Consider the following 144,179-nt stretch of genomic DNA (forward strand, 5'->3'; position numbering starts at 1 on the left):
GCCTATTGTTTTATTTTTTTACTGGTTTAAATTATTGGGAGTCATCTGCCAATAATAAAATAATTCTATATAAAAAAAAAAAAGTACGTGGGCGGGGGCAAATTCCTAAAATGTCTGGCCAAACACTTGAAGTTTTCGTCTCATGAACTGGCTTATTGACGAATGTGTCTGCAGGGGGCGGCATTGAGTCAGCTCAACGCTGTCCACTTTACTCTCTTGGCCTTCTGGCGGAGAGGGACACAAAGCAGAAGAAAAGAAGCTAGAGCATCTTTTGTTGATATTGGAAATACAGCGCCATGAAATAGTATTTGCCCCCTTCTACAATTTGTTTCAAATGTAAAAAACAAGACATTTACATTTCTTTGATGATGGGAATTGGGAAACATTTAAGCGAGGGGGGGGATCTGAAAAGAGGAAAACACTTTTTCCACACTACTGTAAACACCTCGTGTTGCTGCGCCATAAAAACAGTTGTAAGTGTAAAGAAAGTGAGTTTGGCAGCAGGGCTGCTCGAGGCCCGTCTGTGAGCAAGGATGGAGCTACGGGGTGGAGGCCAAGTGCTTGCCAAGACGCGCACTCTACATTTTATTTCAAGCTGTTGCCACCAACTGTGTCTTCAGCAACTTGCTGTGATGCGGCGTTTGGTGAATCTCAATCTTTCGCAGCCAAGCGTAGACAACGGATTGATTCGGATGAAGTGCCAATTGAGCTCTATGGAGGCTCGCGTATGAAGATGAAAGAATTTCAAGCTTTTAGAAATCAATGAGACGCTCCAGGCACACATTTACCTTTCGAGTGTGAAATGGAGGCGATAGTTTGTGTAGTGAGTTATCTCTGAAGGGTTAATAATGAGTCACTAGTGGAGAGTAAGTCATTATGTGGTAATGAAAGTGGGGCTGGGAGGGTTGAAATGAATTCCAAGCCATTTTCACAGAAACAACGAGTGAGGACAAATTGCATACTAGTACATGGACCGTAAACTGGATAATGCTAACCAAATAAATGCTCAAACAGCTGTCCAAGTGCTGGTGCTTTGTGGTGAAGCTGAAACATGACCAGGGAGAAGTTAGCAGCCATCTGCTTGCTTGGAGAGCAAATGCAATTAGCAATGCTAAAAGTGTGTGTGTGTGTGAATAGAGAAAAGGCAGACGGGTCTTTGCAAACACCAAAGCCATTTTATTCCAGCATGAAACTGATCTCCACAATATTATCCACTACAAGGTCAATAGAAAAGCAATACAGCAAATGTATAAAATACAAGATTTCGTTTGATATTAATCAGTGTAATCTGATTAAGTCGATGTACGCTCCGCTGTACGAAGGAGTGAAACAGGACCTAAGAAAAAAAAAAGTCATATTTTTGTTGTAACCTAACAATAATAGTTTTAATTTGAAAAGAGGTGCTGCACGGTAACCACGTGTTAAGCACATCTGCCTCACAGTTCTGATGTTCAGGGTTCGAGTCCTTCCTGTGTTGTGTTTGCATGCTCCCACATTCTAAAAGTTTCATGTTAGGTTTATTGAAAACTGTTAAGTGTGTGTAGGTGTGAATGTTGAGTTACATGTGCCCTGCGATTGGCTGATGACAGTCCGGGGTGGAGACTAGAATAGGTACAAGCTCACCTGTGTCCGGTGCTGTATAGAAATGGAATGGATTCTGGTAAATACGATTTTTTTCTTTTATTTATACCCTTTTTTATTTTCAGTGTTGCCAGCCTTGATAGTTATACAAGGTAATCAAAGCAAAAACAACAAAATGTTCGCTGCTCCCGAAATGTAATTAAGATGTTCTGGTACTAAATCAATATCGCTTGAAAAGGCTGGAAAACAGAGCAAAAATATCTTAAATAATAATATTGCATCAGATTAACTCATTCACTGCCATTGACGGCTATAGACAACAAAAATTCATTTGATCTATTTCTATTAGTTTAACATGTTTTTACTATTTAAGTCATGTGATTAATTACAATTATTATTTTTTAAAATTGTAATTAATCACATGACTTCACTAATTAACTCATGATTAATCACAAATTGTATCTGTTCTAAATGTGCAATTAAAAAAATTCTAGGTTTTCATACTCTAGTTAACAAAAGTGGGGAAAAAAATGTTAAACTAATAGAAATAGTTAAAAAATTTTTTTTACGTCTATAGCCGTCAATGGCAGTGAATGAGTTAATATAGCGCTTTTCTGGACACTCAAAGACGCTTTACATTGGATACATTATTCATGCGCTCACACATTCACACTGTGGTGGCGGTAAGCTACTTAGGTAGCCACAGCTGCCCCGGGGCAGGCTGACGGAAGCGTGGCTGCCAGTGTGCGCCTACGGCCCCTCCGACCACCACCAAACATTGGCACCTTCCGTACACCAGTGTGAGTAGCACTGGAGGCAATGTGTGTGAAGTGCCTTGCCCAAGGACACAACGACACATGACTTGGGGTGAGCGGGGATCGAACAGCCGACCTTCTGGTTACCGGACGACCGTCGCCACAACACTTGAATCGTCAGCAAATATGGAGAAAATGTTTTGGCTTATTCAGTTAAGCCCACGCTCTTGTTCCAGGTGGCTGTTCTGTATAACTGGCAGTGACATAAGCCGTCTTGGGAGGGCCGACCGCGTACGGTGTACGTTGGGTTGGAAACAACCGTCGCCGCCTGACAAGCATTTTGTATATCACACCTCCAATTATCTGACTGTGTGAAGACTGTGTTGCTGTGAGATAGCAAACAAACGTGGCAATATTTATAAATACTTAAACATCAGTTGTGGCGCTTACCGCTCCGTATTTGTCCCGTCGTGAAACAGAAGCTCGAGCAGGGGTGTCGAACTTGTTTCTGCTTCATTACTTTTATCATCAACAGACCATGTCATCCACTAGCCAGAAAATGAGCTGCACTTGTTTGTTTACAGTCTTTGGCTGGAGCACAAAGCGGTTACACTTTTTGTGCCTTACCTAACATGTTCAACCTCAACCAAAACCTGCGGCAAGCTTTGGCAGGCCACATAAAGGTGGTGGGCAAGATCTGGCCTGATAACCTGTGGCCTATCTCCTTAATCCATCTTGCCGTGATATAAATATGTGATTACTGATTTCATAATGAAAGAAGTAATAAACAGATGTTAATAAATACGCAATAAAAAAAAAGGGATGCATTTAGTAAGGCCAACGTTTTGCTAGCTCCCCCGCAAGTTCCAAATGATATCTTAACATGTTGGCATTGGCGTGGTGTCTGAAATTGTGACAGTGGGTCCTCAGTTCCTGACAAAGGATGTCTTCCAGGGTACGAACAAATCAGTTTGAGCAGTAGTGTAACAATAAAAGAAGGCACCATTCAGTTATCACGTTTTAAATATGGTGTTCGAGTTTGGTTTCGAAATCTAACAGCCAATTCTAGCCACAAATTATCTCATGACAGCATGTGTAAAAAAAAATACTATTAAACTTGGTTATAAAAGCTCTATCCATTTCAAATCTCAATTTCATTATATAGTCACTTGTAATGTAAAAGACAACAAGGTGAAACAGGAGAGATGAACCCTCCCGACACTTCAACCCGGGAGTTAAAGTGTCCTAAAACAGATTAACTCCTGAGGGTTAAAGTGTCCTCGGACAGATTAACTCCTGAGGGTTACAGTGTCCTAGGACAATTTAACCCGGGGATTAGTCTGTCCTAGGACATTGTAACCCTCAAGAGTTAATCTGTCCTAGGACACTTTAACCCTCAGGAGTTAATCTATCCTAGGACAATTTAATCCGGGGGTTAGTCTGTCCTAGGACACTGTAACCCTCAAGAGTTAATCTGTCCTAGGACACTTTAACCCGGGGGTTCATCTGTCCTCAGACGCTTTAAAGGGTTAAACTGTTCTGTTACACCGGAGCAGACTTTCATATTTCAATTGATATCAAATGTTTAGGAACACCCTGTACTTATGGCCTCAAAGTGTTTTTCAGACTGTATTTCCCATCTTGCTACCAGAACAGCATAGGTTAGTGATAAACTACAACATGTTGTGATTGACAAATTTGGGTTCTGGAATTGTGTCGTAAACCGAGGACCCCTGTATCTTGGGACCAGAAAGCCCATCACGACAGCAGGCGTCGGCTAGATGACGCTCTGCGTCTTGATGAAAGCTGTCCTTTCGCTGCGACTGTCCACTTCCTCGCTGTCTGATTCAGACTCGTAGGCGGTCATGTCCTCGTCTCCCCACACAGTGGGGATCCCCTTGTAACATATGCGAGCCTCCCTCTTCTGTCCTCGACCCAGGCCGAAACCGAAGCCCACGCGTCTGTCGGGCAGTTTGGTCCTGCGGCCAGAAGAAGCTCTGCCCGAGCGCAGTTGCAGTGTGAGAAAAACTCCAGCAAAGGCCGTCAGGATGAAGGCACAGCTGAGCACCGCCACGACGGCGGGAAGCGGAGAAGACGAGCCAGGGTCAGGCGGGTCCCCACCGCCTCCGCTTTTATCGTGGTCATCCGCCGCTGGATTCTCTCCTTCGGGATCTCCGCCAGCAACAGGAGATTTGCGCTGGACTTGTTGGTTCTGGTGCAGGCAGGAGGTGAGGACCAGGCGGCTGTGAGTGGGGCAGGACAGACAGTCGGCGGGCCCCGTGGCAGAGCAGGTGAGACAGCTGGGGTGGCACGGCAGGCAGGCTTGCACTGAAGACAAGTCCACCCAGTTCTCCAGAGACAGATTGAGGAGTTGCGGCCCTGACGTGAAACCGGGCGGGCACAACTTGACGCAACCTTGGAGGAAGAGGGAGAAGCCTGGGCTGCATTCTGTGGCATGAACGAGACAAAAAAAACACACACGCAGATGTTTTATCAATGGGATTTATGCAATTATTTAAAAAAAAAATCATGCATTGTCATTGGTCGTCCCATCTCCACATCTCCTTTGAATTGAATATGGCCCTGTTAGAAAAGTTCAAATAATGAGTTCATTGAATTTAATACTTTGGATTGGAGTCACTTTGGATTAATTTATAGTACGTGAATATTTTACAAACAAACTTAATTCAATTGTGTGTTACCAAATGAAGCAATTTTTTTTAAAAAGTTTGTCAACAATTCAATTTGTAATCTTAAATTAGTTAAACAATTCTCTTTTTGGAGTGTGAGTCACATGACACCGGGGAGGGAAAATGTTCAATTTGGAAATTTTCACTTAGGGGTGTACTCACTTTTGTTGCCAAGGGGTTTGTGATTAATGGCTATAAATTGAGTAATTTTGAGGGCACAATAAATGAACACAGATAACTTTTCATTGTGTCAAAGTGTCATTTCTTCAGTTTTTAGTGTAAATAATGCCATGCATATTTGGATGCTAGTTTGCTGACTTTGTCTATTAGGGGGATGGTCTGGAGTGTAACCGCCTTGAAAAATGAGATAGTATTTAATACATAGGATAGCTTGTGAATAACTTTCTGATTGCAGATGATGAGGTGAGAAATTATCCACTTTTACTTATTATTTCTAGTCTTGACTTGAAGTTTTTTGAGTAGCAAGCTGCTGCTCGCTGTGGAGTTTCAGTTACGTGATTGCTCAAGTGGCAAAAAGGTGTTCACTAAGATGACCAGTGTTGTTCCTGAGTGAGTCCAACGGACCCAAATTCATGGGCTGGTTTATATTTTGGGCAAATGGGAACTGAACATAGTGTATTTTGATATATATATAAAAAATAATCAAAATAGCAGAATCCAGGAGAATTCCTCCATACAATTAATTGTCAGCCTTGATATTCATCCCAGAATTACCAGACCCAAAGAGATTACATCTCATTGGGCAACGTTAAATTGACACAAACTTTTGAGCAGCACTGCATACAATATAAAAACTAAAGAAGCAGAAAGTAAATATAAGAAATATAAGAATAAATTACTGAGCAACATGAGGATGTGTAAAAAATCAAATTATACTAAACTACTAGAAAATAAAAATAATATGAAAGCTATCTGGGCTCTGATCAGTAAGGGCTCTAGAAGGCCAGTTATTATTTGATAGAAAATGATATATATATATATCAATAATATGAATTATGTTATTGATCAATTCATATATTTGTTAACGTTGGATCAAATCAAACAAAAAAAAACATTCCTGATCCTGAGAAAAATAGTAATATCAGTATTAACAGAATTAAAATTGTATTTATAATATTATTTTAGTTTGTTGGAATTTAAACGAGCATGCTAGAGAGAGTGCGGCCATTTTCCTGCCATCTAGCCCACATAGGCAGTTGCTTCTCCCTTCTACACTCTAAAAACAGTTGGGTCAAAAGTAACCCAATTATGGATCAAAAATGGACCGGTCCACTTAATGGGTCAATTTGACCCAACTTTCTGGGTTGTTTTATACAAAATGAGGATCTGACCAATATTTACGAGTTGTTTTACACACAAAAAAAAACTTTCTTGAAAGTTGGGTCAAATTGACCCAAGTAGAGGATTGGTCCATTTTTGACCCATAGTTGTTGTTTTTTTGTTTTTTTAACCCAACAGTTTTTAGAGCGTGCATGATGGCCCGTGTGTAAACATCTCACCGATGCAGATCTGCTGGGCATCAAACGTCTTGCAGCTGTTGTTGGAGGGCCGAGGGAAGTCCGACGACAAGGGGCTGACCACACTGGAACCCGTCCCCCACAGAGTCAGAGTGAACTGACTCAGCACTCCTGAAAGAGAGTAGAGGGAGGATACTGATGAGAGAATTTTAAAACGTCTCAGAGAGTAAACAAGTAGTTGCGTTCATAGTATTAATATTTCAAAACTGCACTGAGAACATTGCAACTTGTACTCCGCCAAAGAAAGTGAAGAAAAAGCAAGGTAATTGTTGGTTTCAACTCAAAAAACAAGAGTTTTGATTGATTGATTTAACTGGATGATGGTCTTGCCATTCCTTAAGGCTATCGTTTTGTAATCAAAGAGAACGATAAGCGATTTTTCAAGTCGATATTCATTTTCAGTAAAAGACAAAATATTAGCATAACAAAAAATCTTTTAATTTTAAACATAAAAATAATTCACATCTTTGTTTAAAATGATAACAAAAAATCGTCAGCTAAATTGAAACCTAAGCAAGTAAATAGTTCCCTAAAGTTTTCTATTGTAAATAAAGTTTTCAAAAATTTTAACAGAATTTCTTTCTTTCTTAAAAAAAAAAAAAGTGTAGGGAGTTCTCAGCGTCAGCATATATATATATATATATATATATATATATATATATATATATATATATATATATATATATATATATATATATATATATATATATTATTTTTTTATAAAATGTTAATAAATCCATAAATGGAAAGTTCCCTGTATCTCACTGAGTAATAAATGCATGCCAATGTCGCTAATTTATTTATTTTTGTCAGGGTTTGTAAAAGGTTTTAAAAGATCTTCGCAGGCAGTGAAAAATGGTGAGAATATGTTTGAATCGAAATGTCTTTGCGACAAGTAAAAGCTGTCAGTTAACATCTTACAAATCCTGATGAAAACCCTAAATTAGCTACGTTTGCAAGCATTCACCGCTTAGTGAGTTACCAGCTTTATCGACTTTCAGATTCGTAAAAAAAAAAAACGATAATTGAACCAGCCAATAATCGGTCTATATCACTGGGGGAAAAAAAGAAAAAACCCCTCTGAATTTACTTAATTTGAATGTGTACATCGTTCCCACACAATAATTTTGTGTTTATCTGACATTATTTTCTCTCTCACTTGCTTATTGCTCGTCACATCCAAATATTGAAATTGTGTTAAGATTGTTTAAAAGAATCATGTTGATTCAACACATTTACTGCAACATCAATGTATTATGTGTGTAATAACCAAAGTGATTCAATCACAACCAGGAAACGCTTTTGAAATGAATTAGTCCAAACTGATTTACTAATGTGAATATAGCATAATTGTATGATGTAAGAAACAAGAGCAGCTAGCTTACTGCTGTGTTTGGTTAGCACATATAACGAAGCACAGTCTTCATTTATGTTTTAGTTTAGCAAATGTTAAGCTCGTGAAGAAAAATGCAGACTGCCACGTTTGAAAAGGAATAACACATTTGATGCATTTCCTTTCATGTTTTGATTTGGAATAAGTGTGCAGCGTTCCCAATGGATTTGGGCGTGCGGACGTAAAAGCTATTTCAAGGATTTTGAGCTTTTCTCACCGATTATTCTATGCTATTATTCTGAACACAGCTTGAGCTCCTTGCAACTGTTTGAGGCCAGAAAAATCATATTGCTGTCACGCCCAGCCGCTCTCAGTAAACGGCACTGAGGCTCTTTTGGGCTGTAGTATCAGTGTCAAATGTATAAATAAATAAAACGATTGGCACACATAAAGCATAATTTCACACGCTGGGGTGGAATATTGCTGCTGTTGATAAATTCTGTGGAAATAAGGTGGGCTCTTCTTTTAGTCAGTGCCATTTTTTGATGCAAAACAAAATGTGTTGTGAAATGTGTAATCAGGACACAGAGGAGGAAGTAAATATGTGTTACGTGATAGTGCTGGATTATTTCCTCTGAAAAGGAGGAATTTTAAAAAGGTTCCTATGGCGGATGAGAACATATTTCAGGGCAGGTGGCAAAATGTGGCCATTTTCAATTTGACATATTGTCAGAAATATCATGCAGCCACACTCTGTGTCTTCGTGCCATAATTCCATATTCCTTACTTTTGTAGGTGGACGAAAAGGTTGGGCATTGTTGCAGATAATAACCCACTGACTGCCCTTCAACAGACAATATCCCAGTCGGGAAGATAACAACACGTTGGCATAATGCAACACGGCTGCGGTTGTTATTGCCTGACATGCAAGGAAAGGCACAATCTTTATTTCTACATAAGAAAACGGTAGGCGGCAAGCTTGGAAAGGTGGTGCTGATTAACTGTGATATACACAAAAGCGACATGAAAAATAGAAGATCTGACGAGCATGAGAAAACAAGACAACAATCGCCCAATGAGGCAGGAAATAATATTATCATGTGTTCCATCTCAGGAGGCAAAAAAGGTCAGTCGGTAGATATGTTTCAGTCAATACAAATAAGAGTCGAATACAAAACTTCTTGCTGCCTCAATTATCATAATGTGTTGCTGAGAGATTTGTACTCCGTGTACATACATAATAATGTCTACTTTGAGGCTAATATTTTCCAGGATTATGCAAAAAATTAGTTCAACAACACTTTGTTGATAGGCGGCACGTGGTGACCAATCGCCCGTTTAGTTGAGCTGCAAATCCAGACAAAAACATGGTACAGCCCCGTCATCCAAATTTGTCCTCTATATAACACATATGATATGAAAAATAGTTTTAGACAACCTTGTTAATTATTCTGATTTATTTTGTGTTTTAATTACAAGATTTAATGGCTGTTAGCAGGAGAGAGGTTTTGTCTTGAATTTGTGTGCGACTTCACAACGAAGTCCACCCGTTGCTTTTTACTGGCTTGTTGCCATAGCACACCGCAGATAGAGTTAAGGGGGGGTTCAACATTTCACAGTATTTTTTTCCTCCCTTCTCTTAACAGTTCAACCTTGGGAGATATACGTGTTCTACTGTTGTGAAGTGTTTCATCCAATCGTACTCTATTTTCTACCGTTTTTTTTTTTCAGGGTGTGAGCTGACTTCTGGTGAAAGAGGAGACATCTCCCGAATTGGTCACCAATCAGTCATGGAGCATATATGTTAAGACAAAACAACCACTCAGATTGAATTACGCTGCCACGCATGTTTTTGGAATGTGAGAGGAGGTAAGAGTACCTGGAGAGGAAAAAAAAAAAAGCCCATGCATGGCCGGTCCACAAAGGCAGGTTCGAACGTCGCGCTGTGATGCAGCTAATTGACAATGGACGGCAATTAGGCTTACCGTAGTCATGGTTATTAGCGGCAACATTTTCTATTTCCAAAGTCCATTCCCCTTGAGGATCCTCATCCCACGAGTGGGTGGTCATGAAGGCCCAGTCGTTGAAGCCCTCAGTGGAGAAGTCGTTGGGTCTGCAAGAATAGCAATCGTGTTACTTTTGTCTGCATCAGAATGAAAAACAGGAGAGCGAGATAGAGAGCGATGAAACCAAAATAAGCCACATAAATTTAGACCTTTATTAACATTACATCTAATGAAACTTTTCTTACTCTTTCCAATATGTATTCAAATTATCGAGTCCTGCCTGACAAAAGGTCACCATATGCAAATACACATGCATATACACGTTGCATTCCGTTGAGTGGTTATTAACATTCTCCAAACCTTCATTACTAATATAGATAATAAAGAATTTATGGTTGGGATTTTCATAGATTAACAGAAGCATTTGATACGATAGATCATATCATATTAATGAATAAGAGAGATATGACATGAGAAGTTTAGGATGTCAATGGATGAAAAGTTATTTGGGTAAGAAATATCATTATTTGCAGTTCAACAACATACCAACAAAACTGTTGAAGATCACTTGTGGGGTTCCCCAAGGGTCTGTGCTATGCCATAAACTTTACATATTGTATGTAAATGATATCATATACTGTGTCTCAAAACGACTTACAAGTAGTTTATGTTATATGTTAATACATAAAACTTCATTAAAAGATTGTATTTTAATATATTTCATTTAGGGGTGTCAAAATTAGTGCGATCATTTTGAGTTCATTTAAAGTTCCTCTAACACCACACATTTTTTTTAACGCACAATTAATGACCGCCCTTACTTGGAAAGCCTGTACTGGGGGAATTCACATCCAAGTCCAAATTCGGCAGTAATACATTTAATAATAATGCATATTTTTGTGTATTTGTATTATACAATTTTAAAAATGTGCAAAATTTCACACGTTACTTCGTTAAAGATGGCTCCTAATATGAAAAAATGCACTGAGTTGTCACCAATGTCTTACAAATACAATTATGCCATCTAGTGGCAGATAATTACCTCAACAGTCAACACAAATCACACTCGTTTATTACCGTACAGTACATCTTTTTAATGTTAACTAAATTTTAGGAATTTTTATGAAACGACTGTATCAATGACTAAAATATATATATTTCTATTAGTTTTAAATTGTTTCACTTTTATGTTAAAGAGTATGAAAACGACTTTATTGTACATTTCATAACAGATATAAAATTTGCGATTAATCGCGAGTTAACTATTGAAGTCATCCAATTAATTACGATTAAAAATTGTAATCGCCTGTCACACCTAATTTTATTACTTACTATCTTATCTTACCATCTAAAAAAACCCAACCCATTCACTTAGATAGCTGTTTGTTGTGAAATGCATCAGTTCCATTCGGAATGAAAAAGAACCCTGGACTGACCAGTGCGCAGAGTGTTTGATTGTGTACCTGGGAAACAAGAGGGTAGAGCGCGTGCCCAGTGGACTGACGAGATGAATAGCCAGCTTGCCTCTCTGGTTGTGGAGCAGAGTGAGATGAGCCTGAACGTGCTCCACAGAGCTGACGTATTCAGGCCGTCCCCAGCAGGCATCCACGCTCTTACTGAACATCAGCCTGCTCCCGATGTCTCTGCAGATTTGACAAGACGGCTTAATGGTGCGTGTCTACACAAATCAACGTGCCACTGCTGAGGGGCAAAATGGTGACTGATGTGTTCAACGCTCACCTTGGTTCTGTGAGCATTGCGTGAACACACTGGTGCTGTGGCCCCACTCTGGTCCAGTTTTGCGCTAAAGCCACCATTGCTCCAGCATCCAGGAGTCCGTATCCGTATGAGTGGCTCACTGTGGGATTTAGGGTTACCCGAGTCAGCTAATGACAACAAGCTGGATAGATAAATGTGTGGATGGTATTTTTATTTATTTATTTTCACACTGACCACCAGAGGTACTATTTGAACTACTGTATATGTATACAGGTAATTATGACCTCAGCTAATTAACAAATCAGTCAGCAAACATCAACAGCTAACAGAGCACGAGCTAGCTAACATGTTTTTGGCAGCAACAGAATAAAACTGCATGTGCATGTATGTGTGTGTTTAGAAGTTAATTTAGTAAAAGATAAGAAACACAAGAGAATAGATGACGTTGGACAGTAAAATCTATCGCAGGAGTGGCCAAGTTCGGTCCTCGAGTGTCACTATCCAGCCCGTTTTCCATGTCTCTCTCCCAACAAGTCCTCCAACAAAAACGACCATATTGGTCGTTTTACCAAAATACCACCACATATTGTGGTTTAGCGACCTCTTTCGGCCATGTTCTATCAGCCATGTTAAACAGCGAAAAAAAGCAATGGGAATCGAACCCGTGTTGACTGGCCGGAAAATAAACGATTATCTTACTGAGCTAACAGGCTGGTAATGATCTGTGTGTTTTTAATGTGTGTGTGTGTGTTGACATGTATGTCTATTCGCTGTCAGACTAATAGTTGGGGTCAGAAAAAGGCACACGTTGACCACTGCTAGAAAACATGTTTGTTAACAACACAAGGGTTAGGGTTCAATCATTGGCCAAATAGCTCATTCAGATAAGCACTTATCTGACAGACCGGGTTCGAGTTTCGCTTTTGTATTTTTGCGCTATTTAACATGGCTAATAGACGTCGCCAAACTAAAATACGCAACACTCGGTCGTAATTTGGCACCTTTTCAAAACGACCTACGTGGTCGTATTTATTGGAGGACTGTCTCCTCCCTCCTTCAGCGCAGCAGAATCTAATAATCAGCTCATCAGCAAGCTTTGCAGAAGCCTGATGATCCTGATCATGAATCAGGTGTGTTACTGGAGAGAAACATGGAAAACAGCCTGGATAGTGGCTCTCGAGGACCAAACTTGGCCACCCCTGATCTATCAGTTAGTCAGAACAGAATAATAATTGTGCAGGTTATTTTCCTCTACAAAACCAAATTATTTCGGTCTATTTAAGTAATTAATTACAAGTGCATGCTTAGTTTCTATTGAAATATCAGAGGCACAAATAAACTGCAATAAACACCCTTTTAACCATTAATGGTGATTTAGCAGGAAAAAAACTACAAGTTCAGGGATTTTCTTGTCTTGACTCTACAGATAAAACTCTGAGAATACTCAGCCTATCATCATCTGTGACAGTAACATATAGACTGTAAAAAGTCTCCAAACACCAAGACAAATCGTTTCAAATCTTTCCCCACCATTATTGTGACCAATTGTACCTGTACTGTTACGAGAGGAGGATAGTAAATGATGCAAAACGGAGCTTGGGCTACACAAATAAGTGCAGTCAGTCAGTCGGTCGGTCAGTACTACCTCTGCGTCCAACTCCATTGGTCTTCCAGTCTCCTGCGCTGAGACGTTTGGGTCGGGCCGTTCTCACCACCAGGTGCTGCATGTCCCTCCAGGTCAGGTTCATACTGCCGAGATGTGGGAAAGAGACTACTTCATCTTCATGCCACGCATCAGTAAAAGTAATTTAGTTCTCGTCATTTATTATGAGCTGCCAGGCTTTCGCTGACCTCTGACTATACAGCAACACAAAAGAAGCAGTGTGATGAAGCAGAAGTCTGTAGCCCTTGGTGAAATATAATTCAGCGCGTTACAAAGGAAAGAGGGAATGTTTTTAGAGTACTAAAGCAAGATAAAGACAAGAGCCTGAGGACAATGCCAGTTAACCATGACAATTATACAGTTTGGCTGTATGGTTTTAACACTGGCATTAAAGCTCAGTAAACACAATAAAAGAGTTGATACAATATCAAGGTTGAATGTGTCGAGACGTCTTAGGAATGACTGAGATGTAAGGTGGTCAAAAAGGAAGCCTTTACTCTGTATTAACTATACTTGATGTTCTGTAAAACAAAGTAGTTAAATGAAAAGGCTATTACAATAGCAACACTATGGGCACATCTCATATGGACAAGGGTCCCCCCCATTATTTCAATGTCACCTCAGACAGTAGTGCAGGAGCAAATGACGGAGTAACGGAACAGCAGAAAGCCAAAACGCTTCCTTTTGAATGAATCCATCTGACATGTAGGGCAAATTTATAGATGAGATTACAGCGCGATAAACTAGAGCACTGTCACAGATGACAGTCTGTCGTCGCCGGGTTTGAAAAATGCCTTCTTGGCCTTTCAACCCGGCTCACACAAACATCAGGGAAAACATGATGGGTGTGATCTTTGACGAGGCCTGGCGCCGCCCCAGTTCAGATACATTTTGATGTTGACATGATTACTGGTCAGCCATAAGAACAAAAATTGATTTCAGTTTGGATAAGATCAGTGAGTGGTAGAACGCTCAAAACGAAATTACACAAATGATCTACCACTTCAGCCATGTCAGATGCTTTTTGATATCAGGCGTGTTCTTGCTTAAACATTAGATGAAGATACATTTGGCATCTCAAATTTGGCTGACAACATTCTTACGGTTAGAATGTTAAAATGTGACATTAATTGGATGAGGACGGTTCTTCATTGTTAATTGGGCAATTTTTTCCCCCGACAAGAAAGCGCAAAGTAGCACAGTCAAAATGGCATCATTCTATTTTCTCCGTATCACCGCTGCTGCGTCTGCACTAAAACAGCCCTAGTGAGTTTTTTTCAGGGTTTCAGCTAAAATCCTGCCAGCTAATTACTACAATGGGAACGAGAAGCATTATGTAGATAGGGGAAACTTAATATGCACAAGATGTGACAAACGACAAGCCCGTGATGAAACGCGTTAGAATCGCTGACAGCAATTTGAGCAATAACGGGAGGTAATCTCTAGTTTAAGATGTCACTATCAGCTTGTAAGATATTCTGATGTCTGTGAGGGATAAAGTCACTAATTTGTCTGTCCAATGAAGTGATTATAAAAAGATCCGTTTGCTGGGGGAACAACTGGGTCGACGCCGTGTGCACACAAATATTCACATCTACCTCTCAGCCTGCAGTGAACCATACTAAATAACATTAAACATTAGATTTGCCAGAGGGCTGGCTTCATGCTTGCAGAGGAAGAATGAGTTAACTCACTTGGCCTCCAGTGCCAGAGCAATGATCCCGGCGGCCAGTGGCGCCGAAGCCGACGTTCCTGTGTGCGAGTCGGTGCACTTCTGCCTGAGGTCTGTTGTCACCTTCCAGACGGATGGGGAAATGGAGAGACACATTTAATTTTACACTTCGAGTATTCCACTTAAGTGTGATGGAAATTCCCAGTGAAGGATGTTGAGTGTTAGACATTGAGGGCCAGGGAGACAAAGGAGATCCTTTTATGAGTTACGGGAAAGAAAATGGAAGCGTCAGCTTGTTTTTCAGTCTCGTGTCTAGCAATGGAATGATACAGCTACAGACAGTGAAGGCAATGTGGGTAAAAAAGACAAGTTTTTGCTTTGTTATTGGGAAAAGTTATGCAGTGCATACAGATGATAATGCAAAAAAAAAAAATGCCAGAAGACAATATTCTTTTACTCTTCTGCTTGCAGGCAGGTCGGCGTTGCAAATGCCTTGCCTCGATAAATAAAGGTTAAATAAATAATACATTTTGTTTAATTAACCAAAATGCTCATGCTTCACAAACAAACTGCTTGTTGTGATGTATTTTATATAATACAATACACTGCCAGTCCAAACCTTGGACACACTTTTTAATATTTATGTGATTAACGTGTTTTCACTGGTCACAGTTAATTCACACATAAAGCGTTGTCAAGCTCATTATCTTGAGCCACGCACAAACAACAGCTATTATACCATTCAAGAATAGAAGTGATTTATTTAGACGAGGATACAATGGAACCGTTGAGCTTTGGAACCTTCCATGCAACCTGCCAAAGGAACAAATAGCTTATTCGAGATAACTTTTAGGATCTGATAAATCAGTGTTTATCAACCACTGTGCCGCAGCACACTAGTGTGCTGTGAGATACTGTCTGGTGTGTCGCGGGGAAATTGTCCAATTCCACCTAATTGGTAACAACAAATTAATTCGTTCACTGAAGCAACTCTGTTCGCTCCCAGCTGTTTTACTGGATTTTGCCTGATTTCACAAGGCCCACAAAATATTGTGTTCTATTGCCATAAAAAAATGGAACCTACCAAAAGAAAGATTAGAGTCTCTTCTTTCATCATGAAGTATATTTCTATATGTTTCCATTTTGCAGAAATTAGCATTAGAATATAGCTAAATTGTTAGCTAATCTGTTTAGAACTGTGGGTGAGCTTTTTTCAACATGGCCCTGGTTGATGCTGCCACCTGCTGGCCGTTTTTGTAATAACTACCATTTCCTCAACTGTTCTCAGCAGTTCAGAGGCTGCATCACCTCTATGCTCTACCATAAAAACAAAACAAAAACATATAAATACGTCTTTGGGACACTTAAAACATTTACAATATAACTTATTTATACGTTTTTGGGAGCAAACGAGTTAATTATTATCCACAAATTTAGTGTGTTGTCGAGTAACTAAAAAAAAATCCTGCAAAATCGCACTTACACGCAACTTTGTCTAAACACGGCAACTTTCCCGCAACAAATACATTTGAAAAATTCTCGTTTCACTTCAGTTTTGGGTTATTTCATTCAAAATAGCTTCGCGGACAGTAAAGGAAAGCGCTCACGTCGAAGCTGAACTCACGAAGAAGAAAGCTACACAATACATCCTGTTTCAGACGTTTGACATTGACCGCAGAGAAAATGCTAAAAGCTAAGACGGTTTGGAAAATGGATGGATGGAATCACGGCAAATTAAATGACCGTGCAAACCAATATCCGGACTTTCTGCACGAAAAGCGGTGGTGAACTAGAAGTCGTCCTTCGACAAGCGTTTCACGAGTGCTGGACACGCGAAACGCGTGATGGTGTCGAGGTCTGTCAGGAGCACCGAATGAATTAAGGTGATGCACCAAAATGACATTTTTGGGCCGAAACCGAAAACCGAAAATCAGTAATGCTTAGCCGAAAACCGAAACAGCGGGAAAAAAAAGAAACCAATTTTTTATTATCATTGCATTTATTATAATTCATTAAAATTATAAAATTATTATAAAATATTTTGGCACGGGCATTTTAACAAAGCACAATATAAATTGAAATGCACAGACATCAGAGACATGTTGGCGAATGGTACGTTAAACACCAAACGAGGGGAGAGCAACTGAGCATTTTCTGGCGGTGCAATTGCACTTTATAGCCAATGTACAGTACTTCGCACCGGCGGGCACGGATGCGTGCGGTTCGGTGACGCATTTGTAGGCTATTTGGAGCGGGACAGGGTGCGGCACATTTAAAATCGACACATTAACATATTCACCAACCTTTTAAAAAATAAATAAATGTCTTCGCACCAGCCAATCGGCTTTGGGAATGGACTGCAAAGTCACACACGGCGTCCTGTACAGATCACCCGGAGATAGTGGTAAGTGTTTACTTGTTTAATAAAACTGTTGATAGCAATAGTGCTAACATTAGCTAAAGTATTCAGCACGGCCACCAGAAAGAATGCAAGTGAAAAAGTGGAAGCGCTCGAGGGGCTCTCATCAAAGAAAAAAAGGAAGGCGCTGCAGGAGAACGAGTGACTCACCTGTAGTACAGTACTCGACAGCACTCTCTTCTTTGACATAGTTTAACAAGCGACCCTCTCGTTCTCCGGTGTGCACAATGAAGCTGCCGGTGCTCACAAACGGCAGCGAGCAGCAAGGCGGACACTCACTCCCGTGTTTGGTGTGTAATTCAAACAGGCACTTGCTTGCAGCATCTTTGATTTTTTTTTGCTTGCATCACCACAACATCCTCTTTCGACCATATTCTTTCGGCTTGAATTTTATTTCGGCCGAATGCCAAAAATGCATATTTTTGCCATTTTTGGTTGACAATTTTCAGTGGCTGTAGATTCGGTGCATCGCTAGCTACTACTGTCATTTTTCAAGAATAAAAACATTGTGATCTCTGGCGAAGAGAAACGTAATGCTACCAGCACAAAAAGAAACAAAAGGCAGCATCTATTTGTTTTGGCCGCCTGCCGCATGTCTCTCCTTGGAAAGGATTGATAGTCATCGGTTCCTTGTCCCTGAGGCAAGCGTTTCCTGACAAGTAGCTTCAAGGGGGCATGTTGCGCATTCTCAGTCATTGTCAGCTTTGCTTCCTGTGTGTTACACATCAGTCACTCCGTTTCTGACAGCGGGGAGATTCCCCTAATGCGTGTCAATGTTAAAAAAGGATTGATTTCGGATGTAAGCTTACAACTTGAAATACAACGCATCAATGCGCTGACATTTCAACTGTTTTCTTGTTTCCTTTCATTCCAGCGTGGGTGTATGGAGTGTATTTGTGTCTACCTACTATCTGTTTTTCCCCAGGGTTTCCGGAGCTGAAGGTGGTGGCGAGGGTGGACGAGCAAGGCTCGCTGTACCACGGCACATTTCCAGATTGTGTGGTGCTGCTGATGGACAAAGTGTAGATGCTGTTGGTGTAGCCGTCGCAGTTGCAGTTGTCCTGCTCCCTGCCGCCGTTTCCTGAGGCCCACACAAAAATGGAGCCCAGTCCACCGCGTCCCTGAGGTAAAGAAAGAATGGACACTTAATTCCAAATGCGCAACAGTAATGCAGAGAGACAGCGGATTATGTCCCACTGCTCAAATGTCTTGTTACTGTACACGACGTCTCTCAGTATAACTCTTTGTATTTTCTCATGGAAGGCAACGTGTTAAAAAGAAAGGGGGGGGGGGGTGGATACCAAATCTACTAGAGGTAGGGCTTTTTGAGTTGTTGAAATGCATACATTTGCACCTTTTTTTAAAATTTAAAATAACTAATTTAATACATTTCGTTTCATCCAAAAGAAATGTGCATAATTATAGTGTTTCAAAGAATCTTAATTATTTTTTACATTTAAACATTTATACCAAATACATAAATAAATAAATAAATACATAAATAAATGATCATCCTACTGCACAGTGCGCATGCTGCACTCCAACTTCAAGTTTTTGCCAACATAAATAAAAAAATAAAAACATATTATTATAAATATATATAATTCCGTTTGGTCCAAAAGGAACTTACATAATTATAGTGTTTCTATTTTTTTTTTTAATTGGTCTTAATATTTTTAAATGTGTAAAATAATGTACCCAAAAATAAATGAGCGTCCGACTGCACAGTATATAAGCTGCACTCCAAATTAAATTACATTTCTGCCAACATAAATAAATATGTATTATTATAAATATATATTATTATAAATTGTGTTTGGTAAGGAACTTACATAATTAGTGTTTCAATTTAAAAAAAAATTGGTCTTATTATTTTAAATACAAAAATAAATAATCGTTTGAATAATCGTGATTTCAATTATTGCCAAAATAATCGTGATTATTATTTTTTCTCCATAATCGAGCAGCCCTATCAATGGCAAACGATGGCTGCCAATGAGCCCGCTTTGCTCCAATCTCCTAAAGCACAAACAGTAGATCACCCCATTCAATCTCATTAAGTGTACACTTAACAAGCAGGCTAACAGTCGTGAGGTGATTTATGTCTCGTAATAAGAATATGACCGAAGTAACAAATCATGTACTTCCATCCACCCATTTTCTGAACCACTTGCTGAAACCCATCCCAACTGTCTCCGGGTGGTAGGCGGGGTAGACCGAGAACTGGTCACGAGCCAATCGCATTGCACACACAGACAAACACTCACAAACACACCTATGAACAATTTAGACCTCTGCACTGCGAAGCGGATGTGCTACAAGTCGGTCACCGTGCTGGATTATGTTGGTCATTTCAATCAGTGCAATATTATTGTTTTATTTTATTATAATTTTGAAGACACACCATGAATTTGATCTCAATCTGAGCTACAACAGATCAAATAATCTTGACTGATTTTGTTGCCTTCGCGCACTGGCTATTTTTGATTTTCAGAACAAGGGCGGAGCTACGTGATGACCAGGGATGGCCATGGCACTCTCTGGCCACCCCCAGCCGGGTGATCATTTGAATACCTGTGACTCTCATTCCATTTACACGTGGATGCGGTACCCTGAGATGCCTCGATACTCTGCCGCAATTCGTTGGTGTTAACTACACATTTAAAGAACAAGTGATCTCAATGCAGTCTAAAGGGGACTATCTTTATGAAAAACAATTTGATTCTTACAGTCAAGTGAATCAACATCGTTGCTTTCATGGCGGTGATTTATTGTGGTTTTTGATTTGATTTAAGTAAATGGGCCATCAATCACAGCATGCAAAAAGTTGCCGGTGACAATCATACCAATGGCTTTTAGCTAGCAAATGCAAAAATCAGTGCGAGGGATAAAGGCAAATAAAATAGTATTGATGTTGCATTTTACGTCGACTAGATTCTGCTTGTATGTTGAGCAAGGTTCTGCATATGTTAAGGACACCTCACACCTTTGGCCAGCGAGATGTTTTATCCCCCTGGCCCCCGCACTGAAAAATGTTTGCCTACGCCCCCGTTTCAGAATCCATTTTTGAAATGTCCCACTCTAAAAGCACAGAGTGATGTTGCCCTTTCATACACTGATGACCTGTTTTCTCTCCAGATGCAGCCTTGTAATAGCTGCAGGTCTCTATACCAGCTTTGTCCCTTTTGGCCATGATGGAATAAAAGAGAGGGAACGGGCCCATCTGCTGTCAGCACTCAACAACTTTGAAATAACCTCTGTGAAAATGTCCTTTTTGCTTGGAGGTATGTACTACAGGACGGTCTTCTTTTTAAGACAATCTTATCTGCTCATCTCTATTATATGATGGCAGTTGACCATACAATCAAATTTATACCAAGCACTGAAGACACGAGGTAGCATAGAATCGCTGGCTATTTGTTTATACATTTAATGTAAAAAATACACATCCATTGACTGGCAACAACATTATAACCAATCTAGTAGGATTCAATACAAGAGCTCTAAAATTAAAAACTTTACAAAGATAAACAATGCTTAGTTTTGATGAGACAATAGCAAAGTGATACTCAGTTAACAAAAAAGTAGTTTACAATGACAGGCTATTATTCTACTTTCCAGTGGTGGAGAAATGCACTGGATCATACCATTTCTAAATATTCCAATATTTTGACATTCTTGTTAGGACAGGGTATCGATTCTAATTGCCTCAATCGATTCGATTTCAATTCACAAGAGTTAATTTCTATTTAATTTTGATATTTCCCTGATTCAATTCGATTTAACTCCACAAACTCCCCAAACATTGAATTCCACATGCAATTTTGCGGAGGATATAACTGGTTAAATCATTTAGTGTTTTAATCACTTAAGTGTGACACAAACATTGGCATCAACAAGGATGAGATGAAAATATTTTCATAATTCTTATTCAATAATTGTAAAAATTAATTAAAACGATTCAAATTGTCTTAAATTACAAGTCAGGTTTTTCATAAATGTAAGAAAATACTTTTAAATTCAAGTGAACAGCAAATGTCAAGAAAACAGTAAAAAAAAAACTCAGCTTTTGAAATAGTATTTTCTTATAAATTTATGGGAAAAGGAGATCATGGTTTTATGAATCGGTATCAGGCTCGAAAAGGAAAAATCTATTTGATATCGATTATTTGATTTTTTTAAAACCCAACCCTAATTCTTGTGGAGATAAATGTTGTTCAAATGTAGATGTATTAACAATTAAATAAATGACCCCAAAAAAACTGTCGTAACTTTACAATCAAAGAAAGTTGAAATGTAAAATGTCAAAATAAAACGTTTGGCCCAAGTTCAGACGTCAAACACAAAATGTTACTGTTGGGCTATTAACTGACCTGTGTTCTGCTCTGCGCACACACACAAAATCCCTCAACAGCAGATGGACAACGTTAAAACACATCATTGCCTTGGTTTATAATAAAAGAAGCGCAAATACAGTGTGGTTGAAAATGTACAGGACAGGATTAATGCAGTGCAGCCCTATAAAATCCAAACAAGTGGTGGGGTGAAATGCAACAGCCCTTTAAAAATAGTAGAATAGAAACATATAATACAGTCTGTGGACATTTTGAAATATTATACACTTGCACAGTTAAAGTAGAGTGGACGGAAAAAGCCCGGTATGATTTATTAAAGGTTTGTGCTCGCACAAACTTGATTGCTCACACAAACAAATGTGGAAAGCTTCTCTTCTAACCAAGTGTCCGCACGATTGTGTCTGCCAAACCAGCAATATTGCTATGCAATTTATTTCACACGTTCTGGAAGGAGTACATGCAAATGGAAGAATTTAGCATGCTCATTGTGATTGATCAATCCTGAGATAAATTGTGATTTTGCACAAACCAGCACTCACAGAAGTGCCAGCGTTGCTCCGGGAAAATGAGAGGTGGCGGGGAGAACTTTTCTGCTTGGGCAAACATTTTTTCTAAATGCCCAAAACAAAAAAAGTCATTACATATTGTCTGCTCAGCAATGCCATTTTGGAGCTTCTGAATGATCTAAGGGCTGACTCGGAGCCAGTCACAGTCCCCTGTAACAAAACACCTTTCGTCTTTCATTCCATTTCCTTCTGGCTCGAGTTCTGGTTCTGGCTTCTCACAGACAGTTTTTCGAGAGGGGGGGGGGGGGGGGGGTATGAAAGAGTATGAAAACCTAGATTTGTTTTTATTGTTCATTTAGAACAGATATAAAATTTGTGATTGATCGTGAGTTAACTATTGAAGTCATGCAATTGATTACAATTAAAAATGTTAATCGCCTGACGTAATTTTAAAAAAGGACTTAAATTAGAAGCGTCAGGCAAATAAATAAATAAATTAATCGCATTACTTCACTAGTTAACTCACTATTAATCACAAATTTTATACCTATTCTAAATGTACAAATAAAAATGTTTCTAGGTTTTCATACACTTGTTAATAAAAGTGGAAAAAAATGTAAAACTAATAGAAATAGCTAAAATGAATTTTGACTGAATTTTTGTGATTATTCATGAGTTAACTATTGAAGTCATGCGATTAATTACAATTAAAACTAAAACCAAACTAATTAATTGTAATTAATCTCATGACTTCAATAGTTAACGCACGATTAATCACAAATTTCTCCCTAGGTTTTCATACTCTTGTTAACAAAAGTGGAAACAAATGTTAAACTAATAGAAACAGTTCAAATGAATTTTTGACGTCTATAGCCGTCAATGGCAGCGATATGGGCGGATACAGGATGATACAGGATCGGATGATAGCTTTCTTTTCTGTCACTAAATTACATCACTACAAACTTCATTCTGTGCTTTGATGTTGATGTCTCTCCATGGTGAAATCCGTCAAAGCTACCAAAAGCGCTCCCTCCTCGCCTCTCCCCGCCCGTCCTCCGCCTCCCTGTCCCCTCTCCCTCGTCACCCTTCCTCCTCCTCTCCCCCTCTCCTTGCGTCCCTGCCGCTGCCCCCTGCCCTTCTTGTCGTCCCCTTCCCTCCTCCCTTCCCCCTCCCCGGTACGCCTTCCTTCCCCTCCCCTGGGCCGGGGGCTCCATCCATGGCCCGGGTCTCGGTGCTATGAGGGCCGGCGGGGGTGGCTGGGGTTTGGTGTCGTGCCCGCCCCGCTCCGGTGGGCGTCCTGACACCTCGGGCGGGACCCAGTATCCGGGGGGCGAGCCCTATCGCCCCGCCGGACGGGTCCCATATGCCCGCCGGGGTCCTGGTGGGGTGGGTGGGGTCTTGGTGGGCCGGTGCGCCTCCTGCCCCCGCCCGGTTGGGGAGGGCCCCGCTGGTCACTCCTCTTAACTCACTACACTAGGTTTGCACAATACACTTTTATAGACATATAGGGCACATAACACACTTTGGGGGGTGGGGTAGGGTGGAAACACCGTCTTCACCCTACAACTCCCCTCCAATTTTAATACACCACACAACTTGTGGGTGGGGGGGGGCGTGTGGGGGTGCCATCGGTTGGGGGCCGCAGTATAGAGCAGTACTTTTTTCTAGGTTTTCATTCTCTTGTTAACAAAAGTGGAAAAAAATGGTAAGCTAATAGAAAAAGTTTAAATGAATTTTTGACGTCTAAAGCCGTCGCTGGCAGTGAATGAGTTAAATACGCTTGTCGTCACTCAACACTTTTCAGCTGTTGTCAACATGCATCTCCGCATATCATTTAGTTTGTTTATATTCCAATTACTGCAGCAGTGCTCGAATCCATCTATTGTTCTGCATGAATGGATGCTGCTCTTTGGGGCATGCTTCATTTCGCATGAGCGAATTTGCCTGCACTCTTCAGTTCTTGCAAATGGCCCAAAAATATATTAGTTTCCCTTACAACTTTCAAGGACTAGTCATCGGACACAAAGCTACCATGCGCAGTTGAGGACCAGGTCAGGTATGCAATTTTGTGACATTTTCACTGTCAAAAATTGGGGAGAGAACAAAAAAACACGACCATTTTAGGCACTTTTTTTTGCAGTAGTAATTGTGCGGATACATTATGCTATAGTGCAAGGACGGATAATTCATTTTCCAGAGGGGCCATGTGAGAAAATGGTTGTCGAGGGCAACACCAGGCGAACCACAATTGTGTTCAGCATGAATTTAATGTCTTTATATAAAGCGGTGAATTGTATTGTTTAATTAAGATAGCGCTTGTTAAACTTATTTATATGGCACTTTTTAAAACGCAGTTACATAGCAGTGCGTGCGCGGGTAGATAAATGTAGTGCAGGATCTGGTAGTTGATTCTAAATTTTATTGGATGCCAATGGCGGGATGCAAGAACAGGGGTAATGGGTAATGGCTGGTTCTTCTGTACTTTGGATGAGCTAAAAGCGTTTCACAGAAGACTGACTTAGGCAGGTGTAGAGGGAGTTACAGTAGTCCAACCGGGAGAAGATAAATGTGTGGATTAATTGTTCAAGAACCAAATGGGGAAACATACGTCTTGTAATACTCTAATTAGGAAACAAAATCATAAACGCTTAACAGTCATATTGAATTTACAGGAGACTGTTGATACACTTTTTTTTTCACTTTTTTTTTTTTTTTTAAGTGGATGTCAACCATAAACATTTCTTGACAATAATATGTTATATGTGACCTCATTAGTCTAAACATGACATTCTGATTAATATTACATTTGTGGAATATGAGTTAAGCAGCAAAATCAAGTCGTTTTTATCCATCTCAAGGGCCGGCCATTTTGCGACTTGCTGTTGACTGAAGAGGACATTACAGTTGCTCAGGGCTCAGGCAATGACCAATCACAGCTCACCTGTTTTCTGAAGCTGAGCTGTGATTGGTCGTTACCTGAGACCTGAGCAACATTGATGTCGTTTTCACTCGACAGCAAATGGCTGCCTTCTGATATCCATAAAAACTGCCAGATTTTGCTGATTAACTCATATTCCACTAACGCAACATTAACCAGAATTTCATATTTAGAGTAGTGGCGCTGCATAGAACATTTGGGTTGACTTCCCCTTTAAGCTACTAAAAGTTGGCATCATTGAAGTTGCTATTCCTCGTTTGTACTGCCATTGCACATCAGAATAAAATAACTATTTACAAAAACAATAAAAGCACAGCACAGTTTGCATTTTATTTTGACTTCATAAAAACTTTGCTACGTCTGCTCAGAGACTGTGGACAGGTGTGATGTGGTTATTATAACCAATTAGTCAAGTTATTGCACACTGTAAAAAATAAATTATATATATATATATATATATATATATATATATATATATATATATATATATATATATATATATATATATATATTATTATTTATTTTTAACATGTGTGTATGTGTGTGTGTGTTTCCTATACAGTTAATTTGATAGCGCTCTTCTTTGATTGACTGCACTGCTTAGAAGCAACTTGCAGTGGCGCCGTCGACGCAGTCACAAGCAGTTTGTGGCCTGAAGAAGACCGATAACCACCTGATGCCCACATCCATGCAATCAAAGAAATTCAGTCAAACAGCCAGCCTTATTATATATACACTACCATCTGATGATTGGTCACCACAGAATCGTTTATTCTGTGTGATACAATAAACAGGATAGAAGAATACAACACGCTCAATTTTAAAAATACAGAAAAAGTTTAAAGCTGTATGCGCATCTTGTTATTGGGCAACATGAGCACACAGCTCTGTACAGTGTCAGGTTTATTTCCTTGTTGAATTTATTGCTGGATTACACTGGATCCCACAGGTCTGATGTAACCCATTTGATATCACGATATTGACTAGGAATGGGCGAGTACCGATACCAGGTATCGTATCGGGTGGATACCAGACTTTATTTCAAGGTATCGGTACGCACAACGGCGCGTCCTCTTATGGCCGTTTTACGATCAGGAACTAAAAACTAGAAGAATAGAAAAACTAATTCAAACACTAAAAAGTATAAAATACGTTTTTCAATACTTTGTCCTTCACTCCCAAAAATGTATAAGTTTTTTTAATGCTAGAACATACAGAAGGTTTTGAAGTTTTGCAGGTGGCAGCAGAGTATAATAACAATGCATTAGATTTATATAAAGCTTTTTTGGACACTGAAAGATGCTTCACAATGGGTGCATTATTCGTGCGCTCACACACTCACATTCTGGTGGCGGTAAACTACTTAAGTAGCCACAGCTGCCCTGGGGCAGGCTGACGGATGTGTGGTTGCCAGTGTGCGCCTACGGCCCCTCCAACAACCACCAAACATTAGCACCTTCCATACACCAGTGTGATCAGCACTGAAGGCAATGTGTGTGAAGCGCCTTGCCCAAGGACACAACGACGCATGAGTCGGGGAGAGCGGGGATCAAACCAACAATAAACCTTCCGGATCCTGGACAACCGGCTCTACACCCTAAGCCACGGCCATCACGTATAAGAGATCAGCCAGGGTCATGTTGCAACAAGCTCTTTATGCCAGTGTTTTCAACAGGTTTGTGAATAATGATGAAACTTAGCTATATTCTAATGCTAATTGCTGCAAAACGAAAACAGATACAAATCTACTTTTTTTTCCCCGATGAAAGAAGAGACTAATCTTTCTTTTGGTAGGTTCCATGTTTTTATAGCAATAGAACAGGATATTATGTGGACCTTGCAAAATCAGTCAAAATACAGTAAACCAGCGAAGGGGGTTGCTTCAGTGAATATGGCTTTGGAGTTAATTTAATGCAATTTTAGGGAAAATGCTATAATGGGATATATTGGTCTTTTTTTATAATTATGTCATTGCTTTTTTCTTTAAATTTGATTTTACTCTAGAGTTGAATACTCAAATGGTATTGTTCTGAAAAACAAACAAACAACTGGTATCGAACATCCCTAATATTTACATAGCTAGCCTGCATAGTCCAGAGAACAAACATTATACTTGTTGTTCCACACATCTTTAAAACATATGAAAAAGACCTCCAAGCCGGAGGTTATGTTGTCTGACTGACCTTGGTGATTCCCTGCTGGAAAGCCTCCTTGGCTAGCTTAGCAGGGCCGTCCAGCGATTTGCCATCATCTTCTGGACCCCAGCTGGCACTGTATATGTGGATGTACTGGGGGTTGAGACCAAGAGAGTGGGCCTCCACCACATCTGTCACCTCCCCATCCAACATACGGACTCCTGATGAATGCACACACAGAGCAGCCCAGCGGTTAAACATGTGAGAGAGGATAACGAACAGCAGCATAAATTACACCTTCAGAAAGAAGAGATGTTAAAAAATGAGGAAGAAAGCCCCCATGACTGCCTGTAAGAACAGGAACACACAGTGGGATGGAAAAAAAGAATTCACAATTTTAATGAGCGCATAAATGAGCTCATAAATGATGATCTGACGGACAGCCAACTGAAAAACAACCTAAGAGTTCAGAGAGTCTGCACCAGAATGCTGTGCCCACAGGGTAGAAGCAAAACGACACATTTAATCACACCTCAACACGCCACTGACTGGCCGTTTGATGTGAGCAGCCTCAGATCAGTCCAGTGAACATTAATAGCAGTGGAGAGGTGTGAAATGAACCAGCTTCAAATGAAGTCTATTACGGGGACTAGAACAGCGACCTGAGACAAGACTGACATCCACATTACAACTTCAATAATCGATTCCAGACAACCCGCTGAGTCCCTGCGGCAGGGCTGTGCACACAAATAAGTAGTCTCACTGCAGGTGGGAAATTTGGCTTGCAAAGTTTGAATGCCAAGTAGCAAAGAAAGACACAGAAAAGATGTTTACTTGGTCATCATTATGTGCAGACTGGGTTGCAGCAGCACGAAGCATAATTACTGTTGTTACAATTTGTTTACTTCCTGCAGCTCAGTGACACAAACACTGCTGTGTCAGTCCCCAGGAACGTCACTAAATCAGAAGACGGGTGTAGTACCGCAGATGAATGTGTGTTTCTAGGGGGAAAAAAGATGCAGGAGCAAACATTAATTGAGCCAATAATGTCAACTGCAGCGTTAAGCGCTTATCACTTATCATTGCTCAGCAAGGATGCAACCATTAAAGTGTCCCTTATTGCACTCGTGAACATACCGTAGCAAAACACAGCAGCTCGTTAGCAAGCTCAAAGGACATGAACAAATTCATAGAGGATGAATTCCTGAAAAACAAGGCCAATATGTTGCTCCATGGGGAAACAAATGGTAATGAAGACAAAGAAGGAGAGTTTTGAGTAACATCTGGAATGGGGCTGATTCAAGCTCCTCAGGGCCGGCATGCAGCATACGGCTGGCTTCTATCATGCAAATTAACACATCATTTGATGCCAACATGTACTACAAATCTCCTTCAATCCATTACAGGACTTTTTTAGAAGCATCTACAAAAAAATGAATAAAACATTTTGAATACATTAAAAAAGTCTAAAGTCAAGCAACCCAAAGGTCAAATTGGAGTTCAACCAAAACTTTCTGGGGAAAACATGCCTCCAAGGTCAAACCATCATAACTTGTATTTATTTATTTTTTTGTCTCGCTAGCTACTCAGCCCAATATTCATCCTTTCATGCATCCTTTTTTTTTTTTGCACCACTTATCCTTTTGTATCGAATTGACTTTGGTGAGAAGCAGGGTGCACCCTGAATTGGTTTCCAGACATTTACAAGGCAGACGTAGACTGACAACCATTCACACTCACATCATACCTTTGCAAAATCGCCTGTTTTTGGAAATGTGGGGTGCAATTGGAGAAAACACGCTCACACCGCACAGCTGCCCATATCAATTTAAGGGTGCATTGCGGACTTTAAAATGTTCATGTTAAAGATTTTTCTACATCGTGCATACTCCACCAATGCCCAGATCAGTACAAAGAAACCTGACTTTTTAACTGCGACTGCGCCTATCTGCTTGTATCTTACCTTCTGTTGACCTGATGAAATTGCATATAATGCTCTGTACTTTATATACGCATCACACTATTGTTGAAGTCTGCTCATATTTGTACTATCCTATTATTCTTTGAAGTTTGATTTACAGTAGACCTTGCGTGACAATACCTGAAAGAAGACAAGATAAATGAGAGAACATCTAAAAATCCTTGTTATTACGATGAACTCACCTCCAATTTTAGCATTATAGGCTACACCAACGCCACACACACCATTGTTAGCTGCAGCTGCAACCTCTCCTGCACATCGAGTTCCGTGTCTAAGAAGAGGGCAGAAATGAACGTCCATGAGTGGCAATTCACAAACGATGTTTTCAATGGAATACTGAACAATTAAGGTCCATTAGCCTTGAATTGAGATTGGAAAACCAGAGTGTTAGTTGTGAAGCCCAGAAAGCCTGAAATTCCTCTAATTGATTATCTTTTTATTTGAGGAGACCAAGAGGATCTAGAGTACAACATCCTTTGCATCTAACAGCATTTGCAATTAGAGGTGTACCATAATGAGCAGATTCAGGCATACAACTTGTTCTCTGTTGTATGCTCCATCAAACTGTAATAGGTTTTTAGAGAGCCAGCAAAACCAAGGGGAAATCGGGAAAAAAAGCATGCAGAGACGAATAGATTTTTATGCCAAACCCATTCACGTTACGGATGAATGCACCGCAAACTAAAACTGCATTTATTATTAAATATAAGAATATGGCGTGCTTTTAATCGGACACTTAAGTATGCTTTCCTATATTTATACTACACGTTTTATAATGTATATACACCAAGTGCTCAAATGTTTTCAAATGCAGATTCATCAATGAAACAATGACGACTGGATTATTATTCATCTTAATTATTTGTTAGCATGACGTTTTGGACAATCCTACAATTTTACAGTTCACTGTTTTGCATAAATGGGACTGATACGGAATGCAAGAATAAGAGCTTCTGAGATATCCAATGCTGAATGTTGGAAAAGCAGGACAGGCGTTTCATGCCCAACACACACTTCTTCTACATGCTGCATTAAAAGCAACGTGGCTGTCCATAAAGTATTTTATAGGCCACACCAGACACTGGTGATGACTTATTATATACTGGTATTCAATTTTCTGATTCCAGGATGCTGGTATACGGTGTAAAATCGCACTGAGTAACAAAGCGCCTAGTGCTGGATCTTTTTTCTATGACAGGATTTTTGTGCAACGCACTCTTGGGGAAGACCCTTTCTGTTCCAACATGATGTGCTCCAGTGCACAAAGCAAGATCCATAAAAGATTTTCAGAGCAGGGCATTGAGTGCCATTGAGATGTCTTTATCTAGAATGCACATAGAAGGCACTGTGGATTCAGTACACAAGATCACCACCCAGAAAGATGGAATCAAAGCTGTAGTTTTTTCCCCCCCCTGCACACAAAGTAACATTCTGGATGGTTTGTGGGTGTGAAACAGAAGTTGTTGTCTGAAAACAGTGGAAATAAGCTCAAGCCACCTCGACTGGATGAGTGCTCTAGGATATAGATGGATGACTTCAGTGACCTCTGACCTAAACTTTTCTTGGGAAAGTTAAGTTTTGATTTGATTTGCCACTACAATACTATGCAAAATAAGCAGATACGGTAACTAGCGATGGCTAACGTGGCTAACTTCATATCAACAGTAATCCAAATAAAACATGTATCACCAGTATTATCATGATATTGATAAAATAAATGTAGCCAAATACCTTTTATTAGTTGTGCACACAAGGAAAATACTAATACTAAAACTAGTAAAATAAAAAAATAAAAAATGAAGCTTTAAAAAAAAAAAGAAAAAAAAAACTAACAGATCTGCTCCGAAAACTAATTAAAAACTAGCTAGATAAAAAAAAAAACTAGCTAGATAAAAAAACAACAACAACTAAGTATATAATAATAACCCTGGCAAAGAGATATAAGAAATTTCCATCCTACAGTGCAGTTATAGGGCAGCCCAACTCACCAACTGCTGCACTATCTACAGCACTGCCATCCCTACACATGCACGTGCAGTATGACCGCTCCTACTACAACCCAAAGCAACATAGGTAGACCAACACGGATAACCTCAACCAAACAGCACAATATCGATGAGTTGGCAAAAATCCGAGCTTTTTCTCTGACTGAAAAATACACAAAATTAGGCAATTACAGCTTTTCATAAAAACTGGAAACACTGAATGCAAAAGGTTTTTCAACAAAAAGGTTTTGTGAGTGAAGGTAAAAAAATAAGAGCCATTATGGAGTCAAAAGGGCTAGCATGTCTTTGAAAAATTGGCTACAAGAGTAATGTCCACATTAATATTTATCATTTCATAGGTAACCATGGCTGAAAAGGCGAAGCATGGAAAGTCTCTTGCAGGAAATGCACGAGTATGAACAGCCTCTCAAAAATCCAAACTCTCCCTTTATTTGTCACTTGTCTCTTCTCTTTTGTATTATTGGAATATATCTACAGTGACCAGGGCAATCATCACCTTCTTCGACTATCGCGTAATGTTGTTTTTGGCTTAATAAAAAAGTAAAATAAAATACAGTACAACAACAGAATATTTGATGCCATAAAATGTTGTTCATCAATAAGAAAACCAGAGGTCAGAGTTTTTCCCATTGTAGCGAGACGGTGGGAGGGCCAAATTAGTGTGTGCAGACTCTACTGTATTTTCTTCGCTGTCGATCTCGTTGCTTGGTGTGCCACGGGCCTCAGAGCTGCAGGCGACAAGGCTGCACACCAACTATCTCACTGTTCTCTGTTGATTTGCAGACTGAAATCATGTGCAGCATAAAATGAGATCAGTTGCTTAGAGAGATGGAACTGAAACAGGCCAATTATTGGCTGATATTTAATTGCTCCCTGTGTGTCGACATTTTTGTTATCAAAACACACTACTGCTGCTGATCAAATGACCCACACGTCATTTTAGAAGAAGTTTTACAACAAACTTGTCCTTCAAACTACCGCCATAGGAACAGAACTATATTTTAGAATGAGGACCCTCTAAGTGAAATATTTATTGTGCTTCCCAGGTCACATGAACACATTAAACTGAAAATAAACAAATACCATCACAAATTTTGCAATTATCGTGACTATAAATATTATATACCGTACATAAAAGTAGTATGACAACATGCAAATGTTCCATGTACATCTTACTCTCCAGTGCTAATTAATAAATGTATTCATGTGTGCAGCTCGCTGTAGATGTGCTTTGCTAATCAAACTTGGTTTGCTCTATCAAACCAGAGGACAGAAAAAGTTTGACGTTAATGGAACAAATATTAGAATTCAGGTCGTTTAGTGCTTCTGGTTGTATTAAGGTCAGTAGAGAAGTACTTTCTGGCCCTGACTGTTCACCACTGACAGATACAGACCTGCCAAATCTGAACTGAAACATAGCACATGAATCATTCACTGAATAAAATCTTAATGCAGGTGCTGAGACACAATGTCACTGATGAAAAATACACCAACATGTCACAAATGCATACTCTATCAAAAATACACCAACATGTCACAAATGCATACTCCATCTGTTAAATACATGCTATAATCGCAAACCAAGTCTGTAAGATATACTGTAATGAGAAATCTTGGCAGACTTTCAGTTACGATGCATAACACGTAATAATACCCTTGCATCTGTCATCTATTGTTACTGTCTTTTGAAATGTTAAGCTACTAAAGACTGGTGAACAAATGTCAATCCAAACTCATGTTACTGAAAATACATTCCTTTAACATCATACAACTGTTTTTTGATTTGTGATGTAAAATGGCAGCTGTATTTGAAATGTGCCGTCTTAACAGTATCAAAACCAAGCTAATTAATAGCCACATTGCTACTATGTCAGAAAAAAACAACAACACTTTTTGTTCTGCCAGACCCTGATGATGAGTCAGTCAGTGGACAAAGTCACTTCACAGGGTCAAGAACACAGAGATGCCTCAAGCGTGACTCCTGATTAAGCTTTGGAACACAGAGTGATGTGTCACCCTCTTATTGCTCCCACTACTTCTTCACACGTCATATTTCCAAACACAGACAGGGCCTGATTTACTAAAGGATTGTCCATGCAAAAACGGGTGCAAACTTGATTGCTTTCGCAAACAGATGTGGAAGCTAATCTACGAACCGGGCGTATCCAGGATTGTGCCTGCCAAATAGTCAATATTGGCGGGCAGTTAATTTTGTGCATTCTGGAAGGAGTACATGCACACACACAGATTCATCAGGCTGTTTTTGTGGCTTCAAATATCTGCTCTGAAAAACAGAGAATACAACATTTCTGTGCATAAACATTATGAGGAGGGGCGAGCAAAATAAGAAGGGATAGGAATAGATCTTTGCCGCCTCTGTAAACACATGCATATTTAGCAATGCAATTTTGGAGCTTCTGTTTGGTCTAAGGCAGTGGTTCTTAGCCTTGTTGGAGATACTGAACCCCACCAGTTTTTTTATGTGCATTCACCAAACCCTCCTTTACAGTATTGAAAAATAAAATAAAATCGTTTTATTTGTTTTCAAATTCAAGACATAAAATAGGTGTAGGGTTTACTGAAGACTAAAATGAACTGAATCGACTTTTCACAAAAGCTCCGCCCCCCTCAGTTGGTGCCCTTCTGGACACTTATAATGTAAATGAACGTACCAGAGCATGTCAGTGAGTGAGTGTGAAGCAATACAAGGGCGATATCATCCAGATTGAGGCAAAAGGGTCTACAATATGCATTGGAAGGATATACAGTATTCATAACATTAAAATATGCAGAAAAGCGGACTTCGTAACTATCAAGGCTAAAACATACAGGTCTCAAGATAAGTCTGAGGTAAACAACAGAGGTGTTTCTCTCTGTGTGGAAATTGTTACCTTGCAAAATAATACCCATTTTTAATAAAATGAATGTACCTGTAAAGTAACCTCGCAAAATAATTTAGATTTTTAACTCATTTGCTCCCAAAAACGTATAAAAAAGATTCTATTTTAAACATTGCCATGGTCACAAAAACATATTTATACGTTGTTTTTTTCAAATGTCTTTTTGTTATGCTAGAGCATACAGTAGGTTTTGATGCAGCCTCTGACCTGAAGAGGACGCTTAAAACAATGGTAGTTATTACAAAAAAACTGCCAGCAGGTGGCAGCCGAGTATAAGAGATCAACCAGGGCCATGTTGCAAAAAAAGCTCTTTCCCCCAGTGTTTTAAACTGATTTGTGAATAATGATGAAACTTAGCTATATTCTAATGCTAATTGCTGCAAAACGGAAACATATAGAAATATATTTTACTGATGAAGGAAAATACTCTAATCTTAGGTTCTATGTTTTCATAGCAATAGAACACAATATTCTGTGGGCCTTGCAAAATCAGTCAACATCCAGTAAACCAGCCGGGAGCGAAGGGGGTTGCTTCAGGGAAAATGGAGCGAAATATTTCTTTTTGTTTGCCTCTTCCATTAACTTCCAATTCCTACTTCATTTTGTGCTTGATGTGCTCTCCCAATGCTGAAACCTATCAGAGCTACCTAAAACATAAAACCCTCTTTTAAATACGGGGGCCTCAATCGCTTTTTTGCACTTCTAGCAAACTTAATCTGTTTGTGAGTGAACGTACAATTTAGTGCCTACTGTTTGGGGTCTTAGTAAATAGTGCTCATAAAGCACCCAACATAAAACAATACAGTAATACAAAAAGTACTACACAGAAAAACAATGCTGCTTCCTAATAAATCATTCATCACATTTATTACACTACAGCCAGCCAGTCAATAAGTATTCACCGTGTGTAAAAGTGACCATTAAACCGTCAAACTAATGTTCTGATAGGGCTCATTATTCATGGACAGTCGGATATGTCTTCCTTACACAAGCATCATGGCACAAAATATAGGATGTAATACATCATTTGTGCAATTAAATGCTACAATTGCTGTCTAGAGATTTTACTGCCAGTTGCCTTGTTTTGTCTACATCCAAAGCAGTTAACGGTGACTTGGCGGTTCCTTCATATTTTTTTTTCTTAAGAGCTCAGTATTGTTCATTCGGTAATTTTACCGATTTGACATGTCATCATCATTGCTCTTTTTAAAATTATTTAATTTTTTATTTTTATTTTGTATGTGGGTGAGTATGTGCATGAGCGTGTGTGTGCATGTGTGCGTGCGTGTGAGTGTGTACTCATTAGTTCACCTAAAACCTATTAATAATCCCATACCGTTCCCCTAAACCGAATACTTCAGAATCCAGCTAGAGTCGTGAGGTTGTCAGGAGACCCGAGGAAGGATCAAAGAAAGGAAAGGAAAGTGAAATCCAGCACCGACCAGAGTCTTTCACCAACCCCAGAAACATCTAAATTCCAACAAATTAGGGAGACCTCAAGAGACCAAAGGAGAGACTGAGGAAAGGAAGGAAGGATAGATAAAGCAGAGTAAGATCCACAGACATCAGCCTCCACCGATTCAACGACCAGGGGAGGAAGCAGATTGTGTTTGAATTTCGATAGATGCTGGTGTGGTGGATCTGGCATGCATGAAAACCTCCACCAAAGAGGACAGAGAAAGCACAACACCTCAGGGCCCCCCAGGCCACGGCAGCGCCAAGGGGCAACCCCCAGGCCCCGCAGGGGCCACCGGCTGGAGAGCAAATCCAGGTGCCAGGAGCACCCACCACCCCAACACGGCCCGCGCCCCCAACCCAACGCAGCAGGCCCGCTAGGCACCCCACCAACCCACAGCCCCCGCTCCCCCCACGTCCCCCAAGGCTTTCAGACTCACATATACACTAGCACAGAACGACATAGAACGATTCCGGAGTGAGCTAGGTTGTTTTTGCTGTAATGTCATATTTTGCGGGTTTGATCAATGACGTCATTGATCAATTGCACAAATTATGACATTAAAGCGATCATGATCATGCATAAAATGCCAAATATCGTCCGATCACGATCAAGAAGCCAATCAGATCGGCGTAAAGTCTAGTTTTGGTCGGCTATGTGTATAATTCAATCCCTGTCTATCTTTTTGTCTTTTTAAAGACATCCGAATGGTATTAAAAGCTTGCCAGCAAGCTGAATTCTCACGGTATTCACAAATACTACGAGAATATATCTTGTACTGCTCCCGCTGATAGGTTCGCAAATGATCTTTTTTAGGTCGGACCAATCAAGTGTTGTTTAGGGTGGGACGAAACCAAGAAGCGCCAATGGCGGTGGGAAACAAACCTAACAGACGAATGAATGCTGTAATTAACTCTGTTCTTGCAGAATTATTCACCATTTCCTTGTTGAATGTTGAACAGCGAGAGGTTCTTTGTGCATTGTCTGGTAAAGATGTTTGTGCTTTTTTTTTCTCCCCAAGACGAGACCGAAGACGACATTTTCATACGTTTCCCTGATTGGTTAAAACAAAAGTGCACAAGATGCCGCATCGTCTAATCAGCTCAAAGTATTAAACAGCAAGTCCCTCCTTTCCCAAACGTATCTGCCGAGTGAAGTTCCAGATTGATAATGTGAAGAACTCGAGTGAATCACAATCTGGTTATTGCCAAGTTAATGGTATTAATGATGTTCAGACAGAGGAACATATGACTACAGTAAAACAGAACAGAACACTATGCAATGCTCAGTTACTGTGGAAAAATAAATACATTAATTGATAAAAAAAAAAAAAAACCTCTAGCAAATCAAGTTGAGTCGCCACCAAATTTGAAGCAAGTTGAGTCAAGTCAGTTTAAGTAAGTCCAAGGGGGCCAATTGTAGCCCGTGTTCAAATTTTCACTGGCCTGCAGGCTCTGGCATAAACACCAGTGAGAAACTGGCAATACTGAAGACCGGTCGCTGCTATTGTTCGATTGCACTCACTGCTGACAAGTGTGCACATCGAAATATAAGCAGCACATACTTGATGTTTTATTTTGACTTTATAAAGGCTGCAAGGCCTGATGTGGCCCACAGGCCCTACTTTGCCCAGATGTGCTGTAAGTCGAAGTTAATTCATGAGGTTGGCGGGTAGGTAAAAACATGAGCACCCAAAAATTATTATTATTATTATATATTATTTCAGAGACATACAATTATTAATTTACTCCATCAGGAATTTGTTATTAAGTATTGATTTTCCCAAAAGCTACACAAGATTTAACCAAACAATCTGATGGAATAGAGATCCGGACGTCACGTGACTATTTCTCTGAACACGCCCCCCTGTGGCAGGAAAGTAGCGGCGCAGTGTTAATGGACTTACAATGGCATGGAGTGCTAAAACTAGTGTTTATCCGTCAACTTTCCGCCCAAGAGCATTGCCAGTCACTTTGTTGAAAAGGGCATGAAATACATGCGCGAGGTGGACAGGTTGGATTGCCGATGACGTATTTGCCAATGACGTATCAGGAGTGGGTTTTTTTCAACTCGGCGACGCTGCTACGTGGAATTACCGCCTCTTAAATCTGATCAAACAAAGGCTTTCCAAGTTTGTACAATCCAGACTTATTTCCCCTTTATGTGTGGTCAAAATGCCATCAAAGTTAGCAGTTTCACGCAAGTCTTGCAATGTTATTTAGGAACTTTAGCAACTTAGCAGCTGCTAATTGAGCCGCGGCCATTTATACCGTAAAAAGTCTTCTTTATGGTGTTGGTCAGTTATTAAATTTAACTGTGTAGTATCTATCAAACCGTACCAGCACAAACAAAACGAAACAGATTATTTACAGATAATAGTTAGCATCTGCTGATTCAGCCATCATGTACAAAGTGCTCCATTAGCTATGTATAGGTTCCTCTTTTGGTAGCCTGGAGAATGCTCAATCCTTTTTTGCCTCTTCTCGTTGAGGCAGCTTGTCCACAACAGCTGTCAATCATTGTTAAAGTGTGGCGTTTGCTGTTTATTTAAAGTGGCAGACGCATTTTCTATGCTGCCAAAATTGCTGCGCTAATGCCCATTTTCGGACGTGTGACGTCAACGTCCAAATCTCTAAGTGACCAAATTAAAGTCTTCAGCAATGTTTTTTTTCCCCAGGTCATTATATTCAAACGTATTGATTTAAACGTGTGCCACAAGAGAGCCCATTAGTTCCAGTGGGTGAAGCTCAAACGATAGCATTTATATGCAGTGCGTTTAACTGCTACTTTGAAGGTGTTATAAGGACGGCCACAAGTATACCCTTGTTTGTGTTGGGTTTTGACTGTGAGTAGGAAGCATGAATGCATGACCAAATGTAGCTGGTAGCTTTGTCATGCTTGGCTTATTGTAGGGATCTGTCTCTTGGTATCGCTTTTGATTTCACTATGCTTCCATGGGAGGTCTATTCAATGGTGCCGACCCAATGGTTTAGCCGGTTTTCTGCTCAGTTACGGCTAAAGACAGGTCTGTCCAAAGGATTAAATTGGAGCTCACAATATTGTTATACCAACCACAAAGTTCCTTTTTCCAGCATGCTAAAGAAAAGATTATATATATTTTTTCTTTCTTTGCTTTTAATTCAGGGCTTAACTGTTTTAGGACACACATACACACTCCTGTATTTAAAGATTGCAATAGAACATAAGAAAGCCAGAATGATACTTATAAACATAAATAATGCTCAAGGGCGTTTGGCCTATGACCATAGGGCCCAGGTTTGATTCCTTCAGCGGCAGTTATACAAGCAACAAGGCTACTCATGGCCGCCTAAGATAAAACCGTGACAGATGTTTTACTATCTGAATCAATCAATTTTATCACTCGGGCAGCACTGAGGTAGGAGAGAAAATACATCATTTTTATGGGGCTTGTACTTAAAAATAACTAATGCATGATATTGACACTCGTGAATATGAAAACAATCTGGATGTTTGTCATTTTTGTGTAGTACAACACTAAAGAAAATAAATGTCTGAACAATGCATATAGCATTACCCTAATACTTTACCCGGAGCGCTGAAACACGGCCAGCTATCAATACTGTACATGGTAAGTACATTTACTTGTTTACAGCTGTTAAACCACCAACCTAGCAATAGTGCTTAGCATCAGCTAAGTATTCAGCACAACAACTGGCCACCTGATTGCCACCGAAAAATGCAAAGGCTTGAGGGACACGTAATTTCAAATGAACACTGAAGGAAAGAAGAGGAAGTACTTGGCGGCGCTCTCATTTATCGACGCTCTGAAATGCTGCACAATAGTTGTTCTACCAAGCGACACACCTCCCAGACTGCGGTGTGCACGAATGAAGCAGCTGCGTGCGGTACTCACGCGGTGAAACTCCAGGAGGAAACATCCTGTTTCGGTTTTAATTGTCTTTCGGCCGACAACCAAAAAAGCATTTTTGCTTGAAATTTTTCTGTGGCTAAAATTTTTCTGTGGCTAAAATTTGGGTGAATCGCTAATTTGAAGGAGTAGCAGCTGGGATTTACAAGCGGCATGTAGCCACTTCTAAATGAATGTAGAGGAACCACTGGGATGAACTCAGTCCTGTAATCAAGTGCTATAGGTTGACTACATGCAGTACAATCAATATCACACTGACAATACAAAGATGATGAAAAAAATGTCAACCTTGAGATTGAGAGCATAGAGGTTACCAACTAGGACTAACAAAAACCAGCCTTCAGTGTAGCCTGTCTCCATTCCAATCCAAAATATCCATTGAAACTGCCAACTCACGAAGCACAGAGGCTGACATGTTAATTACAAACAAGGAAAACAACCTTTGTGTCATCGTTTTAATCAAACTGGCAGCTTGAAAAACACCCACCTCCCTACCCCCTCTGAATTATCTCATAAAATCTGATTGCAGGGGAGTTGTTGATATTACTCACATGCTATGTTACTCTGAATCTTTTTCATTTTTATTTTTTTTTTACAAACATCACAGCTGCTCACTATGGTCAACATGGTGCTTTTAATTCAACGCTCATACTTAACACATAGTGAGCGCACTTTAACCGGCTCGCTAATAGAGTATATGTGAGTGAAAATGTCTGATTTAAAACAGCGTATGTGCATCTTTTCAAGGTGATGGTTTGGCTCCATGGGGAGCTAAATCAGAGGCGGTGAGTACTCCCCTCCAGTGGTGCTTTGTTCTGTCAGTGGGACAGTATGATATGAATGTACTTTTACACCGAAAAAAATTGCTGGGTTCTCTGCATAACTCTTAAACCTCACGGCAACGACAAGACGCAAGACTCTTTATTAAAATTGCAGGTGCTTTCATGTCAAAAGAAAAAAGCTCACATTACATTTAAAAGGTCAAAAAACAAGCCAGCATGTACATGCCTTAAAGACAAAAGCTGCAATGAGAAGTTATCTGTTTTATCTACGTGTCTGCAATCGCACAATGACTGAAAAACCTTGTAGATGCATTTTTTTGCATTTTTTCTTTGCAATTGATATTAACACAATTATAAACAACAAATAAAGCTGCACTCTTCCAAGAAAACAGACGGATTTAGAACATTTCTTGCTGTGCAGATGTGAAGGCCCCCAGGAGGTTTAGCCTAAGGCATCTAAAGGTGTGACTTCCTCATGACTCAAGGCTGCTCAAGTACCAGTGTGGAGTGTGGGCACGCAGTATCCTCACGACCTAGGCTGGCCAAGAAGCAGTGTGAGGTGTGCGTCCTCCTAGCTGGAACGTAGCATTTGTCAGAGCCGGCCAACTGACACTATGTACTGGGGTGCACTCAACCACAATTCTGGTCCTCCGACTGGAGCCTTTTTCGACTCTTAAGTATCCTGTTCTATTTTAAATGTTTTAAGTGTCCCAAAGACGGATATATTCGTTTTTATGTTTTTTTTTTATGCTAGCGCATACAGAAGCCTCTCAACTGCAAAGAACAGTTGAAGAAATGCTAGTTATTACACAAACGGCCAACAGGTGGCAGCAGAGTATAAGAGATCAACCAGGTTTGTTGCAAACAAGCTCAATTACTCACAATTCTAAATAGATTTGTGAATAATGACGAAACTTAGCTATATTAAATTAGTAATTGCTGAAAAACGGCAATAGATAGAAATATTGTTTTTTTCCTGATGAAAGAAGATACTTTTTTATAGCAATAAAACACAATATTCTGTGGGCCTTGCAAAATCAGTCAAAATCCAGTAAAACAGTTGGGAGCGAAGGAGGTTGCTTCAGGGAAAATGGCTGGGAGTGAACAAGTTTAAAAAAACAGATTTGGCATGAGGACAGAAACTGAAGGTAAGGTGCTCACTTCCTCATTCAAGTAAGACATGGTCAGGCTTAGCATTGCAATATTTTCAGAGGTTGAAGTAGAGATGTCCACATACAATTTGGTGCCAATTGATTGCTGATGTTGGACGTTATAAGTGATGCACCTGCAATGATTTTGAATGGACCAATTGTGTCCGGTTCCGCTGCTGACTCCCATTAAAACATGCATTGGGGAGGTAGGCGTGTTCATACGGCAGAGCAGAAAAAGGCGTTTATAACAGTAGTTACTTATTTACTGATTTCGCAAAAATAAAAAGATAAAATAGAAAATATAAGCTAGTTTCATTATCCTGATTAGAAAAAACATAAAGAAATTTTTTGAGGGAAAAATGAGACAAAATACTTTAGTTCCTTTAAGTGACATTGGTCCACATTTTTTAGCTTCAACTCTTCTCGGTAGGCTATCCACTAGGTTTAGGAGTGTGTTTATGAGAATTTTTGACTATTTTTGACTATTCTTCCAGAAGCGCATTTGTGAGGTCACATACCTGATAATGGAGGAGAACACCTGCTGGCTCTCAGTCTCCGCTCTAATTCATCCAAATGACACTGAACATGATGAAACATTCAGTATAACAAGAGATTCCACACTACCAACTTTGTGGGAACACTTTGAAGTTGGCCCCTTCCTCTTCCACCATGACAAGCCATCCATAAAGACATGGATGACAAATTTTGGTGTGGATGAACTTGACTGGCCTGCACAGAGTTCTGGCGTCAACCCGATTAGAGTGGAGACTGAGAGCCAGGCCTTCTCATCCAACATCAGTGCATAACCTCACACCGCAACTAAGTCACAGCAGCATTACATTACAAGAAAGAGTGAGACTGGTTCCACTCCTTGCTGGAGCTTCATGCACATTGAAGCATAGCAAACAATTATGTCTGCAATCATCAAAGGCTTAAGGCGCAACATGCACAAATAATTTATGACAGGTGAAAAGTGAGCAACAAAATGGCTGTGAGGTTGGCTGAGCTGGGTCTCGATGTTACAAAAAGCTTTAAATTGTGTGAAAGCGAAGAAAATTTGTATTTTCTCAGAATGTAGGCCAAGCAGCACTTTCAAACTTTATCGTAATCAGTGTAATTCCCAGATGCACATCATCTGGCAACATTTTTCTATTTATTACCATTTTTGAATGCACTACTTTACTTTCCTCACTTAGGGGCAGATAAAAACCAATTCCTTGCTAAATTGATGAATTCACTGCACAACTTACCTGTTCTCATTACGTTGAGTGTATCTTGGTTGGGGGTCATTATCTCCATCATTGACATCATAGCTGGCCTCGGGGTCCTAAGAGACCAGGAACCAAGGTCATACTCAGGATGTTTTTTTGGGTTTCTTAATGATGCAACGTTACTAACATAATTGCTGATGAGATCCGGGTGGTCTTTTTCAATGCCGTCATCCAGGATAGTAACCACAATACCTTTTCCAGTGTAGCCCTGAGCCCAAGCTACTTTGGTATTTAAGTCTTGATGAGTCAGAGCGGACTGGAGAAGACAGAAGATAATTAGACATGTTTCAACACTTTTAAGCAAGATTTACACCACTGGCCTGCTAAAATCCAATTTATTGCCTCAATTATTATTTTTTATATGTATTTCCATTGGGGTGGAACAAATAATAAATTCTTACAGTATTAGGGAAAAGTGTTTGCTCACTTGCTGATGTCTTTTTTTTTGCGCGTGTTCACACATAAATTATCAAACACATATTAGACATAAAAGGGCGTATGAGTCATTGAAGCATTGAAGGCATAGTCTTGACATGAAATGTAGAAACAGGAGAAAAGATCCAATAAAAATGAACCAGACTGAACAAAAAAGTTAGCAAATTTGTAACAGTGCACTACATACATAGCCCTTGACCAAAAGTTGTAGAAAACAGGTACACCCATTCAGACGCTCATTAGAGAGTGAACTCACTATTTGTGGGGCCATTGTGTGTAGAATTCCTAAATCTGAATATGAAGATAAATTATATTTCATTACACACCAGGTACCACTGCTTGGGGAAATCAGGGTCTGTTGGTTGCTCAAAGACATCCCTCCTCTTCCTCTTCTTCACCACTTGCTGCTCTGCCCATACAACCTGAGGTGTGCAGAAATACACAAGCACAGACACTCATCATTTTTGACATTATTGGACTCTAATGTCAGAAGTTATTGCAATAGCCATCTAACATTTACTGTGGACATACACAGCCCCAGCTGTGTGCAAAGGGCCTAGCTTACAAATAGCATGAGCTAAATTGCGTGCTAACTCTGACAGATTGCACACTGTTGGTGTGTGTGTTGCATGACTTAATAAGATTGCAATCCTTTACTAGGATTCAAATATTGGGCGCTAAATTTGGTCTTGCCTCAGTTGAACTGAATGCTTGCACAGTTTGCAACACATTTGCTGTTTTTCTTTCAGTCGTGGTAAATTTAAGAATGCTTCAGACAAGCAGCAAGTTCTCCTGGGATGACTGAGCCATTTGTTTAAAGCCAAAGATTTATTAGGGAATTATAGGTGGAGAGGACAGCAGCAGTTATCGCACACAAATTAATTTTCTTTAGGTACAATTGATCCGATGCTTTTCAAATTTGGGAGAGCACGGCAACCGCTAAATGAAGGGATGGAATGAAAAGCGTTAGTGGAAAAGGCATGACTGAGTTCCAGAAAATAAATCAATCACACTGGTTATATACCAGCAACCGCATAAAAGCTGTGCTTTGTGTGAAGTAACTCACCGTGACAATTGTATTTACAGGTATGTTCTTTAATGCCAGTTAGATTCTTAGAGAAAAAAAAATTCACAAGATTTGTCTCCATTGAATTTCTTCGTATCAATGTAATATTTTTAACCTTCGTTTTCTTGCTTCATGGTAACTTTGTCCTACAGAATGAGCTGTCTGAATGGCAATACATTTTCCACAAACTTCAAATGAAAAATTGGTTTACAGAATGAGGACATCAACTTTGTTTCAGAACAAATTAACATTTAATTTTCTTAATTTTGTGTAAGTGACCTCTTGGCACCAGTGACCACAGGGCACATTACAAAGTTATCTTGGAAAAATTACATGCAAGCAAAAGTGCATTTGTCGAATGGGATGCCATTTAAATAATTTTAGATTGAAACTCATTGCTTGCTGAGGCTGGTAGAAAAAACGAATTAAGCATTTGTACATCTTGGTGGCAGTGTATATTATTTTTTATTTTTATTTTACGGTTATTCTGGAACCTTGAAGTTGGAGCACACCAAAGGTTTTTGGGACCAAATTTTTTTGTGAACCATATTTCCCAAATCAATTTGTAGAGTTTAAACTTCTATCATATGTAATGCCATAATCTCATGAGTCGCCAGTGCATCACAGGAGGCCAGCGTTGTGTATTGTAGTGTTGGGAGTGAATGTTGCCACACATTTTTCTTCAGTAAAACCAGAAAAGAGCTCCCCTACTTTTCAGCCAGCGAGCTTCAAAAGATTTGCTTCTTACTTTAATGATGGTTGTGTGTGCGTGTGTGGGCGAGTGGGGGCCGGGGGTTCAGCAACCAATGTCAGAATCATCCTTTCCTATATAATTATACTGCTGGTCTACTAAGCAAATGCTCTCTTTATTTATTTATTGATCTGATAGAAAATTTGCTCCAGAGTTGCAATGTGTGTAATTGTGTTTGTAATTGCGCGTGATGATCGATGTTCATGACAAGGAGGATGTTTCAATATGTCGAAATAACATTTTGTGGACAGCAGTATGAAGTGTGCTCTTTCTTTTTAGCTGCCTTTACAATACATGCATGGTTAAAGTGACTTAAAACTCCCCAAAACTGTCTCCCCAGTGACACAGTTCAGAAATGTGTCATAGCAGTGTAAAATTGGTATAATCAGAAATGGAATCAGGTCTCTGCGGATCTGCTTTGTGGATAAAAATAAGATGTTAGTACATTTATTTATTTATTTATTACAATATTTATACATGTGAGGTCTAGCATCCAAGAATAGATTGGGTATGATACAAGCACAACTTCAGACAGAAGCTAAAAATCAGCAACCAAACAACCAGAGAAGTAAGTAGATATTTTTACAGCTTTTTATAAGTGTATTTGATTTAATAATTGAATGCAATTATAATATATATGGACCATTTTGTACAAGAAATACAGGTTAAAAAGAACCCTTGGTTTGTTATATTGTTTTCTGTAGTTCTTATTTATTAATTGTTTTATTGTGTACTTTTAAAATATCAGTTTGTACCTACTGTACAAGATTGATACATCAAATTACTTCTTTTTGTGTCTAATTTTACACACATTTATTTGTTCAAAACACTGAACATTAAACATACAAATAAATAACAAAAACTAGCAAATTACCGGTATGCCTTTTCATGGCCAAACATAGCACTGACATAGGCTGACATTCAAATAGGCAACATGACAACCGTGTCTAAAAACACATGCGCAAATGCGACACAGTTGTTTGTTAATTAAAAAAAATATATATATATATTGAAGGTTTATAATAATACATTTAGGTTTGTGTGAATGCCACATGTGTAAGCTCTGAAATGTTTTGTTTCTATCTGCTTCAGGAGCTGAGATCAATTATTTAGTAGGCATTGACAATATTGTTGAATATCCAGGATCCAGGGGGGTGGCCGCCGGGGGGCGCGTGGGGTGGCCGTGGCCTTCGCTATTGTTCATGCACCCCTGAAACGTGTGTAGGTTTGAGCGCAAACAAAGCTTAGCAAAAATCATGGGATCATTTCCTACTGTCTGATTATACACTTATGATGATAATAATACCTACATGTTAGCATAAGACACTAAGAAGCACATAAAAGTGCGGACAGCTTGGAGAGAAGAAATACACGAAACAAGCTTAGCATTTTCTAATCCAAACAAATCAATTGTTTCTGTTGCCTTTTATAACAGCTACGCTGGGACCAGTTCAAGATGATCAATTTATTTTTTTTAATCTGACCCTTCACTGTTGGGTTCAGTTAATTTTCTTATAATGTATGAGGACTGTGATTCTTGACCTGCTCAATGTGTAAAAGTGCCTTGGGTTCATTTCGGTTGTAAATTGATGCCATTCAAATACAATTGACTCGACCTGACTTGACTTGACTCTCACTCACAAAAATATGCAGACAAACATCAACCCACTCGCTAACAGTATGTTGTAGTGATTTTCGCTTGAGTGTTAGTCTGGTGCTGACACTGTTATCTGTGGGAGGTGGGCATCCTAAGAACAAACTTTCGTTTGAATCCACATCTTCATAGTAGCTTGAGGTTCAAGTGTAGTGGTTAAATAAACTACTTCTAACTGAAATGATCCTAAAACACAAAAGAGATTGAGAAAAATGTGCTTTTACAAGTTCTATTTCATATAATAATCATTGTCTAATTAATCCAATTAATTAATATCAATTATATTCAATGTAATTTCACATTATTAGAAATTAAGCATTCCACACGCATTCAAGTACCAACATTCAGCTTTCCAGAAATTGCACATATCTATTATTGTAAAAATGTGTAACATTAGACATGCAGTATCATGTTGGAATGAAAGTACATCTGTTTAAACAACAACTAGGTATCGGTAAATGTCTATAAAATGTTGTTATTGTTTTTTTTATGAACCTGTGTATCATACAGTGGGTGAATTTTGGATCATTTAATATGCAAAAAATGTCTTATTCACAGGATTTTACTGTAAGGGTAGAATTTGAATACGTATATTATGAAAAAAAAAATTCGACTCATGAAAACAATTTAGCTAGAACCGGTCATATACACTGGTTCCCATTTATAATTTATCTTTCCGGCTTCCACTGTAACTTTCACTGACTTTGAGAAGAGAAACTGAGTTGAATTTCTTTCCATTGTATTGGGTAATGAGCATTTTTTCACCTACAACAAAATCTGTGTTACTTCCAAACATTTTGTTTCGCTGTAGCAACTTCTTGATAATGATGTAGGTGAGCTCCCTGATGGAAAATTAATTAGGTAGAGTTGATGGAGGAGCTTAAAGCACATTGTAAATTAACTGTCCTAATGAACAAGAATTAAAGCTGTACTTTCATTATTGCTGTCATATGTAAAAACATAACACAATTAAGTTACTTAGCATGCAAGAAGGAAGTTAAAAGCAGTTACGCTTCCATTTTTGGCTAATGCTACATTTCATTTTTAATTTTGGTTAAGATTTCCAAGGCTAAAATGTTACATTAAACATATTTTAATAATAATCACATGGGAAATTGGGTGGGGGATATAAATATCAGTGTTACTTGCCAAACACTGATTATAATTAGCTGTCCTTCATATCAACTTCAGTTTTCCCTTCCGATGATTCACATGCTAATTGACTGCAGGCCTCAGTAATTAGCTGTGATTGCGTGGAAGTCTTACTTGTGCATCTTGGTGCAGTCTGATGTGCAGCTCCGGGTGTCTAGAAAAAGCTCTCTTCTCCACAGCGTGATGTCTGAAGTGATAATAATCTCCAAAAACCTAAACAAATACAAAAAGAGAGATAGATAAGCTGTTTTTTTTTCTTGCAGAGAAACATGTCTGTTGCTCTACAACATATACATTTAGAGCCTAATTTACAGATTTGGGGCATCCTTCCAGCTATCCATTTCACCTCTGTTGTGGATCACGGCAGAAGATGAAGCCAATCCCTGCTACCACCCAGCGATGGGGCCAAACCTAACTGATCATTCTGATATGTCATGCAGTGTGCGTGGTTTAGTAACTTTTCGCCAGTCTTAGGCCCCATGGGGGCTGAGAAAATTTATTATTTTAAAGAAAAACTATGTTGATTTTAAATTCCATGGTGTCAACAAAGGCCACTTTCACCACTGTGAGGCATCCCCTCTTCTTCTTACAACAGTCTGCTAACGTCTAGGGATAGAGGAGACATGTTTTTCAAGTTTAGAAATAGGAATGCTGTCCCATTCTTGTCTAACACGCGTCTCTCTAACTGTTCAACTGTATTGGGCTTTCTTTGTTGCACCTTCCCCTTTATGATGCGCCAAATGTGCTCTATAAGTGAAAGAAGTAGACTGCAGGCTGGCCATTTCAATACCCGGATCCTTTTCCTACGCAGCCATGATGCCTGGCATTATCGTGTTGAGAAATGCAAGATCTTCTCTGAAAGTGATGATGCCTGGATATGAGCATATGTTGTTCTCCAATCTGAATATACCTTTCTGCATTGACGATGCCTTTCCAGATGTGGAATCTGCCAATGCCACACGCACTCATGCAACCCTATACCATCACAGACGCAGGCTTATAAACTGCGTGCTGATAACAACTTGGGTTGTCCTTGTCCTCTTTAGTCAGTATGATATAGTGCCACAGTTTTCCACAAAAAACTTCGAATCGTGATTCGTCTGACCACAAAACAGGTTTCCACTTTGCCACACTCCATTTGAAATAACCCCTGGCCCAGAGAAACGCCTGCGCTTCTTGGTCTGCTTTAGAAATGGCTTCTTCTTTGTACTGTCGAGTTTCATCTGGCAACGGGCGGCTGGCACGTTGGATTGTCTTCACCCACAATGTTTTCTGGAAGTATTGCTGAGCCCTTTCTGTGATTTCCCTTACAGTAAGCATTTCTGTTTGTGGCAGGATTTTTTTGGCCTTGACCCTTACACACAGAGATTGTTCCAGATTCTCTGAATCTTTGGATGATGTTATGCCCTGTAGATGATTACTTCAACCTTTTTGCAATTTTTCACTGGTAAACACCTTTTTTCTCTTAAAATTATAAATTTTCTCGGTTTAAACTTTTGACCTGTCGTCTTATGTTCTATTCTGAACAAAATATTGAAATTTGGCACTTCCACATAATTGCATTCAGTTTTTGTTCACAATTTGTAGCGTCCCAACTTTTTTTGAATTGGGGTTGTACAATGTCATACTTGCCAACATTCCCAATTCACATTGGAAATTTCATACCTATCCGTCGTATGGTTCTCGATCAGTCACTTCACCTGCTAATCTCCCGATACATGTTTACGGTGAATTAAACAGATATTACCCACAATATTACTCACAATATTCCCCACAATTAACATTGTGGGGAATATTTGACAAAGTATCTGGTAAACATGGCCTGCCTGCACGATAAGCGTCCGGTTACGAGACACTCGCTGGAGGCAGTGATAAGTTAAGAATCCTTGAGTCTACCCATAATACATCCAAGATTCTCTCGGAAAACCAGTTGGAGGTTTGAGGGGAGGGGACTGCAGCACACAGCATTTCATCGGTTCCTACATGGCAGGATGGGTAGTCACGCATGTCGCCTGCCAACGTGCGCGCTCCCCCACAGAAACAAACGACAAATAGTCATCGCTGGATGTCGGTCGCCGCCCAAGTCTAGCTTTGTTACAGTAACAACAAACACTTGACTGTGTTGTACCTCTTTAATGTTTATTGTTTCTAGTAGCGTTTTTTTTTTTTTTACTTTAGGTATTACAGTAAATTACTATGGTGAAGGCACGAGGTGACACCCTTAATAACAAAGGTAGGCAGTCAGTGCTGTATATAATACCTGAACGTTGGTAATGCTATTTGCACGATAAGGTTATAGTCGAATTCAGGTGTTGTGGACGCACTATATTTACTCATTTCAAAACGGATCCGTCAGCTGGAAGGAACTAATGTGCGAGCTTGAAGAAACTAATGGGTGGGCGGGAAGAAATTAATGAGCGGACTACACATCACATTGGAGTACACCCTTTTACAAAGCCCAGGTAGGCTACACGTAGACATATACACAAGGTGACTTTTTTTCCCTTCATTTTCCTTGTGCCTTTGTCTAGTACGCAGCATCAATTATGAATGAAATTTGTATCCAAAAAGAAAAAAAAAAGAGTATTTTACTCCAGAAATGATGGTACATTACAAATATTAGGTTGCAACAGTATACCAAAAATAATAAAGCAAAAGTAAAGGGATTCAGAAGAGACCAGACTCCATTACATGAGGAAACATTGCAATATGTACAGAGTTGCCACTGGGGACTGACTCACCTTCCCTGCCCAGTGGAGCAGAAGAGGAGAGGCAGAGGAGGAATGAGGAAAAGAGGGAAGAGAGGAGTGAGATGCTACATTTGACAGGCACACTAGAAAGGATGGATGTGTGGGGAGAGAAAGAAGAGTAGAGAACAGGAAGGAAGGCCCTCTTGGGGCTCCAGTCTGGCTGACCAGACTGGAAGCATTGAGAAAAGGTCGCCAGCTATCCAGTTTGATTTGAATTAAACATTTTGACTTGACAACAAATCATACAAAAATAAATAACCCTGATTAATTTACAATGTAACAAGTCATAATTTACCTTCGAAGCACACACAAATCTAATTGGCACACCCATGGAATTGCACTTTTCCTATAAAAGGGAAAACTGAAATGAATGCATGTAATATGCATTACTGATTTCAATGTAGTAATGAATTTAATTCCAGCGACGTCTAATATTTTTGTGGTACTTTCAAATATGAAGTTAAAAAAAAAGAAAAAGAAAAACAATGAGTATCAGTTACTTAAAGATAAGACAGAAAGAGATTATGTATCTCTCTCGTTTGTTATGTTGCAATCAAGAGTGATAGCATCATCCCGAAAAAGTACGATAAGTGCTGTATATGGTATGTTGCAATAAATCAGTAAGAGTGTGTTAAAAATAATATTACATTAATCTGATGGGATTCAAAGCACTGGCTATAGAAGTACCTTTATACAATTCATCTGTACACCATAGGCTATTGATGGAGCTAACTGTGTTTCATCTTACACAGTAGCAGTACACTGATGTTTGACTAAAGATATCATTACATACGGTGTGGACATTTCTGGAGAACTCCCTTACATATTCAACGGAATGAAAGCGATTTTATAAGTTCCAAGCGCTGAAGTAAAAACCCTCACTAGTTGGTTAAAATTTTACACAGGCTACATACTTGAGTCTTAAAAGAACAAAAAAAAGACTCATAAAAGGAAACCACCTAATGAATAATGCAAGGCAGAGGTGCGAACCATGAAATTAATGAGATCGACATTAATGTTGATAGCAATGAGGCAGAGGGCTAATTTGTGCTGCACTAGGATGGTGCTGCTGTGGAAAAAAATATACAGTATATTTCTACTGCCGATGAATTCCTTTAGAACAAGACTGTATGAGTCCAAGGAAATTGAGGTTTGATTGTGTCACTAATCTTAAGTGGGGTGGTGGGGGGTGTAAGTGTGTGTTTTGGGGGATGGCATTGGTGTGTTTGCCGGTGTAATGAGTTTGCATTAGAGCTTCACTCTTAACTACTCACTGGACAGTTTCAGAAGTTACTATTTTAAGTTCAGGTTTCTCAGTTGAATTATTTAGTTCTCTCTCCACCTTTATGTCTTCATGCCTCAAGGTATTTTACAATCGTGCTTTGAATCTTGATAACTGTATATATATTAGGGGTGTCAAAATGATCATGCTAATATTGAGGTAACACAAAGTTTATCCAAAACTATCCAGCTATTCTGTGAAATGGTTCATTTCAACGCTTCCCAGAATTTTTTTTTTAATTTATGTTGAGCAATTATGATTTTTTATTGTACTTTTTAACCTTGCCAGGAATGCTAAATTCCCGCGGTATTCGTTCACAAATACTACATCTTGTACTGCTCCCGCTGATACGTTCGCAACTGACCTTTTTTAGGTCAGACCAATCAGGCGTTGTTTAGGGCAGGACATGCAGTTGTGACGACGCCGGGGGAAACAAACAAACCTAACATAACCAAACGGACGCTGCAATTAATTCTGTTCTCACAGAATTACTCACCGTTACCTTGTGGAATATTGAACAGCGTGAGGCTTTTTTTATCTGGTAAAGATGTTCGCGCTTTTTTTTCCCAAGATCGAAGACGACATTTTCATCCGTTGCCATGATTGGTCAAAACCAACGTGCACAAGATGCCACATCGTCCCATCAGCTCGAAGTATTGTACAACAAATCCCTCCTTTCCCAAACAGATCTGTTGAGTGAAGTTCCAGATTGATAAACTCCCTTGAGTGAATCACAATTATCAATCTGGCTATTGCCAGGTTAGTGCTTTTTTGAATATGTTTGTATTAAGTACAGTAGCGGCGTGTGACGTAACATAGCTGCCAATGGCTATAAAGAGACTCACAAGGAAATATTGCATCCCACGGCGGACATCAAAGGGGGAATTACACCCTAGAGCAAAGAAGCACTTCTTCAAAAGCAGGACAGCCACGGGGCACTCGCCAAAGATTTGTGTCCAGCCGACAGTGAAGATGAAACTGTAGCCAATAAGGAGGACACATTTAGCCGGCCCATAGCAAGTAGAAGCTAGTCTGTAAGTTGCGCGTTACAGGTGCTCAAGTTACCAGTCAAGTCACCATTTACATTGGTCACCCTGGAAATGTAATTTGTGGACGGTGCCTAACCTGGACGGTAAACATCCGGTTGACTTTTACTTGCAATTGCTGGCTACAAACACAGGAAAAATTCAATAACAACTGTTGTAAAATTGTAGTCTATATACGAAGCACCCAACCTTGACAGACAATGCAAAGCACCAACTGTTGTATCACTGTGATGGAAATATCACGCATTGTGGGGGCTCCCCAATTACCAAACTGTCAGCTTCTCATTTGCCTTTTATTTGCTGCCATGTGTTTCTATAGGGCATTTACACAAAATGTATGGCATTTTCAGGCTTTCAGGCTTTATACGCACACAATTAAACACATGCTGCAATCTTTAGACCAATTACAGCTGAAACTCCTTGGAGGTACATGGGGGAAGAACTTCATTTCACTGGTCTAAAATCAAGGCTAATTGGGTGTTTTCAAATGAAGGGTAATTATTTGTTTACATACTGGTTCTAACTGCAGACTTCTTGCCTCAGCTGCATTCATCGGGGGACTTGCTTCTTTTTTTTTTTAAACGATTTTATGTGAAGTTATATCAAAAGAATAGTAGAGACACAGATCAGTGGCTGAATTTGGAGTTTTTATTCACTAACTCTTCATTGTTTAAATATACATACAATAAATACATGTAGGTCACGTCAATATTATGGCTATAAATAGTTTAAACATATATATAATTCTGCAACTTTTAATCAGAAGGAGGAAAAATCTACTAATGATTAATTAATGAGTTGTTTGGGAAACCCTGAATAAAAACACCCTGAACTGAAATGAATTACTGTACATACACTGAATATAAATTATGTAATCACTACAACAATAACAATGTAGTTTCAACTCTGATTAAATCGGATAAAACACAATTGAAATACTGCTCCACTGCGAGTTGGGTATGCGTGTATGTGGGGCCACCTCTACAACTCGATGCACTCATGTCCAGTACCCACTGCTAGACAAGTCCATTTTACCTGTCGCCTATATCCCAGTCCGACCATAGACAGTCAAGTAAGCTATCATTTATTTGTGGCTCTTCTGTTGCACATGGTCTTTCAAGTTTGACCACTTAGGTGAATTGTACTAGTTAGCTGAGGTGGCAGGGGTTTATATAAAATGGTACATTTCAAATACATGAATAAAATAATTGGATACATGCATTTTCCCACCACCAGGGAGCTTGCCAGGGAGTGGAGAAGTGCGTTGACATTCTCTGCATGCCTGACCGCCATTCAATGACAAATTTAATGATCTCCCAAGGTTATAATACTAAAACAAGGTACTGTATACTATAACAACTTTAATGAACACAAATAACATGTCTGAAGACAAATGACGAGACAAAATAACTGACTGATCAGTCTCTCTCTCTCTCTCTCTCTCGCTCTCTCTCTCTCTCTCTCTCTCTCATTTTTTTATAAATCTCCCCAAATAACGACAGCATGGTGGTTCTTATGTCTTTTGATTTGACAGCCAGCAAAAAATTATTTGGTACTACTGTAACAGTGAAGATTGCCATGCCGTTTATGGTATTGTCTAGTTTTTAAATTAAAGTAACTTCTATGGCATCATATACTTCCTCTGGAAGAGTTATCAGAACAAGTATGTCACCACTCGAGCCTCTTTTCGTTTATTCAACACAATCATCCACACACTAGTTCACAAACTTGCTTAATTTATTTGAGAGTAGTATGCTTAGAAAGTTTGCCAGTAGTTCTCAAGCAGTGATGCCAGTAATGCGTTAGTAGATGCAGATAAGTCATTACTGTAAACACTGGATATTTTTGAGTAACATAATTTTTTTTTAATAGGAACGACAAATCTAATGCGTTACTTCTCTAAGTTACTAGGTTACAGTTACTTTACAAAGCCCTCCATTTTATATCAGGGATGGGCAACTTTTTTTTGACAAACAAAAAAAAAATCTTCAAAAAATGCTCATAAAAATTCAATACATTTTTCATGAAAAATGGGGAAATGGTGGTAAAAAAAAAAAAAATCCCCATAAAAAAACTGGGGAAATCCAAAACATGGCATACATATTATCAATGTTGGCAAGTAGATCACAGGAATGTCATTGACCATGACCTTTCACTGACAAGTGGCAGTGCCATTATTTGTCTCTTTGACAACACTTGAATAGGGATTACATGTTTTTCTGTGACGGTCTTCGCTAACAGCATTTCCAGCTTGAAGTGAAGCATTCTGGGACTTCACAATTAGCATTCCTGTCCGAGAAGTGACGTATGTGCCATGTGACGTCACGTTTCAACCACTAAAATAACAATGAAGGAGAGAGATTCACGCTTTCAACCTAGAAATCCCGTCACTATTTTGAGTGTGTCAGCTAAAGAAAATATTAAGGTACGTTGCACACTTCTCTCTGGACAATTAAAAAACACAACCTTGTGGGTCGTATGAACTGCTGTTCCACCTTGTGCAATTGAACTGAACTGTGCTGAATAATTTGGGACAAAGAAACTTTGTGTCTCAAACTTAAGACATTGATGATTTATTAGATATTTAAACTTATGCCTTGGATATTTAAATTTATGTATTTGAATGAATAATGAAATAATTGTATTCATCAGGGGTGCCCAAGTCCAGTCCTTGAGAACCCCTATCCAGCTTGTTTTAGATATTTCCCTCGACTCCTCCCAACACGCGACTCAAATGATCAAGATTGTTATCAGGCGTCTGCGCAGCTAGCTGATGAGCTGATCATTTGATTCAGGTGTGCTGGAACAGGGAGACATCCAAAACAGCCTGGATAGGGGCTCTCGAGGACCAGACTTCGCCACCCCTGGTATACATGGTGATTGAGAATTTTATATTTACACTGAATGGGCATTCATTTTTATAATACTACTACTACTACTACTACTACTACTACTACTACTAATAATAATAATTTTCTGGACATTCAGAGCCGCTTCACAATGGAGACATTATTCACACACTCACATGTTCATACTCTGGTGCCGGTAAACTACATAAATAGCCACAGCTGCTCGGCGGCAAACTGACGGAAGCATGGCTGCCAGTCTGCGCCTACGGCCCCTCCGACCACCACCAAACATTCGCACCAGCCATAAACCAGCGTGATTAGCACTGGAGGTGATGTGTGTGAAGAACGGGATTTTCACTGTTTACATGTACATAATTATTTGTCCACCCAATTTTCTTCAATATAAGGTGCCACCACCAAACCCAAATTCCTATTCTCTGTCTCCTCTCTCCCTGTGCCGATTCCTAGATTTAAGACATCTAGCCTACTATCTATTAATTTTGTTTTCATGATATGCAGCACATATTTCCAGTGTAATAGACATCCGCAGCAATTATTTGCTCTGCATCAGGATATGAGTTCTACTGGCTTCTTATGGCTTTATGCAACTCCTCTATGTCTAAAATAGCATCAGCATCGAGTGGTGCGTATATGACAGTTATCATGACTATGGTAAACTCAAGAGGTAAGTAGATGATCCTCCATCTAACAGTCATTCCAATGGCAGGGAACAGTTACTGTCGACGAGCTTAACATTTTTGCACCGAACAAACAGTCGTTGACTGCATATCCCTCACATCCACTCTTACTGGAGTCACTGTTTGTTGTTGTGGTGACTATGCAGCTAGCTAATTTGATAGCTCAGGTCAGTATGGATTGTTTTAAGGTTAAGGTTAAGATTTTCTGAAATATTCAGAAATATTTGCCATGTTTAGGTACAAGTGCAACCTGGGTACAAGTGCACCCTAAGTGTATGCCTCCAGACCGCATTAACAATGTCATTAACATGAACACTGTAAAGCCTACGTGTGGGTCCATCATGCAAAAAATATTTCTATTGCCTGCATCTGCCAAAAGTTAGAGTGTGAGCTGTTAGAATGGAACATACAGCATGTAAAGGAGCAGACTGATATTTGTTAGTACAGTACATGAAGACAATCAATGTGACTATCACTCAAAGATTGATAGATTTTTCATAGACTTATATCAGCTCATCTATCTGTGGATGCAGGATTGGAGGCAGGAAGACTGTGGGTGTATTGCAGCAGGGATGGAACACGGAAAGGAAATATGTAAAACAGGCTCATCTCAGTATTCTGACCTTCACTTCAAGGGCTTAGCTCAGAAAAATGGAGGCTGTCAGCACTTTTAAACATACAGCACCAAAAAGCAAACCCACTAGAAGAAAAAAAAAGTAGCATTTGTACCACACCCGCATATCTCTTTATTATGATCTATATCTGCGATAATATAATGTCATTCTGCTGTCATATTGAACAATGAAAAATACCGTTTCCAATGTTCAAGTTGCAAAAATATTTGAATGTAGCCTCATTTTATTTAATGTAGCCTCATTTCCCTACATCCCGCTCCACTGATCAAAGCTACGTCCCTCACAAACATGTACTCAACATGCAGCTGTACGTACATTTTACAATGTGTAGTTGTTAGATGTTAGAAGAGATGCACTCTTCTTCTTTTTTTTTTATCCCTTTTAATGCATTGCAGCCAATACCAACATTGCATTAAGTGTGTACTGTGTGTCAAAATAAAGGGACTCAGACTCGGACATTCCCACTTACAAGTACAATACAGTAGTAGCAGCTGGTTTCAAAGATAGGGATAATCATAAAGCACAGGATAAAGATAAAGATATGGAAAAAGAGATGGCCCCTTATAAACCAGGGTGTGCTACATTGGCAATGGCTGCAAGAAATATCAGCTCACGTTTCATTATTTTTTTTCAGATAGTGCATTGGCCCCTAAGGGAGACAGGAATGTGCAAATCACATTTTAAATATTGGCATTGCACTAACACAGGAGCCATACTAGCCTTGACTTTGTTCGCACAGATGGCTTGGTATTTGGGGAGGGATGGAATGACAGTAATGAGTTCTGAATATAATAAAGACCATTTAAAAATAAATGCCTCTTAAAATGAGTACATACTGTAGGTCTTTTCGGACCTGTATTATTCTCAGAATGGGAGCATACTGTTAAACATTTCTAGAAAAACATAGCAGCGGATTAACATACTGGATGCATTACATATATAGAACTGTGCATGTTTTCTTCTGATAGATGACACAGATCGGCCGATAGATTCCATTACAGTAATGCAACACAAATGGCGGATGGCTCATGCTAGTTCTGTCGACATATTTTGACAGGTAATTGTATAATATCCTACAAATAGCTAGAGGGTTAGATTTCATTTATAATCTGGCATCCCTCTAACAAGATATATGGTACAAAGTGGGCATGTGTGAGCTCTACAGCAACAACACAATGGCAAGCCCTGTGCAACACAATAACATGGACAACATACCATGCCAAATACAGTACTCGGGATGCTCAAGTACCCGTACCAGGTATCGGGCTGATAACAGACCTTATTTCAATGTATCGGTGCTCACGACTTTTGGCCGTTTTAGGGTTAAGAACAAGAAATTCTAATTTAGAAGAATAGAAAATAGCCTTCATTTCATGCAATTTTAAGGTCTTTCTTTAAAATGATCTGTCATTGTTTTTTGGGGGAGAAATTTTATGTCTCAAAGTACTAGTGGTATTAATACTTGGTATCAATTATCGGTGACTATTCAAGAGTTGAGTATTCATACTGTTGATATGAAAAAAAACCCATCATATTTATCTATAACTTCCAGATGATCAGAGTATATTTTTCCATTCATGTATGTTCATTCATAAATGAAACTCATTACTTAAGGTTGGCTACCCTATGTAATGATCTAATGGGAGTAAATTGCTGTTGAAAAATACTCAAGATAAAACGACAATAAAATGGCTGTTTCAGGGTGTACCATCCTAATTTCTGATTTGTTTTGGTGCACATTTATCACACTTAAATGTTTTGGATCATCAATCCAATTTTAATATTTCACAAAAAAACAAGTAAATATAAAATGCAGTTTATAAATGATAATTTCGTTCATTAATGGGGAAATCAAGTCAAACCTTTTCTTCCCAATATGTTCTATGCGCCCCTACTAGTCACAACACAGTATTTTGATTAGGCTTTGCACACTGTTTGGAGCCAATCACCGATCAGAGAATAATGGGGGGGATAAATACAAAATAATAATAATTATTATTATTTATATATATATATATATATATATATATATATATTTCCATTATTTTCCTAACACCAATTCAATCAGAAGATGGAGCAATATGTATATGTAAATAGTTTGTTTATCTACTGTATATTTAACGAAAAATAACATTTTACGCAATCAAATATTTTGGGGTCAAAATGATACTCATTCTTCAATTCAATCAGAAGATGAGGAAATATAAACAACTTGTATATTTATATATATATATATATGCACTGTCAAGATAAAAAAAAGAAAAGAAGAAGCATGTAATGTATATTTAACATGTAATGTTTATGTTTACAACATCGTCTCTGACATTAATGAAAAAAATGCCCGTTTTTCAGGTGGACGGGGGTTTGCTGAAACTAATATTTAATACTATTGCTATCTTGGTTCAATCGCTGTCAACAACTCGATGCACCTACTTACCAGCTGGCTCCACATTCTGTTCCTGCTGCCGGCTCCTTTTTGGCTTGGCTTGAAGCCGTTTGTTTTGGCTCCAGTGGACATTCCCCCTATCTACACAAACTTTATTGACTTTCTAAGTAATCGTGTCGCGGGAATAACTCAACATTCGATATGATCGTAATGTGTCTCCTATCCTCATTTAGCAAAAGTTTTGCGCGTCTGTATTTCCGTGTTAGTTCCAAAAAAAACGCACCTGTCTGCTAGTTGCATCTGTGATTGGCTGTGCATGGCCGGAAGTTAACGTTACTTACGCTGAGTGATTAAAGCAATTTGGAATTAAATTATGTTAAAATTTAATAAATAACACACATACTATAGCTAGTTATTTTATTTTACATAATTAAAAGTTTTTTTCTGACTTTTTACCAGTCAAAACCAAAAACACAAAGGCTCTATTACTTTGTGATTGGATGTTCGAGGGCGCAAAGAATAATTTTCTTGATGGATAGAACAATGAATTTTGCTACTAGAAAATCAGACAAATGTCTATCCATTTTAATTTTGCATGTAAAGAGCTTTAGTGTATTTGGCCCTTTCTACATTCCATACCTTATTCCACTTTTCTCCCCCAGTTCAGACAAATGATGTTCGATTGTAAAGTTATTAATATAATCTCTGATAATCAAGTTCTCTTTATTTAATTGAAAAAACTACTCATTCATAAGTAGCATTTCCACCAATAGCATTTGGTGTAAAGTATTCTGGATAAACTACCCTACTCTTTCATGTATTTATTATGTCAATATTCAGAGGAGCCTTGAGACATTTAAATTTTAGATAAAGCTTGTCATGCTGCATGGTGCCTAGACTGTGCGCTCAAATGATTCACAAGGTAAATGAAATGGGAACAAACACTCTCAAAGTACGCTGCATTCATCTCTGTCTCTCTGAGCAGGATTTGTTCCTAACACCATACTTCTTTATTCAAGTTGAGGATGATCTTAAATAAGGAGGGAGTGTGTGCGTGTGTGCGCATGCACGCATGCATTAGCGAGTTGGTTTTCTTTACTGCAGTGGCTCTTAACCTGGGTTCAATGGAACACTGGGGATTCAGTGTGTCAGTCCCAGGGCTACAGCGGAGTACAAGACACATGCAACGTGCGCATGCATGCGCGTGTCTGTAGAGGCCTTTTTACACTGCACTTAGCAGGGCGCAGTACTCTGAGGACGAATGCATTTCAGTGGGTGTGACGACAGAACAGCGTGCTGTGTCACGTAGCTCAAGGTGGGGGTTTGCCTCGGGGCACTGCTCCAGAGTCAGTAACGTGCGGTGAGTTTCATGACTAGTGAGGCACTAACTCTTCTAGAATTGGATATGAAAATATGAACCCCAAAAAGATTAGCCTATATTTAAATTTTTATCTTAATTTCAACATTTGTTTGCAAAGATTTTAATTATGTTTCAATCAACTCCCCACTGCTCATCAATGTGGTAGCAACAAAAACAAGACATTTTATCTTATGAAAGCTCTATTCTAAATTACCCACACATCTGGTATCACAACTGCGTGTCAGATATTTCTAACAAACCAATCTGTTAAAATCGGTAAAGAATTTGACGAGTTATGTTTAATTTATTGGAGCCAAACAGCATGGAAGAGATTGCTGGGGGACTCGCGATTAAAGGTGGCGTCTAGGTCTGCATACCGTCAACCAGCCGAGGATTCCTCTATCGCGAAGGGAAGGCGCCATGCTTGTTCTACGTTTTGCTCCAATGGAGCTCAGCAATGCTACTTTCTGGGCTCCACCATGCACTTTCACTTGCTTTGCTGGCCGATCAGAAAGACTACATAGCAAAGTGGCAAGGAGACATCTCGGTAGAATTTTCAAAAAACAACAACAACAAAAAAACACTTCAAACATTTGTAAAATCTCCCATAATAGATACATTCATGAGATAACAATTGCTGACTAAAGTACATAAGCTATTCTATGCCTAGTGCCTACACTACTCTTCTCATGACTAATGTTCAATTTGCAAGTTTTTAAGGCAAGTGATGCAGTTTGAAACGCCACAGTAATTTTAAAGAGCCCATCCAGAACGATCAAGCGCTTTGTCTTAAGCCATTTTGGGTCTTTTTTTACGTGTTTTCTGAGTCATTGTTCTACTGTAAGATCCATGACCTCTGACTGCTACTGATGTGTGTTTCATTTTATGCACAAATAAAATATAGCCATGGCGAAATTGAGAGACTGCTATGTTTTTGTAAACGTCTTATTTAATTTAATGTCTGCTGCCACTAGTCACACTCACTTGATACACTTTTCAAGTGAGTGTGACTAACTGAAGTGATTTTGGTTAGTATCAAGAAAACCTTTGGAAAATGCCTGGGTAAGCCAATATCATTTTCCTGCTGAGAAAAATACATAGAGTTTATGAGTGAGAAATGGCGGCCGGAGTGGTACTTTAAATTATTCACATATTGGTGAAAACATATGTACCTTTAGTTGTACTGGGCATTTAAAATGAACAGGAAACTGAAGAAACAAGTGTGGTCTCTTAACTTTTGATGTGGTTGTTTGAATTTGAATCATGGAGTATAAAACTTGTGGGGTTCAGTACTGTATCTCCAACAAGCTTATGAACCACTGCTTTAATGGCAGTACATCAATACCATTGTGTGAGTGAGTGAATGAGGAAAGCACCATCTAGGTACTGTATATCCTATTTTTATTGCATATTTAAATAGTTTTATTGTTAAATATGCAGTTGCAATATAAAGTCTGAATATGCATGTCCTATTGTAGGAGTTGAGTAATGCCAAATGACAACTTATTATCTGCAAATAGGCTGTCGAAGTTTCAGGTGGATTGATTAGCATCATCATTTTCCACCAAAAAACAAACAAAAAAAACAAAACAGAAAACAGCTAACAGAAAACATTGCTTGTACTCACTGACAAAGGTCATTTATTTGCCAAATATTTTTCATAATAAAAAGCTGCCAGGCAGTTAATTGACTGCCAGACTCTTGCACAGAAAACAAAAACAAATAAAACATCAGAACTAATGCACGTAAGTGAACAGGATATGAAGTATATTCAAAATACCACTGTGAAATGTCTACATTATGAAATATACTATAGTTAAAAAACAACAACCTCATAATAACTTCCTCAGCCGCAGCACTCTTTTATACATTTAAGCCGCATTTTGTGGTTTCACATTGTGGTAAAAAGGAGAATAATAATAATAAAAACATTTCCATTAACATACACCTTTTTGTGTAAATAATCCTATGTTACAACTTCGACACCTATGGCTTATAGATGAGTGCAATAGTGCATATGTATACATTTTGTCCCCCTTTTTTTACATTTAGTGGGTGCATCTTATATCCAGGTGTGCTCAATAGTCCAGAAATTACAGTACCAGTTAAGTTAATTAGGGACACTAATTTGCTAATGGGTTTTATTGCACGTAAATGTGAAATACTGAAACAGGAAACAACACAGCTGCACCAGACTGTGCTTCGTGCAACGGCCAAAGGTAAACTACTCACAACACCATGTTGCATTATTCTGGCTCAAGGTCAAGTGACAAACAGGTCCATAAATTCATTCATTCAACCTAAGGCACTTCATATCACCAGCTAGTTGTGTTTTAAAGAAGCAGACTGTGCCTCTAGCCGCATCTAGTTTAAAAACAGATAATGGCCTATGGTGCAAGCCTCTTAGATAATGTCATACCAATAGCTTTCATAAATGCAAGAAATACAATAATTGCATTATAATTGGCTGCTACTGATTGCAGCTGAAGTAAATCAGCTAATTGGAGTTGTTCTGTAAATGCATCAGTGCAGCTACAACGCAGTGATTGATAAATGGGGCACCCCCGGGACAAAATTAATTAGATCTTCATCATCTTCACTAAATTGTGAGTTTTTCCATAGCTTTCTGAATACAGGTATTGCAAATGTGCAAACCTTGGCAGAAGAAAAGTGGTGCATTTCACAGTAAACACCTTCACACCTACAATTGAACATTTTCAGTTAATTAACAAAGAGACCTGATGCAAGATTTAGCTACAGAACATGTTTTTTTTTGCTGAGAGGCAGCAGTACTGGCTCAGCTCAAAACAGAAAACATTGTTCAGATTTATTCAATGCTTCTGGAAGTATTGGATACATTTGAATACCTTCAAAGCTAACCCATGAGTTTGTCATACAAACACATTATTGCATACAAATTTTGTTTAACTTTTAACTTTTGAAGAAACCCTTTTTCCTTCTCCACAAAGCACATTTTGGCTCCAATGATGCTCGGCGACGAATGGACAAATTTCCGCCCGAGATATGGTTTTGGGGAGGTTGAGGATGACAAATTACATGCCCTGATCATATATCATGTTCATCAAAGTGGAGGGGTGGCGAAAAGCATCCGACGATTACTGTTTGTTGTTCATTGATGGGAGAATTCAGTGTGCACAAGTTCAACATTATTGTTTGGGGTGGGGGGGAAGGGGGATCATGGGGTCGAGTGGGGAACAAGGAAAGCCTGATGGGCCGACATATCGCCTAATCGCTGCGATGGATGCAGCTGCTGACAGAAAAAAAGTTTGAACATCGCTAGTCAGTCTGGTGCCCGGTGTTTGTTACTTTGGCTGCTAAATGCTATCTTGGTTGACAGTTCAACAGATGTAAACATATTACACTCACCAGACAGCCTATGCCAACTTGCTCGCCATTCTCCTTTTGCTGGATACTCACAGATCGCAATGATCCGACATTGCTTTTATTTCACCACGCTGTGTGTGGCTTATTGAAGCAATTCCACCTTCCACCGCTTGAGTAGCCAGCCAAAGCTTGCTGGCCCCTCCTACAGTTGGTGAGCCCATGGGAAATGTTACTCACATTACCTTTTCGGGCTGTGCCTGGCCGGGCCCCATTGGTACAGGTCCGGCCACCAAACGCTCGCCTTTGAGCCCCACCTACAGGCCTCCTCTAGAGGGGAGCCCTGATGACCCGCGTCCAGGCAAGAGAAAACTGGATCAATTTATCTCAATCATCATAGGGGTCTTTAAAGCCCCAGGCAAGATATTTCCTAGGATCATTTGGACACACGGAGGGGTTAACAGAAATCAAAGGTTGATAAATACATGAGCCAGATAAAAGCAAGATAAGATTAAATCCTTTATTGTCACAGCAAACCGTGCGAAACCACATTGTGTGAAGTGGAAATCGTAGCTCTCTTAAACTAAGTCTTGAGCAGCTCTCCAACGTAATTGCATTCAAAAAACGAATTGCACATGTCAAAAGCTTAATGTCTAAAAATCAAACCGTAGATAAAAATAAATAAATAAATCATTGTGTTGTGGAGTTTAAACAAATGTTAAATTTGTTTTAATCTTGTTCTACATGTATTCGTACAGACAGAAATATTTCACAGCTTTTATAGGATAGGATAGGCTGCCCTTATTCTTCCTTCAGAGTCTTGTGGGAATACAGAACAGATACTGCAAGTACAGTCATTGTGCTGTTGAGCTGCATAATACTGTGGAGTATGAGTCTGTGTGTGTGAAACTTGCATATTAACATTTCAAAACACAAACAAACTGGAGAGAAAACAAGACTGTGACGGGGGTGTCGACTGTCGAGGAGGGGGACTGGGGAGACGAAAGCAAGCTAGAGAGAGATACTTTGCGAAAGTTACTTTGGTGCTCCTTTAAATAAATCATGTAATAGTTAAACAAATGAATGGCAATACGCAAGCACACGAAAGACATGCCTCCTGGCTCTACTTATGGCATACTTAAAGATGATAAAGGAAATGACACAATCTGATATATTCAGGCTGACAAAATTAAGGGAAAAATCACCTTTGAAAATACTGTAATCAACTCTCCAAAGCACAAATTGCCCTACATAGCTCTGCAGTCAATTGCAAGTTGCAAGCATCTGTCATTTCTGAGCAATAACATCAACTCAACCCACACAGCCAGACACAATTTATCTGACACATCTAGAGACCACAGACCAAGTGTGAATTTTGTTTGTATTGCTACAAGATCATGCAGGTCATTTTAAGTGAATTGGAAAGAAGATGAGCGATTGACCTAGGGTGGTGGATCAAACAGAGGTTGTCAGAGAGAAATTGGCAATGGTTTTACAGCCTTGGCAATATAACCATCCAGCACAAAGCAAAAATATGTTGGCTTAATTTTATAGCAATGAGGGACTTATAGACCAATCGTTCGATTTTGATGTTGAAATATTAGATTTTAGAGTAATATTATTGAGTTTCTGCCAGCATAATCCAATCCAAGCTGCCTGCTGCCGTTATTGCAATTTTATTGCAGTGGCGAGTAGGAAACAGAGATATGGCTATTTACTATAGCTGCCCAGTTTAAGATTTGTTATCTGAAGAGAGGAAGATAACACACAACAATTTGATGCACCCCAAGTGTTTTAGCCACATTGTGGAAGAAAAAACACATTACCGTAACAAAGATGTGGCAAAATAGGAATGAGACATTTCAGAGACAGTTGGTAGTTACATGTTTAAAAATGAATTCAGGAAAGTAATCCAAGTACCATAATATTAAAGTACGGTCCAATACCAAATATGCTTTTAATACGGTGTTCACATTTCTTGAAGTCAGTCAGTCATGTAATGCGATTACCAACATGGTGCCATGGACCAGTATTACATAAAGCAATATTTTGACAGTTGGTAAACATAAATAAGGAGGGAGGAGAAATGGGATGATTGTTCCTCGATGACATCATTTGACGGAGACCTTGACTAAAGATGATGTCATGTTATTGACATGCGTCACAAATGCACCATATAGCCATAAGTGGCGGGGTTATTACTGTTACCACACTTTATGCTTTATATTTCAAGTGGGATTAAATTGAAGTCAAATATCAACACTGCTACGCTTTACAACTTTGTAGATGCAAAGTCGAGCGTGATTGGTCTGTTTCAAGCCCGTCTCCTCCGCCTCTTTAAAAATGCAATTACCTTTCTAGAAAGGATTCAAAACAAAATAGCCATTTTCAATGTTTTTGGGTTGCTTTCGTGTGATATCAAAATTGTTCCGCGATATGAAACATTTAGGTGTGATAAATATGCTATAAAAAAAAGAAAAGAAAAGAAATCAGGAGGGAGCAAATAATTTCATAGTATAAAGCAGGGGTCACCAATTTCAGTCCTCAAGGACCCCTTTCCTATAGGTTTGAGGTGTTTCCCTCCTCCAACACACCTGATTCGTATGATCAGGATCATTATGAGCTGATCATTTGAATCAGGTGTGTTGAAGGAGGGAAACATCTCAAACATGCAGGATAGTGTCATGAGGACCGGAGCTCATGGTATAAACTTAGTATCATAAATAGCTGGCTGGTGGATAACTGTACATGTAATTGTCAACAACCACTAATTTCTTTCTGTAACTATTTTCTCATTCGCTTCAAATAAAACGGTCCCAACGTAGAGTCCGTCAACTGGTGCCATACGATAAAACAAGCAAATACAGATTGTTGGGATTTCAAAAATCAATCAAATCCTACCCCTCTACAATGCCTGCTACTGAACACTTACAAACACAGTTGATCTTGCTCAAGACCAGTCCAACAAAATTAGACTGAAGTATAATAAGCAAAATTACACATACACAAGGACACATTTGGGCATTACTGGGCACCAAAGTGAACAAATAATCAGCTTTGTGATGATCCTATAATCACATTAGAGACAGAAATCCCATTACCTTTTATTATACATCAGCTTCCTCCAGCATCCCTCTGGAACTACCAGTGAGGATGACAGAAAAATGACTAAGACCTTTACAGTCTTATCCCCCAGCCTAAAAAAGCCTTGACAAATGTATTTCCTCACATAACCTCTGCTGTACCATCACTGTGCTGTCACATACTCTACATATCATCTCGCTGTAGCGCCTACTCTCAGTGGCCAGACACTAAAATAATAACACTTATTTGTGTGCCTCTGAAAAAAAATGATGGAAATTAAATTGTAGACATTGAAAATAAGACAAAATGTAACCAGACATGAATGACTCGAGCTTTTTGCCCAGTATCATTGATCAGTATTATACTCTTTCCTTTCCATTACCTTCAATTTTAGATGCCATGTTACGTTTTATTCTCTAACTTTAAAAATGTTTTGCGCACCAAACTCTCCACCGCAACAATGAATAGTATAATTTGTCTATAAAATTGTTGTAAGTACAATATCTTGAATGTTCATATCGAGATACCGATACGATAACAATATATCGCCCAACCCGAGTGTGCATGTGTGTGACGGTGCAGTGAGGTTCATGACTGGCGAGTGGCGAGGCACTGACTCTTCTGGAGTCCAATATACAAATAGGAACCCAAAATAGCGCATTAAACAATGTGTGAGGGCATGCGCCAACTGCCTGCATCAAATAATGTGTGCGTGCCGTGGTCGCTTGAGTAACATATTGCACCAAGATTCAAGTAACCATTCCTTTGAACTTTGAAAAAGAAACACACACATTTCATCATCAAGTTATTTTGATGATGAAATCATTGACATTATTAGATTGAAAAATAAAATCAATGTAAAGCATAGACCTGAGTACTCAAATGGAAAATAATTTAATGTAATCATTATTAGCTTTATTTTTTCTTTACTCTTTTTTTTTTTATTACTCTACATGCATGGGAGTCATGGCCTTCCCTGCCTTCCCTGACAATATGTCCCTAGTGAGACGCATCTAATGCCTGCATCATGCCAGTGCAAAAGGTATACAGCATATAGCCCAATTGACAAAATGGAATGGTGGACACTGGACAGGAAAGAAATGAATTTGACATATTGGCAAAACAGAAATAGTATGAGAAGCTCTTGTTTGCTTGTTGTGTCTTTGTTGCTCAATATCTTGGCTGTTCTTCAAGCAGCATATTTAACACCACTGTATTCAGCAAGAAGCTCTCTTCAATAAATCATGGGCAAATCCAATAGCAACCACTGACAAGAACAACCTTTGAATGCAGGACAATAATGTACTTGTACATCTTTAAAGATATCCATCTCTGGCATAAGCAACTTTCTTTTTTTTTTGTTTTATGTTGAAAATGTCTCATGACGTTAATAAAAGTGAAAATCAAAGCTCCAGAACAACAACCATCCAGACCTCTTTTAGTAAAAAGTATGATGCCAAACTAGGAAACGTCTGACTGAGAAAAGTGCATGGATTCAACCAATTTATTACTCTGAACGCTTTAAAAAAAAAAAAAAAAAAAGTAGTGTGGTTGATGGGAACACTAACCCCACCAACGTAGCCACTACATAGGCATGTCGGCGAGGCGGGCTGCTAGAGCGCGCCCTGGCATAGCTGGTCTTCTATTCAGATCTGTGCCCAGTACCATTTAAAAAAAATGCAAAGCAGGTCGCAGTGAGCACAAATGGAGCTGTTAGCGCTAGCAGTCCTAGTACAAGTTTGAAGCAAACAACTGGCTTCAGGACCACAACTAGTATATTAACAGACAAACGTGTTAATCCACTCGCAAAAAGGATTGCTGTGGACTGTAGACCACTATTACTGGTTTTAGATTAACGGTTAGAAAATGTGCATGGGATCCAACTTTTCAACTACCATGCATAAATTAATTCAAGGCAATACTGTCCTGAAAAAAATATTCAAGGCTACAACATAATTCAGCAAAGAAAACAAGTGAGCGTTAAAAGAAGTGTAGTGGGCAATACATTTTTGGTGCAGAGAGAATTGTAACACTGATATGGTTAATGTCACGTGGAGCAATCATATATGACAGCAACCTCTTGAGAACAAGCACACACAGAGACAGCACAGTGTATGTCCAACTCACATTGCCATGGTTGATGAAGCCGTGTTCCTTTGCGATGCGGTCAGCCTCCTCAGGGCCTCCATTAATTTGGACAGCCCAAGCATTGGTGTAGACCTCTGCAGTATCAATCCCATTCAGTTCTGCTGTCAGGACAAGGACTGTCCATAAGTGCAGCAGAGCCACCTGGGCATCCATGAAAAGTAGAACACAGGGCAGTGTATCCGTGGGTCTATCACTGCGTCACAGACAAATTAGAGCTGCACTCCCTTGTGGCGGTAAAGTAGAACAGTGGGCCTAGAGATGACAAAACACAGAGCAAGTTATGAGGACTAACTTTTTCTTAATGGTGTCCCTATTGGGTCAGAATTACGCATTCACACCAAATGAAAAACTGGTCATCAGTGAAACTTAAACATTACTTTTACAATATTTGCAGTAAATATGTAGAGCATAGTTAACACATATACAATGGAGGTGATAGTTTAAAAAAAGTACATCTTTAATTATTTATAAAAAGACAAATTGGGTGGGCAACTGTGAGTTACCAGTATTTTTTTTTAATTAAATCTAATTAAATACTTGTTGTTTTTTTATTTTACTTTATTGCAGTACTAATTAAAATCACTCAAGGGGAAATTCACCTAGGATTTTCTGTGGTCCACGCTGTTTTAAATTTCAACAGGCTAAAATGTAAGATACTCGTAATCATTAATCCTTTATTGATCCCAGAGGAGTAATATTTGATTAAATCTTTCACATTGATTAGTGGTAATTAAGAAGCCTTTGTCATAATTCTTGCTGGATATTTGCCCATTCTTGGCAGAATTCACTCATTTATAGAGGATATACAAAGTTTGCACACCACTGCCAAGTTTTATGGTACAAAAAAAATGAGACCAAGACAAATTATTTCCATACTTTTTTCATCGGGGCCCGGCCGGGCACAGCCCGAAAAGGCAACATGGGTCCCCCTTCCCATGGGCTCACCACCGGTGGAAGGGGCCAAAGGGGTCGGGTGCGCAGTGAGTTGGGTGGCAGCCAAAAAGCGGGGGCCTTGGCGGTCCGACCCTCGGCTACTGAAGCTAGTTCTGGGGACATGGAATGTCACCTCTCTGACAGGGAAGGAGCCCGAGCTGATGTGCGAGGCTGAGAAGTTCAGACTAGATATAGTCGGACTCACGTCCACACACGGCTTGGGTTCTGGTACCAATCCTCTCGAGAGGGGCTGGACCCTCTTCCACTCTGGAGTTGCCCACGGTGAGAGGCGCAGAGCAGGGCAGGTGTGGGTGAACGAGAGGGCAGCCTCCCTCCGCCTACGGGTGGGGGGACGGGTCCTGACTGTTGTTTGTGCTTATGTACCGAACAACAGCTCAGAGTACCCACCCTTTCTGGAGTCCTTGGAGGGTGTGCTGGAGAGCGCTCCCCCCGGGGACTCCCTCGTTCTGCTGGGGGACTTCAACGCTCACGTGGGTAATGACAGTGAGACCTGGAGGGGCGTGATTGGGAGGAACGGCCCCCCCGATCAAAACCCAAGCGGTGTTTTGTTGTTGGACTTCTGTGCTCGTCACGGACTGACCATAACGAACACCATGTTCAAGCACAAGGGTGTCCATATGTGCACTTGGCACCAGGACACCCTAGGCCGCAGTTCGATGATCGACTTTGTAGTCGTGTCATCGGATTTGCGGCCGTATGTGTTGGACACTCGGGTTAAGAGAGGGGCGGAGCTGTCAACTGATCACCACCTGGTGGTGTGTTGGCTCCGATGGCGGGGGAAGATGCTGGTCCGACCAGGCAGGCCCAAACGTATTGTGAGGGTCTGCTGGGAACGTCTGGCAGAATCCCCTGTCAGAAAGAGTTTCAACGCCCACCTCCGGCAGAGCTTCTCCATTGTCCCGGGGGAGGCGGGGGACGTTGAGTCCGAATGGACCATGTTCCGTGCTTCCATTGTTGAAGCGGCCGATCGGAGCTGTGGCCGTACGGTGGTTGGTGCCTGTCGGGGCGGCAATCCTCGAACCCGCTGGTGGACACCAGCGGTAAGGGATGCCGTCAAGCTGAAGAAGGAGTCCTATTGGGCCTTTTTGGCCTGTGGGACTCCGGAGGCTGCTGACAGGTACCGGCTGGCCAAGCGGAATGCGGCTTCGGTGGTCGCTGAGGCAAAAACTCGGATATGGGAGGAGTTCGGTGAGGCCATGGAGAACGACTTCCGGACGGCTTCGAAGAAATTCTGGTCCACCATCCGGCGTCTCAGGAGAGGAAAGCAGTGCGCCATTAAAACTGTGTATAGTGGAGATGGGGTGCTGTTGACCTCGACTTGGGAGGTCGTGAATCGGTGGGGAGAATACGTCGAAGACCTCCTCAATTCCACCAACACGCCTTCCTTTGAGGAAGCAGGGTCTGGGGACTCTGAGGTGGGCCCCCCTATCTCTGGGGTCGAAGTCACTGAAGTGGTTGGAAAGCTTCTCGGTGGCAGGGCCTCGGGGGTGGATGAGGTTCGCCCGGAGTTCCTAAAGGCTCTGGATGTAGTGGGACTGTCGTGGCTGACACGTCTCTACAACATCGCGTGGACATCAGGGACAGTGCCTCTGGATTGGCAGACCGGGGTGGTGGTTCCTCTTTTTAAGAAGGGGGACCGGAGGGTGTGTTCCAACTTTAGAGGGATCACACTCCTCAGCCTCCCAGGTAAGGTCTATTCCGGGGTGCTGCAGAGGAGGATCCGTCGGGAAGTTGAATCTCGGATTCAGGAGGAGCAGTGTGGTTTTCGTCCCGGCCGTGGAACAGTGGACCAGCTCTACACCCTCAGCAGGATCCTTGAGGGTGCATGGGAGTTCGCCCAACCAGTCCACATGTGCTTTGTGGACTTGGAAAAGGCGTTTGACCGTGTCCCTCGGGGAGTCCTGTGGGGGGTGCTTCGGGAGTATGGGGTACCGGGCCCCCTGATACGGGCTATTCGGTCCCTGTACGACCGATGTCAGAGTTTGGTCCGCATTGCCGGCAGTAAGTCTAATTCGTTTCCTGTGAGGGTCGGACTCCGCCAAGGTTGCCCTTTGTCACCGATTCTGTTCGTAACTTTTATGGACAGAATTTCTAGGCGCAGCCGGAGTGTCGAGGGGGTCCGGTTTGGTGGCCTCAACATTGCATCACTGCTTTTTGCAGATGATGTGGTGCTGTTGGCTTCTTCAAGCCGTGATCTCCAGCTCTCGCTGGAGCGGTTTGCAGCCGAGTGTGAAGCGGTTGGGATGAGGATCGCCACCTCCAAATCCGAGACCATGGTCCTCAGTCGGAAAAGGGTGGAGTGCCCTTTGCGGGTCGGGGATGAGGTCCTGCCCCAAGTGGAGGAGTTCAAGTATCTTGGGGTCTTGTTCACGAGTGAGGGTAGGTTAGAGCGGGAGATCGACAGACGGATCGGTGCAGCGTCTGCAGTGATGCGGACGCTGTATCGGTACGTTGTGGTGAAGAAGGAGCTGAGCCGAAAGGCAAAGCTCTCGATTTACCGGTCGATCTACGTTCCTGTCCTCACCTATGGTCACGAGCTGTGGGTCGTGACCGAAAGAACAAGATCCCGGATACAAGCGGCCGAAATGAGTTTCCTCCACAGGGTAGCCGGGCTCTCCCTTAGAGATAGGGTGAGAAGCTCGGTCATTCGGGAGGGACTCAGCGTCGAGCCGCTACTCCTCCACGTTGAGAGGAACCAGTTGAGGTGGCTGGGGCATCTGGTTCGGATGCCTCCTGGGCGCCTCCCTGGGGAGGTGTTCCGGGCATGTCCTACCGGCAGGAGGCCCCGGGGACGACCCAGGACACGCTGGAGAGACTACGTCTCACGGCTGGCTTGGGAACGCCTTGGGATCCCATCGGAGGAGCTGGCTGAAGTGGCTGGGGAGAGGGAAGTCTGGGCTTCCCTGCTAAAGCTGCTGCCCCCGCGACCCGACCCCGGATAAGCGGAATTGAAGACGGAACGGAACGGAACTTTTTTCATCATTAATGTGACCTATAACCTGTGCAACTAAAATGAAAAAAAAGAGGAATATTTTCAAGAGGGGAAGTAAAATAAACAACTGAAATATTGTGGTTACAACAAGTGCGCACACCATCTTAAAAATGTGGATGTGGCTGTCTTTAGATTAACCAATCACATTCAATCTCAAATGAAATTGGAGTTACTACACTCCTGCCTCCATATAAATGGACTTTCACTTTTATAGCGCTTTTCCACTCACAAGGAACTCAAAGCACACTTGTCTCCTCATTCACCTACTGATGACACAGCAACGGGAGCAACTTGGGGCTCCGTATTTTGCTTAAGGACACTTTGACATGGTCACATGAGCCCCGATGGCCAAAACAAAGTCAAAATGATTAGGATGAGGGGTGGGGTGTTCTCAGTCCTGCTACTTGCGTCTCCTCTAGCCTCATGATCCATAAGTGAGTGACGGCGAACTAATTTTACATGCGGTATATATCTGGTCGCAACACTTTTTTTTTTATATATATATATTTTTATTAAATTTTCTTGAAATCTACTTGGGTGATGGACAGTTTACTTGGGCGGCCCGCCCAAGTATTAACATGAAGTGGGAAACACTGAACTTGCTGGCTTAAGAGGTGTAGGTAGTAGGTGGCACAACATAACCAGCACTCGAGTTCTATTTCAGGCTGCACCCAAGCCAAATCAACACCCACCATGTGCTTTGTGCTGCCCTCTAAAAGAATGCACAGCAGGGATGTTGCAGTGACTGTGTAGAACCTCGACAGGTGAGCCCCATTCATACGAGCAGATGGAGCGCATTGCATTGTGCTCAGTCAGGACGCACAGTAGATAAAGAGCTTTTATCTGAGATGCACTGGAAATTGAGTGACAACACTGAGATGGAATAGCTCTTCATCACATGCATTTTTGCTTTTAAAGCATATGACAGTGGGAACTCCAGATAAACATTGGTTTAGGGACGCAGCAATGGTTCCATGAGTAAACAATAACTATGAGTAAGATCCACCACAATGTGTCTGTTTTTGTAAAACACTATTCACACCATTCTTGTGACTAGTAAGAACTTACCCTAACAACATCTTGTTTTCCTACATTGTTCTATGCAGCTCTGGTTTGCTGAAACATTTTCATTAAGTAATCAACACGCAATAAGGTGATGTCAAGGGTGAATCAATAATACTGTAAAAACAAAGGCACCTTTATTTTATAAATACATAGCAACTGTATGAATAATGTATGCATTGTAAGGTACAGTATGTGATCTAATAATAGATCAAATTAAAAGAAAAAAATACTTCAGTATATTCCAATGCAATTATCCTGCATAAATTACAGTTCGGGCAGAATCTTGAAATATTGCTGTTTGTCTTGCTATTGTGACCTTGGCTCGCAATAGCACATTTCTATCCCAAAAGGAGAGGCAGCAAATCTTCAATAGCCAATTGCCATAATATCTTAAGTTTGTTTTGTTTACTCCGACCTTACTTTTAGGAGACGTTTACCAACAAAAATATTTGTTTTTCTTTTTTTGCAGAAACATATTTGTTTTTCTGCGAATCAAGCCTACAGTTAATATACTGGATAACAGTTATTTTCACAACACGCAGATAAATGCAATTCATGAAAGAGGTGGTTATTTCAAGGAGTGGATTATTATGAGGGGAAACGAATTCTCTGTCTGACCGTTGCTGAGAAGGGAGGATGCAATGTGAAAATTTAAGCCATGAATCTGAAATTGCCGAAGTGCAATGGAAAAATATCATGGTTAAAAGGATAATTATAATAGCAAGAGAGAAAGAGTCTCACCTCCAACAAACTTCAGAGAGGAGGCGCCGGGGAGAGCGGGTCCATTGTGATGCTCAGTCAAGTCCCCTAGAAGAACGATAAGGTTCACCTGCACTGGATCACATCGCCTGGCAGCGAGACTGGTAACGGATTCACCTGACTGGGCAAACTGGTGAGGCGCTTGTCCGCAGCTCTGACACGGACTTAAGGCTAAAATAGAAGCGAGGTTTCTGCTAACGCTTCAATTGCACTCGCCCACTTTGCCACGCGACCCACCCTGCGGGGAACACGCTTTACTCGTAGTTTCAACAACAACAAAAATCCACCCGTACCGTGTCACGTCAAAATCCAAGACGTCATGCCTCCCCATCCCTTCTTCAGTCGGGCGGGGACTCTTTCTCTCGCCACTTGCCCTTTAACTTTACATTTATATTGACGGCGCAAGACGTTATCCGCCCCCTTTGCGCGATATCGAATGCTAGCTTGTCATCCCAAACCGACTTGCCATCCCCATCATGTTTTTTTTTTTTTTTTTTTTTGCTGTCCGGGTGACTTCAACCTTTGAAAACAATTATTTCTTCCATTAAACGCCGTTCTTCTGACATAAAGTCACGACTGCTTGCTCATAAGACAGAACTCCTCATACGTTAAATAGAGTGACAAAACGGACAAATGGAAGCTGCATGCGCCGTCAGGGTGCGAGCGCGTTGAGCCCGAATGACATCAAACCTGCTCCTTTGTCCAGGAAATGCGTCACACTTACAGTGTAAAGAAGAGACTCGAGCGAGTGTTTGAATCGTGCCACCTTAATTGTTGGGAGGGGCGGGGCTAGAGCGTCTTTTCACAGTCTGCCCAGCACGTTTATGTCACGTTTATATATGGATGAATGAACAGGGATGGCGCTGTATCGTTGTTGGGGGTTTATAGCTCCATCAGAAATCTGTGTAGCCCTAGTTGAGCTCCTCCGGCATTTTATTTAAAACAGGGGTCACCAGAAGTAGGCCAGAAGGACCACATGAGTAGCCGATGGCCTGTTCAAAAATAGCTCCCCAGGAGCATTGTGATTTTCTAGGAATGCTGTATAAGTGATAATTTCAGAATGTAAACGGAGGCGATTGATAATAATTATTGTGAGAAATCATTAACATGATCTGTGTCTTCACATAAATGAATTTCAATAATGATTCATAAGGATGTAACTAGTAAATGTTGTAAAAATCCAGTTAAAAAAAACGTTGCTTTTTCCCCCTTGTACCTTTGATTAAGGATTTCTAAACATTCTAAAATCATGTTTCCTTTTTCGTTATTTAAGAAAACTACTCTTCTTTTCTTACTTTACTTTCAAATGTTTTTCAAGGGACAGTGTGTAATTTTTTTGTCATCTAGTGGTGAACTAATAGAATGCAACAACTGAGGTTCGAACGCACATTACGATGCCTCAGAGAGACCACACTTTACAAGCAATATTACGTTTGTTTTGTTTTTCTCCTTCGGGGATCCGAAGAAAGATGGCAGCAAAACATGTCAGCCTCCTGTAAGGTGTGGTGCGCCCCCATTAGTGATTGCTATAGACCTATGATAATATAAGAAAATGTACACTGATGTGATAGAGTTTTTTTTTTAGTGCATATTGAAATTAATCTTGTTTTTTAAAATGAATGAACATTGAAAAAAAAAAACGTCCCATTAACGTTTTCTGTTCATGTGTTGTAACGTTGTCATTGCACGTTCTTTTAGTAATTTTTCTAAACTCTTTTTAATTTCTCTGCTTTGCTGTTCTGGATATTGTTAACTGTTTGATGATGCTGGTAGATGTTGTCTTTGCTTGTTTGAAACACATTGACTTGCCTTGTGTATGAAATGTGGTATATAAATAAAGCTCGCTTGCTTTACCTTGCCTAATCATAACTATGTATATTTTTTCCAAAATAGTTTTTAAGAATTTTGTGATCCATCATTCCATCGATTACTGGGTATTCCCCCCGGGCGTCCCCCGTTTTGAGGCAGAAATGTTTGTGTTGACCTTTTTTTTAATAATAATAATAATAATAATAATAATAATAATAATAATAATAATAATAATAATAATAAAGACAGTCTCTCCCTGTCCTTATTTCCTCATAAAGTGAAATTAATCAAATAAATCATGTAGTTAATTCATAATGAAGATGTCCTTCCAATGAGACGTATAAATTAATTGATTGATCCAACATACATAATGAAAGCATAAAACATTTAATCTAACACTCCTTAGCATGGCGCTTTTTTGTTGCCATCAAACAATCGTGCACACGCGCTAAAAACAAAAGGGCTCTTATTTGTACTGCAGTATGATAGCGTCATCTTGTGTTTTTATATACAAACTACAGTTGAACTCAGTCAGTCATCGTAGTAGAGGGCGCTCTAAAACAGAACCGGTTCATTTCTTGGACCAGAAAGCGTTTGTGAACGCCTTTCTCTGTTATCACGGGATAGTTATCCCGGAATAAGCTACGTGCACGTGCAGTTGACCCGGATGTAGTTTCGTTGTAGTTGCGGTGTCGCACTTTCGCACAGTAGACAGTAAACAATGATACAAACAGCTCCAAATGTCCGTCACGTGCCGTGTTACGACTCCTATAAGAATATAGATTTCTCGTTTTAGGAGAAGATGAGAATGTACTTCGAGGACGTGCAGTTTTGATTTATGGTGAGAAAGGAAATGATGATTGTGCAAAACGTATTTAATTACGGAAAATACATTTACAGGCCATTGAAAAGTTATTGGGAAAATAGCATTTCCTTAAGTTTAGAAAAAATATGCCATTTTGCGTGATAATAATTAGGACGTAAAGCGTAAATAAAGTGGCGCGTGCATGCGAGTGTGTGAGACGCGCGATCCAAAGTGATTAGGCTTAATTTTGTTAAAATAAATGACCAGTCGGCTCGTGCAACAACACAACCAACAAAATTATATCATGCAAAGGAGTCTTTATGGTCCAACACCTCTTTTACGTGTAGACCAGCACTGCATCAGGTGAGTTAAACAATAAAATACGTCATTTGCCAACTTTTTTGAAGAGGGTTTGCCAACTATTTGGGAAATGTTTACCGAGTCTTAATAAACTGCGTGGAATATTGCAATAATTGTTAGTGAACAGTTCTAAAATTGAAAGATGTGCAGCTAATGCATGTGATTGGTATCAGAATCGTTATTGGCAATCTCACTCATGAATGATCTGTATCAGAATCGGCAGTATAAAACTGATGAGAACACCTCTAGTGTTTTTAAACCAGTGGTGTCAACACTTTTTCTTTCCAGGTCCAAATACAGAAAAATCAAAGGAGGCTTAGAGCAACAGCAGACTCACATCTCAACATTTACAAACCATAACAGAAGCATTCCGTACGAAGTTGCCCTTACATCCTTATTGAATCATGTGTGGTTACTTAGCTGAACATCAGGACATGAGAGATGAGAATGAATTTCTTCTCTTTTCCTGCCTTGCCACCAGGGTAGAAAGGAAGCACTGTAGTACAATGAAGCCGAATACGGCACTGTCGGTGCTAAACATTCATTTTAGTCTATGCTGCTGGATGCTAAACAAATAGATTGCAGTAGTTTGGACAACTCTTAAATAATTGGAACTTTGGGCTTGCCCCCTAAAATCATTGGACCTGAGAATCATTTGGAAATGGAATCAAAACAAAGACTGTAAATGTTCAAATTGTGTGTGTAACTCAAATTGTTATGAAATACCAGCAACGTGTGTTAATTTCTCTTGTCTTGGAAATTGAGTGACGTGTTTAGCCATTACTGGAAAAAAAAAAAGCGAGAGAAAACTATTAAAAAAAGGTGCACAAACTCTGTCAACTCAAGACACAAGTAGTGATATAAAAAAAAAGTCCTTGTCAACTTGTCTGGTCTGCTTGTCTCATCTCTTGTGTGATGATTATGTTTATCCTGGTGATACTTTTTCACAGTGTTTGAGATAACGTCACGTAACCACCAGCCAGAGGAAGAATGGACCCTCGTTGCAGGAGGCACGAGCGGGGCAGCAACTGGACCGACCTAGAGATCGTGGAGCTGCTCCAGCTGTGGTCCGACGAGTCCGTCCAGCTAGAACTGGAAAGCTCATTGCGCAACCAGCGTGTGTTTGACCGCATTGCACTCATTCTGCGCGAAAAGGGCATGTACCGCACAGGCGACCAGTGCAGGGAGAAGATTAAAAAGATGAAGCTGGAGTATCGTCGCATTAAGGACAACCACAAACTTAGATCTTGGAAATTTTACGACGTGATGGATCGGGTCTTAGCTAACCGACCGGCTACTACCTACTCCACTCTGGGTGGAACGTTTGGTGCCCAGCAATTGTTTCAGAGCCCAGCTGGAAGTGACTCGTTCTTGCAGGGGAATTCCTCGCTAAGCTCTTTTGGTCCAGCTTCTTCAGGTGGGTTTCTGTTTGGTCAGCCCCCCAAAACTGACGATCCACTGGAGGTAAAATGTGAGGATGGTGAGGAAATTCTTTTGAACACAGATGTTGTGCAACCAGATCTGTGTTACAGATCAGGAGATGAACAGGAAACAGATGAACAATCTTTGCTTGGAACAGAGGACACGCACGGTCAAGGGGACAATTCTGCTCATTCAAGAAGTTCCCCTTCAGGTTGTTGTTTTTTCAAATTACCGGCAGTACATTATTTTTACAACAGACATTGCATCACAACATTATTGCCACTTGCAATATTTTAACCAAATGGAATATAAAGTTCTTTATTTCTAGTAACAAATATAAGATTTTGATTGGGATACTACTTTAGAGATGTTTATAGTTGTTGTTATACTTTGCAACATTGAAAACTTAACTCCTTCTTGTGAGGAATTTATAGGATATTTTGGTGGGATGAAGTCAAAATATCACATACAATTCAACCACTATAATTGTTAAATAATACTTCTCTCTTTGTAATCTTGTTTTCAAAGAGCCCTTGCTATTCTACGTTCACACCAAAAGTGAAGTGAAATTTCGCCTCATGCTTTTCGTTAGTTTGATTACGGGATACGAACGCAGTTGCTCCTTTCGCGCCATGCCACAATGGAGAAGAGGAGGAGCTTCCTCCGACCGGTGACAGCAAAAATATATTTTGAACATCACCAGTCAGGATGGTGCTAAGGTTTTGGCTAATGCTAAATGCTATTGGTTGTTAGCAGATGTCATTAATATTTGTCAACTGTGTGTTTGTGAAGCCCTTTGAGACTCTTTTGTGATTAGCGGGGAAGTCAACCTCAAAATGTTCATGTTCTTTACAAGAATATGTTTCATGTGCTCCCATTAGTCTAAATATGGCATTCTGAAGAAAAAAAAGACAGCCCCATTGATGGATAAAAACGGGTACATTATGCTGCTTGGCTCATATTCCACAAACAGTCAGAAATAGACTAGTGGGGGTGCATTGAACATATTGTAAAAAAAAAAAAAAAAACATATTGTAAAGAAAATTTTGGGGTTGACTTTCCTTATAAGGGCTATATAAATAAACTTCACTTGACAGTTCAACAGCTGTTACCAAGCAAATACACTTATCAGATAGGCCAACTTCTTCGCTCATCATTCTCCAAGCCTCCTCCTTTTTGACATGGTCCCAGTATTGGAAGTTGCCTGTGATGTACAGCTCAGGGTGCCCACAGACCTCAATGACTATTCTGTCCTCCATTGTTTGACTTGTGTGTGACAAAGCCAATACATTCTCAATGCCGATTGTCTGTCACAACGCGATTTGTGTCTTACAGTTCAAATTTCCCAACACAAGCGAGTGTGCAAAGAAGCACATTTTTGTGTGTTTGTTTTCCCCCACTTGTATTGCATCTGCGCCACCTGGCACGGATGCGCACCCAACTGCGCAAACTGCACTGACTTAATATGCAATCGCATAGCAAGAATAGTTCAATTTGTGTTTGGTTTGAACATAACATCGCTACTTTTGCCCCCCTTATGGTGCCCTGGCTTACTAGATTGTTCAAGTGGTCCAAATGGTGTGAATTGTCAGTGCATATGTCAAGTTATGCACAATACTCAGACGACTGTGAGCAGGCAACATTATGATATCACTACTGAGGGAAAAGTAAACAAGAAATGTTTCAACCAGGTGAACTGAATCATGTCCGATTCCCAGCTGATTTTTGGGCGAGAGGCAGATTACAGGGCATATAACTATTCACACTCGCATTCTGTTGAGAAGTAGAAATGTTGTCACAGTTTTATTTGGTATTTTAGCATGAAGGAATGTCACTCAGCAATCATCTCATCTCATGCTTTTCTCATATCCGCAGGTTTGACTGACCTGAACATTGATGCGTCTGCTTCCCAGTTAGGCGACGTTCCTGTGCCACATGACACATCTCGGGAGGGCCTCCGATCCCCTCCAGCATTAAAACAGAGGAGATGCCGTAAGGCAGGCAAAACCACATGTGGCCACGGAGGTGGAAAGTGTTGCAGTCAGGGCCCCCTCAACAAAACCCTTGCAGGCTTCCTCATGTGGCAGCAGTGTGCTGAAGATCGCCTCCTCTCCTGGGAGGAGACTCGTCTCGAGAAGGAGTTGCAAGCTGATGAGCGGAGACAGCAGCGAGAAGAGAGGAGAGCTGAACAGGAGCGTCAGCACGAGCTGCACCTGTTCAGCATGCTTACCGGGGCATTAACCACGCAAACAGCGCCCACTAACACCCCCGTCCCCCTGGTAGATCGGCAGTCAACTTTACTGGCGACATCAACTGCCTCCTCTGCGCCATCCCCATCTCGACCACATACACATGCACACTCGGGACTGCACCCATCAGTCAAGACCTGCACATCGGAGAGTGCTTTGGCAACTGTGAGAGGCGCGAGGTCTCCTGAGGCCAGCGTGTACCTGTCCAAACGTGGTAACAACATTCGACGTCATCAAGGCATCCTCCAGGAAGGCTTTGCTCGTTATGGAGCAAACAGATATGACACAGACAACCCTAATGTGAGTCAGTTTTTCCGGATTTTATCACCACTAAAGTGATTACAGCTGTCTCTCTGTTCCCAATGTCCCAGGGTGTCATCAATATGGGCACAAGTGAGAACAGGCTCTGCTTTGATCTTCTTCATAAAAGGGTACTTAATATGTGCTGCGTGTTGTTCTATCCGATATGTTTTTCTATTTTGATTCACTTTAATGCAATATAAGACCATTTCACTTTCCACTTGCAGTTGACCCAATCGGACATGCTACATGTTGACCCAGCTCTGTTGCAGTATGGTGACTGGAAGGGACATGCGTTGTAAGTGGGTTGCCTCTTATTTTGAATGGAAAAAAAGGGACAAATTCCAAATAATATTTTTTTAATCTTATTCTTTCAGCCTGAGAGAGGTGGTTGCCAAGTTTCTAACTCACTACTGTCGTTCTCCAAAGCTATTGAAAGCTGACAATGTGAGTTGAATTTATGTCAAAATCACTGGTTAGATGTTTAATTTTGCCAGGATTTCATCACATTTGGAGTAACTTAACATACGTGTCCAATATATTGCTTTGATCTCACCTCTTCCGGCATAACAGCCCTTAAGATTGTTTTGAAAAGCTGTGATAAATTAAGCAGTCAATGTATTTTTTTGCCATTTCATATGAGCAACAGCATATTTCCAGCGGTCACATGACATTAACTCATTCACTGCCATAAATGAATAAAAAAAAAGATAAAAAATTAGGGGCAAGAGGCCATTTCATCTTTTAATTGTAATTAATCGCCTGACTTCACTAGTTAACTCGCGATTAATCACAAATGTCATATCTGTTTATAGCCGTCAATGGCAGTGAATGAGTTAATAGAGGGCACGGCTTTGTCATAGCGAGGTAACAGTTTCATTATTATAACTTAATCATATTTTGTTGTAGTCAAGTAATTTCATACAATGTTTAATAGTTTGCTCACATTGTATGACAAAAAAAAAGACAGTTAACATCATTAGTCTAGCAAGTGAATGTTTTACACACACACACACACACACACAGTTTTGTTTTGTGTCTTGTTTAGGAGTACCTCAACAGTACACGTAAAGCAGAATGGCATCCACTCCCAGTTAAATTTTAAATTTTATTCTCGGATGGGAAATTCAAGTTATTTTTGTTGTACCACACCGAGAACAAGACTAGACTTGCGGACATGTTAATAGTCATGTCAGACTGAAGGTAACAGGGCCCTTATTTGATGTTGGCTGGGTTCTGTGCCTTGTTCAATGTCACCTCGACTGACTTCGGGATCCAGACTATCATCTCACCAACGACCAGTTGTACCATAATTATTATATAGCTTTTTTAGGTTTCTTAGTTGATGATATACAGTACCTTAAAACATAACATGCCTTATTGGCTGTTTCCTCTAAAATTGACAGAGTAAACGAGTAGTATTTGTTGTATTGAAGACTGATGAGGAAATTGTGATTGGTGTAATTTTAAAGAGCAGAATCACACCCCATGTCCCCCCCCCCCCCCCCTGGCTTTTCAGATTTTAAGCAATTTTCCAACTAATTAAAAAAAAAATTATTTTTAAAAAGGGCCACACTCATTTATAACGCTGATGTTGCCAATTTAGTTAATTTGAATTACTTGATTATTGGCCATTTTGCCATTCGGCAGGTTATTTTTGGCTGTGAAATAACTTTGTTAATTTATGTTCTTATTCAGGTTGTGGTGATGAATGGATGCAGTTCCCTCTTTTCGTGCATTGCAGCCGTCATTTGTGACCCAAAAGGTAGGTCCCCAAATGTACACATAATACATACATTGTTTTTGTATTTGAAAAAAAAAATGTTATACTGTATAATTGGGAGTGGAGGATGTACTAAAACAATTTGCACCTACTTATATTGAATGATTATTCTCTTTAATTCTTATCCATGAAAGCTATAATAGAGTATTGTGACCAATATTAGCGCATCCAATGTATTTATGCTTAAAAAAAATTTCCAACGTTTTGGCTCCCCGTTAAGAAATATAGATATTAGGGCTGCACAATATTGTAAAAACATGATACCGTATTGCGTTATCGATTTTATTGCAATAATTAACATATACCTAAAGAAATGCCATCTTTATTATCTAATGAAATTTTTTTTTCATGCGGATCAATAAGAAGGCTCACCGTATTCATATTAAGTAATAGTACTTTTGTGTTAGTAATGCCCTGAGGTACTTTACTCCTATTAGATGGCAATGCACATTTAAGGTAGCATCTGATTGCTCAAAGTCCGAAAAATACAATTCTATATGAATTTATTGCACGCTTTTGAAATACACATATTGCATGTGTCATTATCGCCATGATAATATTTTTCGATATACATTGTGCTTGAAAATTTACATACCCTTGGGGTATGTAAATTTATGAGCACAACTGGAAATGTACAAACGCTAAATGGCACTTAATGACACAAAAAAATGCTAGGAATTGTCACCAAAATTCACATGCACATCTTTATTTGTCAACTTCAAAATATCAAAAAATTGCCACCGTTTTTTGGATTTGATGGGCATTAAGCCTTTGTCTCACCTTACAGTGCGCTCATACCCCTAGTGTATGTAAACTTTCAAGCACAACTGTATTGTGCAGCCCTACATATTTAATTTTTTCGAGAATGTTTCCACGTTCCATGTCTAAGTTGCATCTCAACAGAAACGTTTTTTTGTGTGTGTCTTTTGTAGATGCCATTCTCATTCCTAGCCCTTTCTATGGTGTTATTACTGAGGACCTGCAGTTGTATAGTGATGTCAAGTTGTTTCATGTTCCGCTCGACTGTGAGGTAGAAACATACATCTTGGATTTATTTGCTTCATATAAACAGTAGACATACAGTGGACCCCCGAATATTCGGGGTACAGCATTTGCAAATTCACCTATTCAAATATTACCCCTAACCCCAGTTCACCATTTCTTATTTGCATTTTTATTTTTATTTTTTACAAGAGAGCGTCAATTATTCACAAAGGTTCCCTGTTTGCGGTAAGGCTTGGTCCCTATCCTTGCAAACATCGGGGGTCCCCTGTACTGCCTTGATTGTTTACATTCAGCAGCACTCTTAGTCATGTTGTGCTTTAGCTTATGGTGCACAAGTTAATGTTATTCAGCAAGCTTCCTCTTGGTGTTGAGACCTGCATTCTTATTTTGAAAAACCTTTATAGGATAGTGACGAAGATGGTCGACTTTTTCACCTCACCGTGTGCAAACTGGAGAAAGCTATGCAAAGGGCAAAGCAAGAGGTAATCCATGCATGTGTCAATATTTCTGAAAACGTGCTAACCCATCTAAAGTAAATTCTGGAAGCAGTTAAAAAAAAAAAAATCCCCCAAGATCCTGTTTCATTGATGAGCAACTTTTGATTATTATTATTTTTTTTAAATAGGGGGCGAACATTCGGGCTATTATACTGATGAACCCCCACAATCCTCTTGCTGAAGTCTACACTCCAGAGGAGATGCTTTCCTTCTTGGAGTTTGCCAAAAGGTGTGTTTTGCCCTTCAGTGAACATGTGCTGTGGTAAGGCATAACATAGCATATCGTTGTTGCTATGTGAAAAACACTCATGTCCATTTTTGTCTTTTTTAAACTAAAATTTGTTTAAAACAGTTTTTTTTTTACGCTTTGGGGATGTTTGCATTCAATTTCATCCTGAAAACATAAACATGTAAAAAAAAATGACAAAAATTGACATACGTTTTTTTCACATAGCTGCGACGATATAACAAAAGATAATGTACAGTGGATATAAAAAGTCAACACACCCAGGTTTTTGTGCCAGGTTTTTGTGATAAAATATAAGAACGCTCATTTCAAAACTTTTTCCCCCCCCACCAATAATGCGACCTAGACAGACAAAATTGTTGGGACCTCCCTGTTTATGAAAGAAAATCACACAGTGGTCACCAGAGGTGGGCAGTAATGAGTTACATTTACTCCGTTACATTTACTTGAGTACATTTTTGAAAAAAATGGACTTCTAAGAATAGTTTTACCACACAATACTTTTTACATTTACTTGAGTAGATGTGTGAAGAAGAAACACTACTCTTACTCCGCTATATTGGGCTACACTAGAGTTGTTACCCGCCGCCCCATTCATACATTAGATTGACCGTATTTTTACATAAGCGCTCTGCTTGACTGACTGTGTGGGAGCATTTTTGCGGACACGAGTGATGTGACGTTCACGAACGAATCGAGTCTTTTGAACGGCTCTTCAATGTGACGATGGGAACTGAGTCTTTAGAGACCCGTTCAACCCCCTAGCCGACTAATGCTGAATGGTTATATTACAGCTTAAAACTTTACAGTGGAATCCCGCAATTTGCAGGGGTAGGAACCAGGGTGGCCCACGATTAGCAACAATCCGTGTATAATTAACAACCACTGAAATGCATTGGAACAACAACATAAAAAGGCAGATTTATTTGTAAACTTTTTTTTTATTTTTTACTTTAGGCTTAGTCTCTGTAAATCAGGGGTCGACAGCGAGCAACTCACATGATATGTTTGGCAAGGTTGAACATGTCCTTATGGTTTTCTAGGGATACCACTTTTGTCCAGGCCTGTTTTATGAGTTTTTTTTTTTAACAATTCCATTGGAATTAGGCTAAGTGGTTTAGATGGATGGAAGATTACATAACTTGACATTTCATGTAATCCTCCTGTTCTGCAGTCCTGCAGCTTGCCAAAACATCATATACAGCTCTTGACATTTTACAGTTGAGAGCCTCTTGTCATATAAGTGTTCTTTATGGTGTTTTAACATCTTTCTTTAGAATCAGCATATTGTCAAGTGCAGCACTGTCATCAGGAAATAGGCCCTAAATTGCTGTTTCCTAAATGGTCCTGCCAGCACAACAACCACTGCAGAACTTACTCAGTTACTCAGCTGCTGTAACCTTAGTTTACAGTTCTCTTATACTAATCTATTATGCCTTTACTCTATGTCTTATTGTCTTTGTTGTAAAACAATCATTATACATTTTGCTCGACATATGTTATGTTACGTTAAATATATCCGTCTCTTGTTTCAGAAATGACCTCCATGCCATCATTGATGAAGTGTACATGCTGACGGTGTTTGACGAATCAGTAACATTTCACAGTGTCCTCAGTCTGGAAAGGTACGATGTTAACCTATCCTCTTATTACTCATGTACACCCTTTATCATGATAATTATGGCTGAAGATCGCCTCTTAACTGCTAATGATGTGCCCTTATTTCAGTTTGCCCGACCCACAGAGGACACATATAATGTGGGGGCTGAGCAAGGTACGTGCGTTGCTATGTGGGGGACTTTTTTTTATGACTCCTGAAAGAACTGTAAATTCTCAGCATTTCCTTGCACAAGATTTGCTGTCAGCGCTGTTTTACTTGTTGACTTCATCTTGCCTTTTCCAGGACTTTGCAATGGCTGGAAACAGAATAGGCACTCTTTATACTGAGAACCAAGACCTCGTGGAGGCTTTGGCCCAATTGGGCCCATTACATGGTATTTCTGGGACAACTCAACACCAGGTTGCACAACTTCTTCAGGACAGAGGTATAGTTCAATGCTGTTGTAGTTTTAACCTAAATGTTACTTTGCTCCATAGGAAGATTATCCTTTATTGCACACACATGGCAATTTTGTGTGACCTTCCAGGAGACATTAAATTTTTTTACTTTGTTTAAATTACTTGTATGACAGTCAAGCTTTCCAGTTTGAACCATAGAAAACTTTTTTTTCTTCTTCGGGACAGCACACACTTATTTCTGTAACACTCCTTAGATAGCTAACTACCACACAAATATAGCCTATAATTTATTTTTGAGGATATTTAATGAATGCTATGAAAAAAACTGTCCATTAAAGACATATAGTGTTCGGAAGAAAGAAAACAAGCCATGGATTTCTAAACCCCTACAGAATCCAATTTAAAAAAATCTTTATATGAAGATTTTTTTACGTAATAGAATAGAAGAGATACAAAATATATACAAAATAAATTGATAGAAAAGTAAAAGAGAGTTACTACAGCAAATTAATGGAAAAGAGCATAAACAATATTAAGAGAGACCTGGAAAGTAATAAATAGTTTAATTAGAAAGAACACTGGAAAAGCCACTTAGCCTTATCTTAAAAGGAGATACAGTACTTGACTTAGCAAATTAATTTAATCATTTTTGTTGGGCCTAGTTTAGCAAATGATATTACTCAGCCAAGTAATATTGATAATGTATGAATCATCATGCTTTGTATATTTTGTATCATTCTTTGGTTTTGCCTTATATAACATATTGTTTGGAAATATGGGGGAATGCATATCCCACACATACAAGGTCAATATTTATTCAACAAAAGAGCGCTATAAGGATAATAACAAAGTGAAATAGTAGAGAACCATCAAATGGGTTATTTATTAAGTTAAGAGCTTTGAAATTTGAGGATTAGTTTTTTTATAGAATTGCACTTATAATGTATAAATTGTATTATAAACAGCTCCCTAGTCATAAAGACAACATGTTTAAGATAAAAGAATATAGACACGACCTCCAAAGGAGGAACATTTTAAAAGAATAAAATCTGGGACTAATTAAAAGATCAATGTATTACTATAAGTAGTGTGAAGGTATGGAATCACCTTGATGATGAATTAAAAGGGCGTCAGACAATTATTAATTTTAAACATTTGTTTAAAAGTAAAGTTAGTAAAAAATATGAGAATATAAGTTGATGTTTGGATCTTGTTTTTGTTCATCTTATCATTTATGTGTGATATTTGAGTTAATCGTTTTGCGTGGTCTGATTTTGTTAAATGGGTAAGCGAAAATAAGCGTGAGCTTCAGTCTGCCTTTTCGGTCTGTATGTTTTTTTATTTTTATAACTGACCTGTGTTGTATTTTTTCTTTTATGACTGATCGAAAAAAAAATTATTCATTCATTCATTCAAAATATGTGAATAACTTAAATAATATTTTGACGTAGAAATAATACATTCAAATTCATTTTTACAAAGCACCAATTATAAGAAAAAATGACTTACATTTAGTATACATTTCCTTTAGCCTTTTTGCCGATGCAGCATGCAAGGCTTCATAGATGGCAATGGTGTCTCTGATCATGATTCAAGTCTGTCATGGGCGATCAAATGTCAATGCATTTGAAATCTTCTAAATTAACTCATTCACGCCATTTTTACTGAAGCAACCCCCTTTGCTCCCGGCTGTTTTACTGGATTTTGAGATTTTGTGAGGCCCACAGAATATTGTGTCCTATTGCTATTTAAAAAAAAAACATAGAACATACCAAAAGAAAGATTAGTCTCTTCTTTCATCAGTAAAAAATAAAAAATAAAAGTATATTTGTATCTGTTTCTGTTTTGCAGCAATTAGCATTACAATATAGTTAGGTTTAATCAATATTCACATCCCTGGTGAAAACAGTGTCAAAAAGAGCTTATTGCATCATGGCCCTGGCTGATCTCTTATACTCTGCTGCCACCTGCTAGCCGTTTTGTTTTGTGGTAATAACTACCATTGCTTTTAGCCACCTCTTCATGTCAGAAGCTGCATAAAAAAACGTGTAAACACGTTTTTGGGAGGGAAGGACAAAGTATTAAAACAACGTATTTACACGTTTTTGGGTTTGAATAAGTTAACACAATTACAGTGGAAAACTTTACCGAACTAAAGAGTCACTTTATTGGGGGGCGCTCTCTTTGTAAAATTTGGTAAACCTGACTGTGAAAGCTCAGCGTGTATGGTTCAGATCAAAATGTATGCTTTTACATGTGTCCCTCTCTTACTTCTGAGGGATATATTTGTGCCTTTCAGCTTGCGCTGCAAATCATGCTGCACAAATACTTTGCCACACAATGTACACTACTGCTGTGAAGCTAATGATGCTTCACACTGTCATGTTGTAGAGTGGATAAGCAAGGAGTTTTTGCCTGAGAACAGACGGAGATTGAGAGCCGCTCACTGCTACCTGACAGATGAGTTGCAGACAATGGACATTGACTACCTGGACAGGCCTGCTGCTTTGTATGTCTGGGCTGACTTCAGGAAGGTAACTTGACCAAGGTCACATTGTGATGCTGGGGTTGATAATCAAATGCTAATTTGTGCGGAGGTAATTGCATTGCAGGGGGAAAGTCATTGTCATTAAAATCATTGTATTCGCTAGGTTTGACGTCACTTTCTTGTCTGTTTTTCTAGTTTCTCAGAACCCCATCATTTGAGGAGGAGTTGTGGATGTGGCGGTGCTTCCTCAAACATAAAGTTGTATTGAGTTGCGGGCAAGCCTTCTCCTGCTCTATTCCTGGCTGGTTTCGCATCGTCTTTGCTGACCATCAGCGCCACCTTCAACTTGGTCCGTCATTAGCTATACAGTAGTAATATTTAGTGCAGTCCACTGTGTACATATCATTGTTCACAAATTATCTAGCATTATTTTTTCTATTTTGTAGGCAATAGCACCCTATAATGTAATAATTTCTTGAAAATTAAAAAATGCTTAAAAATGTAATAACATTTGCACTTCATTTGATCAAAAAATGTAATAAAACTCAATAATGTAATAATTTGACCAATAATGTAATAAAAAATCGATGCGAAGTGGGTGGAGCTTACTTTGATTACCGTAACTTTGTGCAGAGGTTGGTTTAACGCTAAATAATTCAACTCTGTCAAATCACTCCAACACTCACCTCCATTTAAATCAGGCAGTGTTAAAAATACACTTCAAGTGCTGAAATCAACTCTGAAACATTTAACACCAACATTTTAACACTCACTGTGAATGTACGGGTATGTAACAGTATTCGATTTTCAAAACACAAAATGTAGAACTTTGGACGGAAACTAAACATATATATTACATTAGCTGTGAAGTTCCACATTATTAGTTTTGAGAAAGAAGATCCACCTGAAAATATAATAAATCCCCAGTAATGTAATGTATTACTTTATCATTAAAAACGTTTTTACATATTCAGTCAGGATTTTTTCTTACATTATTGGTGAAATTATCACATTTTTGATCAAGATAAGGGCTAATTGGATTACATTTTCAGGTGTTATTACATTTTCAGGAAATTATTACATTATAGGGTGCTATAAGCTCATCCACTAATAGTGACCGGCAAGTAAATAATTGAAGCAAAACATAAGTAAGGGTTACACTTGCGTGTTGATGCTACAGGATGGTGGCAAAGCACAACTTTTGTCTAAATGCAGTTCACCAACTCACTTCAACATAACTCCTTGGCACCAAAATGCCACCAGATGGCGTCTAATCAATAAATGTATTGCTTTGATCTGAATACTAAAACAGAAAAAAAAAATCACAACTGTAAATTTGCAAATTCCGAACCGTGAATATGTGTAGGTAACAATGCAACATTACATTAATACAAGATGAATGTACTGCCAAGTTGACTTGCACTGTGTACATTTCAGGATAGGATGTATTCTACAGGTGGAGAAATGCTTTTTTTTTTTTTTTTGCTCAAGTGATTTCTTTTGCTTCACTACTGAAAAATATGATGAGAGAAGCTACCCACGGGAGTCTGCTCTGTCAAGTTTATATCTTAAGCTTTAAGGCTGAAGGAGTTCCTGGTGAAAATGTATGAAATGAGCACGCAAACGTTTGTTAACTGTGAGATAAATGAGTGCATAGCTTTGGTATTACTTAATTTCATACAAATTTGATCTCAATTTATGTGCTAACTGAATACCAATTACTGACCTGCTTTGTATTTGATTTGTTTATATTGTTTTAGGACTGAAAAGAATCAGAGAGGCCTTAAAAGAAATCAAAGAAAGCAGTACCAGCAGGGATTCCCTCATTGTCAAAGAAGCCAGCGAGGAGAACAAGAGATCAGTGAAAGAGGACAGTGCACCTTCAGACAATGCCACAATTGAAAATTCAACATCATCCCCCCAGAGCGAGTCATCAGACCAGCTGAAGGAGAAGGCGAGTTCTGTTCCTGACACAAGCTCGCCGGGCCCTGATGAGTTTGTGTTGCTGGACTGCCAAGCCTCTAAGCCTGCAGAGAGCCTGGACTCTCTGATTGGTACGCTCAAGCATCAAATCCGCTCCTCTGATTGGTTGGAAAAGAACACGCCAGAACGGTCTGCAGGGGAGGACCCAGAGATTCTTGATGTGTTTAAAGCCCTGTTGGCACAAGCCAGAAAGTAAAGTTGTGGATGCACAGGCGAAGATGTCGCTGCCAAATTACAGCAGGCAGCACTTAAGAATCCCTTGTCACTTTATCTTTATGGCACAAAGCTCAACATGAACACCCAACAGGAGGCAGTTGATTTTTTTTGGGGGGGGGGGGGGGTGGAAAAGCTCTCACTGAGAGGACAAGAAGAACTGGGTGGCTTTGAGACCAGAAATTATATCTTAAATGATGCCTTATAGTTGAGTGTTAATGGGAGACTGATTTCACATTGCAATCCATCCATAGTTGGGATATTTGTATGCTGAATTAAAAGCCAAATGTAAATAACCAAAACATCCAATTTGCTTTTATTAATTAACTCATTCACTGCCATTGACGACTGTAGACGTCAAAAATTCATGTGAACTATTACTATTAGTTTAACAATTTTTTTTAAATTTTTTTATGAAAACCTATTTTTTATTGTACATTAATAACAGATATTAAATTATCATGCGATTAATCACGATAAAACACCCCTTATTTTTAGACTTTTTTTTTTATTAGGCCCGTCAGACGATTTTTTTAAATTGTAATTAATCACATGACTTCACTAGTTAACTAACGATTAATCACAAATTGTATGTCTGTTCTAAATTTACAATAAAAAGTTTTTCTAGGTTTTCATACTCTTTTTAGCAAAAGTGGATTTTTTTTTTTAAAAACTAGTAGAAATAGTTTAAATTAATTTTTGACGTCTATAGCCGTCAATGGCAGTGAATGAGTTAAGAACAGATTCTCATTTGTAATGCGAACCTGGCTGCATTTAAATATGTATAAATAATCTTTGCTCTAGCAGTTGTTCATAACCTTGCTGGAAGTACTGAACCCCACCAGTTTCCTTATGCGTGATTACCCAAACCTTCTTTATTGGAAAATAAAATATGATGTTTTTAGGCATAGGGTTTACTGGTGAACAAAATTAACAAGGACAGTAGCTTTGTCATCGAATCTGGCTCTCTTCACCTTGAATTCACAAAGTGTTGTGTTCTTGTATTCCTCATGTCCATGCATCTTAAGGAAGTGTTCCTTTAGTTTTGCTAGATAGCGAGTTGTGCTGGACCACAATTGCTCAGAATCCAGGTTAAGAATCACTGCTATATAATTGTACAGTATTCTGTATGAAGGTTGTGAGATACCAGCCATCACCATTCAAGTAGTGACTTAAAGAGAATGAGTCCCCTCTGCAGTTATAGCAGCGTACAAAAATGTTATTGACTCATCTACCTCACCAATGCAAGACTAGAGCGACTGCCTCACAATGTTTGTTGTTCTTCCCAAAACTGCTTGATGAGCTTGAGATCAGGTCTCCTCTGTCATTCCACATTAAACCCATCCAAGCATGATTGAATATCACTTTGTGCACTTTGGCAGTCATGCCTGAATAGAAAAAGACATTCTCTACACTTTTCTCATACCGTTAGAAGCAAAGTTTTCAAATGTTGGAAAAATTTTCAGTTTCCAAATGTTGGAAAATTTAGAACAGAAAAATTCTGTGATCATTCCAAGTTGTGATTGATCAATTAAAAGACGGTATGCCAATGATGTTTTCCATGTTGCTACTGCATTTTGACATTTTGTCATCTCATCATGTAACTATAGAATATTTAAAAACACACATACTGTAACTGTATGCATTTCAGATATGATGTCTAGTTGCCTAATTTTAACCTTGTGTGGGCTGTTGCAGTTCTCCCTCATGAATGGAAAGGGAAGAGAGTGATTGTTGAATGACAATGGGGAGAAATTGTGAGAACACTGAACACTTAAGGGTGGATTTTCTCACCGTTCTCTCACCAACCAAGTTTCTCTATCTTTCACAAATATGAGTGCACAGCTGGCTGACTATTTTTTAATTTGCAAAGTTTCTTTGAATGTGTTTAAAGTAATCACACAACCTTCTACTTCCTCAAATAGGCCTATCACATGTGCTGTTTTCACTAGGGGTGGGAATCTTTGAATGTCTCACGATTCGATTCAGATTTGTGGGTCTGCGATTCAATTCAGAATAGATTTTTGATTAAGAACAATTTTTTATTCAAAATGATTTAATTGACAATGATTTTTGCTTCAATCTATAGCTGTGCAAGGAATTGTAATGATCTACTCCAGTCTGACTCACTAATGCTAATTAGCACGCTACTCGCAGCACTTTTATCACTCAAAAGAACAGCTCCGCGCTGGAAAAAAATAACTTTTATTGGAATAACTTGATTGTGACTTTTTCATTCTACTCTAATGTGGCTACAACTTAACAGTGTATTAGACCGCGTGGAACCACACTGCCCCTCAGTGGCCAAACCGGGTACAACATGAACAGCGCTCCAAATAAAGGCACACACAGACAAAGGCAAGACAGTATAACATAATTTAAATAAAATCGATTTGGGGACATTTAAAATGGATTCTGAATCGTACTAAATGAGAATCACGATTCTTACGAGAATCGATTTTTTGGCACACCCCTAGTTTTCACTTGCACTGTGACATGGTGGGCCACAAAGATGTCACAGGAATATGCCACAGCTGGGGGAGTTTCCACTTCAGTGTAGGCGGAGTATGACGAAGGGGTTGTTCTGGGGGATGAGCACTGCAAAAAAAGAAAAAGAAAATAATTTATGAGTCAAGGTGTCGAATACTGTACAGTAGAGATACACTCAAGAAAGGCTGACATGCTTTGATCTGTCTTTGAACCAAGGTAAGGCAGTACATTTATCATCTGACATCATTATACATGTTAGAATTTGATAAACAATGTGAAGTTTGAGAGGCTGTTAACCTGAAAATGTCACTTGTGTTTCCCCTCAGTGTACTGTAAACATGAGGTTTCCAGAATTAAATGACGCAATCAGTCGCTTCAGATTCACACAGTGTTGTGTGGGGCTTAGTGGTTGCCTGTGTGTGTCTTATGCTGTCTGGACACCATTCTGGTTTAAGGGTGGTGGACTCTGGACTGAGTGGAATAACACAAAGGAAGACCATGACAAAGATGGTGTGATCTTCAACGGTGAGCATGAAGTCCCCAAAATGTCTGATGGTTTTAAATATAAGGCAGTGTGAAACGTAATCATTTGTCTTGTGCGCTGACAATAAGCAATACCACTAGTCAGGCTTAGGGAGTCATACCACATGCTAACAGAAGAGCCTTTTCTGAAGAAGTAAACAAGTTTGAGCTTGCTCCTATGCTGAGTGATGCATTCTTTTTATCAACTGAAGCTTACATTTGGTGGAAAGGAAACATGCACTGAACCAGCTTGAGAATAGTTGAAAGCCTCACATTGATTTAGGTACTTACAATTTTTTTTTTTTTAAGTTTTATCTAGTCTTGATTCCCCAAACATGTTAAACTCCAAACAGTCGCACATTGATGCCTTAAATTTGTGTTTTGATACAGGCTACATCTAATTAAACACTTTAAAAAAAAATGAAAGTAGACCAACCATAACATCATAACCACTTGGACTATTAATTAATATCCACTTCTGTGTTTACAAATATCCCAATGTTTAATTTTTGATTTACACTCTCAGTGGCGTATTCATTTAACATATGTTCATTAAAATATTTGTAGTTCTAAGCACTGCTGAATTGTACTGCCTTTTTAACTTACTAAATGTAATTAAGCAACCAACATATTGGACAATGAACACATCTCATTATGATTGCACAGTTCTACGCCACTGCGAACTCTTACCATAATAATAATCTGTGTTAAATTAATTTATGCGTGGCATCAATCATTGATGCATTATTACTTTGGTAAAGGCAAAATAAGAATATGGTATAGCTCATGTATTAGAAAACATATTTCAGAAATGATCATATTGTTGTGGCTGGTTGTATACTATTATACTGTATATGACGGTACAAGGAATGTATTAGCTTGCACTTTTGTTGTTCTTTCATAAATTTAAGCGCTACAATGTACAGTTAATATTCTCTGTAACGTTTTTTCCCAATCATATTTTGCATTAGAAAAATCTTACAGAACACCAAAACTTGTATGTTAAGGAAACTAATGATGTTTCAGTTTATTCACAAATGCACGTACTCAGGGCTTTTTAGCGTAATATTCTATTGTATTAATTAATCAATTAATCAATATAAGTAGAGGCAGCGGTTAACTGTACTTTGTGCTATTGAGTCTTAATTGTTCTGCCTATATGCTGCTTGCATAAACAGATTAACATAGATACATCAATTGTTATTTACAAAAACAACAACAAATGCAGAGTGAACAACATTAACAGCAACAAAGCAAACATTTTTTGTACGAAAGGTCCATTCACCTGTTTTTGTTTTTATGCCTGTTCTGATGCAGCCCTGGAAGCAGAGAGAGTTTTTGGGCTTCTGTCCTTCCTGTTGGCCTTAAGCACAGGGGCTCTCTCGCTGGTCTTCGCCCTCTGCTGGACATCAGAGACAGTGCGCTCCTACTCCAACACCCGTTCTCTCCTTATGGCAGGGCAGGCACTGTATCCCACCACCTTGTTACTTCTCACCATGACATCTACAGGTAATACAATACATGCCCAAGATTACTTTCATATGACTGAGTAACACTGTCACAAAAATGGGAACAATAGTTTATAGATTTTCTTTTTAGACAAAGATAAAATTGTCCATTAGTGTAACTATGAATGGTTGTCTATATTTGCCCTGGAATTACATTTAATTTAAGAGTTATAGAACATGGACAGATGTTGCATATTATTTTATTCTAAATACACAAGGGAACGGAAGTCTATCTGTTGGATCTGGTGGGACATTGTTGCTCTTGTTGTTGTACACGTTTTAAATATAGCACACTTTCGGAGCAAAGTCCTAAAAATAGCTTTGTTTTCTATTAACCTCCAAACAGTCTTTGTTGTGTTGGTTTGGGTTCAATTCAAGAAGGCTTTAATGTGCTGCATTTACATACCCTTGAGCGTAGCGTGTCTTTAAATATATTTTTCAATTTCTCTGTTCATAATCATTATCATAAAAATCTATTTTATAAAGCTCTAGACATCCAATGACAGGCCGCAACGACATTGTTCATTTTCTAACTCTTGATTTGACCCCTTTTCTCCCTCCATTGGCAGGTTTCTTCTTCCTACTCAGTTGGTCCATTTTCACCTATCAGCACTCTGAAGAAATCTACCAGGACTTCTCCATCCTAGGCTCCTCTTACTGGCTGGGGGCTTTAGGCTGGGTTCTGCTGTTGGTTGTGGAAATTATCATCTTCCTAGCTGAGCAAGTTATTGTGCCAGACATCCTAGAAGACCTGGAGAAGGTAGTGGAGTCATGGAGGGTCACTCCTCAGCCCAGTCGTTGCTTCAGCGATGGTTATCCTCACCCTGCATTTAGTGAGAGTAAGCTAGCTTTCAAGAGGTACATGTCAGTACCTTGAATGGGTCACAACACTTGGGTATGCGTATGAAAGAGAACATGGGTGCAATGAACATGCACATGCACATGCACATGCACATGCACATGCACATGCACATGCACAGACTCAATGGGGAAGCCATCTTCCAAACAGATTTAGAAACACTAAAGCCTAATTTACTAAAAGTGTGTACGTGCAAACATAGGTATGATTAGATTAACTCAGCAGGTAATGGGATTTTTCAAACCTGAGATCAATTGTGATGGTTCATTTTGCATCCTTAAATTGTCTGCAAACAGCACCTCTGTGAGAGAAATGAGAGAACAGATCTCTTGTGCTTGCATAAATGTTTTTGAAGCGCCAGAAGCTAAAATTGTGGCGTCATGTTCAATATTCAATCAACCCCCTCAAAATTACATATTATTGAGGAATTATATTTGTATAGGTTCAGTACTGTATAAGAACTGGTGTAATGTCACTAGTGCCATCTAGTGGTGGATGGTGATATTCCAACTTAATACTACAGCTTAATTTTTTTCCTTATATATCTTTGTATTTTATATACCGCACCCCCAATTAGAGTACGACCCGCAGGCTGCCAGTTGCCCATCCTTGATCTAAGGACTTTCCAAGTGCCTTTCAACTAAGCATTTACTTGTGTCTGGTCATTTCAGCGCAATGTGACAAATGCTGGCCTTTTTTCCCCCTCTTTGTGCTATCATCCCAGGTATTAAACCCAATGTTATTCAGAATTGGTACTCAGGCTGTATTAAATCAAATAGAAGATGGCTTTTAAGCGGTTGCTGGCTACACCAAAATTGCCAGCGCAAAAGATCTGTTTTTTTCCCCAGTAATACTTTTTTCTACTAACCCTTCAGACTTAATTTGCTCTCAGATGCTCTCCCAAATGGGGAAATCTACCAGCAGCACCCAAAGCACAAAAACCTTTTAATGAGGCTCTATCCACCACTTTTACACCCGTTGCCAACATTGCACGCAGTCTGTTAGTGAGTGCACATGCCTTTTAGCGTCTGTGATTTGGAATCTTTGTGAAAGATAGCAATTTTGTCTGTTAGAGTCGGCAGCTGCTTTTTTGGATCTTAGAAAACCAGGCTCTAAGTGGCTGGCTCCACAATTGGCTGTTTTGTAATCAATAATTGTGTGGCTGTTTGAGTTGTGCAAATGAGTGGTTCTTTTTATTTAATTTTTTTAATTTTTTCTGAGTGGTTCTGATGTTGAAATAAACACGCATAAATGTATTGTCCCTGCATAAAGACATTTTGAAAATATACTCTGTAAGTGTGTGTCATCAGTTTGCAAATACTTAAATGGAGCAACGAGTGTTTAGCACGTCTGCCGCAGTTAAAAGGTTTTGGGTTTGAATCTCTGCTCCATGCTTACTGTGTGGAGTTTGCATGTTTTCCCTATGCCTCAGTGGGTTTTCTGTGGGTACCCACGTTCAAAAACATGCATACAGGGTTCATTGTCTATAGGTGTGAATGTGAGTGTTGTAGAAAATGGATGGCTGGATAGTCATGTACTTGTTAATTCTCGGATTCTATGGTTCTTAGTCAAGGTTTCTCTGTGAAGTGTTTTCTTCAACACCATCTGAATCCATCCCTGTTCTGTTGTTTCTTTGTATTTCTGAATGTATTTGTCAAGTATGTTTTCAGCGCATATGCATAAGAGGGTCTCTTTTATAATGATTATATTGCGTGTCTTTATTTTGAAGTTTGAATTAGTGAAGTGTTATGTCCTTGATGTGACTTTTTGCTCCTTTTATCACACATCATTTTACCCCCTTTATTTATTGCACTAGTTGGTGCCTATCTGAACATGTTTAAGTATATATATATATATATATATATATATATATATATATATATATGTTTATTGTGCTTATCAGTTGCATAATTATATGCAGCAAAAATTGTGCCCCCACTCTTCAAGTGTTTCCACCACTTTTGCATGCATACTGTATATATATATATATATATATGAACAGACAGTATTGTAAAAAATAATAATATGTAGGGCCTACCATCATGAGTTAATGTCTCTGGAGGGCTGTGTTAGGCTTCTATTTTTATATTTGTATCCTTTATTTATTTATTTTTTGGTTAAGAGCAGGCAAGTCCAGAATTACGGGTTACATTTTTTTTTTACCTCTTCAGATGAAGCACCTGCCATTCACATGGTACGGAGGATCTATTGCATCTATTGCGTTTCAAACCTCAATTTGACCCCAGATTATTTTTTTTCAGAGAAAGCATCCCTCTCAGCTAAATAAACAAAAGCTTTCATTTGCCTGCTTGTTGTATCGGGTGTGACAATGCATACATCATCCAATCATGAGTTGGAAGCGTGTTGCGAAAAGGTTGCAGCTGCCATGTGTTAGGCCCAGCAGATGACAGACTGCCTCCAAAGACATTACATTTAACGTTGTCTCACATTCCCATGAGGAGGAGTAGCACAGACTTTGAGCTGCTTATGCTTGTATTCTCAATGTGCCAAAGTGGGGAAAATTAAGAGGCACTAGCTTTGTTAATTGGGCGATAATCAGGTGATGCTCTGATTAAAAGGCAGTTCCACCCTGTTGGACCCTGCTAATGAGTTTGTTATTAAATCCACAGAGGATTTTTGTCTCTTTTTCAATTTAGCAACGGGGTAGCGTTTAATTGCTGTGTAAACGAGGCAAATGTTGTTGAGGGTCATCCTGCATCAGCTCTCAAACTGCAAATAGAATCCCACCTAAACATCAAACATCCAATTCACTGTGGAGTGTACTCTTGTGTCCAGCTGTACCTCTCAGCATTTGCTGTTGTTTCAGGTCCGCCCACTCCTCTCTAAAAGAAAGCTCTTGAAATCTAATTTGGTATTTGAGAGAGCCGGAAACGCACTTTACATCTAATGTAGAAGTACTTTTCAAATTGTTTTTTGTTTTTGTTTTTTTAAAGCTTCAATTCTTTTTTTGCAAGGTGATCCCTTGAATAAATTCCAATATCCAGCAGCAAATCTTGACTTCCTGATTTTGGAACGGGGTTGCGGGTGTTGTTTGAAAATATCTTCAAAAAAAGATGGCCTGAATCAAGCTGCAAAAACACATCGTCAGACATTTATGCACAAAGGAAAAACGAAAAAACAAACTAACAGGCGAATGCAACCAGAGAGATATGAGATTGCAGATGCTGATTGTTGAAGGGCATTTGCTAAACAGACATCAATCAGATTTCAATCCTGTTTAAAGGCCACTGGCGCTTCCTGCAGGCAGCTGGCAGCATGTGTAGAACACCTCTTCTCATCCACTACCCTTCTCATCAATTAGACTCATTATCCAGCCATGCCCCACGAATTATGTTACACCACCACCCACATGATGAAAGCTTAGTATGTACCGTACTTGTCGTTCTGTAGCTGAGTTAAATACATGTACCTAGAAAGCATTGTCAGAATTGACAGGTAAGTTTGAAGTTTACAGAAGAGGAAGTACCGCTGACTGAACAGGTTCCAATTTGGCCTGTTGGTGGTGCTAGTGTAACATTCAAATCTTACAACGTCATTCGGCAAAGCACGGGATATTTTGTCTGATGAGTAATGCTACATACATCTCTGCAGGTGTACATGTGTTTATGTTTTTTTCTTTGTAAAATGAAAGTAGTAAGTGGATTGCCAGACAAGTTTTGAGAAGGCATTTTGGAAGCATAATAAATTATAAAAATAAAGCCTTACTTTCACGTTTTTTACAGTTTAGTGTCTTTGGAGTTTAATAATTCAGTTTGAACATGTGCGACTTTTCTGATAGATTAGTACAATTGGGTTCAGAGTAAAAGGGGAAAAAAAGGGAAACGTGAAGAATGATTTGACAGCAGGGGAGTAGCAGACTCAAGAAGAGGGGAGGAGAGCAGAGAACAAAGGGTTGGAGAGAGGATTTTAAATGACGTAGAATAGCTTCACACTGTCCCTGAAATCTGTACAGCATTGTGATGAACCTTCTACCTCTCTCTCTCTCCATCTCCCTTGTCGTCATCCCTCTTTAGCCTCAAAACATCTGATATAGTGGAAATAAGAACATGGCCACCGCAATGCTGTGTCCTTCACTGCATAAAGTGGATACTTTTATGGAAGTCAGGACTCTTGATGTGAACGGCCCCACAATCTTAGAAAAAGCCTAAAGAGGGAGACGTATACATTGTGTCCTTCAGACACGCATTTTGCTAGGACTTCAGTTCATTTCGCCTGCGGAATCCTCAATGAGCCGTTGCTCTTTGTGATGGACGCGCCACCCAGGCCTCCGCACTGATTACATTTGTTCACCAGAACTGACATTGAAACGAGACAGACAGAAGGAAAAGCAGTTTCGTTCTTATTCTGCACTTGAATTTGACTGAGAATACACGTGTCTTTGCATTGCTCAAGTCTTTGCGCTGTTTTGTGTGTTAACATTGCTTTTGCGTCCTTGACTTATTATTGGATCATCACATATGCTATAATTTCCCACTTTGCCCGTGTAAGTGGTGTCGACTCGGACGTCCAAGTCCGAACAATGACGTTGTAGTCCCATTCGAGCCTCGCTCTAGTCAACCTTGGCCAACTGTAGCCGTTCCATTTTCTTATCTATGTGTGACCAAGGAAATTAAATTACAAATATAATCACTTCCTGCCAGTTTCTTTAACAATGCGCGTCTGCTTTGCATATAGAGTGTACTTGCTTTGCAGACACACACTGTGAGGTTACTTATTGGCTTATTTACAATAATGGGCTCAGCTCCACAATAATAGCCACACGTAACGTCTCTTAATGGCACGAGGAGGCAGAGCGAAGGAATACAAAAACCTATGCCTCTGCCATCTAGGGGACTTACTAAGACATATTTTAACAGATGATTTGCAAAATACACTATTACTTTTAGTATCCAACAACACTTGAAGCCAAGACGCTCAACGTCAAAAGAGGCATCATAATAATCTTAAAGGACAATACAAAGCCAAAAGGAAAAGAAGACACTGGTATCCTCGGAACTGCCGGTGTGAAGTAAACATTTTTGACTGGCAAACTTGTCCGAACATATTTGCAAATGCATTTGAACGTATTGAAATATGTTTGAACGTACTTGCAAATATGTTCAAACATACTTGGAAATATGTTAGAATGTATTGAACGCACTTGTAGGCTAGATGCCAAAACATAGCATTTGTTCCACAATGCCACACCGCAAGTAAGAACCCCCCCCCCCCTGTTTTTTTTTTTTTTTAGCATTTGGTCTACATTATACCAATATGTTCAAAAATTTAGCAAACAAACGTTTATTCGTAATTTTTATACTTTTATTATATCTCCAGTACACAATTTCGATTGGGCATTTTTTCCCCCATAATGCCATGGGGGTATTGATTTGCACATTTGTTGTTTTTAGCATTTAGCCTACAAGTACATTCGAACATACTTGCAAATAATATATATTGCAATTTTTTCTTGTTACCCTCCTTGAAAATACGTTTGAATGTATTTATATACGTTCAAATGTATTTCCGAGTATATTGGATTGTATTTGAAAAGGCATTGGAACGTATTTGCGGGTATGTTGAAAAGTATATGCAAGTATGTTTGAGCGTATTTGCACATACGTTACAACATGTTTGCCAGTCAAAAATGTTAACTCCACATTGGCAATTGCATGCTTGCATATCTGAAAATGAGTCAATTTCAAAAGAAAACCCCCAAATTAGGGATGGGTGAGTACTGATACCAGGTACATAATTGTCTCTCACGACAGCACCCAATATTGTTGGCTGTTTTATGGTCAGGAACTAGAAATGAGAAGAATAGAAAATTGCCATTAACTTCATGCAATTTTAAGGGACAATGCTATATTGATATATATATATATAGGTATTTCTTTAAAATGATCTGTCATTGTTTTGTGTTTGGGACATTTTATGAATCCAAAATACTGGTGGTATTGGTACTTTGTATCGGTGACTACTCAAGAATTGAGTACTCGCACTGGTATGGGTCTTAAAAAAAGTGGCATTGAACATCCCTACCTAAAACAAATGAACCCAAGTCACGAATGCAATTCAATCCAGGCAGTTTCATATTTCTCAACCATTTGACCAAAGTTTGGACCCAGCGTCTCTCCCAATGCCAAGAGCCTTTTGTAGATGCTTTTCTCTTCAGCTCAAATCAATTTTGCACACGATAGACCATCTGACTAAATAAACAATCCCCATCTCTCATCTCTTTCCTCTCACCAACGCTCCAGCAGGTCTTTCACTGAAAGGGAAGGGATGAAAATCACTGCATAGCAGAGTCACGTAGGAGCAAGCTGATAAAGCTCAAGTGAGAATGAATAGAAGAATAGTGGTTATAATGACACACCATACTTCCTTACTGTAAATACGTATGCAGTCTCATACTTGCAGAACTGTATCAATACCTCCGAATATATCAGGCTCTAAAGTAGACAGGTGGATGGCAATTTACTTGTGTATGAATTTAGAGCAACTTTAAATGTCACATTCCTCATGTTTGCAAAGCCGTGTTTTCACCAGGCAGTGTGTGTGGTTTGATTCAGTTTGAATGATTTGCTGTGACAGAGCATGCCATCGCAATGGTTTTGTACGTGACTACCATGCCTAAGCATTTAGTTTTTGGCTGAGGGTTTGTCCTGAGGTCCATTTGGAAGAACACTTTGGACAGACACCCAAGCAAATCTTTTCTGGAAAAAAAAACTTTATGTGTTAGCATGTTTGTCAAACTCACAATACCCTTCTTTTAATTGCGTCAATATTTGATTCACTCTCAAACTACTCTTCTCAAACATCCATCCATTTTCTCCCTTAAGCATACTCGGGTTCAGCAAAAGCCTCTTCCCGACTGACTGAAAGGCTTTTCTCAGACAATTACTTTTGTGTCAGCCTGAGAACACCGCCTCAACCGTCATCCTCACAATCAACAAGTTGCACCGAGAGGCCGGACCACAGCAATAATGGCTCTCTGCTCAATTATTTGTCATTGCCATGATTGGATGATAAATACTCCACCACTTGGAGTTTGGTTCTAATAGTCATTTCTCTATCAAACTGGGTTGTTGGCCAAATATAAACAACCTTCCTTACCTTATCTACCAATAGAGGCGTAGACAGGATTTTTTCACGACTCATATAGGGGTGGCCATAAGTTCATACCTGGAATGTCTAAATAGCCATACTTTTCGCATGCCGACTTTGGGCTCTGAGCGCCGACTAGTGGGCTGCATAAAATAACTTCACAGCATATGTTATGAATTCAATGCATTGGAGCTGTTACAATTGTCAATGGGTTGCTCAGTTACAATAGAGCTTTCTGACACTTGGTGGCAATAAGGCAAATGTCAGTTACTAACTTGTTCACAATAAGTAGTAGAAAAGGAAACCAAACACCGAAATTCATGACCAAGTATTTTAGGAAAAAAAACCATGTTGATTTTACACACATTAATTTGTTCAAAACACTGAACATTAAACATAGAAATAAATAAATAACAAAAACAAGTCTTTTCATGGACTAACATAGCACTAACATAGGCTGACATTCAGGCAACATGACAACGGTGTCCAAAAACATACCCGCAGATCCGACATAGTTTGTTGATTTAAAAAATATATATATTGAAGGTTTATAATAATAAACTTTTGTTTGTGTGAACGTCGCCACACCTGGCCACCACGTGCCTCCGCCATTGTCTACCAACTAATCACATCAAAAAATTATCAAAAAATTATCAAAAAATTATCAAAAAATTATCAAAAAATTATCAAAAAAATATCAAAAAATTATCAAAAAATTATCAAAAAATTATCAAAAAATTATCAAAAAATTATCATAAAATTATCAAAAAATTATCAAAAATTATCAAAAATTATCAAAAATTATCAAAAAATTATCAAAAAATTATCTTGGAACTTTACTCTAAAGTCACTCTAAATCTGTGTTTTCAACCCTTTTTTTTTTAAGCCAAAACACTTTTTTTTCCTCACAGAAAAAAAATCACGAGGCACACAACCAGCAGAAAAAGTTGACAAATCAAAGTCTGTAGCAGATATTGACGATATAAAGTCGTTCACATCAAAGTATTTTGAATAGGAATCAAATAAACACAAACACATATTATAGTCATTCATATTTCTACTCACTCAGTGTGATATTTTTTGACTCCTCTAGATGGCACTCTTGGTTGAAAGATGCAGTGGAAATGTAATCAATTTCCTTTGCACTAGCCTTCATATTTAAACCAAGAGCATCATCTAGGGGAGTCAAAAAATATCACAAGTGCTTCATGAAGCTTCATTTTGCCATCACTAGTTAGTTCCTCTTGCTCCTGTAATGTCCTTTCCACCAACTGATGCTGAGCTATATCGACCCTAACCAATCAAGGAATTCAATGGAGGCTGAAGAGAAAATAAATAACACTTTCTCTTCAAGAGTTTTTAAATGTATGTTAAAATGAAGGGTGTTTCATTTGGAGATGGAATTTTCAAGGTTACTGTGGCAACACTGGTTGAGAGAGAGAGAGAGAGAGAGAGAGAGAGAGAGAGAGAGAGAGAGAGAGAGAGAGAGAGAGAGAGAGAGAGAGAGAGAGAGAAGAGAAAGAGAGAGAAAACCCCTCTAAATCAGCAATGAATCTGAGTGCGTTACTGTGACCATTGTTCCTTTGTTTGAGCTCTGAGCATCGACGGTGAACAAAAGGGCATAGCTGTCCTGGCATTTCTTATAATGAGTTTTTAGTTTAAAAGACAACAATAAAAGGATCTGCATGCAGAATATATCTTTTTGTATTGGGTTAAAACCATTTGCGTTTCCCACTCCTTGACACATACAGTAATAGAACCGATGTTGCTTTCTACAAACAGGAGCTTCATTGCCACCACAATTTGCTCATTCCATAGAGGGAGGGGGCCTAAAAAGGCAGGACGGACCAGCTGAACTGTTGTTTCTTTAATTCTTGCATATACAGATATAACTCAAATACTAAAGTGTACATCATCCCATAAAAGATCGAAAGTGAAGATCTTTAAATATGAAGTGATTGTTTGCAAGCGACTATTCCTCAGCTGACAGACCTTCTGTGTAAATCTGCATCAGACAGTTTGGAAAAGAGGGTGAATACTTGGTTAAACACAAGCCAAATGCAGTTTAGTGGGTTTTTATTCCACTGGAAGTCCCTTAGCAACAGGAGGACTGTTCTCCAATTAGGGATATCGCCATTTAATTAAACACAGAATACACAATAGAAGTATACAGCTATTTTGATTAAAGACACTGGTCCTGATTCCCCAATCTTCTTTAGTGGTCTTGAGACTGCATGGCTTACACTTTTAATTTCATTTGGTTGTCTACAAGTGGATCACCATCCATCTGGATTGCCTTCCCTGTTGTGGGTTTTGCTTTTGGGAAGGCTAAACATAATCCCGCAGTGCATTCGCTTTAATTTCTGCTATTTAACTTTGGAAGCTCATCATGCAATGGCAGTAGGAAATTTCCATTTATAAGAAAGCTCCACAAATGGTACAAACACATTTGCTTTCCATATTGTTTAACACAGCAGAGAAGAGGGGATAAATCACAAAAATACATCTGCTGCTATTAATGCAAGACTTGGAACAAACAAATCAATGATGCCCAAATGCTGTACAATAAAATGGATGTTTGGAAAGCTAGACACGGGTAATATTGTGATGTTGGGCGGTCAGTGGCTTGTGAAAGGGTGTTATTTGTTTATCTCAGCACTCATTCAGAACTCCATTAGTCATGATGAGCTAACAGCAAAAGTAGCAGAGTCATACGCAGTCACGCAAGGCCCAAGGCAGCATCCATCAACTGGTTGGTACTGCGTTATTACTAATAAGAAGTCAAGTAGGCGGTGGTGAACACAAATCAACCACCTCGGTGGAATAATCAGAATTTCCTTCAACGGACTGAGGTGAGCGCAAAAAGAAAGAAACAAGAGACGACAATGTCAACAGTAAGAGAGATTTCATTTGTTTGTTCTGGCAGGTGGCGTTGAGGAATCGATCGGTGAGTCCGCCTCTTAAAAGTTGTACAATACCAAATCATGCATTGGTGGGGAGAGGCTGCCACTTTTGAACCTGGCATGAAAGTGCAATTTAAAATGTGCCCCCTTCATCTTCAGCCTATTACACAACACTCATTGTGAGGGAAACACGATTATCAGCTTTATACAAAATAACAGAAATGTTTACATTTTTCCTGACGTTAGAAAGATCATGCAGAAATGTTATTGAAATGACACTGGACACACGCCTGTTCAAATGCTAACTTTTTGTGATCCAGATAAGTCACTTAAAAGCCCTTTTTACAAGAGGAGTGTGCACACTTGTGCAACACATTCTCAGTTTATAATTATAATTTATACATGTACATTATCGTGAATAAAGGGTTTCAAAAGATTTATTTTGGTTTCACTGTCTTATATCACAAAAACCTGGCATTTGAAAAGGGGGGTGCAGACTTTTTAAATCCACTCCACACCATGCTGACATTTTTTTTTCCTATGAGGAAGATAGTGATGCATCAGTGGTAATGTTTCATTGTCCATTTCTGCTGTTGACATTCTTCTTTAAGCTGCAATTTGACTGAGCTGTCAGGCGGTCTTTTTCAGCCTTCGAGCTTTAAGAGTTGTGTTTGGGAGGCTTGATCTCCGCGCTCCTTTCCTTGTCGCAGCCTGCAATCAACCCAAAGCCCTTCCGTGTTCTTCACTCTAAACTAAGCCTGTTATCCTTTGCAACGACTTCATACAAGATCACTGCTACATATATCCTTTGTCGATGTCATTCCGATCTTAAACCATCCTCGTCTTCTCTGTTTTATATAGATAAACCCGAAAGGAAGGATTGGAAGGTGGTTCATTGGCAGATACTGTAGGTTGGGCTACTTTATATTCATTTGGACTCATTCTTAGACATCACATTAAAGTAAGCAGAAAATGCACACAGACTATTCCAATTACAGTGGTTAACGACTGTTACCTTGACTTATGAGTCAAGCTTGTAACTCAAGATGGATGGGGGGGAAGATGCAAATTCAACATTATATTTATTTAACGTTAAAAAGATGATCACAAAAGGAATCTTCATAATTTCTAAAATAGATTAGGATACTAGCGCAAAATAACAGAAGAATAGAACAGAAAAAATAGAATGGTTTAATACACGACATTGTCCCTGTTTGATGCAAAACTCAATCAAACGCAATGGACCAAAACAACGTCATTGCAGAGTAATGTGAACATCATTTCTACTTGATCATTTTAATGTAATGTATCCTCCAAGCAGAAGGCACAGATGCCCGCTGGAGTCCAACGGCACTCCACTCTTTAAACCTAGCCTTGAATTGGTCTAAGCCTTAGACCACACATTCCTTGGAATGTGTGGTCAGGGGAGCTGATTGATAGACACAGGGAAGAGGGCTGAAGAGAAAAGGTGCAAATGTGGAGCAGACATGGCATGAAAAAGGGACACAGTAGTTGGGTTTTTATCCACCCATTTTTATTCGAATTTTCAAAAAAATTAAACTGAATGGTAACACTAGAAATTGGAAAAGGGGCCAAAATTCGGCAAAAAGTTTTTACACTTAGAGATTGTAGATTTTGAAGCGTATCGAAAAAAGGAAAATGCGAATTTTGGCTATGAAAACAGGTTTTGTGAATAACCGCTGGCAAGACCAGATAAACGTTGCACATTTTGACCAGATATTACGTCACACGTACGTTTGTAGTCCCAAAGAAATGTCGGACGATAAAGTAAGTATATATATATATATACACGTATGTGTGTGTATGTATATATATACGTATGTGTGTGTATGTATATATATATATATATATAGTATGTATATAGTAGTATGTAGTAGTAGTAGTATGTATATATATATATATATATATATATATATATATATATATATATATATATATATATATATATATATATATACATACACACACATACGTATATATATACATACACACACATACGTATATATATACATACACACACATACGTATATATATATACTTGGGGGGACGACAAAACAGAAATTTTTGGGAATTAATTAAAGATGGAAAACAGCAAAGAAACGCTACGGTTTATCAAGAATTACAAAAACAAACTCATACGACGTCATCGCACGGCGCAGTCGCTTCCTGGTCTTCTTCTTCTTCTTTTAAATTACTGGTGGATCACATCCCTATGGTGTATACTGCCACCTACAGCGGCGGAGTCCCCTCTCAATATTCGCAAAAGAAGAACAGATGGAAACGGGCATAAGTCGCATGTCCGTTTTGCACATTTTCTGTAAATTGGAAACAATTGGATGGAAACCTGACAAAACCTGAAACTAAAATTAATCAAATTAAAACAAATTCAGCAAAAACAGCGCATGCGTCCTCTTATGCACACAGGCAAATAATTATTCCCATGAGATAAAAACACACACAAAGTGTCACTGCAGTGTTGCCTAAGCACAACAATCTTCTTATCAAACTCCACTCTATGCCACAATGTGTCTCCAAAAGTCCTTCTCCCTATAAATCAAAATGACCACAAGTTGATCAATAGCAAGTCAATTAGCAGGCACCAGGAGATGAAGGTCTCAGGAGGTCATTGCTTGTTTGTTTCATCTGTCTCATCACGGTCTACCACAAAGCTGGCTTTGTTATTTTGCAGAAGAGCGCATATACTTGGCTAACATAGTGTACATCTTATTAATATCAACAAGAGTAGAACGTTTTGTTATAATCCATCACTTTGTGGTACCTTGTTAAATTATATATCAAATAACTTGCACTTTGTCTCTTAGAATGTGGATAGGTATGCATACAAAACAGTCATATTATGCTTTGCCTATTTGTCCCTAAACACAGACTGCATAACATATCAGATCAAACTTGATCATATGCAGCAAATATAAAAAAGCCAGCCAGTTTCCACCTTTTGCTAAATCTCCTTGATACAAGCAAACAAGAAGGATTGCGAACAAGTAATTGTTATTCATCCTAAAATGTCAATACAATTGTTGTCTTGTTATTTTGTCCTGCAAAGTAACACATGCTTTAAAAATACCCACATACTCTTGGTCATAAAATGGAATGTCAATCTGGCTTTTCAAATGATGCTATCTTTGCCTGAAAAGCTTGCTTTTCACTTTCCCGCATTTAGCACAAAACACACGGTTATTCATTGGGGAAGGGGCAATTACATTTTGAAAATGGAATGGAAACGGAAATAAAGTGTGAGGTGTCATCTTTAATTACCAACAATTTCAAAATTGGAGATTTTAAAATGTTCAATAAAAAAAGAAGAAGCTTGAAATACATCCTCTTACAAACTTCACGTCACCACAATACCACTTGATATTTAAGGTCAAGTTAAAATTCAGTGACAGTAAGGTCATCCATCCATTTTCTACAGCTAATCCTGTTCCTGATCCATGGCTTGCCTGTTTTTGGAATGTTGGAACAAGTCGACGGAAATTTAAGCAAGCACGGGGAGAACAGACTACCAACCCCATGCAGAAAGGCTCGAGCCGAGATTTGAACCTGGAAGGTCAAACATGTAAGTTGCAGAAAACATACTGCATGTGCAAATGCATGCTGCATATTTTATGTCACATATGACTGAACAAGGTCCATCTTCAAACAGACATGACATTTAAATGACATTTTAAAAAGACATGAGGCCCCCATGTTCTTCAGCGAGATGCCTGGCTACCTTTTGGATTCTGTTACAGGTTTTTATTTATTTTTTATTGCTGTCCAATTTGTCATTTGCAACCAATTTCCTCATTGCCAACCAAACATGGCTTTGTAAGAATTGCTAATGATTATTTTAATAATCGATTAATTTGTCAATTATTTTGTCGATTAATGGATGAATCGTCTTAAAGGAAACCTACTTTGTTAAAAAAAAAAACTGGCATTATTTAAAATTTTCGGTGCAAAATTGCATAAACAAAAAAGGAACTATGATTCAGTTTTCAGTTACTGTTTTGAGTTAACGTGTCAGAAAATAGACAAAAATTATCATTGTTTTCCAAAGTAAAGCAAATGTTTATTTTGGTTCAACAAAAAAGTAAAATTTTATGAAGGAATACACTAATTGGATAATATTTATTGTTGAGAAACAAAAATTCCAAGTGTTTGGACAATTTTAGTAAAAAAAAAAAGGTACCTTAACGATTCGTTCATTCATTATCAAAAATAATTGATTAATTTGACAATCGATTTGTTGTGGATTAATCAATTAATCATTACACTTCTAAAGAGCTTTTTGCAATGCAATATATGCAGAAAACTCCTTGAAAATTTTACATCTTTACCATTCTTTATTTGCACATAATGTGTTGTTTATTGGGCTAGAAAAGTTGTTTGTCTGCAGCCCAAACTATGCACATGTGTAAACTGTGGCTCTGACCTTGTTTTTTTTTTTTTTTTTTTTGTTTCCTCTTCAGCTGCTTGCATCAGGTGGCAATAGTTGACTGTTGGGATCCTGACAAGGAAGGGTATAAATACAAGTCACAAAAGTAAAGACAACATCAATTCCAGTCTATGGAGCTTTGACTCCAGGTAACAGATGCCTCAAGCTGTGAAAGACAAACACATGCAGCAGTGTGTTTAGGTCTATAGCTCCAGGGCTTCCCTTGTGCCCCCATGCAGAGAGAAGCCCCAGGGGAGATTGAGATTGAAAAACAAGGTAAGAGCCCAGCTGAATCTCTTGCACACAGGCTCAGCTGTTTGTCTCAAAAGAGAATTCAGTATGCAATGTAAATAAAGGGCTGTGAAATGAAGGAGCTTTCCAGGGAACACACTGAAAGTTGGTTAGACAGGAGATGCTGCAGGAAGAGTGCCATTTGTTTAATGTGGTAAGACTAAATATTCACCACTGTTTTGACTTTGTTTTGCTTTCATATCTGACGTGTTAACAGAATTGAGCTACAATAAGATAAACACCGTGATGTACTTTATTCTCAGAATTCTGACTTTATTCTCAGAATTCTCACTTTAAAGTGAGAATAATTGTAACACTGACTTTATTCTCAGAATTCTCACTTTAAAGTGTCAGAATTCTCAGATTGAAGGCAGAATTCTCACTTTAAAGGCAGAATTCTGACTTTGATCTCGGAATTCTGACTTTAAAGTGAGAATTCTGACTTTATTCTCAGGATTCTCACTTTAAAGTGAGAATAATAGTAACACTAATAAAGTCAGAATTCTGACTTTATTCTCAGAATTCTCACTAATTCTCACTTTAAAGTGAGAATTCTCAGGTTAAAGGCAGAATTCTCACTTTAAAGTGGGTATTCTGAGAAAAAAAGTCAGATTTCTGCCAAACTTTTTTTTTTCTTTCTCTTCACTGGCCCTAACCTCTTCTGTACCAGTGTCATTGATTTTGTCTATATAAATCATATGAACACTCGTCTGCTGAATTATGAGCCATTAAACTGAACAATGTTGTGCTTGGAATAATTCATTGTGATCTCTATTGAGTGTGATGGCTTCTTGTTTTCTTTTCCCCTTTACCTCCCTAGTCAATATCGATGTATTGTGAAATAAGTTTAACTGTCTTCAATTTTCCCCCTGCCTTCACAAAGGCAGTTTATGGCTCCCGGGGCTCTGATCCTGTCTCCAGCTTAGAAAATGACAAATATAAATGATTGACAGTCTTGCAGGGATAAGAGGACCAATTTAGCAAGTTCTCCCTGTCAAAGAAATACAGTCTCATAGGCTGCCAGAGCAGGAAGATTGGAGATGAGAGAAATGACGATTTTGGCCCCTTTATCGATCAGACAGTGTTTGTTTCATGTGTTCAATATGTTGGTGTAACACAGTGCTGCAGGTCAGTCTTCATTACCTTGTTCAGTGGATTTAGGGTATGTTTTACAGGATTCACGTAAAACATTTTAGGGCTCCAGGTCAAAAGACCCTTCGGGGGGGGGGGGGGGGGGGGCGAAGAAGTCATTGAAACCTTAAAATCATTCTTCTGTATCCTTAAGTCTGTTTTTTATATAGGCACTTTTCTTCCCATACTGTTTTGCTTGTGCAGATTATTTACCCCATAGCGTTTGAATGCATTCTCATCTCACTTCTCTCCTCATTCTTTCCATTTCCCCTCTCCTAGGCTTAACTCCAATCATGACAGAGGAAAGCCTGGAGACAGATGGCCCCAGATCATCCATGCCGGCTGAGCTCAACCATCCCTACTCTAAGTACTCTCAGTGGAAGTTTAAACTGTTTAGAGTGAAGTCCTTGGAGAAGGCCCCTACGTCCAGTGAGACAGAGCCTGAGAAGGAAGCAATATCACGGAACAGGTGTGCAGCTCCAAATATACAATTGGATAATGGTATGAGTACGGGGAGTGTTATGAAATTGTGCCTCGAAGCAAAACGCATAGGAGTTGTTGAACCTGACCATAGGATGGATTTGAAGCTAGCAGAAATCGACAACCACATAAACCACCTCAGGTGATTCATTAATTTTAAACCCTTTCTTGATGTTATGCTATCTTTGATCTCTCTTTGTGGGAAACAGTACTAATTGTTGTTTTCTTTTGAAGATGTCTGTGTCGTTTTTGCGGAATCGTTTTAAGGAAAATCAGTGGCCCATTCCATGATGTTCACGCAGTTCTGGATAGCGACAGCAAGAATTCCCTACGCAAAATGGGCTGTAGATCTACAAAATGGCCAGAAGTCATCAACAAAGTCTTTAAAGTGGATGTGACAGAAGACACAGAATCCATCCACCCTCTTTCCTTCTGCCATCGCTGCTGGATGACTGCCATACGGGGAGGGGGTGTCTGCAATTTTTCCAAGACAAAAGTCCCTGAATGGAAACCTCATCGTGCCGACTGCCACCTGTGCTTACCCAAGAAACAATTACTTCACAAGACTGGCAGAAAAAGGAGAAAATCTACTCCCAAGATTCAAAGCTTAGCGAAAAGAACCAGGTTGGACTACAACCACATCACTGTCAGTGGGGAGAGTCGAGTTCTGAAACCATTTGGCGGCCACATTCATGGTGCTGTCCTTAAGACGTGGACAAGTCCCAGTGTCCAAAGGGAGCACTGGATGAGGACTATCACTCACTGTCAGAACGAACACCTGAGTAGCAAGCTTATGTCTGAGAATTTCCCTGTTGACTTCCTCTGTTCTTTCACTTGCACGGTGTGTGACCATCTGCTCTCTGACCCAGTTCAAGCCCCCTGCGGGCACCTCTTCTGCCACAACTGCATTACAAAATACAAAAACTTTGTAGGGCCTCACTGTCCTGTCTGCAACTTACCCTGTTCCTGCGATGACCTCATTCCTCCTGCAAAAACTTTTCTGTTAGTCCTGTATTCTCTGCTTTTGCTCTGCCCAAGAGATGGCTGCGGTCAGCAAATAAGGCTAGACTCATTTAAAGCTCACTGTATGAGCCATGATGTGGAAGAGCGCGATGCGAGACAGCAATCATCACAACTCGACAACTACCTGATAACCAATAAAGGAGGGAGGCCTCGCCAGCACTTGCTATCCCTCACGCGGCGTGCCCAGAAGCATCGACTGAGGGATCTGAAGAACCAGGTGAGGCGGTTTGCAGATAAAGAGGAAGGTGGCGACCTGAAGTCTGTGTGTCTGACGCTGTATCTGCTGGCACTGAGATCTGCCAATGAACACCGGATGGCAGATGAGCTGGAGGTCACGATGCAAGGTAAGCGACTATGAATCAGTCCCCTGTTCAACTTCAAGCCGTGTACACCCCCCTTAGCACAAAAGACAGACACAAACAAATTAATTAGAGCTCATTAATTTCTGCCACAGTCTGAGGGCTGCACTCATCCTTTAATTAACAATGAGTTGAAAAGTTCACTTTTTAGGACAGAATATTTTCTGTGCTTTTGATTGGACCGTTTTTCATGCTTGTCCATCTCCGTCTATTAAACTGACATTGTTGGCCCTTCCTGATTTTCTTGAGCTCTCTCTATCTTTCGCCCTAAATGTCAGACTTTCATTTTCACACCCCTTTTGATATAGGATAACAACTCATGTGAAGGGCCTGTTAGAATGAGAACAACATCAGCAGCCCTTGTATTTGCAAATGACACAGACAGCACCAATGTCCCCATTTGGGAATTGAAACCAGCTGGTGTCTGTTTTCATCTGTAGCCAATACATCTCATCTTTTCAGTGGCTTTATTGTTTCACCCTCTAGCCCATTATGACATTTAGAAATAAGGAAATATTACATTGTTCATCCATGTATTTGTGTGCTTTGGGCAATGACACATTCCTGGTCTCGCTGCGCTTCGGTAGGAACGACACCACTTATCAATGAGAAAAAGTTTGTCTCTGCAGCTCTTTTTAAAGTTCGAGATTCACAGTTTGGTGTTGAATAATTCTCTTAGTATTATTTTCTCTTATCCTTTGTTGTTTGTTTTATTTTGCCACTTTCTGTGTTTGACTGAAACTTTTTAATTTGTCCCTATCTGCAGGCAGAGGCTTTGCTTTGCATCCAGCTGTGTGTTTGGCCATCCGGGTCAACACTTTCTTGAGCTGCAGCCAATACCACAAAGTGTACCGCACTGTCAAAGCCACCAGCGGCCACCAGATCTTTCAATCCTTACACACTTTGCGAGCTGCGGAGAAAGAGCTTCTCCCTGGCTTTCACCAGTTTGAATGGCAGCCAGCTCTCAAGAACGTGTCTTCATCTTGCAATGTCGGTATCATAAATGGGCTTTCTGGATGGACGTCCTCTTTGGATGACTCACCATCTGACACCGTCACACGACGATTCCGCTACGATGTGGCTCTGGTGTCAGCAGTAAAGGATCTGGAGGAGGACATTGTGGAAGGGTTGAGAAAGAGCGGGTTGGAAGACAGTGCCTGTACCCTAGGCTTCAGTGTTATGATCAAAGAATCTTGTGACGGCATGGGAGATGTCAGTGAAAAGCATGGCGGAGGGCCAGTTGTTCCTGAGAAAGCTGTTCGCTTCTCTTTCACTGTTATGTCTATTTCTATATGGCTTGGTGAAGATAATAAGCAGGAGGTGACAATCTTCACTGAGCCAAAGCCAAACTCAGAATTGTCCTGTAAGCCCCTCTGTCTGATGTTTGTGGATGAAGCTGACCACGAGACACTCACAGCTGTCTTGGCACCCGTGGTTGCAGAGCGTAAAGCAATGAAGGAGAGCAGGCTCATCCTGTCCATAGCTGGCCTGCCTCGATCTTTCCGCTTCCATTTCAGAGGCTCGGGATACGATGAAAAGATGGTACGTGAATTAGAGGGATTGGAAGCCTCTGGGTCCACTTACGTGTGTACACTGTGTGACTCCAGCCGTGTGGAGGCCTCTAAAAACATAGTGCTCCACTCCGTCACCCGCAGTCATGATGAGAACCTGGCACGTTATGAAATCTGGCGAACCAACCCATTTTCTGAGTCTATAGAGGAATTGCGGGACAGAGTCAAAGGCGTCTCTGCCAAGCCCTTCATGGAGACCCAATCCACACTCGACGCCTTACACTGTGACATTGGAAATTCCACTGAGTTCTACAAAATTTTCCAGGACGAAATAGGGGAGGTATATCGAAAAGAAAATCCCAGCCGGGAGGAACGGCGCAGCTGGCGGGCAGCCCTGGATAAAGAACTGAGGCAGAAGCTGAAGCTCAAACCAGTGATGAGGATGAATGGCAACTACGCCCGTAAGCTAATGACCATGGAGGCTGTGCATGTGGTGTGTGAGCTGGTGCCCTCAGAGGAGAGGAGGGAGGCCCTGAGGGAGCTGATGAGGCTGTACCTCCAGATGAAGCCGGTGTGGCGCTCCACCTGCCCAGCCAAGGAGTGTCCTGACCAGCTCTGCCGCTACACCTTTAACTCCCAGAGTTTCGCTGACCTCATTTCCACAACCTTTAAATACAGGTACAATGGCAAAATAACCAATTACCTGCATAAGACCCTGGCACATGTCCCTGAAATCATAGAGCGAGATGGCTCTATCGGTGCTTGGGCAAGTGAGGGGAATGAGTCAGCAAACAAACTGTTCCGGCGTTTCCGCAAGATGAATGCACGTCAGTCGAAAGCTTTTGAGCTTGAGGATGTCTTGAAACATCACTGGCTCTACACATCAAAGTACTTGCAGAAGTTTATGGAGGCTCATAAGTGCTCAGCAAAAAATATGCAAGCAACCATTGACACAGCAGAAATCCAGGACAGTGAAAGTATCTCCCAGGAGCTCATTGATTTTTGAGAATTTTGTGTGTGTGAAATTAAGCCTGAAGATTTGATTGATCAAAGGGGAAGTCACCCTCCCACCCCCCAAATTTCTTTACAATATGTTCTATGTGCCTAGTTTTTCTTTTAGAACTTATTCTGGTAAAAACTCTTTTTTTTTCCAGGGATTTGCCCATTTAAAGTTTATTTATTCATTCATTTATTGTTTATTAATGTTGGACTTGGACCGACAATGTTTAGACTGTTGGACTTTATTAAATGTATGTTATTGTGGAGGTATAAGCAGTATGTTTTTGATTTGTATTTCTTTTTTAGCTATGTGTGAAATATGGCTTAGTTTATTGTATTGCTGGGATGTGACATTTTTATGAATTTATCGAGTGGATAGTTATGGAAGTAGATGAAAATGGTGTAAGTTATAGTGGGCAAAATGTGTTAAGATGACCATATATGTGGCCACCATATTTTGATATCATTTTGAATGGGGGAAAAACACAATCACAGGGAGTTTAATGCTCTTTGTTTCGTGACTGTCCTCTGCAAAAGATTAATTTATTGCTTTATCCTGTCACCCGGGAGGGTGGAATATGCCGGGTCACTTTGAAACGATTTTTATCCTTTTGATTTTATTTTATTTTGTGCACATTAGATGATACATCATGCTTATTCGACACCTTGGCATAAAATAAGGCATATACTGGCCTTTTTCATGAATCATGAAAATGCATTTTAAAGCCAAACATCCAGCAGTGTCTTGAGCAGGGATTTTTCTTTAGCTCAGTATAAAACTGCAGTTTTCCTCTTTTGACATTTCTTCATCACAGTGGCTTAAGATGGAGGAGGGACAGAAGGATGCTGTGTAAACTGAGTTTGTTAGCAACTTTATTTCTTTGATTGATTGCGTTGTCTTTTCCCGCCCTTGACATTTAGGGGTGCGACAAGCAATTTTGTTTTCTTATTTTATTGGATGTTTGATTCCATTTTACTGTCATAAGTGCAAAAATTTACCAGCGTGGCTGTCACTGGCCTCAGCAGACATCATCTTTTAGAATGCATTTTATGACGGCTTGTCTCGTAGTTGTGTTTTGCCAAAATAAATTGCATTTCCAAGTACGAGTAAATCGGTGATGGATGATTCGCAAACATTTCCATCTTAGCTTTCCTCAGTTTCCGTTTCCCTTCTCCATTATATTACATATCAGTTTGCACACCAGGTTTATACAATAAATTAAAAGTTGAAACTGTTTTGAATTTGTTTTCTTCTTCTTTTTTAATAAAGATAACACAATTCAAACTTCTCTCTCAAGTAATTATTTCTTTATTTCAGCATTTCCACTACATGGGGGTTCTCTGAACTTTTTTCTCCATTGGCCACATACAATAGAACGATGCAAGGGCAACCTGTAATTTAATGTTATTGATTTATATTTTTACTTTTAGCAGTTATACATTGTTTATATAATTTGCTATAAGTACTAAGGCAAATAGTCTAGGACTTTTTGTAGGTATTGGGGTAGCCCGCGGCCCATTATCACCCTGGAATAGAGTTGCCCCTCCTTTGAGTAGCAGCTTGACACTAAACAGAAAGTGGAGGAAACCATTTTTGCTTCTAAATCTGAATTATATTGATTCTGCGAAGTGTTATGAAGAAACATTGTTACTAGTTACTACTTTAGCTGTAAATGTATGTGTGTCTTTATATATCTAGAAGTTTATTAGTAGTGGTAGTGATAGTTCCCATTCCCGTTTTCGACTACACATCCCACTTTTTTTAAATTTTATTTTAAGGATCTTTGTGCAGTTTGTCACTTTTTTACTCGCTACTGCCACCTCTGGCCCAAAGCGTAACTGCAACATATGTGTCTGGCTCGTTCATGGGGCGCGTGCGAGTATGTGCACGATCTTAAAGCGACAGCCACAGTTGACAAACAAAGACATGACTTCAAATGAGGTAAGAAAAACTGCACGCCTCCCCTCCCCAAGGAAACTGTGGAGTGTGAGGGTACGCACACTATACTATAAAGGTAAGATAAAAGCTGATAGGTGCAGTCAGAGTAAAACAGTCAGGGCTCTTCGTATTCATCTGGGCAATGGTGGAGCAGGCATGATGTAGAAAAAGCTTTAACATTCCATTTTTAAAAGACACAATGCATCTTTAAAAGCATTGAGGGCAATAATGTCAAAAATTATTTTAAGTGTATGCTGAAGGCTGCCAAAAAATTGATAGTGGGCCACAAATGGCCCCTGGTCCGTAGTTTGGACACCACTGCACTACATATTTAAACTAAATTCAGTTGTACAGTATTTTTCTTTTATAGTAAACTTTCACAGATACGGAAAATTATGTCATTGTGTTTGTTTTCATACCACTTAGATACATGAATTGAGTAATGGTTTGGATTAATTGGGATTTAAAAAAAATATATTGATCAATACATTTGGCATGTATTCTGCAATTGTTTTTCTTCTTAGCTACTTGCAACAGTGTAGACGGTAGATGAGGAACAAAGACATTGGTAAGAAGCCAAAGCCACACACTTTTCAAGTTCTTTATTGCGATCACATACACACAACCACTCTTTTGTTGATTTATTAATTTGTTTTCCATAGAAGTAATAATCCTTAAGAAAATGTTATTCATCATAAATTCACTGAGGTCACTGGGAACATACAAGCAAGCAAACAGTCTTAAAATTGCAAACAGTCTTGAAATTAAAAATCTAATAAAAGTGAACATCAACATCAGCGGAATTGAAACTTAACAATTTTCTTTTCTTAATAAACATTACTTGGGTTTGTCATTTTATATATCCCCTTTACACTAAATTAATCTGCAGACCAATTGTCATAAAAGGTCAACAGAAACAATTGTAATTGTGTTTCTTAACATACCCTTTGGTCAAATGCATTGAGTAATTATGTATGGTTTATTTTCTTTGTCTTAATAAATACATTTGAGTTTATATTCTCCTGTTATTGTTTGATTCAGTACAGAAAGTTAGAGGTAAAATGTAATACTGTTATGACAACAACTGTTTATGTTCTGATTAAAAGATTCAATATACAGTATGAACATTTTTGATTTAACGTCACATACAACACAAAGGCAAGGAAAAAAACTACCATCAAGAGTCATTTTCATAATTTTTATGTAATCACAAATGCATAATAAAACACTATTACTGACAGAATGTAACACTTGTGACATACATGTGTTAGCTTTAACACTCAATGTAGTTTAATATTTCAGTTTTATCTTTGTAATCTTTTTCTTTTTTTACTGTCTCACTGTTTACTGTTTACTGTTGTTTTTACTGTCAGGGGTCACCAAAATGGGGCGGCGGGCCTGTTCTAAGAACAGTTAACCAGTTATAGGACATTGTGATTTCCTAGGAATGTTGTAGAAGTGATCATTTGAAAATGCAAACACTGGCAGAAATGACTGAATCATTAGTTATTAATAACGGCAAAATAACAATAACAATATTAAAGGTAGTTTGAGCAAATTCGTTATTTCAGAAATGTGTATGTAACTGGTAGGCCTCGGCGTAAATCACGACAAAAGAAGTTTCTCTCAGCTTTAAAAAGGTTGTTGATCCCTGCTATACATGACAAAGACTCATTTAAGACATGGTCATCCTCAACTGTCACTTCCCAACCTAAGCTTGTTAATCAAAAAGTCTTCTGAAAACACCTTTTTTGGCTCTGGACATCTTGAGGGCTGTGTGAGATTTCTTTTGTTTAACTTTTAAAGGGGTACGCATTAGCGGTATGCCCTTTTGAGGTGGGGTCATCTCCTGGTTAGGAAGACCCCCGTGTTGGAGACAGAAGTATTTTTTGTTTCCCTGGGAGAGTTTAAATAACAGGGTCTCAGGTAGCTCCATGCACTGGGCATGGACCCAGTGTCCTGACCCTTCTTTGGAGCAAAAGATCATGGCTGGCCATTGGAGCTCAGTGGAGTAATATGGCTCCCATGTATTCAGGTCCAGCTGACAACCACGACAACATTTGATCCAATAGCCTGATTGGGACTCATCTTCCTCATCCTTCTCATTGTAGGTATTACCTTCACTCTCACTACTAGCCTCGAGCTCTTGAGTCTCTCGACCAAAATAGAGCTCGTCTGAATCTTCAAGAGGAGTGGAATTGTCATAATCAGTCAGCTCCTGGCTGTCTTCTTTGCTGTCGGCCTCTTTCTGGAAGTTTACTAGATAGAAGTAATGCATATTTGTTTGGCACGGCCTGCCCTCTGTTGGCACCGCTAGCAACATACTTTGTTCCCCTGCAGCACCGCCGTACCAAGTTCCACTATGAACGATATCTGGGGTCCATGTTGGCGGTTCAAGAGGCTCAATGTGAATCCCCTTCTCGTCTAGAATGACAGTGCTGCACTCCATTCTTTTCTGAGAGCTTGACTGATATCCTCCTAAGATAATATATTTGTGAGCAGGGCCCGTGCGAGTGATTATAGCACTTGAGATGGACAGGCCAAAGTTGAGAAGCTCACACGACAATACCGGGCAACCTTGAAGGAGCTCGACGTGCAGACGGAAGAGCCGAGGTGGTCGGCCGTTGAATTTCAAAGAGTGACCACCAAGAATGTATACTCGGTCGTCTCTCGCAAGGGCCACATGGAAAGACTGCCCATCACTGAGCTCTGGAAAAGTGTAAGCAGAACAGCAACTAAATTGCATGTCGAACAAGAACACTTGAGGAGGACAGTCAACGACACTGTTCCAGTTCTCCGAAGTCCTCTCTTTCGCGGGCATGTAGGACCTTCCACCGAAAACCACAAAAGCTGTCTTTCCTCTGCTCTGAACGACACTGACCGTGTGTCCGTATCTGGCGCCTGGTACTTCACCGACCAGTTCTTTCTCCTGACACCGCAGGGTCAGTTTGCGATTGCAGCCGCGACTATCCGTGCTAAGTGCATAAAGACTTGACGAGATGTCATTGTTGGGTGTGCGGCCGCCGTGGATGAGATAACTCTCCGGAAGACCATCGTGCGGATCGAGGCGGCAGACGGCAGGAAAGCGCAAAGGAGGAAGGTATTGGGAGTCATTGGAGAAAGAGATGGCTCTCAACCTGAGCTCACTGTGTTTCAAGCGCACACCAAAGACTCCTGTCGGACATGAGCGCTTTGGCCATCCTTTCTGGCCAAACAGGAGAACTTCACCATCAAGCTGTAGAAGAGAACAGCCAGGTTGCAGGAGGCCTGCGCAGTTTACTGGATTTAATGGTTGCAGAGTCATCCTGGGTGCAGGTGTCTGCTTCAAAACAACGCACGCACAAACACACACGTTTACACACATGTACGCACGCGTGCACAAACAGATGTTGTTTGTTCTCATCGCTTTTTAAAATAACTTCCTCGCCATCATCATCATAATGATCAACATAATGGTTCCCTGTCTGATCTTAATAACGTCATAAAAACTGAAACTCATATATAAAATACAGACATTACAATAAAATTTTAATTAGAATCAACCACAGTTGTGGTGCCTTTTTTTGTTCAGAGCGGACTATGCCACAAGTTATTCAGACTGAATAAAGAGGGATTAATATGCGTTTACTGATGCTGCAATTTTTACCTAAAAAAAATAGAAATGCAACACTTTTTGTTTTTGCTCCCATATTTTATGAGATGAACTCAACGATCTAAAACTTTTTCCACATACACAATATCAACATTTCTCTCAAATATTGTTCACAAACCAGTCTAAATCTGTGATAGTGAGCACTTCTCCTTTGCCGAGTTAATTCATTCCACCTCACCGGTGTGCCATATCAAGTTGCTGATTAGTAGTGATGGCAAAATGAAGCTTCATGAAGCACTTGTGATATTTTTTGACTCCCCTAGATGGTGCTCTTGGTTTAAATATGAAGGCTAGTGCAAAGGAAATTGATTACATTTCCACTGCATCTTTCAACCAAGAGTGCCATCTAGAGGAGTCACAAAATATCACAAGTGCTTCAGGAAGCTTTATTTTGCCATCACTACTGATTAGACACCAACATTAGTGCACAGGTGTGCCTTAGACTGCCCACAGCACTGAAAGGTGCAGTTTCGTTTAATTGTGTGTGTGTGTGTGTGGGGGGGGGGGGGGGGGGGGGCTGGGGACTCAGAAAACCAGTACACCCCCCACCCCCCTGAACCTTTCACAGTGGCCTTTTACTTTTACTAATCATGGTGTTTCATCGGCATCTTGATATAATAGCACACCTGTGAGGTGGGATGGATTATTTCCGCAAAGGAGAACTGCTCACTATTACAGATTTAGACTGATGTGTGAACAATATTTGAGAGAAGTGGTGATATTGTGTATGCGGAAGAAGTTTTAGATATTTGAGTTCATCTAATAAAAAATGGGAGCAAAAACAAAAGTGTTTTTTTTGTTGAGTGTACATACAAAGTAAATGAGGATGCCCATAATAATAATAATAATAATAATAATAATAATAATAATAATAATAATAATAATAATAATAATAATAATAATAATAATACTACTACTACTACTACTACTACTACTACTAATAATAATAATGTCTGGATATCAGATAAGCAACTTCGTTATTCTACCTCGAATCATCTTTATAAGCTAACAATGTTGAATGAATTGATTTTCTTTTAGCCATACAGTGTTGCTTATAAATTGGCTGTATTTACAGTGATCTCTTACAGGAGCAACAAGTCATTAAAATTTTATCAGCTTGATCTAAAGTTTGGTTTATCATTACTGAATTACAGCTGCTAGACAAACAAAATGACTAAAGAAAACACTTCATTACCAAAAGGACATTTATTTGTAGCATTCCTCTGTTTATGATTCTGCCATGTTTGTATACAATGTCTATAATACGAATGTTTATGCTAATACACTCAACTGACTAAAGTAACCATGCGTATTTGTAACCTCATAACTTCCAGTTATTCCAAATCAATTTTAATGCGCTTACCTTGCAGCCCCGGCGAGGAGACAAGAGCGTTGAGACCTTTAGCTCACTTTACTGTGAATTTTAAGATCACTAAGCTACACCTAATCACTCTTTATATAGCCTACCTTTGACAAAAGCAGACACTGGCAGTGAGTTTGTGAAGCTTCGTTGACTCACAAACACTTCCAGATCTTGAGGTTAACAGTGTGTGACTGCTGCTCATTGGCGGCGCTGCCTCAATGCGTTTATCAAGTCACTTCAGAGGTACAGCCACAGATCAAATGCACCGAAGAAGCTAAGAAAAGCAGAGACAGATTTTGTTGCGCAGTCTAAATTCAGATGTTTAAATATGTTGAGAGATGATTGAAAAAAAAAAAAAGCCCTAATGTCCACAGTCTGCTTGTTTATTTATTTTGACTTGCTTATTTTCCACAATGGGGCACATAAATAAAGTGTGTCTTACAAAAATTGGACAACAGCTAAATAATTAATTTTCTTTCAGGGTGAACACTCCACAGTTTCTTGAGCTTTATGAGCTTTACACAGAGGCTGCAGTTACGCTTTAGGCCAGAGGTGGCAGTCGCAAGTAAAAAAAAACCAAACAAACAAATCTACAATGCTCCTTTAATGTTAAACAGCAATTTGCATGCCACCTATTATTATTACACTTTACACCAATCTGATCGACTGGATCAAAATTGGCCAGTTGGCTATTTTGGAATTCTGAAGAGGCGGATTTTAGTTAGTTGTTTTCTGATTTCTGAAAAACAAATGGATGAAATTGATAATGCGTGCCTCATTTTCCTGATTAAAAAAAAATACATGACAACTGAATGATACCTTTAATGGCAGAGAAGGAGATGTTGGAAAAATGTGAAAAATACATGTCATATTTAATGTTTATCAACGTTTTTATTTTATTAAAAAAAAAAATAATTTTTGGAGTTAAATTGATAACCCCCCCCCCCCCCCCCAGTGCATTTCAATGGGCGCTAATTATACAAACATTTTCACTATGGCAGTGGTCGACTGTGAAGTAAATATACAAGTTTCTTAAACAGATACATTTCTCCAGCCTCTGAGTGAATCTGTGATCAAATATCGTTTTATTTTCCCCCAAACTCATCGATAGCTGATTGCACCCAAAACGATCGCGTAAAGCCTAACTTTTAAAAAATATACAGTAAACGAAAAAGTCATTTAATTAGACATATTTCTCTATCTCGTGATCGGTGTGAATGATGATTGGCCTCAACAATTCTGATTATGTAAAGCCTAATTAATATAATTATGAAACCCTGAATACTCATGGCAGTGTTGTGATAAATAAGTGTTTCCAACCGCTTTCAAAAACATCATTTAATCTTGAATTAACTCATTTTTGACAAAAAAAAATTTCCAGCGTATTTTTTAAATGTGTACTGTATTAGTATGCAGCATTTATTGTTGCGCAGCCTAGATTCCGTTGCATTCAATTAAACACTTTGTTTAAGTGTTCTCCAATTTGCGTTTTTTTCCCCCACTGTTGTGTTTACCCTCACTCAAAGCTTCTTCTGTCTTCCTTCTGCTCATCCCTTAAGGTTGTGCTCATTTCTGGCACCAACATTAATTGCAGGCTTTAAAAACTGCCAGAAAGCCAAACAGACTCACGTACATTTTAATAGAATTATTTCTTGAAGGCTTGTCATTTGTGCACGTTTGTATCTTATTCACCTGCTGATTGAAATCTGTATATTGTGTATGGGCCACTGGAGTGTGTCTACATATTATTCAACTATGATGCTGTTTTATGAGATGATGAAAAAGCTGTCTGTCCACCCATCTGTCTGATCAGCTGAGAGTTGAAAAGAAGTAACATGCTTAAACATCAGGAGAAAAACTGAACTTGAAGCAGATGTATGCTCACTCATTAACATAATGTTTTTGTGCTGAGCGGCTGACAGACCACTCGAGCTGTGAAAAACAAAAGGCTGAAACCACAAGTGCCTGGAAAAGCGTTAAGGCTTGAAAAGTGTGCGACACCTGTGTGCCTAAACTGACGCTTACAGAGCTGAATTGCTGACTTTTCTCCCGTTACTACATGATGTCAGATGAATGTGTTTTTGTCTTTATTTTCTAACAATTGCTACATCTGTAGGAATTCAGCGTGGGGAAGAAAATCAACCGTTCAGGCCACCTGAGGGCATTCATTCAAAGCATCGTTGAAACCTGCTGTGCAGCTAAAGATGGGCTTTTGTGTAATGTGCATACTATGTAGCGTGTGCACACCTTAGGCAGTGAATGGATCTGTACATAATTAATAGAAGAAAGTCTTTAGAAGCTACAGTGGCACCTGTTTCTGTCCCTTGAAATGCATCATTACCTGACTGTTGCTACCCTAATTTTGACAGATGACATCTGTTCAAATCCTTCCATTGTAAATCTCAAACAAAGCACAATGGTTTATCATCAACTCATTTTGTGATGTAGTTTGACTATAAACTTATCCTAATTTGCTACAGCACGCTTTATAAAAAAAATAAATAAACACCTGAAAATGTATCTAAACCATCCATCTGTCCATCCATTCATCCATTTTCTTCTGTTTATCCGGGGTTGGGTCGCAGAGACAACTGTTTTTGCAGGGAAGCCCAGACTTCCCTTTCCCCAGCCACTTCGTCCAGCTCTTTTGGGAAAATCCCAAGGTGTACTGTTCCTGAGCCAGCCGGGACACAGTCTCTCCAGCTCTCCAGTCTCTCTATCTGCAATACCACCAGGGAGGTGTCTAGATGGCTTAACCAGACCCCCAAACCACCTCATTTGGCTCCTCTCAATGTTCCAAGCCCCTTCTCGCCTACAATATGTCTAAAAGAGAGCCCGGATACCCTGTGAAGGAAACTTCGGTCACGACCTCCAACTCGTGACCATAGATGAGGATAGGAACGAAGATCGTTTGGTGAATCTTCTTAACCATCACTGCAGAATCTACAACCATTCTTCCCTCACCTCAGAGTCCAAGATGCTCCTCCACTTGGTGCAGGATCTCATTCCCATCTCGTTACCAACTGAGGACCATAGTTTTAGATTTGAAGTTGCTGATTTTCATCCCAACTGCTTCACACATGGCTGTGAGCCACTCCAGTGAGAGTTGGAAATTGTGTCTCGTTGAAGCCAACTGTACCAAATCATCTGCAAAAAAAAGAGATGCAATACTGAGGCCGCCAAACTGGACCTCCCAATGACTTTGCTGTGCCTAGAAATTCACTCCATTAGGTTATGAACATAATCGGTGATAAACGACAGTCCAACTCTCACCAGACACATATCCAAGGCATGTGCATTTTCTGTTCCAGGACAGCTAATTTGAGCTAGTTATATCAACGCAGAGTAGTTTCACCTGGCGTTGCCACGACACTAAAAAGACCACATCAACGGAGGCCCGATTCGTCAAGTCACCATGGCAACGGGGAAGAGCAAAGCGCGGCGCTGCGCACTGCTTCCGTGTTGTTGTTGTTTTTACCCCCTCATCTGAAAATCTTAATGGGATCATATGGCAAATTTGAACATATCTAAAAAAAAAAAAAGTGCAACACCGCAGCGGTATATCTGTTTTCACCCTGATCGATGGATGTAAACCTGCTTTAGTCAGTGCTCACTCTATGTATTTTTACGAGGCTTTGCGTCATTGTGCACTTTCCGAAAGGTGGTCGTCGTCAAGTAAGAAAAATGACGATTAATAGAAGTGCCCAGCTCTGAATATTTGCATTTATTTTTTACTAATTTGCTTTATTAGATATTTATAACAATCTTGCTGATGCTATGATCTTAAATAGCATTGAGATATAAAATTCATCACAAGCAAAAGAGTGTCTCTCAAAGTAAAAATAAAAAAATAAAAAAACTTCATTCAACAGTCCGGAGAATCATTTGTATAGTGTGTGAATGCTGTTAATATACAATAAACCTTCCACATTGTGTGTGGTCTTAATTTACATAAAGAGCCAGTAACGCACTGTTTGTCTACAAAGATTTTGTGTTTCTGCGCACATACTTCCTTTGTAGGCTATAACAGTCTGTGCTGCCTTTGGGAATAGAGATTGAGTGCGTTTATTGTTGTTTTTCGGTTTTGCACGGACTTAAGGTGAAATCTCTAGATTCTCTTCTAATGCATTATTGATCGTAGAAAGAGAACGATGCTATTATTTGAAGTAAGATGCTGTGCATTGAGAAACACCTTGGAGTGGCTTTTACTATGTTTTTCATGAGTTGATGAACATCCTTTGTGTGTGTGTGGGGGGGGGTAGGCTAAGTCTATGTAGGCTAAGTCTACTCTTCAGTGAGTTAAACCAGCATTATAATTACTACTACTACTGCTACCTCTAGTAATAATAATAATAATAATAATAATAATAATAATAAAAAAGTGAATCTAGTATATATAGTATTTGACATTCAGTTTTATTTTTACAGTACATAACACGATCTATAACTGTAGTAGATGAGTATCTTTCATCATAATGTTTCTTGGCCAGCTACGGTGTCCGGCACTCCGTAAAAAGTAATCGCAAGTATCGAGCATGTACTATTGATTGTCATTTTTCTATCTAGTGTCTGGACAGTTGAGAGCCACTCGTGCTGAACTGCTTCCTATGCTAAGGGACTCTTCTCCTTTTAAATGTAATCAAGAATGGTATTAATTGGAAGCCAAATATTGGATCCTTGCTGGGACCATCAGTTTCACTGTATAGCCCACTGATCTATGGTATTGAGTGCAACAAAGAGCCCTCTAATCAGAATCATGGCAAAATCAATAGCTGTTATAGGCTGAAGTTCTGTCCATGCCTCAGTGTACACATTTGTACTAAACTCCCCAGCGTCCACACAGGCCCTCCATTTGCTTTAAAGAAAAGGTATATCGCTGGAAAAAGTAACTTTTCACTCTAAAAACAGTTGGGTCAAAAAGAACCCAAAAATGAGTCCAAAATGGACCGATCATCTACTTGGGTCAATTTGACCCAACGTTGAGTCAAGAAATGGGGTATTTTAGTGTAAAACAACTCATAAATATTGGTCAGATCTTTTACTTAGTTAAAAAAAATGGTTCCTCCTCTCTCGTTTGATACCCCCCCACCTAGACAAGCAGGGTAGATTCTTTGTTGCATGTGTTTGGAAAATGCAAGTACAGGGCAAACAAAGAGCAAACTCCACTCAGAAAGGCTTAAGCAGAGATTCACACCCAGAATCTCAGAACTGACATCCTAACCACTAGCGCACTGTGCTGGCAGATTTTGAACATGATGTCTGATGACCAGTATTTGTAATTTTTAAAGCATGATTATGACATGATGAAGCCTCAACTGGGTCAGGCAGCCGATTTTCCAAACCTGTCACACATTAACTGAAAAATGACTTTCTATATAGATCATTGGTCTTTTTACTGTCTGCACAAAATAAATGTGATTATCAAACAAGAAAATAACAAGACAGACAGCAGAAAGCTCAGTTCATTATACATTATGACTATGTTTCAGATTTGAATACATTTCCTAACCACACTTTAGATACGTCAGTTGTTGTAGTTACCGTAAGTAGAATTGTGATCCAAATTTGTGTTCTTTGTTAAATAATTCACCACTATGTACAGACATACAGTATAGCAATATTCTTGAACCCTTCTAGTGATTTTATTCAATGTAATAAAGTTGATTATTAATGGCCACAGTGGGACTGTAATGATGGTCTGCCTCACAGTACGTGTGTATTTTTATGGACTACAGCAGCAGGTTATGGAGCATGCATGTATTCAATTATTGATGAATTACTTTCAATAAAGGAAAATATACTGGATAGCTTTAATCCCTATGTGCCAAAAATGAAATAGTTTCTCATATAATATCTACAACTCGAAGGATAATGAGCACCAAAGGGTTGCATTTAGAAACATGCGGAACACAGTATAGACACTTAGGGTATTAATTAGAAATATTAAATCAATGAATCCTTTTTCCTCGTTTTAGAAACAGAACATTAAGCTTTTTTTATTTATTAACAATGTAGTACCTTAATAAAAATATTTATTATGATTATTATTATGATTACTATTATGATTATTGTAATATTGAGATATATAGGTATTTCTTTAAAATTACCAGCCTTTTTTTTAAATTTATGTATAAAAAATACACTGTAAAAATTGTTACATGTAGTAAATAAATAAATAATGTCCATTCAAAAAAAGGATAAAGTTATTGATTTGATTGTGAAAACCATTTATTTTGCATTGACAGGAACTAAATATACGTCCAAATGACCCAAAATAAAGTTATTGATTTCCTTCCAATTATTTTCTTTTCTTCATGCCCTCCAGGTAATATATTTAGTTTGAGTTAAATGGACTTGGGCATGCGCATGGAAAACAAAAGCACATCAGTACCACCATGGCATTGTAATGTAGCTGTAGTCATTTAAGGCTATGCTATATTGTTGGGCTTTGAGTGAGTGTTTTGAATTTGGTAGTTTGATGGTCAACTGCTTTCAGAGAGTATTCATTTGATATTGTTTAATTACAGCTCACATTGCGCAGGTCGATTACCACGTGTGCTTGTCCGAGATCATTTGCAAGTTAGACAATCCGTTTTTTTATTTTGCCTTCGCCATCATCACTCCAGGGAGGCGTCCAGGAGGCATCCGAATCAGATGCCCGAGCCACCTCAATTGGTTCCTCTCAACGCGGAGGAGCAGCTTCACACCCTATCTCTAAGAAAGAGCTCGAACACCCTGCGGAGGAAACTCATTTTGGCCGCTTGTATCCAGGATCTTGTTCTTTCGGTCACGACCCACAGCTCGTGATCATAGGTGAGGGTAGGAACGTAGATTGACCGGTAAATCAAGAGCTTCGCCTTTTGACTCAGCTCCTTCTTCACCACAACGGACCGATACAGAGTCTGCATCACTGCAGTGGCTGCACCAATCCACCTGTCAATCTCACGCTCCATCTTGCCCCCACTCATGAACAAGACCCCAAGATTCTTGAACTCCTCCACTTGGGGCAGGATCTCATCCCCGACCCGGAGAGGGCTCTACAGCCTTTTCCGACTGAGGACCATGGTCTCGGATCTGGAGGTGCTGATCTTCATCCCAACCGCTTCACACTCGGCTGCGAACCGCTCCAATGAGAGTTGAAGATTAAGGCTTGGAGAAGCCAACAGCACCACATCATCTGCAAAAAGCAGGGATGCAATGTTAAGGCCACCAAACCGGACCCCCTCAACGCCTCAGCTGCGCCTAGAAATTCTGTCCATAGCAGTTATGAACATAATCGTGACAAAAGGCAACCTTGAGTCCAACCCTCACTGGGAACAAAGTCGATTTACATTGTGTTTGTATTTAACATTTATTGTGGTTTATCTGCAGTATTAGCATGCATGTATGCATGGCATGACGCTAACTGTTTTGGACAGCACCTGCTGAGGAGTAAAGTTTATGCACGCATCAAATGACTTTGATCCAAAAATCCCATGATTTTATTTACACAAAACATTGGACTATTTTTGTCAACGAAACAGTTCGACTTGCGGCACAAGCAAAACCTACAATTTAATTTTGTGATTGGTATACTACCTTGTGATGTGACGCAATTATCAAAAATTTGAAAAGGGCAATACAAAGACAATATCCAATGTTCACCATTATCTTTTCAATTATATATCGAAATGAGAGCAGTCCAATCTTCCTCTGCTGCACTGATTTCAAGTCTTGAGATGGTCACAGTCGTTGCACAAATACGTTTTTTCTAATTTAATGAAAATGGGATTTGCTGTGTTTTTAAGCAATGCTGCCAAATCAAAGGGGAAATGCTGATTTGTTTGTGTAATGCCTCTTTTGTAAGCTTGTGAGCAACATTGAATGCCCTGCCCGTATGTGATGGGTTGTAGATAATACAAAATACTCATTATAATTTTCATGAATAATCAAAGTTCCAAGTTGTTTTTTCTTTAAAGACACAAACTCACATCTTCTTTTGATAAAGTCCAACTTTGACACCTCTCTGATAATCAAAGCAAGCGGAGATGTTTGGCTTATGCATGTTGCATGTTGTGCAGGCGTGTTCAATCATCAGCATGCGTGGGATTTGATGTTGAGAGGGAAAGCAGCAGGCTAAGGTCATCCCTGCCAATTGACACGCAAGTTATTTGGCAGGAGCCTCCATTGCCACTCAGTGATGCTGACATAATGGAAGAGCCCACTGTGAGCTCCTACCTTGATTATCAGCTTTAATTATGAATATACCGCTGCAAGCATAAAATGGGAGTGAAAGATGGGCTTTGGGAAAGTGTCTTTATGACTTTGAGTGGAAACAAACAGACTCTGTCACAGAACAAATCATGGCCGGACGTTTTGCATCAGCATGAATAAATCAGTTATTTAGTCAGAGAGTTGGAATTTGGGCGGAACAGTACATTTTGTAATTTTTCATTCTGCTCTGCTAAAACTAAAAATGTTTCAAACTAAACCATCCAGCTTTGAAATACAAAACATTGTTGGCACGCTGAATAATAACCAATGTGTGAATGTCAAGGGGCTCATTGTTTTCAATGGTCCTGCCAGTGGAATGCAGCCATCTTTGTTATGAGGGGATTACTTTATGTTGGATGCTTTGGCACATGCTATCGTTGGAACTCTTTACTGTACTATTTTTTTTTAAGTGAACCTGCTAATTATTTAATGACTTCACAAGAGGAACTAGTTTAAGATGATGTACCGTTCAAGTGCCAGTAAGAATTAAAACACAACCTTTATCCTTCGCTAAAAATAAATGATCTTCGAGTGCCCTTTACTAAAGTGTTTCATCATAAGACGTTGCTATTTGACCAATGCATTCAATCGTCTCTTACAAATTAATCACGTGGCTGTAGACTCAAGTGATCACATCTTTTATCTCTATATTTAGCACGTAAAGGGGAAAAAAGCACTGTAACTGACTGTAAAGTGTTTCTTGTTAAACTACAGCACGCTTGTGAGTACCATGAAGGAGGAGAACAGATTAGCAGGCAAGGAAGGCGGGGTTGGTTGGGTGGGTTTTGTCAATATTTAATAGCGTTGGCTTCTTCAAATGGCTTAAAATTCAATTTTTGTAAACACGACCGTACAATATTGCATACGCTGTTTGACAATCACCTCCTATTCTACTATGAGCCTGCTCCATCTGGACCTATTGTTGTGATCTTTTTTGTCTGCATGCTATTATTCTGCGTTTCTGACCCTGCTTGTCTCTTGTGTCTGTTATCTGCCTTTGGATTCCATTAGTACAGTGACAGAGGTGATTACAAGGAGCTCAGGTCTTTTAATACAAATGAATCATGTGCGACGCCTTTCATCTGTCAGTCTGCACAACAGCTTTCCCCCTGCTAAATTGTCTTGGGCCTCTTCCCCCAGACTTGTTGATATGGCTCTGCTATGCTCCTGCAATGCCATATTTATTTTCTGTGCTTTGCCACGGCGGAGATCAGCGTTTGACTCCCCGGGTGAGGTCTTTCATTTTGATGTGTTCATTCACTACATCTATAATGTGTAAAACTGAGGTTTTTCTCTCACTGGAACGGAACTTGATATTGAAACTATGAGTGAAGACTGCACCAAAACAAAACAAAAAATCATGCTTGCTGGGAGAATGTTTCATTTTCTCTAGTTTTACAATGCAAAACATAAATTCGGAAAGATGTGGTGCCTTGACTTCTAAACGCCCCAATTTTTAGGTTTTTGAGTTACGTCAATTTTTGTTTTTTTGCTTTTGTGTTGTGAGGGAAAGGTTCTGAGAGTGCAACGGCGTATAAGGGCCACGTATAAATATATTTATTTTAGAGGGCGGGGGCAATATTCAGATAATTTTTTTTTGCAAATTTGCCACTTTATAAAGTTTGCGAGAAAACCTCCCCAAAAAACTTACGAGAAATACACGTAGTGTACTACTCAACTGTTTGTGCCAATACTTTTCAATTGGGTTTCCAAATAAGGAGATAGTAATTACTTTAGCATAGATTAACTTTATGATGTTAAGCATTCGCTCTTGTGTATCGTTGTGTACGGCCACTGGCCACCGAAGACGCCTCGCTTTGCAAAGGTCCACAACCGGACGATCAAGCATTTAAGTTAATTTGTTAAGATGTATGTTTACTTGTGCATTTATGTTTCCAGAATTATTATTTACACATTCATACATTTTGGTATTTTTCTGTACAAGTATCAATGTTGATGTGTCGAATCTGCTGCTCTCTGTCATTCACTCGCATTTACCTATGGTATGCTAGCATCTGATTGGATAGTATTAGTCAGCTGATAGACGATCATGAAGTGTTGTCGCTCTAGCTGCGGTGAATGACAAGTAATTAAAATTAAGAATGAATCCGTCTCCATCCTGCCTTTTCATTTTATAAACAGTGTCCCATTAACCACCAATGAATCCTCACATGATTAGACTATAGCTACGCTATTGACAATTTACAAACTCGCAAATTTGCGACAAAACTACTTGTAAATTTGCAAGTTTTTTTCTTGGAAGAAGAAACAGTCACCGGTGCACATTTTTCTTTTGTCATTATAGCTGCCTATGTAGGAATTTGCCCAAAACTGTCTTTACAATAGCATTTTAATTTGTCCATTTTTGACTCAAACATTTTCATATTGGTTTATTGGTTTGAAGATTAACACCTTAGCTGTTTACAATGGGTACTCTTGCAACCCTCTGGTCAATAGAGATTTTCAGACTGGATTCATGTTTGAATTTCTTGCCCTCTGTCTGCGAATGTGACATCATGTGCGCATTGTATACGTGAGAAGGGAGTGTGCAGTTTAATTTTTCGGCAACACGTGGCATAAGTGATTCAAAATTCATTTTTCTGCTGTTTGTTGCCAAAAGCATTCTGGCAGAGAAGTATCAATTGTTTGCAACTTGATCACGTTTGCCCCCTGGTGGGATACAATTACTGCCCTGACATTGACTATGTTTTCATGCCGTGAATATTCGGGTTGGAGTCAAAATTCTAGTTTCTGAAAGATTTGGAATAACCCGTTTACATGCCTAAGTAGAAAGAGTAGCTATCTACATGTATTCGACCGCCCTGTCTAAACCGTGAAAATACATCATGTACGCCAATAGATGATTTCCACTTCTTTATTTCTACTAGTGTCCATAAAAAAACATTATTTTCATATTACTCATCACACTAATAAAAAAGTTGTCAATATAGACAATATTTGGGTTTTGGAAGGAATATTGACTGCATGTAATCATAGTCGCTGTCTATTATCTAGGGTGAACAGACGTGTCGGTTTAAACTGGACAGTTGTATTTTTTTAGCCTTGTGTCCCATTGTATTTCGCTAGCACCATTGTTTTGTCGCACTTTTACGCAGGTCCCATCCCGGGCATACCGTGTTTTTTATTTTCATTCAGTAAGCCAATTATTTGGGCCATGGCATGCTAATTAGTCACGCACTTGGTCTATATGCAATTCATACGATAAATCATTTAAAAAGAAATGTAACTGTTAATTCCTTCCAATTTACTTAACGTCCTCATTCTCCTCCGCATCTAATCGCAAGTAGGCGAGTTTTCGTCATACCAGAGCTAGAACGACAGTACTTCCTGCTTCCGTGTCTAAGAATCATGGGAAATGTCGTCCTACTACTAATGCTGTGGTGGCTGGTAAAACAACACAAGCTGAGCTTTTTTGGTGTCGTATTACCAAAGTTACAATGTGGGACCGGCGCAAGGTAAACGACACAGTCAGCTTCCAATTGATGCCCGGACTGTGCAAAATAGGTTGAATAATGGTGAGTATATTGACTTGTTTTGCTGTTGAACTGTCAACCAACATAGCATTTAGCATTGGCTAAAGTAATAACACAACCAGGATTGATTGTATATTGGATTTTCACACAAATCGTAGTGTCCCGGTTTTTAATTTGGAAAATCCGGTCAGTCTACCATTCATCCATCCATCCATTTACTTAACCGCTTGTCTTCACAAGGGTCGCGGGAGGCGCTGGAGCCTATCCCAGCTGGCTTGGGGCAGTAGGCGTATGCCCTGGACTGGTCGCCAGCCAATCGCAAAGCACACATAGACGAACAACCATTCACACTCACAATTACACCTATGGACAATTTGGAGTGTTTTATTAATTTGCCATGCATGTCTTTGGCATGTGGGAGGAAACCGGAGTACCCGAAGAAAACCCACGCAAGCACGGGGAGAACATGCAAACTCCACCCAGGAAGGCCGAAGCCTGGACTCAATCCCACGTCCTCTGCACTGGGAGGCGGATGTGCTAACCAGTCAGCCACAGTCTACTATTATCACTCAATATTAATAATTTTGTAAAGGTGAACATTTTGATGCAGCTCTTGTAATTGGATCTTATTCCACTGTGCGGGGTTTTCCCTAATGAAGTGAACATTGAAAATACAGGTGCATAATTTCCTACCAATGCAACTCAATAACGCCACATTATAAGTGACGCCTTGAGAAATAACTGGAGCCTGATTTTAATTGCACAGAAAGTCAGCTCTCATTCCCACTAATGTGATTGTCGTCCCACAGAATTGTGTTTGACGATCACACCAAATTCAGTCAATGAGGCAATCATTTGGACTGTTTCACTGAACTGTGTTTCTCCGCACATTGTGATGTAAAGAGTGCATAAATTTACCATGCAAGTAAGGGACGCCGTCATTCTAAATCAAGCTGAGCCAGTGGAGCGTCTGATGAGAAGATGGGAAACGCTGGAAAAGGACTTCATGGTTTGGTTTCTCACATTTAATCATGTGGTTGCCTGCATTAAGTACCCATTGGATGCAACGTTCGTTTTGTTGATGTACTCTAAGTGACCCAGGTGGAGAGTGCATATTTTCTAATGCATTTCAGAAAGCAAGATCAATCACTTGTCCTCTGTGTGTCTTTCACTTGGTGAAAGTGAGGGGTGGTATTCTGATTGACCTTCTTGTGTTACCTCTCACAGCTGCAAATGACCCTCAGCACCACATGAGAACGCCAAAGATGTCACATCACACCTTGAAGTGATAATGAAACATTGGAGCCCATATGCTTGTTGTAAAATAGCACCATTGTTCAAAATGTATTTGACCCAGGTCTATAGTTGTTAATGTTGACTTTGAGAGGCAGGCCCAATGAACATCTATGAGTACAACAGTTTTGTATACCATCATTTGTTTCAACACGGATGTAACAAGTTAGTGTATAGCTGTACTGGTCACCATGGTAATTACGACACGATGACCCAAGCATGTTTAGTGCAGGTGGCAGCCGTTGAGTTAAAGTTGGCCAATGGTGATTGTCCTATTATAATTTGTTCAATGAATTTATTTCTACACTGATTCAGATAGATTGTCCTGCATTGTCATATTTTTCATAAAATAGATGACATCCACCAAACCTGTCTACGGAGCGCCGAATCAGTCTGCCTGCGCCTTCATCAAATCCATCAAAATCGTGCTACACCACCAGCACCGCTAGTTAGACCTGGTTTTACTGAGTCTAAAATCTTATCTTTTTGTCACCAAACTGGAGATGCACCGGGGGCGCGGCATCTCGGTCCGCCAGAACGCCGAGTGAGGCAGAGCACGTCAAATTTACACACGCTCAACTATAGACTTGCCCCAGAGATTAAGAATACAGTTTACATTCTGTTACCAAATGACGAGATGCGTCGGGGATGCGGCAGCTGCGCCAGCCAGAACACGCAGAGGCACAATGTGTGTGCACCTGTTTTTACACCGAGCGCATGTGAGCCTGTCTACGGAAATGTAGCCCAATGTATGAAAGTATTTACCACTCATTTTTACTTACTTTGTTGGCATATATACAATGCAGAAGTCAAGGAGGGATGGAGTATAGAGGAAAGGAGTAAACAACCAGTGGCGTGCCTGCCCAAGGCTAAATAAAACCATTTGGCTTCTTCTATTTATTTAAATTATTTTTGCATTTCATACTGTATTAGTCCTATGCGAATGCACATTCGCACAGTGCATTTGTGAATTCAAAACACACTGCACAGATGACGCCCCCTCTGGAGAATATAAAACGATTTTCACGGCTTTCTTTTAAAGAAAAACGTCCGCTTTTGAAGGATGGAAGATCAACGCCTTAGCTACCGGATCTTCAGTAAAGTAAGGGAGAATTATTTGTACATTTCACAAAGAATCACATTCCTAGGTTGTGACGGTGGCACAGAACTTTAGCTGTGTGGCAAAGTTGGAACCCCTCTTTCCCCAATAACTTGATTGCGGAGCAAAAAATGCGCTTACAACATTGTATCATAATCATTTTTGTCAAGTAAGACTTCAAAAGAGTAATGTTTTTTTCCCCTATTCATACAGAGGCGTACATTAAAATAGTTTAAATGTATCGCATCCTGGAGTAAAATGGATGTCATTTAAGTAACTCGGTCAGGCCGAGTGTCCTCTTTCTTTGGAAATGAAAAATATGGTCACCTTAGGATACGTTGTACGCTCGCCTGCCGACACACACATTTGTAATTGGTGTGTGCGTCTCAATTTACGACTGCCTGCCTACCCAAACCTAGAGCTCACTGCACATCATTGTAAATAACACCAGTGTTGGCGGAGAGGAGGAGCTGCCGAAGAACTCGCGACTGAGTAGAAGTACAGTCAAAATATTGCTGGTGCGGTGTACACACGTGCTGGCCAGTGTGTGTAAAGTGTTGTACTCATTTATATTTTCTTATGTTCTAAGAGAAGAAAAAGTTATTGAATGTTTATTTTTACACAAGCAATGTTTGGCACAATGGCCAACATCCCAAATGTACCACCTACTATGACATCCACGTCCTTAAAACATCTTTAGACAACGTTTGATCTCTTAAAGTACGATATACACTTAAAGTATATGCAGTGTTCCCTCGCTATTTCGCGGATTTTTGTGTGTGCGATTTTGCCTGCATTTTTACAGTAATGTACCTATTTTATCAAATGTATGAAGGTTTGAACATTGAGAATGTGAGAAAATGTAAATGCCTCAATGATATAAGTGTATAAACTGTGTGGTGAGTTTTACAATAAATGTAAACCATAAAGCAACACTTTGTGGATTTCATTTATTTATTTTTTGAAACCCCAGCGGAAAACGAGGGAACCCTGTACACTTAAAGTATGACATGAATTGCGATGTATCACTAAGCTAAGTGTTGATTTTATGAGTTTAATATTGATGATTTAAAATAATGCTAAAAATGATAAAAGAGTCATGAGCCTTTTGAGCGGCTCTTAAGTGAACAGTTCCTGATTGAACGGCTCCCATTAAAGAGCCATCAGTCCCATCACTAATCAATGTCGTCCTTGAATCGAACCGGCAACCAGGATTGTGATATTAATTGAATTATTGTCAAAATGAATCACTTCACCCCTAATTGGTGTACAATGTGTATTTGCTATAATGATATCTGAGTGGCCAAGTATATATTATGACTATTTAATCAGAAAGCATTAGTGGTATAGAAATAATTATTTTTATTTCAAGACAACCTGCCCAAATCTGATTACGCTTCATTTTCAAACGTTAGTGGGAGTATGTTAACATGTGCACACTGGTTCTGAAGTGATGCATATTTAATGCTTGCCCTCAGTCACTGAATTTTAATTGGTAGGTGGAAAAGTACAGCAAGTCCAAAGGACAGGACCTTTTCAGATGTCAAGATTTTCTTGCGGTTGCTCAAAGTAAAAACTGCTCGCAGGCCTGACACTTTTGCCATTGTCAGTGTATGAATCATGACATTCTGTAGAGCACACAAGCAGAGTGCATTTTACACACCCACAGATGTCCAAGTTATTATGTATGATTATATTTCCTTCATCCCTAATCTCTCTGAATTGTATGTCCACACCAGTCTGGAATTTAGCGGCAGAAGTTGTGCCATATTTTTGGAAGGAGCAAAACGTCTCACAGCGGACACCATGTTGTTCTTCATTAAAATAATGACTAAGCAGTGTCTATAGTGATTGAAGGCTAATCAAATATTATGCCCATCTCTAATCTGCACCACAAAGACTTATATGCTCATTCAGTTTTGGGGTAAAGCTACTAAAAACCTCCAACAAACATAAGCTCCCTGAAAAAGCTCATTTTACTGAGACATATTGCACAAATTTACCCATTTAATTAATCTAGTATTTTTCTGTGCAAATTTCTGTGCTGCTGATTGTGTTTGCATGGATGAGAAGTGATTCTACCCAAACAAATATGCCCTAGACTGGTGGGGGTCCTGCAGCACTAAAGCTCACACTCATTCTCCCTCCAGGAGGTGCCTATGCCTGTTGTGGGGAAAACGTAGCGGCCATAACCACAGCCTTTCAGTTAGATAAAAGGGGCACAGGAAGCCTCAACCTGCCTCCTGTGTTGTCTGCAGGTGTGCTGGCAGTGGGACACCAACAGTAGCAAGCAGGTGATGGAGAGGGAATGATGTAAGATGACAATTCACATCAGCTGTTCACGGCACTGTTTTGTCCACACAGTTGAGATTCAGTCAATATTGGAGGTTACTGTCACAAAAATGAATCCAGAGAGATGCAAGCACTTGAATCCATTATCATAATGTGAAGTCGCTGAATACATTTTCATGCTACATAGAAACCCAAGGATAGTATAACAGTTGCAAAAATGGCTCAACTGGAAAGTATTTTATAGAGGAATGGCACCGAGAGATGTAGGTATTTTATAATGACTTTTTATTTTATTGTATTTAGATCATTTTATGCTAAAATCAGACAAAATAAATCACACTATAGTGTAGTTTTGTATACTGTTCAGTAGGGGTGTGCCCAAAAATCGATTCTCATAAGAATCGCAATTTTCATTTAGTACAATTCAAAATCAGAATCGATTTTAAATGTCCCTATTTTATTGAAATTATTTTATACTGTCTTCCCTTTGTTTGTGTGTGCCTTTATTGGGAGCGCTGTTCATGTTGTACCCGATTTGGCCACTTAGGTTCCACGCGGTCTGATACACTGTTAAGTTGTAGCCACATTAGAGAGTAGAAGGAAAAAGTCCTGATCAAGTTATTCCAATAAAAGTTGTTTTTTTGCAGCGTGGTGCCGTTCTTTTGAGTGATAAAAGTGCCGCGAGTCGAGCACTAATTAGCATTAGCGAGTCAGACTGGAGTAGATCATTACGATTCCTCGAACATCTATAAATTACAGCTAAAATCATTTTCAATCAAATCATTTTGAATCAAAAATCGTTCTTAATCGAAAATGGATTCTGAATTGAATCGCACACCCAAAAATCGGAATCAAATCGAATCATTCAGGGTCATGAGTGCGCTGGAGTCTATCACGCTGAATTTGGTCGAGAGACTGTATGCCACACTGGATGCCAGTCAACGACAGGACCATTATCCATCTATCCATCAATGTATCCATCCTGTTTAGCACTTATGTGCTGTATTGCACTTAAGTGTCACAGGGAGTTGGAGCCTATGCCAGCCAATTTCAGGCAAAAGTCAGACTCCCTGGATTGGTTGCCAGTCAATCACAGAGCACATTCACGTCATCACTGAATAAAAACCGAACCCAAGTGAATGTACCACTACACCATCAGTGACTCAGAACCATTATCCATAGAATTATAATACCATTATGTTTCCTTTTAAATTGTTAAGGGCATTTTGCTGATTGAAAGAAAACATCTACTGCACTGTAGTGATTTGAGTAGGGCCCATTTTGAACACCCATGTCCCAAATATTAAAGGATTTTCGAGCCAAAAATTAATTATGCCATGCTTTTTGTTGAAAAAGAAGACATTTTAGTTATAGTGTGAAAAAATACGTTGTCATTTTTGCTTTTGTGTGAAATGGTTGGGTATAATTATCTCCATTTCCATTATGGACGCCAATTGCTGGAAGCAAGACATTTCCATTGTGCACAACTGAGAAACACTCTGCCTTGGCTTGTCGCAATACTATCTATATTTATCACCCCATTTCAACAAACAACATGCCAATTTAGCCTGTTAAGCTTGATGGACTGCCAAGTAGACAGCAACTGGAGTACAAACACTTGAACATTGTACAATCAACATTTGGCATTCAGATGACATTCAGAACAAAATAACTTGGGCAAAGCCAGATGGGTAATTGATGAATATTACAGTAATTGTTAAGTTTATTACCAGCTGAATCTAAATGTGTACTCTGAGGACAGTAGGAGTGACTGTATGTTGCCTGTCTGAGGTTATTTGAGGCCCTTGTTCGAGGGCAGACTCATTTGTCCATTTTACTGGCAGATGGAAACTAGAATGGGACATGATTCATTTTACTCCAGCATCCCTTTGATATTATGTGTCTGATCTCTCCCATATCTTGCATGTTGTACACAACAACTTTGGAGGCACGATGACAGCAAACATTAATCAAAACCTCTATTTTACTCAGTATTTTTACAATCCTAATTTTGACTGTAAATACAAATACGACATACCAGAAGAATGTTAATGTTACTTGTAAGACAAACATTTTCGTGCACAATATCACACCATTGCAGTTTCTGCTATATAACTGTGGAGAACAATTTGGATTTTTTTTTTTATTGAGTTCAATTTTCATGCTGATTCGAATTATAATTGGCATGCTGATTGCAAAATTTGTCCTTTTTTTTCTAGCATGTCAAGTTTTTTTACCCTCCAATGCGTACACTCCAGATAAGCAAAATTCCACTGGTTAACTGTAGTAAGACTGTAGTAAGAAGAGATGATTACGATTGGACTCATCTACAGCTACGTGGCAACTTGTCACAAAAGAGACTGTAAACAGAAAGCTTGCACAGTAGGAATTAAGAGGATTAGAGGCTATTCGCTTAACCTTATAAGTTCTCTTTCATTTTATACTATATTTTTTGTTTTGATGTGTAACTATTCTAGCGTAGTGTTTTATTTACATACATACATACACATTTGATTTACTTTTTTTCCCTCTTTTTTTTAAGAAAACAGGGATTCTATAGCTCAAAAACTTGATGTGATAGAGATAAACTGAGTTTTTGGATTACAAAACAAATATTTTCTAAAGACCTAAATGTGTTATTTTTGCCCATTTGTTACAAAAAGAAACAGCAAACAAATCTCAAAATAAATCAAGTACTTTGTCCTGTACTTGCTTATGCTATGTGAGCCACTCCATGTGCAAGCCATCCACTCTTTTTTATAAACCGCTTGTCCTTAATAGAATCATAGGTGAGTTG

General features: G+C 39.4%; 5 protein-coding genes across 8 annotated transcripts; 3 read left to right on the top strand and 2 right to left on the bottom strand.

The window, feature by feature from the left end:
• Positions 1–3,759: 3,759 nt before the first annotated feature.
• furinb (furin (paired basic amino acid cleaving enzyme) b) lies at positions 3,760–75,919 on the bottom strand. Its single transcript, XM_086074545.1, has 16 exons — positions 75,158–75,919; positions 69,385–69,657; positions 47,940–48,038; positions 43,529–43,624; positions 42,895–43,023; positions 42,747–42,823; positions 29,474–29,562; positions 27,359–27,531; positions 18,285–18,497; positions 14,980–15,080; positions 13,268–13,371; positions 11,644–11,761; positions 11,367–11,546; positions 9,883–10,010; positions 6,547–6,675; positions 3,760–4,784 (listed from the first exon to the last, which is right to left on the bottom strand). Exons 2-16 carry the CDS (start codon positions 69,556–69,558, stop codon positions 4,114–4,116), a joined length of 2,481 nt encoding a protein of 826 aa, XP_085930671.1. The 5' UTR covers positions 69,559–69,657; positions 75,158–75,919; the 3' UTR covers positions 3,760–4,113.
• Positions 75,920–77,652: 1,733 nt separating this feature from the next.
• accs (1-aminocyclopropane-1-carboxylate synthase homolog (Arabidopsis)(non-functional)) lies at positions 77,653–92,472 on the top strand. Of its 4 annotated transcripts, none has more exons than XM_086074787.1 (17): positions 77,653–78,152; positions 79,100–79,566; positions 79,654–79,782; positions 81,447–82,120; positions 82,192–82,251; positions 82,348–82,418; positions 82,498–82,567; positions 83,819–83,885; positions 84,836–84,933; positions 85,313–85,390; positions 85,534–85,634; positions 87,188–87,277; positions 87,381–87,426; positions 87,556–87,697; positions 90,063–90,205; positions 90,355–90,508; positions 91,920–92,472. In XM_086074787.1, the coding sequence occupies exons 2-17, from the start codon at positions 79,140–79,142 to the stop codon at positions 92,336–92,338; spliced, it is 2,769 nt and encodes a 922-aa protein (XP_085930913.1). In that variant the 5' UTR covers positions 77,653–78,152; positions 79,100–79,139; the 3' UTR covers positions 92,339–92,472. The 4 variants fall into 4 exon arrangements, with proteins under 4 accessions (XP_085930913.1, XP_085930914.1, XP_085930911.1 ...); XM_086074788.1 differs by having other exon boundaries at positions 79,669–79,782; XM_086074785.1 differs by having other exon boundaries at positions 79,100–79,782.
• A 1,560-nt stretch (positions 92,473–94,032) lies between these two features.
• On the top strand, positions 94,033–100,525 carry LOC147175857 (uncharacterized). The gene is made up of 4 exons (XM_086073966.1): positions 94,033–95,061; positions 95,172–95,370; positions 96,685–96,876; positions 97,445–100,525. The coding sequence occupies exons 2-4, from the start codon at positions 95,184–95,186 to the stop codon at positions 97,750–97,752; spliced, it is 687 nt and encodes a 228-aa protein (XP_085930092.1). The 5' UTR covers positions 94,033–95,061; positions 95,172–95,183; the 3' UTR covers positions 97,753–100,525.
• Positions 100,526–112,336: 11,811 nt separating this feature from the next.
• On the top strand, positions 112,337–118,004 carry rag1 (recombination activating 1). Its single transcript, XM_086073630.1, has 4 exons — positions 112,337–112,479; positions 113,905–114,247; positions 114,340–115,472; positions 116,254–118,004. The coding sequence occupies exons 1-4, from the start codon at positions 112,437–112,439 to the stop codon at positions 118,002–118,004; spliced, it is 3,270 nt and encodes a 1,089-aa protein (XP_085929756.1). The 5' UTR covers positions 112,337–112,436.
• A 3,445-nt stretch (positions 118,005–121,449) lies between these two features.
• On the bottom strand, positions 121,450–123,240 carry rag2 (recombination activating gene 2). Its single transcript, XM_086073927.1, has one exon. It carries the CDS (start codon positions 123,238–123,240, stop codon positions 121,657–121,659), a length of 1,584 nt encoding a protein of 527 aa, XP_085930053.1. The 3' UTR covers positions 121,450–121,656.
• Positions 123,241–144,179: the final 20,939 nt, after the last annotated feature.

This window comes from Leptonotus elevatus, chromosome 4 (assembly GCF_054856555.1).
Source record: "Leptonotus elevatus isolate MCC_2025b chromosome 4, RoL_Lele_1.0, whole genome shotgun sequence".
NCBI lineage: Eukaryota > Metazoa > Chordata > Actinopteri > Syngnathiformes > Syngnathidae > Leptonotus > Leptonotus elevatus.

What these genes read in the sequence shown, in the direction of transcription:
- furinb (XM_086074545.1), bottom strand. Translation starts at nt 69,558, where the DNA reads ATGGATGCCCAGGTGGCTCTGCTGCACTTATGGACAGTCCTTGTCCTG. An exon ending in TCCAGCAGGGAATCACCAAG is followed by an intron (nt 18,498 to 27,358) that starts GTCAGTCAGACA and finishes TCTTTACCTCAG; the next exon opens with GGACGCGGTGGACTGGGCTC. An exon ending in TCTACCCTCTTGTTTCCCAG is followed by an intron (nt 10,011 to 11,366) that starts GTACACAATCAA and finishes CTATTCTTGCAG; the next exon opens with ACCCAACGACTTCTCCACTG.
- accs (XM_086074785.1), top strand. Translation starts at nt 79,140, where the DNA reads ATGGACCCTCGTTGCAGGAGGCACGAGCGGGGCAGCAACTGGACCGAC. An exon ending in ATGACACAGACAACCCTAAT is followed by an intron (nt 82,121 to 82,191) that starts GTGAGTCAGTTT and finishes CCAATGTCCCAG; the next exon opens with GGTGTCATCAATATGGGCAC. An exon ending in TTGATCTTCTTCATAAAAGG is followed by an intron (nt 82,252 to 82,347) that starts GTACTTAATATG and finishes TTCCACTTGCAG; the next exon opens with TTGACCCAATCGGACATGCT.
- LOC147175857 (XM_086073966.1), top strand. Translation starts at nt 95,184, where the DNA reads ATGAGGTTTCCAGAATTAAATGACGCAATCAGTCGCTTCAGATTCACA. An exon ending in AGATGGTGTGATCTTCAACG is followed by an intron (nt 95,371 to 96,684) that starts GTGAGCATGAAG and finishes GTTCTGATGCAG; the next exon opens with CCCTGGAAGCAGAGAGAGTT. An exon ending in TCTCACCATGACATCTACAG is followed by an intron (nt 96,877 to 97,444) that starts GTAATACAATAC and finishes CTCCATTGGCAG; the next exon opens with GTTTCTTCTTCCTACTCAGT.
- rag1 (XM_086073630.1), top strand. Translation starts at nt 112,437, where the DNA reads ATGCAGAGAGAAGCCCCAGGGGAGATTGAGATTGAAAAACAAG. An exon ending in GATTGAGATTGAAAAACAAG is followed by an intron (nt 112,480 to 113,904) that starts GTAAGAGCCCAG and finishes CCCCTCTCCTAG; the next exon opens with GCTTAACTCCAATCATGACA. An exon ending in GCTGGAGGTCACGATGCAAG is followed by an intron (nt 115,473 to 116,253) that starts GTAAGCGACTAT and finishes CCCTATCTGCAG; the next exon opens with GCAGAGGCTTTGCTTTGCAT.
- rag2 (XM_086073927.1), bottom strand. Translation starts at nt 123,240, where the DNA reads ATGACTCTGCAACCATTAAATCCAGTAAACTGCGCAGGCCTCCTGCAA.